At 43.6% G+C, this 144,179-nt stretch overlaps 1 protein-coding gene across 3 annotated transcripts; it reads left to right on the top strand.

Annotated features, from left to right (window-relative positions):
* Positions 1 to 39,761: 39,761 nt before the first annotated feature.
* Positions 39,762 to 139,669, top strand: RALY (RALY heterogeneous nuclear ribonucleoprotein). 3 transcript variants are annotated; one of them, XM_036245451.1, is made up of 14 exons: positions 39,762 to 39,933; positions 82,263 to 82,339; positions 98,048 to 98,143; positions 100,961 to 101,198; positions 107,644 to 107,776; positions 110,468 to 110,727; positions 131,718 to 131,982; positions 133,150 to 133,222; positions 133,390 to 133,437; positions 135,724 to 135,890; positions 136,623 to 136,736; positions 136,945 to 137,123; positions 138,308 to 138,356; positions 139,580 to 139,669. In XM_036245451.1, the coding sequence occupies exons 7-13, from the start codon at positions 131,727 to 131,729 to the stop codon at positions 138,350 to 138,352; spliced, it is 882 nt and encodes a 293-aa protein (XP_036101344.1). In that variant the 5' UTR covers positions 39,762 to 39,933; positions 82,263 to 82,339; positions 98,048 to 98,143; positions 100,961 to 101,198; positions 107,644 to 107,776; positions 110,468 to 110,727; positions 131,718 to 131,726; the 3' UTR covers positions 138,353 to 138,356; positions 139,580 to 139,669. The 3 variants fall into 3 exon arrangements, with proteins under 3 accessions (XP_036101344.1, XP_036101345.1, XP_036101346.1); XM_036245452.1 differs by lacking the exons at positions 98,048 to 98,143; positions 100,961 to 101,198; positions 107,644 to 107,776; positions 110,468 to 110,727; XM_036245453.1 differs by lacking the exons at positions 82,263 to 82,339; positions 98,048 to 98,143; positions 100,961 to 101,198; positions 107,644 to 107,776; positions 110,468 to 110,727.
* The last annotated feature ends 4,510 nt before the right edge of the window (positions 139,670 to 144,179 follow it).

Below are 144,179 nucleotides of genomic sequence, written 5' to 3'. Positions count from 1 at the left end.
CATGAAGGGAAGTCACTCACTAGTAGAGAAGGTCGGAGAAGTAACAAGGGGACAGACTATAAGGAGGCCTCCTTGTAGGACATGTAAGGACTTTTATTCTAAGCATAATGGTGCCACTGGAGGAGCAGAGGAAGACACAATATGATTTATGGCTTGAAAGACATATCTTTGGAGGCTGTGATTAAAATAGACTGGAGGATGATACAGGTAGAAGCAGGAAAACTATTTAGGAGAATATTGTCATAATCCAGGTAAGAGATGATGGTAGTTTGAAATAGAGTAGAAACAGTGAAAGAGTGAGAAGTATTTGGGTATAGGATATATTTTAAAGGTAGAGGCAATAGGATTTGCTGATAGATTGGAAGTGGGTGTGAAAAAGAGAAAAAGAAGTCAAGGATATCTCCAAGGCTTTTGTCCTGAGCAATTGAAAGGTGGGAGTTTTCATTTCTGAAGCGAGGAAGGCTGTGGGTGGGGCAATGTTGGGGATAAAAAATTTAGTCTTGGATGTGTTTAGTTTGAGATGCCTCTTGGATATAATGTTATGAACTGAAATGTGTCCTCTTTTTAAAAATCTATATGTTGGAGTCCTAGACTGTACTGCAGTTAGGATCTTTATTTTATTTATTAAAAATTTTTTTTTCTTTATTGATTTTAGAGAGAGAGGAAGGGAGAGGGAGAGAGAGAGAAACATCAATGAGAGAGAACATCGATTGGCCACCTCCTGCATGCCCCCCACTGGGGATTTGGCCCACAACCTGGGCATGTGCCCCAAACGGGAATCAAACTGGTGACCTCTTGGTGCATGGGTCAATGCTCAACCACTGAGCCACACTGGCCAGGCCAGTAAGGATCTTTAAAGAGGTAATTAAGGTTAAATGAGGTCAAAAGGATGGGGCCATAATCCAATAGCCTGGTGTCCTTGAGACACCCAGAGATCTCTCCCTCCCCATGTACAGAGGAAAGGCCATGTGAGGACACAGTGAGAAGGTGATTGTCTACAAATCAGTCCTTGCCAGAAACCAACACTGTTGGCACCTTGATCTTGGACTTTCAGACTCCAGAATTGCAAAATAAATAAATAAATACATGTCTGTTGTTTAAGCCACTCAGTCTGTGGCATCTCATTTTGGCAGCCTGAGCTGATTAATACAGATGTCTAAGAAGAAATGTCAATTTGGCAGTTGAACATATGGGTCCAAAGTTCAGGAGAAAGGTCCAGGCTAGAGATATAAATTTGGGCATCATCACCAGAGGGATGGTATTTAAAGTCATCGCACTAGCCTGGCTGGTGTGGCTCAGTGGTAGAGCGTTGACCCATGAACCTAGAGGTCGCTGGTTCGATTCTCAGTCAGGACATGTGCCCAGGTTATGGGCCTGATCCCCAGTGTGGGGCATGCTGGAGGCAGCCCATCGATGTTCTCTTGCATTAATGTTTCTATCTCTCTCTCCCTCTCCCTTCCTCTCTCTCTCTCTCTCTCTAATATCAATAAAGAAAATAATAATAATAATAATAAAGTCATGGCACCAGATGAGATTGCCAGTGGAGGCAGTGTGGCAGAAATGAGAATACGACAAAGCCCAGACCCAATGTCCTTCCTATTTGGAGGTTGGGGAGATGAGGAGGAATCAACAGAGAAGACTGAGAAGTGGCCAGTGAGATGGGAGGAAGACTAAGAGAGTAAAAGGTCCTGGAAGTCAGATGACAAAGGAACTTAAGAAGGAGAGAGTGCTCTTCTATGTCCAGTGCTGCTGATGGAATAAATAAGATGAGAGCTGAGGGCTGACCATTGGATTTAACAACCTGGAGGTCATTGGTAACCTTGACAGGAGCATTTCATTTCTCTTTGGGTCCCCTGGTGGTGAAAGCAAAAAGGAAACCAAATGGATTCCATAACTATTATTATTTTCCACTAAGAAATCTACCAGTTATTTAAGACACCCCAACTTTTTCTGGAAATTTATCGTGTGAGTTTTTACAAAGAGGGCATTAGGTAATATAATGAATCTTGCCAACAACAGTTGGAGGTTTTTTGCCTCTCTCCCTTCTGATAATTTGACCCAGATACAAGTGGCCACCCTGTGTATGTATCCCAGTCCAGTTATGGAGGGTCCCAGGGTTAAAGGTATATGGAGAAACTTCACATGTCAACCTATCACAGGAATGGGGGAAGGAGTGATGAACTCTGTGTTGGGAGCTGAGAAAGAGGAGATACCATTCAGATGGGCTTCAAGAAGATAAATAGGGCCCTGGCCAGTTTGGCTCAGCGGTTAGAGCGTCGGCCTGCGGTCCGGAGAGACCCGGGTTCGGTTCCCGCTAAGGGCATGTGCTTCGGTTGCAGTTTGTCCCCGACCCTGGTTGGTCGTGCGGGTGGCGGCCACTCGATGTGTCTCTTCACGTCGATGTTTCTCTCTCTCTCTCCCTTCCTCTCTCTCCCTCCCACTCTATCTGTACAGAAAATGGAAAAATATCCTCGGGTGAGGATAAAAAAAAAAAAAAAAAAAGATAAATAGGAATTCTCAAAAAGAAAGAGGGCAAAAGACATTTTATGCACAGGAAACAGCATGTGCAAATTCCAGCATGTGCTTTTATTAAAATTTTATTTCTTTTTTTGTTTGTTTTTATCCCCTTTTCTCTCTCACAACCGTGTATTCACAAACATGCCATCTAACTGTTAGAACTCTTGTTAGCAAGTGACAGAAAACTCATTTCAAAATAGCTTAAATAAAGGAGATTTTTGGTTCATGTAACTAAACAGTCCAAGGGTAAATTTCAGTAGCTAAACTCAGGGACTCAGACAGTGGTACTATAATCTGGTCTCTCTCCAGCATCTGGCTCAGGCTTGCTGAATTCTGGATTAACTTCACAATCCACATGGTGCCAAGATGGTTGCTAACAAGCCCAGGTTTAAAAAATCCCAGTGGAATGAAAGAGAGCAGCCTCTTTCTCTATTGTGCCTCATTAGCTCTCACTGAGTCAGGTGACCGTCCCTGAACAAATCACTGAAAAAATCAGAGAGTTTAGATGTTCTGATTGCTACTACTGAGACACAGGCCCACCTCCTTGCACCAAGGGTGGAATCAACTATGTCTAAAGTACAGGGACTGAGAACTGGCAGGCAGAGGAACCCCAAAGGAGACCAAAGGCAAGCCTCTTGTTAGTACAGAAGGTTGAATGGACCTTTTACCACAAAAACTTTGTATGTCTGCTCCCATGGAGTAAGATGCTGATTATCTCCCTGTCATATTAGAATCCTACTTATTGTGCAGACATTTAGTCCTTGATGATTATATAGCCCTCAGAGCAGTGAAACCTGCAGGAGGATTGAGCTCTGAGGCACAAGAAAGGAAGAGACAGAGAAATGCGGCTGATTCCAAGCTTAGAGGTCATCCAGACTTCTCATTAGAAAGATAAGAGTATGAGACCAGAGAGGGTGAGGAACTGCCACAGCAAGTTCTAGCAGAGCTGGGCTTTGAACCCAGTTCATGTGAAGGCCAGAACCAGGCTCTGTCTGTGTCTGGCAGCTGTCACATTCAATAGCTTCCTGACAGCTCCTTGTTTCCTTGTATATTTTTACAAGGTTGTTAATTACCAGCCATAAAGCTCTGCAAACATTTTGAAAGGCTTTTAAAGCTCATGAAAACAACATTACATTTTAAGGCATGGTTTCCTAATGAATCTAATTAACTGTCAGCCTCATCTCCTGCTGGTTCTCAGACAAGGCGAGCTGTGCTGCTCAGCTTCTGATTCAGCCCCAATGGACAGCGTTTGGGGCTTTCATGGTCACAATCTCCAAACCAGGAGACTAGCCAACACGTGGCCTGAGGTGTCGATTGTCTGAAGCACAGTCTAGATGCCCAGCATTGTGCTGACTTATTTCCCTGGATGATCTCTCTCTAGGATAAAGACACAGTGGTTTGGAGATGCTCCAGATTAAAGCAAGCGCATGTATGACTGGCCACCTCGCTTGGGACCATCCAAGAAGGCCAAGGTATAGACAAATTTGGGGTTCCTTTCTCAGTGATGCTTTCTTTCCAGAGCTCTGTCCTCACTCACAATCCTGGTCATGTGGCCTCCCCCACCCCCCAGCTGATTTGACTAATACGGACACCTGACTCAAAGATGGCTCAGTCACTTCTGACTTGTGTCCTGGTACAAAAAGATGAACCTAGCCAACCAGAGGCAACTCTGGGGATAGAGAAACAGAACCAGGGAAGGGCGAATTAGTTTGCTAGAGCTTCCATAACAAAGCATCACAGAATGGGTGGCTTAAACAACAGAAATTTACCTCTCACAGTTCTGGAGGCTAGAAATTGAAGATCAAGGTGCTAGCAGGGTTGGTTTCTCCTGAGGCCCTCTCTCCTTGGTTTACAGATGGCTGCCTTCTCTCTGTGTTCTCATATGTTCTTTTCTCTGTGTATGAGCATCCCTGGGGTCTCTGTGCATCCAAATTTCCTCTTTTTATAAGGACACCAGTCAGATTGGATTAGAGCCCACTCTAAACCTCATTTTAACTTCATCACCTCTTTACAGACCCTTTCTCCAAATACAGTCACTTTCTAGGATACCTGGGCTTAGGATTTCAATGTATGGATTTTGGGAGGACAAAATTCAGCCCATAACAAAGGACAAGCATTAGTAATGAAAATTCACATAGCACTTGGGCTGGGGTGAAGGAGCAGCCATGGCAGGTGCACTGCCTATAACTGTGAGGCCTCCTGCTCTGAACACCTGGGGCCTGCCTCCTTTTGCCTGGGACGTGTCACCTTCCGTCTGAGGGCTTTTGTCTGGCTGCTCTCTGCTGAGGGCACTTAACCTGCATGCAGGGAAAGCCAAAGGGCTAGACACAGCGGTTCTCAACCTGTGGGTCGCCACCCCTTTGGGGGTCTAACGACCCTTTCACAGGGGTCACCTAAGGCATAACAGTAGCAAAATTACAGTTATGAAGTAGCAACAAAAATAATTTTATGGTTGGGGGTCACCACAACATGAGGAACAATATTAAAGGGTCGTGGCATTAGGAAGGTTGAGAACCACTGTGAGGATTAACGCCCAGGAAACAGCCCTCCACCAATGACTGCTGATGGCAGTTCCCCAGTCCCTTGGTTGATGTAACTCTGACCCATGATCTACACCATCCCCAGAGTTCTCGGGTAGCACTGAGCTCCCACTGCACAGTGGTAACTGTATGATCATGCACCCTTCCTTTCCTTGTCTCACTTTCCCACTTCCCAACCAGCATTTTATGGGGGTGTCTCCCAAATAAATTACATGCACTTAAATCTTTGGCTCAAGGTCTGCTTCTGGTAGTGGCATATGGGCATGATGTGGCAATAGGAGCAGAGGAAGCTAGCCAGAGGGAAGGAGAGAGAAAAGGATTGGACCCAAGAGAAAGAAAGGGTTCCTGTGTTGCTAAGGCTCTAGTCTGGTCTCTGTGAGCATAGCCCTGAGTTTCTGCCCCTTGGCTCTCCAAGTAGTCATAAAGTGGGATGTGAGGGGTTTTGGAACATAAAATAATTTAGCTACTTCCCTATTTGGGTGCATCCCTCCTTTTGCTCTGGGGGAAAGGTATGCCACAGAAGACATTCAGTGGCTTCATAAATATGCCCTTCAAAGTAAACCATTGGTTTGCAGAGCTGAAGCTTGGGAGGAGTTGGGCATATTTGCAAATGGGCGATGAGCTACCTGGGATGTCAAGAATCTAGGCCCTGTGCCCTTTTCTTTCTTTTTTTTTAATCCTCACCCGAGGACATTTTTTGATATTTTGTTCAGATAGAGTGGGAGGGAGAGAGAAAGAAGCATCGACGTGCAAGGGACGCATCGAGTGGTTGTCACCCACATGACCCAACCAGGGCTGGGGACAAACTGCAACCGAGGTACGTGCCCTTAGCGGGAACCGAACCTGGGTCTCTCCGGACCACAGGCCAATGCTCTAACCGCTGAGCCAAACCGGCCAGGGCCCCTGTGCCCTTTTCTTTTGAGATAAAACATGATCACAACCTTTCTGGTTGATTGGGATGAGTCTAACCAAGACCCCTGAAAGAAAGGATATAAAGACCCAAAGGGAAAAATGATCATAACTGAAGAGGAAGTCTGTACTGGTGCTCAGTGTTCAACACCAACTATTTCATCTTATAGACTTCATTCAGCAGTTTTTGCAAATGATGCTAGGAAGGTTGGTTGTCAGAATGTGGGTTTCTTGAATGAAGGAATCTAGTTTTGTCAATTATGATTTCCCATACTTTTCCCCTTCTGCCTGCGATCCTAGGTATGCTTTTTTGCCATCATCAGCAGAGCTAAATGTTATGCTGAAGGGTTAAGATCAGACCCTAAAAAATAAGTTCTAGGAGTCTGAAGTCTTTTAGGAAAATGAGAGTATGATCATTACTAACTTTCTAAAATCCAAACACTCAACTGTTTTAATACTTTCTATAGAAATTCCTTAGACTTTTTAGTCCTCAAACAGCATTTGGTGGGCATGGGTATGTACCTTATGCCCTGTAGGGAAGAGGGGGAGAGGAATAGAACCAAGAGGACCATGGTCTGGGGTCAGAGAGAAAGAGTGGGGCAGTTGGCTTCTGGGTTAGAGGGGTTCTCATTATAGGGTGCCACAGTCACAGATGAGGTGTGCCCCAGGTAATTGGAAAAATCTTAAAAGCGGCGACCGTCCCTTGAGTCCGGGATAATATAATTACAATGATAATGATAGTGAACAGAATAATAGTCATAACATCTTCTATTTACAGATGAGAAACTTTCATAACTCTCAGCAGGGCTGAATGTCAGGTCCCAGAAGTAAAATCAGACCCTAAGAAATATTATTCAGTGGTCAGAAGGTAGGATGATGGAGAATGAATTAGGAAATGAAGTCCTATTTGGGTCAGCATGAGCTGTTGGGGACCAAGGCTGTGAACACTTTGGGGGTGTCAGAAGCCAGGTTAGAGGTGGGGCTGGCCCTGGGAAAGGGCAAGTTCTGGTTGTCAGAGGCCCAACAGAACTAAACAGTATTGTCCTTCCAGTAGCTTCCATCCTTCATCATCTAGCACTCCCTGGCCCCACCCTGCTTGACATTCCCCTGATGGATTTAAATTGCTCCTCTCAAAACTGCAAAACTAGGGCTAGTTCTCCCTCTCTTCTGTCCACTCATCTTCAAGGATTTAATGAGCTTGTCTAGGTTAAAATGTTTTATTCAAGCCCAATGCCAGTGGTATCACTGAGGAAGTAAATCCTAAACTAATAGAAGTTGAGTGTAATGTAAAATAGCAATTAATCTCTGTTGTAGAGAGTAAGAAAAATGAACAAACTGCTGCTCAAATATTTATTAGCAGGAAGGACTAGACAGATGTCATTCTATGACTGGCAGCAATAGAAACTCAAGGAATTGTCTTGTCCTAAATGGGAGAACGGGGCTCAGAAGTAATTCCAGGGAATGAGAGGACCAGAGCCATCCCTGGAGGGTGGGGAGTGGGGAGACCTGTGGTCTCCTAGGCAGGTCAGAATCAGGGGCAAGGTCTCCAGATGCTTCTCCCTTTCCCCCACTGAAATCAGATTATGGATGTTCATCCTAACATAACTGTCATTGGCTCACCTCTGTGACACATTTTTGGCAAGGGGGACTCTGGCACCTCCCCCAACCAACGACTTAGTCCTGAACCTCAGCGTTGACCTTCCTACCATTTCCTTGCCTCTGTGTTCCCTTCATTCACCCCCTCTTCTCTGAAAGCCTTGGCAGTTCTTGACTACTCTGGACCTCCTTCTACAAGTGCTGGAACAGGCATCACCAACCACCTGTCTTGTCCCATCAGTCCCCCACCTAAGAGCTAGATAGGGGTAACAATAAAGGCTGGTACCTGGAAGAAAAGAGCCCAGACTTCCTTTCCTGTGGGAAGTTTGCCTCCAGAGATGGTCATCAGCAATGCCTCCCAACACTGGACAAGCACTCTGCTCTTCCTGTCAAGAGGTGGTGCCATTTCTCCTCCCTGGAATCTGGCCAGGTCTTGTGACTTGGCTTTGACCAAGTCACAATTGCTTTGCCAATTCTAGGACTCACCTTTAAGAAATCTGGAAATGTCTGCTCATTTGGAGACCTGAGCTACTGAGAAAGAAGTCCAACTAACCTGCTGGAGAGTGAGGCCCGACCAGCCTCCACCTGGTCCAGCCATCCTGCCATCTTGAATATTCCAGCCTCAGCTGAGCCCCCAGCTGAATACCTAAGTGACCCCAGCAAACAGCCCATGAAAAAATTGCTCAGCTGCCAACCTTTGGAATTCTATGAAATAACCGTTGTTTTAAGCCCATAAGATTTAAAGTGACTTGGGAAATAGCGATAGATAACTGAGACACCGACCCTTCTAGGACTGGAATCTGGCTCCCCCCTGCCATTTTGGATGTTACAACTATACTTTGCCAATTTCAGGCCCCCTGATTAATACACATATTGGACTTCCTAATGCTGGCCACCTACCAGAGCTGCTCTTTTGCCCATCAAACTTCAAGCCCAAGTATATCAGTTATTCAACACTGATTTGTATCTACTATTTGAACCCAGTCCTGTTTGGCCACTGAGGATTCAGAGACATGTTTTCAGCCTCCAAAAAGTTCACATGCCAAAGGAGAGAAAGGCAGGAAGATAACATGCTAAAATTCAGTGTGCAAAGTGTGAAATAGTGGTAGGACATGGTACCATGAGAGTACTGTGAAAGGTGGAGGGTACGAGTTAGGCCCAGGCAGGGTAGGAGTTTTTGAGTGACCAGTGGAGAGTTCTACAGGCAGTTAATTTCTAGATCATTGTGATTCTGTGCTGTCCCCTGTGACCCTTCTCAATGCTACTGCTTGTCCCACTACCCCTGGGTCTCCGACGCCTCATGCTGCAGGCTCTGCCCTCACCTGGGCTGGGCTATCAGATGGATTGGGAGGAACCAGAGACCTGGCCAGAGATAGAATTTCAGTGACAAGGCAGGTGAAGTGGTTAAGGTGACAGATCATGGTATAAGGGGCCAGAGAATGTGCCTTGGATGAAAAGCCTAGGATTCAGAGGTGCTAGGCAACCAGCCCAAAGTTCACTGATTCCCAATCTAGTGATCATTCCACTGCAGAGCAATGAAGTGTGATCCTGAAAGTGAAAAATACACAGAAGTATATAAAGGTAGGTCCAAGCATGTTCTTGGCAGCTTTATGATGTTAAAAAATTGGAAATAATTTAAATATCTGCTAATAAGAAAGTAAATATATAACTTATCTTTTTTTTTTTTTTAATCTATCCTCACCCTAGGACATTTTTCCACTTTTTTATTCAGATAGAGCGGGAGGGAGAGAGAGGAAGAGAGAGAGAGAAACATCGACTTGAAAGGGACACATCGAGTGACTGCCACCCACATAACCCAACCAGGGCCAGGGACCAACTGCAACCAAAGTAATGCCCTTAGCGGGAACCAAACCCAGGCCTCTGTGGACCGCAGGCTGACGCTCTAACCGCTGAGCCAAACTGGTCAGGGCTATATAACTTATCTTTACAATGGAATATTATAGAGGAGCTAAAAGGAATGAACTCAGCTATATGTAATAACATTGATAAGTCTTGTGAACATGTTGCATAAAAACATTTCATATTGATATATACTATAAAAGACCCCACATATTCACATAAAATACATTTTTTATGTATTATGTAAAATAATATTTCTACGGGTCTCTATAAAATATGTAAGTGTATTTTTAAAAGGTCTGGAAGAACCTACCAAATTCAATATTGGGAAAGTCTATGTGGACCAGAAAGATGAGCAAAGAAGACTTGTGCTTTATTTATAATGTTCTATTTTTTAAAAGCAGTGGCTTGGACGGCTGGTGTGGTTGAGTGTCAACCCATGCAACAAGAGGTCAGGGTACATGCCCAGGTTGTGGGCTCAATCCCCAGTGGGGGGCATGCAGGAGGCGGCCAATTGATGTTTCTATCTCCCTCTCCCTTCCTCTCTGTGTAAATCAATAAAGAAAAAAAAATTTTTTTAATGTGACTAAACTAAACTAAGAACAACCATCAATCAAAACCGCCTGAAATCAAACTGAATGGAAGTCCGACAACTACGGAATTAAAGCAGCAGCCACATCCAGACTGGTAGGAGGGGCAGAGGCGGACGGGCTGGTCCCACACATACATGTGGTGGATAAAAATCAGAAGGATACCTCGGCTGGGAAGGTCCTCGCTGAGGACTGAGGGATCCCCGTCACACACCAGGCACCCCGCTCAGGGTTCCAGTGCCAGGAAGAGAAGTCCCCATAACTTCTGGCTGGAAAAACCAGTGGGAACTGAGGCTCAGGGAAGCTGAAGCGGCTGGAGCCCCAGGCAGCTCCTTAAAGGGCCTGTGCACAGACTTATCAGACGCACTCCCTCTAAGCTTGGAGGGGAGGCAGCTCAAGGGGCACCAGGGACATACAGGGAAGAACTGAGCTGTTTGGCACTGGAGTGAGGGCTGGAGAAGGGGCTTTCTCCGGGACAAACGTGCTGTCGAAGGCCTTTGTTCCTTTGGTGAGCCCTTCCCTGGGGCGACAAACAGCCGCCATATCTGGGACTCCAGCAACCTGGCTCACACTGGTAGCCCCACCCTGGTGATTCCCTGAGGCCCCGCCCCACCCAACTTTCAGGCCCACCCAAGCTGTTGCCACTTGCTTAACTATAGGATTGGCCTGTCTCGGATCCTGCTTCAGGTTTTCCTAAATTCTTTCAAATAAGCAGCATCTGGTCTCAGCGAGCCCCATACCTCTCGTTAAGTAATACATAGAAACAAACACAGGGAGGCAGCCAAAATGAGGAGACAAAGAAACAGGTCCCAAATGAAAGAACAGAACAAAACCCTAGGAAAAGAACTAAGCAAAATGGAGATAAGCAACCTAACAGACACTGAGTTCAAAATACTGCTTATAAGGATGCTCAATGAACTTAGTGAGAACCTCAACAAACTTAGTGAGGGCCTCAAGAGCATAAAAAAGGACCAGTCAGAAATGATGGATGCACAGTCAGCAATGAAGGAGGCATTAGCTGAAATAAAGAATAATTTACACAGATTCAATAGTAGGGTATGTAAATCCAAGAAGCAAATCATTGATTTGGAATATAAGGAAGCAAAAAACGCCCAATCAGAACAGCAAAAAGAAGAAAGAATCCAAAACAATGAGGATAGTGTAAGGAGCCTCTGGGACAACTTCAAGCGTGCCAACATTCGCATCTTGGGGGTGCCAGAAGGAGAAGAGAGAGAGAGCAAGAAATTGAAAACCTATTTGAAACAATAATGGCAGAAAACTTCCCTAACTTGGTGAAGGAAACAGACATATAAGTCCAGGAAGCACACAGAGTCCCAAACAAGATGAACCCCAAGAGGTCCACACCAAGACACATCATCGTCAAAATGCAAAAGGTTCAAGACAAAGAGAGAATCTTAAAAGCAGCAAGAGAAAAGCAGTTAGTTACCTACAAGGGAGTTCCCATAAGGCTGTCAGCTGATTTCTCAAAAGAAATTTTGCAGGCCAGAAGGGAGTGGCAAGAAATATTCAGAATGATGAAAAGCAAGAACCTACAACCAAGATTACTCTATCCTGCAAAGCTGTCATTCAGAATTGATGGCCATACAAAGAGTTTCCCAGACAAGAAAAAGTTAAAGGAGTTCATCACCATCAAACCGTTATTATATGAAATGATAAAGGGTCTTTTTGAAGAAAAAGATAAAATATATGAACAAACAAAATGGCAATGAATACATATCTATCGACAATGGAATCTACAAACAAAATGAACAGGCAGAGCAGAAACATTCTCATAGATAACAGAGAACATTTTGTTGGTTGCCAGGTGGGAGGGGGGTAAGGGGAATGGGTGAAAAAGGTGAAGGGATTAAGAAGTACAAATTCATTGCTAGACTGACAAACCTCAAAGGGAAAGGGGTTGGGGGGTGGGAAGAAATAAACCAAAGAACTTATATGCATAACCAATGGACACAGATAATAGTGTGGGAAAAGGTGGGAGGGGGGTAGGAGTGGGGAGGAGGAGGTCAGTGGGGGAGAAATGAGGAACATCTGTAATATATTCAACAATAAAGATTAAAAATAAATAAATAAATAAAGATACTGGAAAAAAAAAAAAAAAGAATATAGGCCTGGTCAGTGTGGCTCAGTGGACCGAGCATCATCCCATGGACTGAGAGGTTTGGGTTTGATTCCCGGTCAGGGCACATGCCTGGGTTGCGGGCTCTATCCCCAGTATTTCTCTCTCACATTAATGTTTCTCTCTCTCCCTTCCTCTCTCTCTAAAAAAAATCAATAAAAACATATTTAAAAGAAAATAGCCCTGGATGGTTTTGTTCAGTGGTTAGAGCATTGGCTCATGATCTAAAGGGTCGAAGGTGCAATTCCTGGTCAAGGACACATACCTGGATTGCAGGTTCGATCCTAGCCATGGTTGGGGTCGTGTGGAGGCAACCAATCACTGTGTCTCTCTCACACCAATGTTTCTCTCTCTCTCTCCCTCCTTCCCACTCTTTCTACAAAAATAAAATAAAATAATCGTCCTGGCCAGTGTGGCTCAGTTGGTTGGGTATCGCCCCATGCAACAAAGAGTTGCAGGTTCAGTTACCAGTCAGCATAAATGCCCAGGTTGCAGGTCCTATCCCCAGTAGAGGCAGGTTTGGGAGGAGACCAATCAGTTTCTTTCTCATATTTATGTTTCTCTCTTTCTCTCTCCCTTCCTCTTTTTCTAAAATGAGTAAAAACATAACCTTGGGTGAGGATTAAAAAAATAATCCTAATGAACTAAGAATTTGATTCATGGGCATTGTTACTCTCCCAAACTCCTCAGCTCAAATCTCCAAGCCCAGCCCTGGCCAGTTTTGCTCAGTGGTTAGAGAGTCAGCCAGCAGTCCAGAGAGACCTGGGTTTGGTTCCCGCTGGGGGCACGTACTTTGGTTGCAGTTTGTTCCCGGCCCTGGTTGGTCGTGTGGGTGGCAGTCACTCGATGTGTCTCTTTCACGTCGATGTTTCTCTCTCTCCCTCCCACTCTATCTGAACAAAAAATGGAAAAATGTCCTTGGGTGAGGATAAAAAAAAAAAAATCTCCAAGCCCTCTTGGGACTGAGGTTTTGCTAGTGGGTGCCCTTTCTTTTGTGTCAGTCTCTGAATGGTGGGAGAGTCGCTGAAGGAAAGAGGGGATGAAGATTTACTGAACCCCACCCCCACTGTCCAGCATGCTCTGTGTGGGCACATAGCTGATCTTATGTCACTGAACCATCACAGCAATTCTGTGGGGTGGGTATGATTTCTCCTGTGTATGGATGAGGCATGAGAAGCTCAGAGAAGTCAAATAAGCAGCTCAGGGTCATTCAGCATACAAATGGAAGGATTTGGACCCAAGTCTGTCTTATTTCAAAAGCCATATCCTCTTTTCTGTACTCAGGAGCAAGATGTAGACAGATATGGAGTCACCAGGGAGCTTTTATAGCACACAGATACTCACACCCCACCCTCAGAGATTCCCATGTAATTGGTCTGGGATGGGGTATGGGCTTTTTAAAAATATGTTTTTATTGATTTGTTTTAGAGAAAGAGGAAGTGAGAGAGAGATGGAAATGTCAATGTGAGAGAAACATTGATTGGCTATCTCTTGCATGCCCCCCACTGGGGATCGAGCCCACAACTTGGGGCCCTGACCAGGAATCTAACCGGGACTTTTCAGTCCATGGGACAACGCTCAATCCACTGAGCTACACTGGCTGGGCTGGACTTCATTTATTTATGTTTTTAAAACTTACCTTTATTGTTGAATATATTACAGATGTCCCTCTTTTTCCCACCCTTCACCCCTTTTCCCCAATCCTGCCCCCTCCTGCTTTCCCCACACTATTGTCTATGTCCATTGGTTATGCATATTTGCGTATAAGTTCTTTGGTTTATCGATTCCCGCCCCCACCTCCCCCCTTCCCTTTGAGGTTCATCAATCTAACAACCAATTTGTGCTTCTTAATTTCTTCATCTTCTTCACCCATCCTCCCAACCCCTTCCCATTTGGCAAGCAAGAAAAAGTTCTCTGTATCTATGAGTCTGTTTCTGTTCTGCTTGCTCGTTTTGTTTGTAGATTCAATTGTTGATTGGACTTTATTTTTTTTAAGAGGTGATTCTATGTTCTTCCAGACTTGAGGACACTACCTTAGGCTTATTCACTGTCTCATTCCCAGGTCATTTCCCCTGAACCCGCCATCATGGGGTGACCCTTCAACTGTGCCCTGCCTTACTGAAGTGCTGCCTTTTGGACAATGACTTTGTGAGAAGTAAATGTTTAATAAACATTGGAATACATTTTGTGAAAGGTGACTCACAAAACTAGTGTCAAATTTTGGTTCCCATTTTCTCATTTTATTAGGGAATGTGAGACATGTTCTTCAAGAATAAACCCTGTGTCCTTACCTTGCTTCCTTTTTTCAGCTGAGCAAAAGTGCCTATAGTTATCTGGCTAATGATGATCTCTGCCTCCTCAGGGGAGACCTTAGGAGTCTCATTTTTGGAATAGTTTTCTCTTTCTTATAACCAGTGGAGTCTTTACTAAAGCGTGAGGTATGAAAAGAATCCATGTGGAAGGAGACTAGAAAGAGAATTGTTTTCACTGACAATTTCAGTCCTGGGTTGGGCCCCTCATGATGCACCTCTCTGGGCTTCTCACTGTCTCCACACTCCCCACCTTTCACCCAAGAGCTCTGTCTAGAAACTAATGAGGTATAAACAAATGCCTGGAATACATAGAATAAACATCGATGTTTTCTGTTATTTAATATTTATAGAATGGAAAGAAATAGTGGATGCAGTGAGATGTAAACAGGTCCCTGGATGAATGGGGCTGCTCTCCATTTCAGGCAATTTGGAATCTATTGGAGAGGAGTGGAGCAGTGCCATGCAACCAGTGGGTAATTGCTCTGGCAGCACCTCAATATGCAATGCACTGTGGCCTCTAACATTTCTAATTTTTCCCCACCCAGTACCTGGCATTTAGCAGGCTGAACTGTGAATCTGGCTTCCACACATAGCTAGCTCCCACCACTTTCCAGAGACCCAGGCAAGTAGGGGCCACAGGTCCATGCCTCAGGGATCTCACAGAGTGCCTTCCTCAAAGGAAATCCCCTCCTGGCGTCTGGACCAAATGGGGCTGGTGGTGCTATTCAAGTCTGGTGCTCTAAGCCCAGAACTGGTCCTGTGCTGAGTCCTGGTTGCCAGAAACACCTACCTCAAAATTTTCTAAGAGCTCCTCTGGGGGCTGAGAATGGCTAGGGCTGGCAGTGTCATTTGGGTGGGTCGCCCCTAAACCTAGGGGATAATTTGGGTTTAGGGCATCTGTAAAGTTCCAATGCCACTTACAGAGAGAACTACAAAGTCTGATCAGTCCACTATAGCCATTGCTTCTCAATGTCACATGGTGTTGCTATGGAAGACCGGTTCTGTGCAGTCCCGTGAATGCTTGTCCATTGCTGTTGGAAATCCTTGCTTCGTAATGTGGATCTCTCCCATTCCTGTGACCTTGGGCTCCTTGACCCTGGGATTTCACATCAGTTCATTCACATCTGTAAATAGTCAATGAGATAAGGTACAATCCAACATTTTAGCTGGGCCTGCCAGCCTCTTGAGCTTGGACCAAGATGTGTTCAAATCTTCCATTTGCCCTTCTAACAAGCAAATTAATGCTTAAGAGCTCAGACCAGTACCTGTTAGAAAGTGCTAGAAAAAGTCCTGTGAATTTTATGAATTACTTTGACTACCTCTGACTCCAGACTTCCGGTGTGTCTATTTTGGGAGGTGGTGAGGTTCAGTGGTTAAGGGTATGGACTCTGGCACAGACTTTCTGGGTTTGAATCTCAGCTTCAATACTTACTCTAGGTGTGATCTTGGGCAAGTTTGTTTCTGTGGGCCTCAGTTTCCTTATCTGTAAAATAGACATGATAGTAACACCTACCTCTTAAGGTTGTTATAAAGATGGAGTTAGTCACTGTGTGTAAAGCACCCAGAACAGACAGGGTGAGCTATTGTGATTCTGCTCTATATTGATCCAGATGTGAAATCACATCCCCTCTTTAATTCCCACCTACAAACTCCCAATCAAAAAAATTTTTGTGATTATAGCACAGCTTACTAAAAACATTTGGGTGCAATGGGGACGAGGGGTTTACTGCTTCTTACACAAATTTAGACATGGCACTTTCTAAGTCTCAGCCATGCCTCCCATGACAGCTCCTCACCATGTCTTCGTCTTCTCACCTTCTCTCTGGCTCCTTGCTTCTCTCCCTCCCCCTTCACTCCATGTCTTCTTTTCAGCCTTCCACCTTGGCTCACCCCCATTGCCCTTGTCCAGATTGTTCTCTCTCTAGTGTGCTGAATAAGTCTGCTCTCCCCAGCCCTGACTCCCTGCACAAACACATCTGACACCCCCCTCTCAGGTGCTTAGCCAAACACAAAGTCCTTTCAGTTAACTGGCCCCCTCCTTGGAAGGCAATTTGAGTCATAAAAAGAAATGCTAAATCTTATTGTAGGCATGTAAAAACTATGATAGATAGAGTAGAAATTAAATAGGTTCAATTTAAAAAAAAAAAATTTTTTTTATCCTCACCCGAGGACATTTTACCATTTTTTGTACAGACAGAGTGGGAGGGAGAGAGAGAAAGAGAGAGAAGGAGAGAGAGGAAGAGAGAGAGAGGGAAACATCGATGTGAAAGGGACACATCGAGTGGCTGCCACCCGCACGACCAACCAGGGCCGGGCACAAACTGCAACCGAGGTATGTGCCCTTAGCGGGAACCGACCTGGGTCTCTCCGGACCGCAGGCAGACGCTCCAACCGCTAAGCCAAACTGGCCAGGGCAATAGGTTCAATTTTTATTTATTTATTTTAAATCCTCTCCCGAGGATACTTTTTCCATTTACCTTCAGTCAGAGTGGGAGGGAGAGAGAGAGAGAAACATCAATGTGAGAGAGACAAAATGATTGGTTGCCTCCCGCATAACCCCGACCAGGGCCAGGGATCGAACTGCAACCCAGGTACGTGCCCTTGACCAGAATCGAACCCACGACTCGTTGGCCTGTGGACTGACGTTCTAACCACTGAGCAAAGCTGGCCAGGACCATAGGTTCAATTTTTAGATAAAATGTGTATTATTTTACATATACCCTATTACCCTCCTCACTTCCTTTCTCACTGGACCTGGGTTCTCACTATACCAGGAAAGGAAGCCACAGCTGAATAGGAAGAGAAACTAAAGAAGTTAATTGCCAAAGATCCAGGTTCTGGTGATTAAAAGGCAATTTATGTGGAATTTTCAATGGTAATTTAGACAGTAAGTAATTTTCGCCTTACAGTGTTGAAGTTAGGACATAACCCCCATGTGAAATCTACAGCTGAATAGGTGTTGATGGCCTGTCCTTAGAAGAAAGAGAATCAGGCTTTTAGTAGAGCAAGAGAATAAAAGTGCACATGAAATCTTTACACAATTATCCAAAAAAAAAGAACTCTGATGTAGTAATATGGTCTACCAAGTTTATGCAGATCATTGTTTCAACTACATGCATAGAGAAATGATAGATAAACATTTTAAAACATATCTTTTAAATACATAGCTAAGTTGCCTGGCCAGTGTGGCTCAGTTGGTTGAGCATCATTCCATGCACCAAGAAGTCACCAGTTGATTCCTGGTCAAGGCACAAGCCTGAGTTCCTGGCTTGATCTCGGAGCAGGAGTAGGGGATGGGGGGCTGGGAGGTCATGCAGGAAACAGCTAAATCCATGTTTCTCTCTCTTATTGATGTTTCTATCTCACCCTCTTCCTTCCTCTCTCTTTAAAATCAATACAAACATCCATAGAGCTCCCCATGGACAAATCCAATAGGAGGCATGAATTCTGCTTTATTACCTTTAAGGAAGAGGAACCAGTGAAGAAGATAATGGGAAAGAAATACCACAATGTTGGTTTTAGTAAATGTGAAATAAAAGTAGCCATGTTAAAGGAACAGTATCAGCAATAGCAGCAGTGGGGATCTAGAGGAGGATTTGTAGGAAGAGCTCGTGGAAGAGGTGGTGGCCCCAGTCAAAACTGGAACCAGGGATATAGTAACAATTGGAATCAAGGCTATGGTACCTATGGATATAACAGCCCAGGTTACGGTGGTTATGGAGGATATGACTACACTGGTTACAACAACTACTATGGATATGGTGATTATAGCAACCAGCAGAGTGGTTATGGGACAGTATCCAGGGAAGATGTTTATCAAAATAGCTACAAACCATACTAAATTATTCCATTTTCAACTTATCCCCGACAGGTGTTGAAGCAGTATTTTCCAATTTGAAGATTCAGTTGAAGGGGGCTCCTGCCACCTGCTAATAGCAGTTCAAACTAAAATTTTTGTATCAAGCCCCCGAATGGAAGTATGACATTGGGTCCCTCTGAAGTTTAATTCTGAGTTCTTATTAAAAGAAATTTGCTTTCTAAAAAAATAAAATCAGCCCTGGTTGGTTTGGCTCAGCGGTTAGAGTGTCAGCCTGCGGTTCGGAGAGACCCGGGTTTGGTTCCCGCTAAGGGCACGTACCTCAGTTGCAGTTTGTCCCCGGCCCTGGTTGGGTCGTGTGGGTGGCAGCCACTTGATGTGTCCCTTTCACATCGATGTTTCTCTCTTTCTCTCTCTCTCTTCCTCCCACTCTATCTGAACAAAATATCGAAAAATGTCCTCAGGTGAGGATAAAAAAATAAAAAATAAAAAAAATAAAATAAAAATAAAATCAATACAAACACACATATATATTTTTTTTATCCTCACCCGAGGACATTTCTCCATTTTTTGTTCAGATAAAGTGGGAGGGAGAGAGAGGAAGAGAGAGAGAAAGAGAAAGATCGACGTGAAAGGGACACATCGAGTGACTGCCATCCGCACGACCAACCAGGGCCGGGGACAAACTGCAACCGAGGTACGCGCCCTTAGGGGAACCAAACCCAGGTTTCTCTGGACTGCAGGCCGATGCTCTAACCGCTGAGTCAAACTGGCCAGGGCTACAAACATATTTTAAATACTTAACTAAGTTTAAGAGGAGAAAGGGAAATCCCCAAGTACCTGAAAATCAGAGTGATTTTAAAGCAAGAACAGTACACTCTCAGCTGATGTTGCAGCAGCCCCTGGGATACATCTATGGACTTCAGAGATTAGGAAAAGAGGTCTCAATATCCAGCCAGGTCAGGAGATGTGGCCTGGAGTCCTGTGAAACAGTGATTCGGAACTAAGATTCATTCAAATCAAAGCTGGAGCCTGGAAAGACAGCCCTCCCTGCGAAAGGGGATCAGAGGTCCTCCACCCTAGAACCAGTCTCATCAGGCCTGGGGACAGGGCAGGTGACTAGGGCAGGAATCCAGACACATGGGGCAGGGCACAACCCATTTGTCAGTGTGTGAGCTTGATCAGGGAAAACTTGATGCTGTGTCTCAGGGTACAAGACTGAATCATAGCCCTGGCCAGTTTGCCTCAGCGGTTAAAGCGTTGGCCCGCGGACCGGAGAGTCCTGGGTTTGGTTCCCACTATGGGCACATACCTCGGTGGCAGTTTGTGCTCGCCCCAGTTGGGGTCGTGTAGGTGCCAACCAGTCTGTGTGTCTCTCTCACATTGATGTTTCTCTCTCTCTTCCTCTTTCCCTCCCTCCCACTCTATATGAAGATAAATGTAAAAAAAGATAAATGTAAAAAAAAATGTCCTCAGGTGAGGATAAAAAAAAAAAAGGAGACTGAATCATAGTAATGAGAATGGCCATTTATTGTACACCTACTATGTCCTGCACCCTGTGCTAAGCACTTTACGTTTAATTCTCTTAACAGTCTGATTGAGGTAGATATACTGATGTTGCCAGAAGGAGGTTGAGCTTGTGGAGGTAGTTGCCTGTCCACAAGGTGTGGGTTCCACCTTGAGGAAGGCTCTCATGGGATAGCCAAGAGGAGCATTCTGGAGACAATTTCTCAACCCAGTTGTTTTTAAACTGTGCCTGGTGGAAATTCAGGGGCTGCATTAGGTAGCAAGGGAAGGTTCACTCTGTGAAGCTTTGTCTTTCCCATCCTCCCTTCAACCTGAGCAGTTCCACTGATTCCTCTTTTCCACATCATGCTTCTCCTTCATGAAATTTGCTTCACTGAGAGGGTTCTGTAGCAAAATATAATAAAAATCAAACTTCAATAAAGTAAAATATAAATAAGTAAAATGTGAATCCAAAAAGTGACAATTAGATGAGGTGTCTAATTGTTATCACACAGCTGTTCCTTTCCCTCACAGCACCCCATGATGCTAATTATGTTGTTAGTCCTTGTCTCGTCGCTGCTGGACCGTACATAGGCTCGCAGGAGTTTGTTCTCCATGATTTCCCCAGCATCTGGCCCAGAGGAGATCCTCAACAAATGTGGGAGAAGGAATCATGCCAGGATTTCTATTCCTCTGGCAAACCCAGGGTGCTACCTGGTAGAGACTTGGAAGAGGGGCCCTGTCCACAAGGTGTGGGCTGCTTATCATCTCTAGGTGCCTCTCCCATAGCAAAAAAGAATAAGAGTCCGTTTCCTGTTCATTTACCTAAAAGGAAAAACAGGTTCTGCCTCTGGAAAACCCTTAATTGAAACTTTATAAAGAGGCTCCACATGCAGAAAAGGGGGGAAATTAATTGGTCTTCCAGGGAACAGCTGAATGAGGGCTGGTAATTGAATTTCACAATGGATGCCTCCCTCTGGGTGGCCTGTGTGTGACCTGGAATGGATATTTGAAGTTTCCCTCATATAAATGTTTTGGGCTCCTCACGGTTTATATTTTTTGGTGGGCATTACTCATTTACATTTTCATCTTAGAGAAGATGAAGGGAAATTTACATCATCTTACAAATTCTAAAATGATAGAAGGGAAAGAAAAAAGGGTGGGGGAGCCTGTCTTCATCTTGAGATGCATTTGGCAAATCTTTTGCAAAGGTTAGAAGAGCCAATTCTGAGAATAAATTATTACTCAAATGCAGGCTGCCTCAGAGTAAAGCTGCAGACCCAGCTGGTAGATAGCAGAGCTTGGGGGATTTGTTCTAAAATAAATGATGAAGGTGAGATCAGGGGAGGCAAGGAACACACCAGGTCACGATAATTTGAACCTGTAGATATATACTGAGATGCCCCCTGATGATTTCACTAGACCAGGTAAAGACTTAATTTGTGTGTTTTCTGTCTCAACAAAACAGTTACTAGAAAATCACCTTGTTCTTGGGACAGTCATGCAAGGTAACCCCCAACCACTGCCACCACCAGGGAAAGTATCAGACATTTTAGGTTTCTAAAGTCTAGGAGCACTAGAAATAGAGCACATATTTCTAGAAATAATATCAAATAAATAGAAATATAACATGAACCACAATTGTGAGCCACATATGTAATTTGAAATTTTCTAATACTCATATAAAAATACAAAGTAATAGGTGATATTAATTTCATAATATATTTTATTTAACCCCATATACCAAAAATATAATTTCAATATCTTATCAATATAAACATTATTAATGGAAAGTGGCCCGGCTGGTATGGCTCAGTGGTTGAGTGTCAACCCGTGCACCAAGAGGTTACCAGTTCAATTTCCAGTCAGGGCACATTTTCAGGTTGTGGGCCAAATCCCCATTGGGGAGTAAGTAGGAGGTGTCCAATCAATGTTCTCTCTCATTGATGTTTTTATCTCTCTCTCTCCCTCTCCCTTCCTCTATCTCTAAATCAATAAAGAAAAAAAAATATTTTTTTTTTAAATGGGAAGTGACTGCAAATGGTTACAGGGTTTCCTTTTGGCAAGATGAAAATGTTCTGGAATTAGATAGTGGTGATGGTTGCACAATTCCATAAACATATTAAACCCCATTAAATTGTATATTTTATGGTATGTGGATTATAGCTCAATAAAAAAATACATGCATTGAAAGAAATCCATGAGATTCAGAGCACAGTAAAATTGATTAGAAATTGTAAATTATAAAATAACTTTGTAAAAAATGTAAAAGTAATAATATAAATAAAAATTAGGGGGTAAAAAGAGAAGAGGTAAGAGTGCTTGTGTCCAAGAGGTCGCCGGTTTGATTCCCAGTCAGGACACATGCCCAGGTTGTGGGCCCCATCCCCAGTTGGGGCATGCAGGAGGAGGCCAATCGATTTTCTCTCTCATCAATGTTTCTATCTCTCTCCCTCTCTTCTCCTCTCTAAAATCAATAAAGAAAAAAGAATTTAAAAAATAAATAAATAAAAATAAAAGTGTGTGAGATTATAAATAGAATTAGGGGAAACCATTCATATCTAGCCTGATCATAGACACTGGAAAATTAGCAAAGTGAGACATTTTTTCACTGCTCATTTAATTTGAGACCAGCTTGTCATTGCTGTCAATGTCTGTAACAATTATACATGTAATCCAGATGTACCCTCGAGTCTCTCACCACAGGCAATCTCAGTAAGATTGACTTGGATTCCAGGTCCATGGTCTATAGGTCCACAGAGCTCTCTCCAAGAGTCTAGAGACCCCTGGGGGCTCACATGCTCAGTAATATTTGCCTCTGGGGGACTGGTTCTGGCATGAATCTCTGTGACCCAGATGTGAAACTCAGCCACACACGCAAACAAATAACCACTCATCACAAAACTCATTCATGGGTATAATTAGATTTTTTCTCAGTTGGTAAAAATTTTAAATACAGAAAAGAACAGAGCAATCTAACAAATACCCATGCCCTCTAACTCTTAGAATTTAATCTTATAATTTTATAGTATTTGCTTCTTACTTTTTTAATCTAATAGAGTTAAAAGTGAAATCTTCTCTACATCCCTTCCCAAAGGAATCCACCATCAGTAATTTGGTATTTGTCCTTTCAAATCTTGTATTTATACTATATATAATGTACTCATAAATGATTATAACACTGTTTTGTGTGGTTTTAAAATGCCCCAAAAGAAGGTATAATACTTTATTTTCCACAACTTGCTTTTTTATGCAATGTGTTTTTGAGCTCTATCTTTGCATATATATATAGATATATAGATACAGATACACACACACACATACACACATATATATACATACACACACACATACATGAACACATATCTAGGCCATTTATATTAACTGTTATATAATATTTTATTATATGAAAATATTTATAAATTCATCCACCTAAATAGCTCTACTTGTAGGCAATTAGTGTTTCTCCAAATATCCTCTATTACATACAATGCTGCAAAGGGCAAATGTTCTTGTATGTGTTTCCTGGTGAGCATGTGCAAGAATTTCTGTAAAAAACTAGAAGTGGAATTGTAGGGTCAAAGGGAATGCACATGTCATATACTGCACTAAATAAAAACTACCAAATTGCTGTCCAAAATGGATGTGCCAGTTTACACTTCCACCAGCAAAGTAAAAGAGTTTTCTGATATTTTAGAAGACTGAATGGAGTGCAAATAAACAGAGAAGTGGTTACATCAAGGAAAAGCAAAAAAGTTCAAAATAACTATTAGGTTCATCTGTGCTTACATGTCCTTCTGCCACCTCCATGCATACAGACTCACACCCTCTGGGGGATTCCAGCTGCAGCTTCCATCCACATTGTGTCCAGTCACTTACCAACTTTCTCCTTCTTATCTAACTTTTTTACCCTTCCACCCCCTCATCTTTCTACCACCTTCACAGGGGCAAAATAGAAATCTCACCCATTTTCTCATGGAAAGCTACTTAATCAATCATCCCTTGAGTTGTTTGGGTCCTGATGCTCCTGCCTCCACAGTTTTACTTTCTATTGTATCTTGTCAAGATGGTGTCTCAAACACAGTTCCCTCTTGAATCATTTAGGAATCACTACATAAAAAAACCCACCCAAGTCCTGGCTGATTTGGCTCAGTGGTTGGAGCACTGGCCTGCAGACCAATGACTCATGAGTTCAATTCCGGTCAAGAGCATGTGCCTCAGTTGCAGTTTGTCCCCAGCCCTGGTTGGGGTCCTGCGGGAGGCAACCCGTTGATATGTCCCTCTCACGTTGATGTTTCTCTCTCTCTCCCACTCTCCCAGTCTATCTGAAGATAAATATAAAAATATCCTCCAGTGAGGATTAAAAAACAAAAACAAAACAAAAACCCACCCAAAGCTTAACTGACCTAACACAACCCTATTTATTAGCTCCTGATTCTCTGGCTCAGCAATTTGGGATGGGCTCAGCTAGGTAGTATGTCTGGTACTAGCTAAGTTCATTCATGCATTGTGGTCAGCTAGGTGGCTCTGCTTCTGGGGGTTGGTAGGCTGTAGCTGGAGAACAGCCATGACTTGACCATATGTCTTTCATGCTCCAGGCAGGCTAGCTTGGGTTTGTTCTCATGGTTGTGGCAGGGTTCCAAGAGTGGGAGCAGAAGCATACAAGACTTCTGAAGGTTCAGGCTCAGAACTGGTACAGTATCACTTCTGCCTCATTGCATTAGCCAAAGCAAGTCACAAGGCCAGCCTAGATTCAAGGAGTGAAGAAAAAAATCTCCTTCTCTTGATTGGAGAAGCTGCAAAGTCACATTCCAACAGGCATAGATATAAGAGGGGGTAAGTGGAGAACCACAGGGTGGATTCTTTGGAAAGTGGATTCTGACATAGAAATTAGCATGCAGGAAGTTATTTAGAGAGTACTCTTGGGATCAACATCTGTGGAAGAGAAAGGAAGGAACAGAAGGGAGAAGAGGGAGAAGTCTGAATTACGAAGTCAGAAGAAAGGCTTCTACTGACCCCATGGGAAACCCTGAAGTTTGTCTCCAAATTTGTCCTGAGTTGGGGCAAGAGGACCAGGCCTCTATGCTCCCAAATTGATCAATCATTGTATGCAGGCTGCCTCAAAAAAGCAGCAAAGAAATCCCTAAAGAAGCAGTATTTCTAGCAGCTGGTGGAGTGAGTCCTTCATTCCTCAAGGGTGGTGGTGGTGGGATAGCTCTATAAAATATCAGAGTTCACAGCACTGCCACATATCCCTAAGAACTGTCATCTAATTTTTTTATTGTCACTTATATATATACATTAATCATTTGTGATTACTTGTTAAATGTGTCCCCTAAATTATGCATAGATTTTACATGATCAAAATACTAAATGTCACTCCTTTGATCTCAGTCTTCATAGTTTCATTGCTCATTTATTTAAGTCATCCACTCAAAACTTTAAAGAATGAGGAGAAACTTTGCTTTTCCCATCAGAAATCTAGGCAAGAATCATTTTAAACCATACTGGCAATGGAGTCACCAAAGTGCATTTAAGGTAGAGACATGATGTTGTTCTTTGCAGTAGGAGAGATGTAGGTCATGGAGAAATGATCACTCAAAGGAGAATGTGGGAAGCCAGGATGGGTATTTAGCGGGAGGATCAAGTTGTGAGAGGATAAAGAAACAGCCCATTAAGGCAGTTCTTGAGCTCTGGGAAGACATCTTATGACTCAAAAAGACAAGTTGCTAGTATGGCAAACTTCAGAGGAGTCACCAAATCAAAATTGGGGGAGCTGGATGGAGAACTGTTTTGACCTACAGCAGGAGGATCCTTAAGGCCACAGAGAAAAAAAGGAGGAAATTACAAGTCAGCAGAAAGGCCTGAGAGAACCACAAATTATCAGGGCCCCTCAATTTAAAGTGGAGAGATCAATTCAGAGTGATTAAGTGATAGAACTGAAATCACACCATGGATTGTAGGCTATTCTAGGGTTCTAAGGATCACTCTTCACCCTTCTCCACCTGGAGATGATGTGTTACCGAGGCTCACCTCTGAAATATGTCAACAGGATCCTTTATTCTCTAGCTTCCAGTTGGGTTTGCCCAGTGGGAGGCACCTGCAGGAGACTAGAGAAATTAGAGTATTTATTTTCCCCAGCTCCCTTCACACAGTGGCCATGGACTGGAGTCATTCTAGAAGACCTCTTTTTCACATTCCCATAAGCATCCCCTTTCCTTGACCCTTCAGGCCTGGAGTAATAATGCCCCTCCAATTGTGGCAAACTCGGAGGTACTTCCCATCTCTTACTGGTTTTCCTTAATTCTTTTTGTACCTTTATAAATGCTTACTTTATTAAATACTACTTGATTACTTCATTTGAGTGTGTCACACCTTTCCTAATGTAACACTGAATAATATATTACTTGAGTTATCTAGCTTAAAAGTCTTCACGGATAGTTGTCCCTTTTGGCTGCCCAGACTCAGAAACCCATACTATGTCTGGAGAATTTCCCACCATTTGAGTCTTCCTGAGAATTAGAGCTTGCTTTTCAATGTAGAATGTAGAATTGCTAGCCACTGGCTTTCCTAGCCTCCCTTACAGCTAAGGTTTGCATATGTGACCTAGACTCAATTAATCAGAGAATCACACTGGACTTTAAATGAGAAGCCAGTGATATGAAGACACAGAGACCAAACCTGGTGGTGGCAGCCATAGAAGCAGCAATATTCTGTCTCTGGGGCAGCCCAGGCAGCAAGGCTTGTGGCAGTCCCTAGCGTCCAGGTCTGAAGTATTAGCAGGTTCAGAGAGGCAAGCTAAAGGGTCTGGTACTCTGTGGTAGGGGCAGCAGGGTTCTCATCAGACTAGCCCATGCTTCTGTCAGTTTGGCAGCCAGGTCTGGTTCTCCAGCCTTCCCAGCAATTCAAAAGCTCCCCAACATCTTTTCCACTGATTCCGTTTCTGCTTAAATTTACCAGAGTCAGTTTCTGTTGCTTATATTTATGAATCCAACTGGTGGAAGTTTCCTTGGAGCCCAAGTGTGGAGTGCATCCAGGCCTCACAAGGAACCAGTAAACAACCAGGGCCAAGGCAAACAATCCCTGCCTCTCATTCTGGTGCCTCCTACTTTGTCTGTGCATCTGCCATGTCCTTCTACAGCTGTAACTTTGTCTTAATTCATGGGAAAGCAGTATAGCCTGTTGATTGGAAAGTGCCCACTTTGACATCAGAATGCTTGGATTCGAATCCTGTATAGCTTTGATCAGGTTATGGCCCCTCTTTCCTCATCTATACACTGGTCATAGCAGGGTCTTCTTGTTTTGAGAACTAAATAAGATAATGTATGTAAAGCCATCACCATGCTACTTGGCTCATAGTAACCATCAATAATTGTTGCTATTGTTATCTTCATCAGCAGCATTATTTTTATCATTATGATTCAAGGGCCTAATAGAGACTAATTAGAACAGATGTCTTAAATTCAAGTGCCTACAGAAGCCAGGCAGGCAAGAGGAATAAGTGAAAATAGAGCCATTTGTAAGGATGCACTGGGGCAGGGTGGAGACTATGGAATATGGAAGAGTGCGTGCCTGTCTAGAGAAAATAGCCACATCTCAGCAACCTTCCCTTATTGCCAAACCCAGTGCTGCCAGACTTTCCACTATTTCAAGAGAAGCCAGAAATTTAGATTTCTATAAGAAGTCTGATGTTTTCTAATATCAATAATCTAAAAAAATACTGTACAGGCCAAACAAATACCTCCCAGGGCCATGATGGGCTGCAGTTGCCAGTTTGTTCTGAATGCAAATCTCTGGTTGCAGTTGAAATTCTCAGGGGGAGAATCTGGTTGGGTCTGATTTATCCACTGAATCAATCAGCTATGGCTCTGGTACACTGTCCACCCAGCAGGGAATGTGGTAAAAAACTCTCTGGGAAGCAGGTGTGGGCAAGAATGTAGTGATAGGCACAATTCAGAGAAGAGAGGCAAGGACTGAGGAGACTCACTAAGAGTGGCTTTTCTGTGGATACCAGGCACTTGGAAAGCAAATGTATCAGGGATGCAATAAGCCCCAGTAACTGCAAGCTTAAGATGAGGGCTTATTTTTCTTATATAATAATGTGCCTGGTACCAAAGCTCAGATATATCCACATGATTCCAGAACTCTTCCATCTTTTCACACCTTCAATCTAGCATGTCACCTTTTATTTTCATGCTTGTCACCTCATGGTTGCAAGATGGCTGCAGCTGTGATCATCATGACTGTGTTTCAGGAAGGGAGAAATGGAATTGAGAAGAAGTAAGCGATGGTCCCAGAAATCCCTAGTGTATTTCTTCTTCTATCTCATTGATTGGCCATTGCTGGTTCACACACTCATACCTAGCCACAAGGAAATTGGGAAGATATTTTTAGCTTGGTACATTGCAGCCCCAAACAATATCAGGGTTTTACTCATTGGAAACAAGAAGGAGACGCAAGGTAGACAATCATCTTCTCTCAGTAGGTACTATGTACCATGGTGTCCCCAATTCTTACCCTGGCTTAGCATTGGAGACACCAGACTGAAAGCCACAGCTTGCACAGCAGAATGATACAGAAGTGGTTCTGAAACCCAATGTAGCTGGGACTGGTTCCAAAGTGAGAAAATCAGCTACTGTTTATTTACAGCTCCTCTAAGTCTCCTATCCTTCCTGATCCCTCCCAGCCCTTCCACTGTCAGTATGGCCCCAGCATGGTCCAAGCATGGTGGGAAGAATGTGTGATTAATACAAATAGCAGTTTCGGGAGGCATCCAAGAGATGTTCCAGAAAGAAATATGTAACCGACACATCTGGTTTATAATGTATATTAATCCCTGACATGTAATTTGAGTAATATATGTAAAGCAAAAAGTCCAAGTGCTGATTTAGGAGCCTTATTATTACCGTCAGCAGAATTCATGTTCTATTTGTACTCTGCTCCGGGCCCAGCATCTTATCGAGGCCAGCAGGAAGGAGGCTTTCTGACAGATGCCAGCTGATGGTGGAGGCTCCTGCTGATGGGGATTGGGCATCAGTCAAGTACTTGGAGCCTCTAGTAAAGTGGGCAGGAACTCATCTTGGCAAAGAGGACTGTGGAACTAGACCAAGTTCCAGTTTGGTCTAGGAACAGATCTATCCCCACCCCGGAAAGGAAGACATCTAGAAAACTGTGGACTTTGGGGTTCAAAACCTGCTCTGTCACTTGCTCACCATATGACTTTGGATAAGTTGCTTCAGGTCTCTGAGCCTCAAATTCCCCATCTGTAGATGGGAATAATAATAGTATCCATTTAATAGACCTGTTGTGAGGTTTAAATAATGATAATAATAATAATAATAACAACAAAAAATGACAAAAAACTAACCAGGTACTGAGCATTTACTATGGGCCAGTAGTATTCCAAGTGTTTTTTCTTTTTCTTTTTTTTCTATCCTTACCCAAGGACATCTTCCCATTTTGTTCAGATAGAGTAAGAGGGAGAGGAAGAGAGAGAAACATCAACGTGAAAGGGACTCATTGAGTGGCTGCCTCACGCATGACCCCAACTGGGGCCAGGGACAAACTGCAACCGAGGTATGTGCCCTTAGCAGGAACCAAACCCCGGTCTCTCTGGACCATGGGCCGATGTTCTAACCGCTGAGCCAAACTGGCCAGGGCAATTCCAAGTGTTTTACGTGTATTATCTCATTAAATCCTCAGAGCAACTTCATGACCCTCAATTTACAGTTAAAGAAAATGAGGCACCAAGAAATTAAGTAACTTGCTCAAGGTCACACAGCTAGTGACTGGCAGAACATATCCTCTGAGATGCCCTAACAAACTGCTACATTTTATGGGAAGAGCTCAGTAAAGGGTAATTCTCTAGGTGATCAATGCCCAGTAGAACTTCCTGTGATAATGGAAATGTTTTGCAATTCTGTGCTGTCCAGTATAGTAGCCAACTGAGCATTTGAAATGTGGCTAGCTTGACTAAGGATCTGAATTTTTAACTTAATTGAATTAGTAGACTCTTGTGGCCTTTGGCTACTATTTTGGACATGCAGTTCTAAGCTCTCACATCCACTTGCACCCTCCTAGAGGGGGTTTTCTCTTTATATTTGTTGGGCTAGACCTTAGGGAGATCAGTGGCCTGCCTGGTAGGGCTCCAGTAATAGGGTTGTATGAGCTAAACAAGGAGGAATATGGTTCATCCCTTTGTGGTGCCAGTTAGAACATGTTCTAGCATTCAGAACTGCTTCTTTAACATGAGCAGGGGCTCAAGAACCCAAGACTTTGGCAGTGGGCTCCAGGATCCTAGAAACTGTCACAGTCAATGAGATTATATGATAGACATGGTCCCTACCACCCTGGAACTGGCAGTCTAGTGGGGGAGAAGGATATTAAACAAGTGACTATTCAATAAATTATTTAATAACATCTGAATATATGCCAATGTCACGAGTAATGAAATGGAAGTTAAAGAAAGTGCCTCAGAAACCCTAAACAGACAGCAATTGCGAATGGGACTCTAGGAGATGAATTGGTCAGAGAAGCATCCAGAAGGAAAGAGAACCTTGAATTTGGTCTTAAGGAGTTGGTTGTAAGGGTGAGGTGTGCAGGAAGGGCATTCCATGCTGCAGGAACAGCATGGGCAAAGGCACAGAGGTGTGACAATACTTTAAGAGTTCAGATAAAGGACAGCTTTGTGATTCAAGGGTTGTGAGAGAAAATGAGCTGGAAAAATCAGCTGGGGAACCACATTGTGAAATGTCTTGAATGTCATGCTGAGCTGCTAGCCTTTATCCTAGGGGTGAAAAAGGTTTTTAAGCAGAGAGCAGACAGACTTGTTTTAAAAAGCAGGTGAGGCTGAATTGAAGAGTGTGGAGCTATGCTGTTCTCTAGTTGAGTGAAGTCTCCTTTTTTGTCTCTTCAGTACAACTCTTGGCCCCTCGAACCCACTCTCCACAAAGCAGGTAGAATTTTTTTTTTAAATCCTCATGTGAGGATATTTTTCTATTTATCTTCAGATAGAGTGAGAGGGGAAAAGGGAGGGAGAGAGAGAGAGAAATGTGGATGTGAGAGACACATTGACTGGCTGCTTCCTGTATGACTCCAACCAGAACCGTGGATGAACCGCAACCGAGGTATGTGCTCTTGACCAGATTCAAACTTGTGACTCATTGGTCTGCGGGCTGATGCTCTAACTGCTGAGCCAAATCGGCCAGAGCTTTTTTTTTCTTCACTATGTTAATTAAAAACTATATATATGTGTGTGTGTGTGTGTGTTCTTGCCCTGGCCAGTTTGGCTCAGTGGTTATAGCATCAGCCCACGGTCCAGAGAGTCCCAGTTTCAGTTCCTGCTAAGGGCATGTGCATCAGTTGCAGTTTGTCCCCGGCCCCTGTTGGGGTTGTGTGGGTGGCGGCCAGTTGATGTGGCTCTCTCACATCAATGTTTCTCTCTCTCTGTCTTAACTCCCTCTCCCTCCTGCTGTATCTGAAGATAAATGCAAAAAAAAAAAAATGTCCTCCAGTGAGGATAAAAAAATATATATATGTTTTCTTTATTGATTTTAGAGAGAGAGAGAAACATTGATGAGCAAGAACATCAATTGGCCGCCTCCTACATGCCCCTCACTGGGAATTGGACCCACAACCTGGGCATGTGTCCTGACTAGGAATCAAACCAGCAACCTCTTGGTGCATGGGTCAATACTCAACCAGTGAGCTACACTGGGTGGACTAGAAGAATTTTTATTAAAAACATTTTTTTATTGACTTTTTTTTTTTTTTTTTTTTATCCTCACCCGAGGATATTTTTTCTTTTTTGTACAGATAGAGTGGGAGGGAGAGAGAGGAAGGGAGAGAGAGAGAAACATCGACGTGAAGGGACATCGAGTGGCTGCCACCCGCACGACCAACCAGGGCCGGGGACAAACTGCAACCGAAGTACGTGCCCTTAGCGGGAACCGAACCCGGGTCTCTCCGGACCGCAGGCCGACGCTCTAACCGCTGAGCCAAACTGGCCAGGGCTTGACTTTTTTTTTTTTAAGAGAGAGAAAGGGAGAGGGACAGAGAAATAGAAATATTGATGAGAGAGAACATTGATTGGCCGCCTCCTGTGTGCCCCCCACTGGGGATTTGACCCACAACCTGGATATGTGCCCTGACTGGAAATGGAATCGTTGACCTCTTTGTGCATGGGTCAACAATCAACCACTGAGCCACACTGGCCAGGCTGAAAAATTTCTTTTAAAGTTTTTCATATTGTTCAAAAGCCGAGCATTTTATTTACCTCTCCCACTGCCTTGTCCTCCATCCACCTCTTCCCACCCTCAGAGAGTCACTTTAAGTAGTTTCCTGTGTATCCTTCCAGATTTCTCTATGCATGCACACACTCACATTCTCTTGACCCTTTTTCCATCATTTAAGTGAGATCTTTCCATATTTGTATAGAAAGCATTCTCACTCTCTCCCTCTTCTACATACAACTTTTGTAGATTACATGCAGTTTTAAGAAATAATACTGAGAGATCCCATGTATAATTTATCCAATTCCCCCAAGAGTGACATCTTGCAAAACTATAGTACAATATCAAACCAGCACATTGACATTGACACAGTCAACATACAGAGTAGTTCCATCTCCCAAGGACTTTGTGTGATGCCCTTTTATAACTAAATCCACCTTCTCCCCACTGCTTTCTCCTTCTTATCGTCCCTTACCCCTGGCAACCACTGATCTGTTCTGTACTTGTATAATTTTCTTTGCTTGAAGAATGCTATACAAATGGAACCATACAATATGTAACCTTTTAGGATTGACTTTTTAAACTCAGCACAATTCCCTGGGGATTCATTCAGGTTGTTTCGTGGTTTCTGTTCCTTTTTATTGCTGATGAGTATGCCATGGTATGGACATACCACAGCTTGTTTGATCATTCACACCATTGGGCTGATCAGAACATACTTCTCTCCTGGCAATGCATAAATTTCAAGAGAGCATGACAAACTGCACAAGCATGTTTCAAGCCCAGTGGCCAAAGCAAGTCTCATGGTAAGCCAAAGTCAAGGGATGAGGAAATATACTCCATCCATGAAGGTGAAGGGAAGGAAGGAGATATTCCTGACAATCTAATCTATCATTTATCAAAAGCCCATGGTTTCTTTTCTCATCCTTTTTTACTCACACAGGACCTCAATCCCTCTTTATAAAGTCTTCCCCATATTCTCCTTTCAATTCCAAAGCATCAAAGTAAAATTAACCTTCAAATGATGAATATTCACAGGATGGGTTCCTCCCACACCTCCTAGAACAGAGCTTTAGAAAAACTTACACTCATTTTTCTCAATTAACCAACATTTCTTCCCAATAAAAAAGAAAAAATACCTTGAGTCCAAGTTCACGCTTCTAAGCTCCCTCCTCTACCCATCAGGCAGACCCTGCTCTTGAAGGAACTGACAAATAACCTCAGTACTTTATGTTAAGCTTTTATTTGCACATGAGGCCTTCTGTTTGAGAGGAGATATGTACTGTGCAATTCCTCATAAAGAATGGATCTGTTCTAGTTTTAATGGTTATAGAAGGTTATAAAAAGGTAACAAATTAATTTAGAAATGCTTCAGTAAAGAGAGAGAGAATAAGAGTCAGAACAATAGCTAAAGTGTCTATTTTCTTTGCTGCCTTATATAGTGAGCGAGAACATAACTAGGGCCTGGGCTTTACAAGGGGGTTAAATAATAAATACCTGACTCAGAATGTTGTTATGGCAATACCTTTTTCTTACATTGTTTTCCCCTTTTATCCCTGGAGAGAGGGAGGCAGAAAGGTGGGGGGGGGGAAGAGAAAGAGAGAGAGATATTAAGTAGGGGATATGTATATTCCTAGGAGTCCCCAGAAGGTATTTCCTATATGCTCAGTACCAGCTATTGGCAGTCATCCCTATGTGGTCTCTCCTTTCTTGTCCCAACCTCTGTCTGTGAACATCTATTATCTGGGAGGCCACTTGAAGGCTCTTCATCTTTTCCATTTCTGGGGATATCTGTATTAGTCAAAGGATTCTTTGTTGGAAGTGATAGAAACCCAATTCTCACTAGTTAGCAAGAGAAGGAGATTTATTGGCCCACATAATCAAACCATGGACAGCACAGTCTGGAGCTGATTTCAGCAATGACTGGATTCAGATAGCCAAATGCCATCAGACTCTTCTCTCTGCTGCTCTTTTCCTGTTGGAGATGGACTTTCTCCACAGGGACAGAAATGTGGCCTCTGGCAACTCCAGAATCACATATTTCAGCTTCAGCAACTCCTGGAGGATAAAGAACATCTCTCCCTTGGCTCTAGTGTAAAAAAAATTCCAGGAGATGTCTCTAACTGGTCTGGCTTGAGTCACATGCTCATGGCCTAGACCAACTACTATGACTCCATTTTCAGAATAAAGGTAGGGAGCACTGGCATGGCCACTGGGGAAATCATTGTGAACTATGAAACGACTTTAATGGGTATGAATTATAGTGCTCCTTAAAAGTACTATGAAAATGGTACCAAGTCCTTTCCCCAGTCTGTAGTTTAGGAAGTCCACTTGAACAATGGCAGTGCTGGGTTATCTGGAAAACCTTCCCGCACAAAGATCCTGTGATCCTGCTATAAAATAACGCACTATTCCAAGAGGCAGCTTCTCACACTGTCTTTGGGGGCCCTCTAGATTTGGTTCCTGTGGGTCAGGTTTAATGCCACCAGGGTAGCTGAACTGGGATGTGAAACTGAATAGCAGTTGTCCACTGTTCCTGGGTCCCTGGGAGGGCTGGTTACCAGCCAGCTTCACCACAATTGTGACTATTTAAAGCTTGGGGCATCCTGACCTTGACATGAGAATTGGGACTCAGCCGTGTAAGTTCTAGAGCTGGCTCTGCCATGCCACTGAGTAATTCCCTTGAGTAATACCCTTGCCTCTATTTCAATCTATCCCCAATTCCATTCACCCAGAAGCCATAGTGAGCAACATGGAATTTTTTGAAGATCGACATTCTGTCAAAAGATTGGCAACTAACTGTACATTTATTTATTTTAAGTTAAACAAAAATGTTTAAGGTATGTATGTATCATATGATTAACCACATTTGAACTAATATTTTTGATGCACTGTTCAATTACCTGCCTTGATAACATGAATAAAGGGGCTTCTTACATATATATATATATATTTTGTCTATTAACCCCCAGTAGAATACATAATGGATATTATATTGAAAAAATATTATTGTTATTTTTGTTAATCCTCACCTATGGATATTTTTTCCATTGATTTTTAGAGAGTGGAAGGGAGGGAGGGAGGGGGAGAGAGAGAAACATCAATGTGAGAAAGACACATTGATTGGTTGCCTCCTGCACCGGGGATCCAACCTGAAACCCAGCTATAATGCCCTTGACTGGGAATCAAACCCATAACCCTTCTGTGCGTGGGCCGACACTTTAACCACTGAGCCACACCAGCCAGGGCTAAAAAGTATTAAATGTATGATGGTTTAAGGTTTCCTCAAATACAGACCTTGGGGCTAGAATTTGAGATCAACTAGTTTATTTGAGGGATGGTCCCAGGAAACACCACTGGCTGAGTGGAGAGTGAGGTAGGGAAAGAAAAGTTGCCAATAAACGGTCTGTGATCAGGTAATTTACTACCATGGACAAATGGAACCTAATCTCAGTAAGGAACTCTATGAAGCAATTAAGAACACCCCTCAGTTATCCCATATAAGGGGTGAGGACACTGGGGTCACCATCAACTATCCATTGGTTATTGGTTGAAGGATATTTCTGGGAGCATTACGTTGCCAGTACTTTTGCCTTGTCTAGTCCATGACCCAAGTGTGCTCCTGTGTGCTTCCCCACCCTACTATTGATTCAGTGGGGAGGGGAGGGTGGTCTATATTTGGGTACACGTGCTGTCCCCAGCCTTGGTAGGTAACAGAGGATAGCACAAAGATTCGTGTGTTAACTGGCTGACATCCAGAAACCAGAAACCATCTTTGGTAGAGGGAGGGCACAGAAAGATAAAAAAAAAAAAAAAAGAAGAAGTTTTTATTGGTTTTAGAGAAAGAAGAAGGGAAAGGGAGCAAAACATCATTGTGAACATCAATCATCACCTGACTCCTGCACGACCCCTACTGGGGACCAACTCCAAAACCCAGGCATGTACCCTCGTCAGGAATCAAACCTGTGACCTCTCTCTCAGTGCATAGGATGACGCTCAACCAACTGAGCCACACTGGCCAGACCTCAGTAAAAACATATGAAAAAAAAATACTCTATTGCTAAAAAATGCTAGCAATCATCTGAGCCTTCAGCGAGTTGTAGTTTTTGTCACTGGTAAAGGATCCTGCCTCAGTGTTGATGAAAATACATCTGTGAAGTACAATAAAGTGAAGTGCAATAAAAAAAGGTATGTCTGTACTTATCTAAGTGAGATAAGTACAGGCATACCTATTTAAACCAGAGGAGGTTAAGTTACTGTTAACACCTAGTTTTAGCCCTGGCCGGTTTGGCTCAGTGATTAGAGCATTGGTCCGCAGACCAGTAAGTTGTGGGTTCAATTCCAGTCAAGGACACGTACCTCAGTTGCGGTTCATCCCTGGCCTTGGTTGGAGTCGTGTGGGAGGCAACCAGTTGATGTGTCTCTCATGTCGATATTTCTCTCTCTCCCCGCCCCCAACTCTATCTGAAGATAAATAGAAAAATATCCTCGGTGAGGATTAAAAAATAGTAATAATTAGGTTTATATTTTTCTCAATAATAGATAAGGGAGGCACAAGAAAAAAATTGTCAATTATAAAAAATAAAGAATCTATACTTTTTTTGTGCCTATGAGTTGTGGAGAGTAGATTTCAATCTTATCACAAGTATAATCTCCACAATGACAGGGCCTTTACCTGTTTTGATTGTTGCTATATTTGTAGCTCACAGCACTATGGTGGGCACAGAGAGATGCTGAATAAGTATGTGTTGCCCTGTATTTTCCTACTAGTGGCCCTTTCCCTTCCCAGATCCAAACCATTTAACTTCAATTAGCTTATTGCAGCTTCACCCAAAGCTGGGCAGGAGTGCTGTTATTTTCTCTTGGACAGTTAAGTGCTTTAGTAGAGAGCCAGGGTGTTGAGAGGCTGCTCTCTGTGCCCTGTGCAAGCCCTGCTGGACTTGTAGAGAATGGTGAAGCTGTCAGAACACTGGCTGGTAACTGAAGGGCTACAAGTGTCCCTTTAATTTAATGCCCTCTTAATTAGTATAATGGCTGGGTTGTCCCTCACTTCCACTTGACTCATTGCTGTCTCTAAGGCTCATTATGATCAGGGATGAACAGCATTTCTCCGACCCCTTATGTCCCCACAGTCATGGAATAGAGCTGGCTCCTAGGCTCAGCAATGCCTCCTTCTAGTTGGATGACCTTGTGTGAGATGTGTTCCCTCTTTGAGCCTCAGATTCTTCATCTGGATGACATAGCAGCCTTGAGGATGGCTCTAGGCTTTTCTCTCTGCATAGCCTCTCCTCACAGTACAAACATATGTGACTCTTCAACACAACAGGCCACATACCTCTTTACCCACAGGGATTCCCTTAATGATGTGGGTCTGGAGTCAGCCAGACCTGGGTCCAAATTTTGGATTCAAATTCATCTTCCTGGCTGCGTGGCTTTAGCTAAGTCACTTAACAACTATGAGCTGCACTCTTTTTTCTAATTAAAACACACATACACACATCCCCAGATGCCAGGCACTGTTCTAAGACTAATGAGTTTGAATCCTGGATCTGCTGCTTGTTAACTGTATGACATTGAACAAGTCACTTCACCTCTCTGATGTTCAGTTTCCTCATTCTGTTAAGTGGGAGTAATAATAGCATTTTCTTCCAGGGTTTCTGTAAGGAATAAGTGAATTAATATAAGTGAAACACTTAGAATTGTGCCAGGAACATAGTAAGTGCCAATAAGTATTGGCTATTATTATGGCTATTCATCTCATTGAAACTTTACAACCTACTCTGGAAGTCTGACATTCTCCACTTCTAAACTTAGGGTACTAATACCCACAGCATAGGGTAGTTATGATGATGACAAGTAATATAGGTAAAATAACAATAGCTAATATTTATTGAGTACTACAACAAACCAGATTTTATGCTATGAGTCAGAAATACACTTGAAAGCAAGAAGCAAAAACCAAAAGCAACAGTGGCACAAATATATGAGGTTTTATCTCACACAAGAAATCTGAAGGACTCCAGGCTCTTTCTGTCTTTCTTCTGTACCATTCTTATCAAGTCAATCTGGTATTTGTTCTCAAGATTTCAAGATGGCTGCTATGTCTTTGTGCATCACATCTCTGTTCCAGGCAGCACACAGGGGTAAGTGCAAAAGGCTGATTAACGCCAGTTGAGTCTGTCTCTTTAAAAAAACTTTTTTGGTTAAGGAACTAAGCAACTCCACTTGCATATCATTGGCCAGAACTCTGTCACCTGCTAGAAGCCTAGGAAATCAAGCCAGCCCTTCATGGTGTTTAGGGAAAGCCTCTTCCAGGAGGTGATATTTAGGCAGAAAGACCTGAGGCATAAGGAATCAGAAGTTAGAAGAAGTGGGGGAAGAACGCTCCTGGCTTTGTTCTCAGTGTCACCGTCTCTTTAATCTAGTTTCTTTTCCTTTTGAAGTGAGACACGGAGGTCCACAAACAACACAAGTAGAGCTATAACTGCTGTTCTGACGGCCAAGGTGCGATTCAAGCCAGGCTCTCGGGAATCCGGGCTCTTAGGCAGGTTCTGGGGGAAGCCGTGCAAAAAATACAATTACGATGTCACACGTCGGACGACGAATGGAGAATCTGGATAATTCCAAGACTTCAGGGAAGTCTACAGCTTAGGACTGACGAGCAACGGTCCTCGGGTGCTCTTGGAAGACCCCTCTGCGGGGGAGTCTGGAACACTGATTTAGGTGAGGGTTTCCGACAGGAGAAATATTCAGGAGGGAGGACCAACACCCCGATCAAGTTATAAAACATTTCCTGCACCACAGAAGAGTAAAGATACTTGATTTAACTCTTTTTTTTTAAGGTGAGAGTGGCAACCCTCTACCCAGACTCACCCTCACCGAGGAGCGACCCTCTCCCCGCCTCAGTGCCAGGTTCCTAGAACTGAGAAAACCTGGCTCTTGTTGCTACTAGGTCTCTTCGCATCCCTCGGGCACCGCCCCCCGCGGAGTTCTTTGGGCCCCACCTCTAGGTCCCACCCACCCCAGCTCCAACCCAGCGATCCTCCTTTGGGTTACACCTCCTTCGGCTCCTCTCCAGAGAAACAACCTTTGGGCCCTTTGCTCCCTTCGGGGCTCTTCAATCTTTCCACCCTGTCTCGCTTCAATCTTTTCTCCCTTCTGGGCTTCCTTTTACCCAGCCCCGTCCGAGCTTCCCTCCACCTCTGACTCCTCCTCTGGGCACAGCCCCCCTTTAGCCCCACCCACAGCCCCTCCTTTCAAACGCTGACCTGGCTCCCTGCTCCGCGAGGCCTCCACCGTCTTCCATACTTACCTCGTGCTCCTCTCTTTCCTGGCATCGTCACCCTCTCAGTCCCCGCTCCATACCGGTGTAAGCTAGGCTCTCTTCCCGCCCTCAGTCCCTCCCCCCTGTCGGGCCCCTCCTTCCTCCTCTCCCCACAGAAGCGCTGGACCTTTCCAAAGCCAAGCTGAGGCGGCGGGGAGAACCCGCGCGCCTGGGAAGCCCGGCCGTGTCAGGGCGGGGCTGCGGACTCCTCGAGTTTGTGTCACCTTGTCCTTCCCTGGAGTCGGAGGCGGGCGAGGGGCGAGCCCGGGGCCAGGGCTGGAGCGGCAGGCGGGGCCGAGTCGAGGGAAGCCGCTTCGGGTTCCCTCACCCCCGCGCGCTCAGTGGTACGGGCCGAGGGAAGGACTCGCGGCTGCGGGGCTCGCGCCGCTGTCAGTGCGGCTGGGCGCGCGAGTGGTGCGGGAGCTGGGCGGGTAGATCTGAGAAGCTGAGGGGGTGGTAGCGGCGGTGGGGCGACACCGTGCGTGTGCTCAGCTCCTCACGCCGTGGCCGGGTCTGCCTTCTTCCTCCCGTCCCCGAGTGCGGCCACACCGCCTTCCTCCGCGCCGCGCGGCTTCCTCTAGACCTCTCGGCGCGGGTGAGTGGGAGCCGCGGGCGTCTCCTTAGGGGTGTCTGGGGGTTATGTGTGTGTTCCTTGTTCCTTTCGGGTCGGCCACATCTTCGCGCTGGCCGCTGCTTATTTTTAGAAACTCTTTTCTGCCATTCTAGGAGTCCCACGAGCCAGAGTAACTCCTGGCCCCCTCCCCCAGAACCTGGCCCCCCGCCCCCCGGGCCCGCCGCCCTGGGTCGCCGGCCCGGCCCATCCACGCCCGCTCCCGGCCGCACTGGCATTCCCTGGCCGCTTCTTCCCCGCAGGTCGGGCCTCGGTCCGGAGTTGGAGGGGTGGGCCCGCGCCCGCTAGGAAGTTGGAGTCTTTTGTGCTCGTGCCCCGCCCCGCAAGGGAAGAAGGGGGAATTGGAGGCCTCGCGGGGAGGCCTCGGGTGGGCCCGGCCCCGGCCTTGGTCTTCTTTCGGTTTTCCCTCCCGGGCTGTATCTGCGGGCAAAACTGGTCCTGCCTCTCTCCATACGGGCCTGAGCTCCTCCTCCGCTCCCACTTATGCAGGTCCTGGGCTGGTTGCACACCTTGGGCTTGGAGAGGATCAACCACAGGCCCTGGTGCTGGGCCGCACGTAACGCCGCCCCCCTTCTCAGGCGAGCCTCAGTTTGCCCCTCCGTGAAATGGGGGAAAGATAGAAAGTCGCCTCCAAGGGTGATTGTAGATGCAGTGAGGAAAACTAATATGTGAGATAAGTGTTTAATACCAACAGGTAAATTTAATAGACTTGACTCAGGAACTTCATAAGTCTTATTTCAGTTAATGCTCACGGTGGCCTTATGGGGTTATCCCCATTTACACTAGCAGAAATCAAGGCGCAGAGAGGTTAAATAATTTGCTTCAAATCACAATTAGTAGTAGCCACAGAAGTGTAAAGCCGGGGTGCTAGTACTTGTTGTTTATTAGGGTGAGCCTCTGTAATCTCTTTGTGCAGAGGGGATTTGACTTAACCCTCGGGTCATGCCATTAAACATATAACTCCGTTTTCCCTGATTCCTGCCTGGGCCAGTGTCCACTTGACTGTGGATGAAATTCCATTCTGGTGCTACTAGAGGTCCAAGGGAAAGGAAGTTACTGTGAATTTTTTGCTAATATTGCCCATTAGAAGTTGATAGATGCAGGAGAGTCCAGATCTCAAGCACACTGACGTTGCCTGGGTTTTTGGCTCAAGGAAAGCTTAAGTCATTATAAACAGTGAGATCCATTCTTTATTTTGTTTATGGCATGTTCCTCCCCCCAAACCTTCCATGGTGTTTAGATGTGTAGCTCCTAATTGGGGGAGAGGGAGCAGGAAGTGGCTTAAGTCAACTGCTTCAACTCCCTGACTTCAAAGAGGGTTTTGTTTCTACTATTTTCAGATAAAGCTTAGAGGGGTAAAAGAGAACTAAAATTAATTTTGGCAAGTGTTCTAATTTTTAAATGTAGTTGATCTTGGTGTTAGGAGTGTCTAAAAATCATGCAGGGCATTTCCTAGGCCAGATCCTGAGGAGTCTCCTGATGTTTGCTTAGTTCTTTGGAGTCTGGAGGTCTACTGTGCTCACCCCTTTCCAATATTCTGGATTTAGGAGTTGTAGTATGTAGGAGCTGGAAGGGGTCTTACAGATCATCTAGTACAACGTTTTTTTAGCCCACCGCCCCTTTTAAATTTGTTTTTATTGATTTTAGAGAGAGAGGCAAGGAGAGAGAGAGACAAACACACACACACACATCCATGTGAGAGAGAAACATTGACTGGTTGCTTCCTGTATGCATCCCAGTTGGGGATCAAATCTGCAACCTGGGTATGTGCCCAGAGAGGGAATTGAACCTGTGACCTTTTGGTGCATAGGATAATGCTCAACCAACTGAGCCACACCAGCTGCCCCCCGCCCCCACCTCCCTTTTAACTGAACCTTGGAAAGGGGAAGTAAGTCTAAATTGATGGACTGCCTTAGTGACAGAATCAGAACTAAAATTCCCATTCTTCTGCTTCTCAGTCCAGTAATATTTTTATTTCTACATGCCTTACTATCTTTTGAAAGGGCACTAAATTATTTATGCAGGCCTTCAGACCAGGATTCCTGAGTACATTGAAATCACAAGGAAGTTGTTTAGTCCCAGCACCACTCCATGCCTCAGTTTTAGCATCAGAAGGAAGCCAAGTTTTGTGTACAATGCTAGTTCCCATAAGTCACCACTTTTATTGTCTAGTACTTTATAGTACTCTTCTGTAACTGTTATGTGATTTTATTTCTAATCCAGTCTAATCTGTAAGGGAGTTAAGAGTTTTTACAACTATCATTGAGAATTGAGACACAGCAAGGTAAGGGCACTTGCCTTACTTATATCACTGAATTGATAAGTGACAAGGACAGGACACCTCTCCTGGGTAGAGGATTTGATGTAAAATCATGAACTAAGCCTCTCATGTGGCTCTCTGAGCCTCAGTTTCCTTATATGTGAATTTTCACAGGGTTGTGTATAGACTGAAAAATGGCTGTGAAAGTGCACTGTAGTAGTTACGAGTAGTAGGAATAGTAGCTAATATTTATTAAGTACTTAACATATGCCAGTCAGTGGACTAAGGACTTTTCTGTGGAGCATCTTGTTTAACTCTTAGAACTGTATGAAGTAGATACTATTATTATCCCTGTTTTACAGAAGAAGACATGACTTTCTCAGGGTCATGTAGTTGATGAGTGTAGACACTAACTTTAAAGTTGGTGTGCTTTAGCCCTGGCTGGTTTGGCTCAGTGGTTAGAGCATTGGCCCGCGGACCAGAGAGTCCTGGGTTCGGTTTCCGCTAAGGGCACGTACTTCGGTTGCAGTTCGTCCCTGGGGTTGTACAGGTGGCAGCCAGTCGATGTGTCTCTATCACATTGATGTTTCTCTCTCTCTCTCTCTCTCTCTCTCTCTTCCTCCCGCTGTATCTGAAGATCAATGCAAATATGTCCTCGCATGAGGATAAAGAAAATAAAGCTGGTGTGCTTTATTTTGTGCAAATATACATAAGATAAATTTTACCATTTTAACCATTTTTAAATGTACAATTCTGTGGCATTAAGTACATTTACACTCTAGTGCAACTATCACCACCGTCCATCTAGAATTTTTTGTCTTACCCAATTGAAACTGTACCCATTAAACACTAACTCCCTATTCCCCTTTTCCACCGGCCCCTGGCAACCACCATTCTGTTTTCTGTGTTTATGAGTTTGACTGCTCTTGGTACCTCTTATAAGTAGAATCATACAATATTCGTCCTTTTGTGATTGGCAACACTGGTACTCTTAGTGCTTCCCTTAACCTCGGGGTACTCTGAAAATGCAACATGATTATTAGTCTGAATTTGCAGCAGGGTGTGTGGCATGCAGCCCAAGAACAGGAACCCAGGCTTGCTCGTACCTCTGGTTAAGCTTCCTCCTCCTTTCCCGCCCACATTGTGGATTGAAGTTCCTTATCACTGAAGCATTTTTTTGAGATTTTTTTTAAATCCTCACCCAAAGACATTCTTTTTTTCCATTTTTTGTTCAGGTAGGGTGGGAGGGAGAGAGAGGAAGAGAGAGAGAGAGAGAAATACCGATGTGAAAGGGACACACTGAGTGGCTGCCACCCACACGACCAACCAGTGCCGACCAACCAGGGCTGGGGACAAACTGCAACCGAGGCATGTGCCCTCAGCGGGAACCGAACCTGGGTCACTCTGGACTGCAGGCCGACGCTCTAACCACTGAGCCAAACCGGCCAGGGCATTTTTTGAGATTTATGCTCACTCCTGTATCTTCCAAAGAGACCTTCTACCCTTGAAATAGAACCACCCTTGCCTTATTTGCACCTGCCTTTCTGACTATCCAAGGTTTGGTCTATGGAGCTGCAGTGATCATGAATAATGGTGCTATGACAGCAGTTCGGATCAGACATACTGGATGGTTAAATGGATTACTTTTATGAAATGCTCTCTATTGTTTGCCTCTTTCCATAAAGGCACACGAGGGATTAGCTTTTGGGTTCCGAGATGGTGTTTATGGATCCTCATTCCTTGCAGGTGGTTAAGATGGAGTTAAATGCTGTATTTAGCCTCTCAAAATTTCCTGTTTTCATGTCTGTGTATTTGGGGTGGGATGTGGTGTTTATGTTTGTGAAGGGTAGTTGGAATTTTGTCCTGATACCAATGGAGGTGTGTGAAGTGTTCTAGAGATGGGAAATAGGGCAACACACAGATCTGATCATGTTGCGCTTTCCTTAAAAAATCTGATGGCCCAATATTTCCTACATATTAAAGTCTAAACCCCTAAGTGTGATAATGAGGTCAGAGTGTGCTAAATTGTTTATTGGAAAGAATCTTATAGTTCAGGGGCTTTAAAGTCATGTAGACCAGCCAGCCATCTGGCCAGCAGTTGAATTGGTTACCTGTTGAGATTCTCTTTAATTGGGCATCTCATTATTGCAAAGTTTTCCATTTACTGAATGATTATTAAGCATGCTATGCATGGTACTAAACTTGGGGATTTTGATGTATACAGCCTGGTGGGGAAAGGAAAAAGAGACAGGAAAGGAAACAGGGAATGTGAGAAGTATTTTGACAGGGACAAGTACCATGAGATCATGGAGGGATGGTAACTAACTTGGCTTTGGAGGGTCAGGAAAGGCTTTCCCAGAGAAGTTGGCTAAGCCTAGACCTCAGGAAAAGAAGAGACATAAGACGGTTTGTTCTAGGCAGAAGGAATAGGGAATCTAGAGATGGCAGCGGTAATAGGTGAGACTTTTGGCCTCTTTATCTACAAGGTACTATCCTAAGCATTTAACATGTGATAACTTATTTCTTCCCATACCTTGAGAGGTACAGTATATTACTATTATTCCCATTCTGTAGGTGAAGAAATTGATCCTGGAGTTAAGTAAGTTTCTCAAGATTCCTGGGTGGAATGTAAGGCATGAAATGGGTGGATGTGGCAAGAAATGAGACTGACAAGACAGGCAGAGCAAAGGCCAAGTTATGAAAGGGCCTTGTAACCTGGGTTGAGGAGTTTGGATTTCATTTCAAGGTAAGGGGGCCATGGTCCTCAGTGCATTTTAGAAAGATAGTTCTGGCTACCTATTTGGGGAGTGGATTTGAGGGCTGGAGCACCATAGGTAAAAGAGACTAGTTAGGAGGCTGTTGCAGTAATTGCAAGCAAGAGATGATGGTGTTTCAAATGCAGATAGTGGATATGTGTGTGGGGTGTAGGAAGAAAATGGAATTGAGCGATGAGAATCAGAGATTGTTGGTGTGGAGGGTAAGGAAGAAATCAAGGATGACTTCTAGATTTCTATTTGGTGCAGTCATATAGATGAGAATGCCATTTATTGAGGTGAGGACACAGGAGAAAGGAACACACAAGAGAGATGGGAAGACTCTCATGTAGGGTCTTCTTACTGCTGATGCAGGTTCTTCGTGGGGAGGGCAGGGAGAGCAGGAGTGAGGGAGAGTATGTATGTACCACAGCAAATGTGGTAACTACTCCTGGATAAACTGGATGATGTAAACACTAGTTTTGGAAGAGTGGAAATATTAGATCCTAGACATCCAGGCCCTGCACAGCTCTGAAGACTGCTTATGTTAAGCCAAAGAAACCCTTTGTTTTCTCCAGTATCCTTTGGCACTGTTCTCAGTGTACTAGTGCGTTCCTTTCTAAGTGAACTCTTCTTACTCTCTGCTAGGCACTAGGAAAACAATGATGAGTAAAACAGCTTGAGGAACTCACATTCAGAAGGGCAGCAGGTTTCAGTAGCTTAGATTCAGTGGTGGTGGGAGAGAGAGGGGTGGGCAGGTCAGGGTGGGACAGGATGGAAAGGGACCAGGAGGAATTTTATTAGGGACAGGAGTCAGGAGATTCTGCCCTGCATTCCAGTCTTTTTGTCAGGTGGCAAAGATCCAGGCTTATTCATCTGAATAATGATAGAAAATGAGTAAAATGACTCCAAGGGTCCCTTTTAGCAATAACATTTTATGATTCTAGATGATGATTTAGACAAAATATCTCTTGGGGAGGTTTCTTTTTTTTTTTTTTTTCCTCCCCCTCCCTCTCTCTCCCTTCTCTCCTCTTCTCTCTTTCCCTCCCCTTTTCCTTAGGCTGTGGTAGAGGGATAGGGGTGGAGGTAGAAGGGTTTTCGCATGAGTGTCTATAAAAACCTAGTTTTATTCAATTTTAGATTCATGTATAAACTGTACACCTGGAGGGGAGAAGATGACAGCAGCATTGTTAGCCTGCTGTCCTACAACTGCCCCCTGGGTACTGTAAGGAAAGTTTCAGATCTGTGATGGAGTATATATAGCTCATAGACTCTCAGGACTAGAGAGAGGGGGGGACAGTGAGATGAATTGTGAACCTATTCATGAGCCTGAGGCTCATTTAATCTGGTCCCTGCTACTAACTCAGTGTGTGAGCTTGGAAAAGCCCCTTTTCTTCTTTGGCCTGTTTCCTCATAAAATAATCTGGGAGGTCCCTGAAATTCTGTAATGGCCCAAAAGGTGGGGGCTGGGGATAGAACAGGACTGGGGGTTTCTCTAGTCACTTTCCCATCCTCACTTAAGTGAATAATAGAGTCAGGCTTCTGCCAAGTGTCATTGTTAGTTATCTTTTCTTACTGTTTCAATAGCTCTTCCTTTTCCCTCTGAGTTTTAGTGTCTTTCTGTCACTTCATAATGCCCTTCAAGTGAATAAATGTGCTGTACCTCCAGGGAAGAGGGGAGGAAAGATGGGATATTATCCCTAGGTTCTAGTCTATATCCCCAAAGAGCCATTTAGGCTGTCCACTGCCCCCTATGCTGGAGTAGGAGTAGAGAGAATTTCTGAGGCTCAGACACATGTATTTGGAGTGCTTCACTGACTTAAGGTGCAAATCTGGCCATCCTCAAAACACGCCCAGTACAGTTCCACTGAGGGAAATAGCATTCAATGGGCTTTTGATGCTCGCCAAACTCACATTAACTGTAATTACCTAATACTCTCTGGGATCTCAGTCTTCCTCTCTGTAAAACAAGGGGGTGGGACTAGGTAATCTTGAATGATATTTTTACCTCTTAACAGTCTGAATTTTTGGTTTTACGGAAGTGGCTTAAGAATTCATCTCTAGAAGGAGAAAGGGCTTTGCTAGAGCATTGAGAGCATGTCAGAGGGTTAAATTCTGGGTTCACAGATACTTTCAATATATCAGCAGATGGATATTGCTTTTTAGAATGGATACATTGCTGAAAAATTGCTTGTGAGATGAATTTATCAAATTGTCTGCTGAGTTCCATTATAAACTTGAAGCTGTTGTCCCATGGGACAAACTTGGAGTCCAAGACTAAAAAAAATTACATTTAAATATGTAGCACACTGTTTAGAATCATATAATAAAGGGAAAATAAAAAACACTATAAAGATTCCCAAACAGTACTAGAACTGGAAAAATACTAGACCAGAAATTTGCATTTCCTTAGTGTTTTAGCTTTATGAAATAGATACTTCTAACTAAGTTTACCTGGCCCTTGAAATACCATCTTTAGAGACTGAATGCTAGACTAGTTCTGTTTGTCAAGGTAAGAATCATTGCTTTATTCTAAGTAAGTATTCTCTTTTAGAAGGCCAGGTTTAGAAATGTATTGTTATTGGCTAGGTTTCATTCATTCCAAAGGCATTTATCTGGTATTTAGCTGTCTCCTGTTTATTTGTTTCATTAAGAATTTTACTAAGCCAAGTTAAAGGTACTGTTTGCATGATGTTGGTTGATCTGTTTTTCGAGTTTCTTTTGTAATTCTTTGTGCTAGCGAGAAAGCAGGCTCAGCAGTAGATTTAAAAGAATAATTTCCATAACTCATTGTTTCTCTAGGTCTGGGTTTCCTTTCTGGAAGGTATGATCATGCTGCACTGAGAAGTCAAATGTTGTTCCCTGTTTTCATAAACCATTTTAAAGCTTTGGGACTTTGTTCTTGCGTATAGCTGTAAGCTGACACTGAGGAATGGTGCTGTCAATACAATAATGACAGCTGTGCCTAAATCAGTTGAACACAAGAATATCTTTTCTTTAGACCTTAAAGACTCACCCTAAATTGATTTTCACATTAATGAAAATCAATTCTTACTAAAATTAGGGCTTTAGGTAGAGTTACCATGCTAAGTAGGTTGCCTCACTGTTATAACATGATTATGCTTGAAGTCCCACTGCTTTCCATTCCTAACCTCCACCATTCATTCCAGGAATTTGGAGTACCTACTATGTGTTCTCCATATGGAGAACATAAAAACTAAGCAAGATGTGATTGCTGCCCACAAATTATTTTCAGTCTTGAGAGAGAGACAGATACGTACAAGAGATCCTAGCTGCTGCTTAACCTTGCTGCCCTGGCCCAGACATTTGGGTTGAGGTTCAGACTGGAAGAAGCAGAATTGATAGATATATGACTAGTTAAGGAAACCTGTTTGAATATCTGACTTCAGTGTTTAGATTTATTTTTGGCTTTCCCTCCCTCTCTCCCTTTCTTCTGCCTGTTATCCAGATATTTATCCTCTATTGCTGAGGTGTCCAAACACCCATTAGGGTAGTCCCTTCAGGTTTGAATGTTCAAACATTTGCTAGTGCTTTCACTATTCTCACATCAGTTCTTTGGCTGAATGAATTACAGAAATATTTGATGTTGTCTAGCTTCTTATTTAGGAATGAAGAAAATTAAATTATATTGAATCATTTTAAGTTTTATTATACTCAGTTTTGAAATAAAGTAGCTATTTTGCTTGCAAGTGGAATTATATGAGGTGTGGTTTCTGGCATTTGATCAGTTTGTGACTTATTAATTGTGATTAAATCGTGGTTCTTGAAGCCCATTGCCACTGTCTCTGCTAGCCTTCTTTGAACACTTTGCAGCATGGAGCCCTAGGAAATTGGGGGAATGTTGAGCATATTCTGGTCTTAAAAGGCTCTTCCTCTCCCCTGTCCCTACCCTCAAAAAAGAAATGTTAATTTGGGATACTGTGTTATGTTTGTGTTTTCTTCCAACAATTTAGCATTGCCTACGAGGTCTAGAAAAGAGGAAATATGCCTGTTAATCCTCAGAGGTTGGGGACAGTGTTGAAATCAGTTGGTCAAACTGTATAGAGCCCACTGAGTGCCTTCCTTTGTGCTATGAGGGATATAAATGTCTATAGCATACTCTTGCCTTCAGGAACCTGTAGACTTCTTTGAGGAGATTAGATGATCATGAAGGCGTGGCCAATAATAAGGCATTTGGTTTAGAGAGCTTGGTTCAGAAGTCTAAGGTCCATTCTTGTTCCCTGGAACTAATTTAACCAAGTAAACTGGATTTTCTCATCTATAAAATGGGGTTAACACTCTGTATCTTGCTTTCTTCACAGTGTTATTGTGAGGAGCAAGTTAGATAAGGTTACTAAAACTATATTATAAAGTCAGGTGATGTAATTTATATGTGAAGAATCCATGAGTCACCCAGCCGGTGTGGCTCAGTGATGGAGCATCACCGAGGCACCAAGAGGTCACGGGTTTGATTCCTGGTCAGGACACATGCCCAGATTGTGGGCCCGATCCCCATTGGGGGGCATGCAGGAGGTGGCCATATGATGTCCTCATTCATCGATGTTTCTGTCTTTCTCTCCCTTCCTCTCTCTCTAAAATCAATAAAGAAAAAAAATCAATAAAAACATATTTAAAAAAAAAAATCTGCCCTGGCTGGTTTGGCTCAGCGGTTAGAGCGTCGGCCTGAGGTCCAGAGAGACCCAGGTTTAGTTCCCGCTAAGGGCACGGTCCTCAGGTGCAGTTTGTCCCTGGCCCTGGTTGGGCCCTGCAGGAGGCAGCCACTCCATGTGTCCCTTTCACATTGATGGTTCTCTCTCTCTTTTCCTCTCCTTCCCACTCTATCTGAACAAAAAATGGAAAAATGTCCTTGGGTGAGGATAAAAAAAAAAAAATCTATGAGTCATCAGAGGTAATAGGTAAATGGTAGAGTTTCCCATACAAGGATTGCTCTCTGGGCTGGAGTGGTTGTGAAGAGTGGTCTGAACCAGCCTCTAGGGCTGGAAGAAAGAACGATGGAAGCATTTAGACTAGGTGATGTTGGAGCAAAAAACTATAGGTAAGCTGTTTAGGGGGAACAGTGAGTGTTCTCCGACCTCATACTTAAGTCATAGGGTAGTTGTATGTTCAGCTTTAGTAGTTATTGTCAGTTTTCAAAGGCATATCAGATCACAGACTTATCAGTTGTATATGAGAAATCCTCTTGTTCCACATCCTTGTCAACACTTAGCATTGTCTATCTTTTTTCATTTTAAGTCATTCTGGTTGGTGTGTACAGAAGTGATTTTAAGAACCATAATATGAATTCTCTGGTAGCAGTACCATAAAGGGGTAAAGTGACTGGGAAGTTGAGAGAAGGCAGGGATTGCTTCATTTGTTGGGGTGTGGTGCCCAGGGAACATTTATGGAGAAGTGAGTATTTGAGGTGGGCCTTGGAAGATAAGCATAGCGACTATATATTATCCAGGGCCATCCGAATTTCTAATATTCTACCTAGACTTGTGCTTATAAATTATGAAACATCAATATTTCTGGGTCTGGACTGTATTTTCCAGACTACCTAGACGCAACACCCAGATATCTTTTCTCAGTTGCTACTACCTCCCTTTTTTTCCAGAGAGTATGTTCACAGGAGATTTAGATGGCAGAGATGGAGAGAGGACATTCTGTACAATGGGAACAACTTGAGCAGAAATAGAGATGAGTGACTAGATGACATATTCCTGCTAATGAGCAGAGGGGAGGATGTGACTCGTACTTTGGGGGTGGGTGATGCCTTCTCATGGCCTCTTGGAACAGGTGGAAAAGGTCATACTGGTTCCAAGCAATTTGTTCTTAAACTGGATAGAATCTGAGAATGAGTTTACCTATAATTACATTATTTCAGGTAGAAATTAATCCAGCAAACAATCCTTGAAGTGTGTCGAAAGAGAGTTTGTTTTTTAAAATGGAAGAAGAGGGAGGGGAATGCCAAAATTAAAGAGCTTAGTCTTTCAGAGCTCATCTATTACTTATATATTTGCTCAGGGGAAAAAAATGCCATTTCTTTGTCAGCTTTTATCCTGCTGGATGGACTCTAGCAGGGTATTTATTTTCTGTAGTTTTACCAAAACACTTTGAAGGCTGGCATGAATATTGATCATGTCTTAGAACCTCGCTTCTTTGTTCTGTCAGCAAATATTAGAAAATGAACCTTAAATTACCTGGTTGGGGGAAATATGGTAGCCCTGCCTGCTCCCAGAGAGTGGCACTTTTTCATGTTAATTGTTAGTCAACTCCTGATCCTGTGTGTCAGGTCCTGGGGTATTTGTCAGGAAAGTCTGGGGGTGTTAGAGCTGCCATTCACCAGACGGTAGCTAGGCCTTCTGTCGGGGACACTAGTTGGGTAGTTGATTAAAAATATGACCTGGGTTCTAGACCTAACTCTGCTTTTTATATTAATAATAGCTGCTGTGAATTGAGTGCCTACTCTGTCAAAATACCATAGTTATTAGTACCTTTTGTTCATACTAATAGAGCTGATACATACTGAAGCCCTCTTTGTATGTGTGTATAAAAATCTTTATAATATGTAATTTATGTATAAATATGAATGTATTTATATATAAAATTCTATATTATGTATAAATATATGTCTATTATATTTAAATTTTCTATAGAAATATATCTATACATTTATGTATAAATTTATAAGTATATTTATATATAAAACATTATATAAATCTTTATATATATTAAAAAATCATGTTTATTTACATCTCAACCCTAAGAAGTAGGTTCTATTGCTCCTTGCCATATAAATAGGAAACTGAGACATAAGGAGGTTAAGAAATATGCCCATAGTCACTCTGCTAGTAAATGGAGTTGCCAAGATTTGAACCTAACCAAATTCCTTTTTACTTTTAATAGGGGATATTTCAAACATATGCAAAGTAGGCAGAATAAATTAGTGAAGTGTGATTTACCCATCACTCAGCTTCAACAGTTATCAGTTCACAATCTTACTTCATTTATAACCCTACCTATTTCTCATTCTGTGCTTTGAAGCCAATATCAGCTATTGTTTTATCCTTAAATATTTCACAGTGTAGCCCGGCCAGTGTGGCTCAGTGGTTGAGCATTGACCCATGCACCAAGAGGTTGCCGGTTTGATTCTCAGTCAGGGCACATGCCCAGGTTGTGGGCCCTATCCCCAGTAGGGGGCATGTAGAAGGCAGCCAGTTGATGTTCTCACTTACTGTTTGTTTGTTTGTTTGTTTGTTTCTTTCTTTCTTTCTGGCTGATCCTGCCCACTTTCTTTTTCTCTTTTTTTAAATTAATTAATTTATTTTTGTTACAGATGTTTCCTTTTCCCCCCACTGATTCCCCCTCCCCCACCCTCCCCACCCTGTCCCCAGCTTTGTTGTCCATGTCCATTGTTCATGCATACATGCATATAAGTTCTGTGGTTTATCTCTCCCCCACCACCCCCTCTTCTGGGGATTGTCAGTCTGTACCCCACTTCCACATCTCTGGGACTACCCCATTCCTCAGATTGTTATGTTCATTATATTCCACAGATAAGTGAGATCATATGATATTTGTCTTTGTTTGGCTTGTTTCGCTTAGGATAATACTTTCCAGGTTCCTCCATGTTGTCTCAAAGGATAAAAGATCTTTCTTTCTGCCCTGGCCGGTTTAGCTCAGCGGTTAGAGCGTCGACCTGCGGTCTGGAGAGACCCGGGTTCAGTTCCCGCTAAGGGCACGTACTTCGGTTGCAGTTTGTCCCCGGCCCTGGTTGGTCGTGCGGGTAGCAGCCACTCGATGTGTCTCTTCACATCGATGTTTCTCTCTCTTTCTCTCCCTTCCTCTCTCTCCCTCCCACCCTATCTGTACAAAAAATGGAAAAATATCCTCGGGTGAGGATAAAAAAAAAAAAAAAAGATCTTTCTTTCTTACAGCTGCATAGTACTCCACTGTGTATATGTACCACAACTTTTTTTATCCATTCGTCTACTAATGGACATTTGGGCTATTTCCAGATAGTAGCTATTATAAATAGTGCTGCTACGAACAAGGGGGCACATATATTCTTTTTGATTGGTGTTTCAGGCTTCTTAGGGTATATTCCTAGAAGTGGGATCACTGGGTCAAATGGCAGTTCAATTTTTAATTTTTTGAGGTAACACCATATTGGTTTCCAATATGCACCAGTCTGCCAGTGTGGCTCAGTGGTTGAGCATTGACCCATGCACCAAGAGGTCGCCGGTTTGATTCCCAGTCAGGGAACTAGAGTCCCCTTTTCTCCACACCCTCACCAACACTTGTTTGATGATTTGTTGATGGCGGCCATTCTGACAGGTGTGAGGTGATACCTCATTGTTATTTTAATTTGCATCTCTCTGATGATTAGTGATATTGAGCATTTCTTCATATGTCTCTTAGCCATTTGTATGTCCTGTTGGAGAGGTGTCTATTTAGTTCCTCTGCCCATTTCTTAATGGGGTTCTTTGTCTTCCTTTTGTTGAGTTGTTCATTGATGTTTCTATCTCTCTCCCTCTCCCTTCCTCTCTCCAAAATCAATAAAGAAAAAAATTATTTTTTAAATTTCTCAATGTATTTCTTAGAAATGACGAAAAAGCACAACCATAATGCCATGATCACACCTTATCAAACTTAACAATTCTTTAATACTATCAAAATTCAGATTGTATTCAAATTTCCAATTGTCTCATCAACGTCACAATCTTAATTTTATAGTTTGATTAGGATTTATGTAAGTTTACATGTTTTAATTGATTGTTAGGTCTTTTAAATCTCTGTTAATTTATAAGTTCATTTCTATATTTTTCCTTTTATTTATTGAAGAAATTGGTCATTTTTCCTGTGGAGTTTTCCATGTTCTGAATTTTGCCCATTGCCTCTGGTGTGTTTAATGTTTCTCTATCCTTTGTATTTCCTGAAAGTTGGTGGTTGTAACTAGAGGGCAATATCTTTTCATTCTCATGGCAACCCTACAGAAATACGTTATTTGCATTTTGCAGATGAGAAAACAGACTGAGAAAGGTTGGGTGACTTGCACAAGACCTCACAATAACCTTGGGTTTCGATACAGATTTTCTTGTTTCAAAAGCCTTTGTTCTTACTTTTTTACCACTCACTTACTCTGTGAGCTTGGGCAAATCATTTTAAGTTTTCTGGGCCTTAGTTCCTTTGATATGTACACTGAGAGCTCTTAACTAGGAGTAGTATTCTATGTGTCTATGCCCATTTGAGTGCCTACCATGGCATGGCACTAGATGCTGTGGGTGATACTCATATGAAGAAGACTGTCCTCAAGGAACATGTAATAAGACAGGGACTGTGGGACTATACCTTGTGTCAGACATGGGGCCTATATTGGCCATAATGAGATCATAGGATCATTAGTTTTCTCATAGGAGCTACCTTACTAGCCTCCCTGCATCCTGTCTTGACTTCTTTCATGCCATGCTACTCACTGCTGCCAGGCACTTCTTCCTAAAAACTGTTTTTGTTGTGTTCTCCCTGCTCATAAATCTAGAAACAAACTTTTCCCAGTAATAAACCTTTTCTCCTTGGATTGAGTTACTATTTCAAGGGCAATAAGTCTTCTGTTTGGCAGAGGTGTCACTGCTTGTATGGAAATGCTGAGGGAATCTAGAAATGATAGAATAATGATGGAGTAAAGCATGGGGAATGCCATCTTGATTCAGGGGAGAACATAGGTTTAGCACTGCACCGTTCACTTCAAGGACATCTGACTGTAATGGAGCAATTATGCTCTCTTGAAAAGAAAGGGGAGAAGAGTTTTGATGGCATTCCTTTGCGGGGAAACCAAGATGCTGAACCTGTATCTCACTAGCCTACCAAACCTTTAAAATGAATGTGGTATATAGGAGTGAAGTCAAGCAAAGCAGTGTTTTGGGTCTAGAGTAATTTGGGTGACAAACAGGTGGCACTGGTGTCTAGGACGACATATAACTAGGTAGTAAAGCAAAAAGTCAAGAGATGTAAGATTCAGGCATTTGAATCCCTAGAGTGCTTTGCTTGTAATAGATTCCGAATGTCTTCTTTACATCTTTCTTTTAAAAAATATTTTGACAGTGGATCAAGCCAGAAGAAAGCTATGGAATCATGGTTTCTAAAGCTCAGGAGCCAAGTAATATAGGACCCTGGATAGCTCCTTGGAAAAGCAGTTCCACTGACAAAAGTTAGAGTCCTTAGGGAACTCCTAAATTCTTTCAGTTCCAGATATTTTCAGAAGATCTTACCCTCTAGATCAGAGGCTGCAAACTGGCAGCCCCTTGGGTTGTGTCTGGCCTGCATACATATTTTGTTTGACATGCAGTGTTTTTGAGTTGGACCCCAGCCTGGGGAGATTGCAGCTGCCTTTCAGTACAGACACTACTATCAGATCAGAGGCCTTGGCATGTGGGCTATGAGGGTCACTGATTTGTCTTAAAGAGCGAGGAGCATTTTTAAGGAAGTAGTAGGGGCTGGAGGCTGATGCTGACCATGAGCAATTTTCCTATTCACAAGAGTGGGAATAATCCCCAGTTATTCTACAGAAGGCTTCACTCCCTGAACTCAGGGACCCTCTGTATTATGACTCCTTTTGCACTGCCCTGCCCCGTGTTCCTGAAGCTTATAGCTTGGCTTTTTTTGGACCCTGTGAGGCACATGGCTCTGATCTTTGGGGAGGCCTTTGGAGCACCAGCCCAATTTGGCAAAATGCTTGAGTTTACAGAATCATGTTCTTCATTTTTTTCCTTTATCCCTCATGTTGCTTCCTCATTGGCTGGCTCCTTTAGGCAGAACATATTCGTTCTCAAGTATGTCAAAGTCCACATCATTTCCTATTGCCTCTGATACCCAAGCCCAGTGCCATTTGCCATTTATCATCAGACTAGCACTTTTTTCTTTGAAGCTCTTGGTGAATGCCCTGGCTGGTTTGGCTCAGCGGTTAGAGCATCGGCCTGCGGTCCAGAGAGACCTGGGTTCGGTTCCCGCTAAGGACAGGTACCTCGATTGCAGTTTGTCCTCGGCCCTGGTTGGGTTGTGTGGGTAGCAACCACTCGATGTGTCCCTTTCACATCGATGTTACTCTCTCTCTCTCTCTCTCCTCCTCCCACTCTATCTGAACAAAATATCGAAAAGTGTCCTCGGGTGAGGATTAAGGAAAAAAAAAAGAAAACTCTTGGTGAACTGTACTAATTTTTGCTACCTGCTTGGTAGGGTCGGTGGTGGGAGCTCTAAATGTGACTTGCTGTTATCGAAGGAACTTTACCCAGTTACACTGTTCTTAGTCCCCAGAGGAATTATCTTCATATTATTATGAACTTTTGGTGCCCCTGTTGGCTAGTAAGTCTGTCTCAGCTTGTTTTAGAATTTCACAAGGACAGGAAACTAGTCAAGGCTCAGTGAACCTTGTCCTTGTAAAACTGGCAATTTTTGCAGCCTCTAACATCTACAAGCTGGGGGCAAGTGGGTTTATGCCTCATGAAAGAAACCATGACATATAATGCAAATCAAAACTGTTTTACTTATATGTCTGTACCTGGTCTTTTTAACACCCCCCCCCCCCCCAACCACCACCACCTCAAATGAGCAGCAGCTTCTGTGTTGAAAGTAGATGACTTTCTGAATAAGTGACTGACTATTTTGCTGCCTGTTCCCTTTGGCGTCTTGTAATTACTGTAACATTGTCATCCAGTACATGGAGCACCATGGTAATTTCCATGACAACTGATCATGATTTCCCAGATAAAGGGAGAAAGCTAATAAGTGTTAGGAACTCAAAAAACTGTATTGGGCTAAGTTCTTATGATGCTAGTAGAATTTTGAGTTGGAAAGGACATTTTAGGAGCAACTGCCTAATTACAACTTTCCCTAATGCAGACAAGGGAACAGAAGTCCAGAGAAGTTAAACAACTTGCCTGAGGGGTCACTATGTTGTGGAATATGCTCAAGATCCTTTAGTGTTTCTTTGTGCCTCCTATTCTATATGGCTTCTTTCTATTATATCACACTGGACTATAAGCTCCACGAAAGCAGGGACCATGTTTGTCCTGTTAATTAAGGTTTTCCCAGTGCCTGCCATAGGACCTAAGTATTTTTTGAGTGAATGGATAAACTGTTGGAGTTTCTAAAATTGGGATACATGGTTGCATATCAGATGATACATGAAGTCACAAGATGCAACATATCTTCCTGAAGTGTCAGTGTACTCAGATTTTTTGGAGTTGGATTTGTTTAAATATTATAAGTAGTAATTTAAAATTTTACTCTTATATTATCATGTTATGGAATGGATAATGTTAGCATGAATTTTTTAGTTAAAATGAGAAAGCATCAAATAAATTACAGGATTATAGTATAGACCTTTACCCCAGAGGGTCTGGTGTTGTCAGATGGCTGATTTTTTTTTTCTCTCCTGACCCAAGGACATTCTTCCATTTTTTGTTCAGATAGAGTGGGAGGGAGAGAGAGGAAGAGAGAGAGAGAGAGAGAGAGAGAAACATCGACATGAAAGGGACACATCGAGTGGCTGCCACCCGCACAACCAACCAGGTCCAGGGACAAACTGCAACCGAGGTACGTGCCCTTAGTGGGAACTGAACCCCGGTCTCTCTGGACTGCAGGCCGACTCTCTAACCGCTGAGCCAAGCTGGCCAGGGCTTAATTTTTTTTTTTAATCCTCACCTGAGGATATTTTTCTGTTTATCTTCAGATAGAGTGGTAGGGAGGGGGAGAGCAAGAGGGAGAGAGAGAAACATCTATGTGAGAGAGACACATTGACTAGTTGCCTCCCACACTACCCTGACCAGGACTGGGGACAAACCGCAACCAAGGTGTCAGAATCAAACCTGCGCTCTTTAGTCCACAGGTCGATGCTCTAACCGCTGAGCCAAACTGGCCAGGGCAGATCACTGATATTTTTAAGAGAAGGTAGAAATCTAATTTTTAAAAAAATGAGATCTGAGCCCTGGCCAGTTTGGCTCAGTGGTTAGAGTGTCGGCCTGCGGTCCAGAGAGACCTGGGTTCGGTTCCTGCTAAGGGCATGTACCTCGGTTGCAGTTTGTCCCCGGCCCTGGATGGTTGTGCTGGTGGCAGCCACTCGATGTGTCCCTTTCGTGTTGATGTTTTTCTCTCTCTCTCTCTTCCTCTCTCTTCCTCCCACTCTATCTGAACAAAGAATGGAAAAATGTCCTTGGGTGAGGATAAAAAAAAAAAAAATGAGATCTGATTTTAAATGTTGGCGATTAACTTAGAGGTTTTTAAATAAACTTGTGTGGGTCAGGACAAAACACATCTTTGGGCCTGAGCATCTGTTTGTAACCTATGAAATGAACAGTCTGGGCAGGAACTAGATTTTGGACAGGGCCAAATGGATGACGGTGTCAGGGATGGCTGCCCTTCTGAATCTGGCTCCTCTTTAGCTCAGACTGGCCATATACCTTGGAGTGGAAAGAATGAAGTTAAGATTTGATAGGTTAGGGAAATTCGCACATTAAACATCACTGCCTGTGAGAAGCAACTTCTGAACTCACAGGTAATCTCAGCCCTTGGGAAGCACCTCATTTACTCCTCTTGTTTTGCAGATGGACTAAAGTCCAGTGAAGGAAGCAGAGCTTTCTTCTAGTACCCTGAGCAGCAGGCATAGGTCCTGGGCAGGCCCACTTTAAACTCCATACCTTTGGTACTCCTGCCTCACATGCTCCTAGGGTATGAGGCCAGGGAAGGGCTTCCCTGGCATACTTTGGGATGGTTGATAGAGCTAGGTGAAATTGACTTCTTTCTTTCTTAATCCTCACCCAAGGATACTCTCCCATTGATTTTTTTTTTTTTTAAAGATAGAATAGGAGGGAGGGAGAGAGAGAGCGAGAGAGAGAGAGAGCGAGAGAGAGAGAGAGAGAAACATCAATGTGAGAGAAACACATCGACTGGTTGTCTCCTGCATGGCCTCTGTCAGGATCTAACCCACAACTGAAGTACGTGCCCTTGATTGGGTTCAATCCCGAGACTCTGGTCTGATAGCTGACACTATCTAACCGCTGAGCCAAACTGGCAGGGTAGAACTTTACTTCTTGATACAGTCCTATCATCCTGAGCATAGGGAGGGTTGAGGTGGCAGTAACATGCTCAGCCTCATCTTGGTGTAGGGTCTATTTCTGTCATTAGCATCAGATTGACCTTTTTTTCCTACCTAGAAAATGTAGAGAACAGCTCAGTGAAAGGAGCTTCTGTGTAAAGCTAGATCTGTTCTACCTTGTGCCTTCCTTGCTGCTTCTTTCCCTCTTCTGTTTCCTCTTCTCCAGCTCCTTCCTTGAGCCCTACTACCCTCCCTTTTGCATCACACCCCTCCCCCACCCTTTATCTTTTGTTTTTCTCTCATTGTTGCCCTTCTCCTCCTCAGTGTGAAATTCTTATGCCACTGCAGTAGGAACAGCCAGGGATTGGACCTGTTTTCCAGGGTTTTTGAGGAGATTTGCTCTAAAGTAGGGCAACTAAATAAGGGAGATTAGATGTCTTTAAATTGCTGCCTCTTCTTCTCCACCCTCAACTCTGGACTTGGCTACAGGGGTCATATAGTCTGGTGCCACCACCTTTTGCTGCCTTCTGTCAGCAGCTTGGTGCTAACCACCTACTGTTTCCTGCTCAGTAGAATGACTTTGTTTTAACCATTCCCTCTGAATAGAAAGCACTATCAAATCTTTTTCCTCTTTATGTGACAAACTGGTACTAATCTTTTCATACACTTCAAATGCCTCCTCCTCAATAAAGCGTTCCCTGATTGCTCCATAAGCAGAATTATTTTGATTTTTGTATTTTGCTTCTACTTTTGTTAGTTGTACTATAGTGCTGTCATACCCCGAACTGGAACTGCTCTTATTCATGGTATAGAGCAGTGATTTTCAACCAGTGTGCTGAAAGAATTTTTAAAACATGCAGTACCTGACTATTTAGTCAGGGGCACTGACCTCTTTTCCTTTAGATTGTCAAATAAAAAATGACAGCCTGGCTGGTGTGGCTCAGTGGTTGAGCATCAACCCATACACCAAGAGGTTGCTAATTCGATTCCCAGTCAGGGTACATGCCCAGGTTGTGGGCCAGATCCCCATTGGGGGGCATGCAGGAGGTGGCCAGTCAATGTTTTCTGTCATCGATGTTTCTTTCTGTCTCCCTGTCTCTTCCTCTCTCTCTAAAATCAATCAAGAAAATAAATAAATGACATCGGCCAACACAATAATAGCTATTCAGTGTGAATGAATCAAGTTATGTGTGGTTTTTGTTGTCAGATTGGCAAAATATATTTTTTGGTGTGCAGCAGAATTTTAGTAATTAGTATATGTGTGCCATGAGATGAAAAGGGTTGAAAATCTCTGGTATAGAGACCATATGGTCCAGGGGACAGTGTGCTACTTTTACTGTTTTCTTTGTGTCTCTAAGAGGCTGGGCACAAAAAGTGCTTACAGAATGAATTACAGTAATATATGTATATCAGTACCCACAATATAAAATGGAATGTTAAATGCTACAGGTGAAATACGACAAACTGATTTGGAAATTTATGGGAGTTCTTGAGCAATACCTTCTAACTGGTAGAAATCTTGGAAGCTTCTAGAAGCTGGTAGCATTTAAATTATGCCCTTGAAGTGCAGTTTGGCAAAGATGGTGGGACAAACATTCCAGATGGAGGAAATGGTTGGAGTAAAGGCAATGAGGTAGTATAGAGGTCAGTCCCCACCTACTAATTCATCCATCCCTTGGGCCAGATTGCTGCTAGAATGTATGCTAAATTTCTTTATGTTCTTTCCTTTTTTTTCTCCTTATCTCTTTAGACCACTTGCCTTTTATTTTGGTTTCTTTCCCTTCTTTCATTTTTCCATTTCTCCAGTCCTTTTAAAATATATATACATATATATTTGGTTTATCTCTGTCTAGCTACTTTCTTCTTTCTAGCCCTTTTCCCCAGGTAATGAAGGGAATCCAGGCCTTTGGGTTGATTTGTGAATCAGCTTTACAATATTTAACTCCAAGTAACAACACCTCACCTTAATGAAACTGAGAAGCAATTGTGGCATAATTGTTTCTCATTTGTCTTTTATTACCCCCCACACACACACACACAATGCTGGGGGTGTTGTTGTTGTTGTTGTTATTTTAGTAGTTGTCAGAATGTCAATTTTAATAAGAAATTTCTGCAGACAGGCCTGCCCTTAAGTGGTGTGAACATTCAGGTAAAGCCGGAGCTGGATGAGTCAGAAGTGCTTATAGATTTGTTTTCTTATTCATACAGGTCTCTAGGCCACAGACATTCCCTCCTATCCCTACAGGTTGATATGCTTTGCAATACATATACACACAGTTGAGTCATAAAGGTGCACACATTTCTTCTCTTCTATACACATCTATACTATCTCTCTTGTACCTTCACATCATCTACTCCCTCCTCCTGCCATGTACCCACACATTTATTCTCCAGTACTCCAGTCCTATTGTTTTCTACCCAGATACCCAGAATTGTGTGTGACATGAGAAATCTGCAAGCCTATCTTACAGAACACCACCTGCCTACTCTCTTACATGTCCACACAAGTCCTCCCCTACCTAGACACACCCCAGGTACCACACACTCAGTACCACACCATCTCCCACTATTCCTTATACCCTCTCCTTAAGTATTTCCAATCTTCACAAGAGACATTTTAGTTTCAGACTAGTTTTGAAAGGAAATGTCTTTGCTGACAGCTAAGCTAGCAAACCGTTAGAAAGTCTGAACCATTTACGACAGATCCTTTTATTAAGGCCCCTAGAGTAACCCTATTATGGAGAGCTGCATCAGACAATAGTGGGTTGCTTCTAATGACACTTTTAAGTCCCAAGGTGGATTTGAATCTAGGGCCAAACTTGGTCCTGTTAGATGATGATCATAGTACATACAAATAGCTAAGAGACATATGAAGAAATGCTCAATATCACTAATCATCAGAGAGATGCAAATTAAAACAACAATGAGGTATCACCTCACACCTGTCAGAATGGCCGCCATCAACAAATCATCAAACAACAAGTGTTGGTGAGGGTGTGGAGAAAAGGGGACTCTAGTACACTGCTGGTGGGAATGCAGACTGATGCAGCCACTATGGAAAACAATATGGTGTTACCTCAAAAAGTTAAAAATTGAACTGCCATTTGACCCAGTGATCCTAAGAAGCCTGAAACACCAATCAGAAAGAATATATGTACCCCCATGTTTGTAGCAGCACTATTTATAATAGCTACTATCTGGAAACAGCCCAAATGTCCATTAGTAGATGAATGGATAAAAAAGTTGTGGTACATATACACAGTGGAGTACTATGCAGCTGTAAGAAAGAAGGATCTTTTATCCTTTGAGACGACATGGAAGAACCTGGAGAGTATTATCCTAAGCGAAACAAGCCAAACAGAGAAAGACAAATATCATATGATCTCACTTATCTGTGGAATATAATGAACATAACAGTCTCAGGAATGGGGTAGTCCCAGAGATGTGGAAGTAGGGTACCGACTGACAATCCCCAGAAGAGGGGGTGGTGGGGGAGAGATAAACCACAGAACTTATATGCATGTATGCATGAACAGTGGACATGGACAACAAAGCTGGGAACAGGGTGGGGAGGTAGGGGAAGGAGAGTATCAGTGGGGAAAAAAGGAGAAACATCTGTAACAAAAATAAATTAATTAAAGTAATTTAATAAAAATAATTAAAAAAAGAAGAAGATGATCATACACTTAGCAAAAGAGCCAGAGCCACTGTATATGTTTCAGAGCACTTTCTGGGGTGGGGCCCAGAAAACTGTATTTTTTGTTATAATATTTGTATTGATTTTGAGAGAGATAGGAAGAGAGAGGGAGAGAGAGAAACATCAATGTGAGAGCAAAGGATTGATGGGCTGCATGCCCCCTGCTGGGGATTGAGCCTGAAACCTGGGCATGTGCCCTGACCAGGAATCGAACTGGCAACCTTTTGGTGCACAGGATGACACCCAACCAACTGAGCCACACCGGCCAGGGCAAAAACTATATTTTTAACAAGTTCCCTGAGTCTTCTGTTGTATAGCCTGGTTGGAAACTCTTTTTTTTTTTTTTCACATTAATTTTTTTCCCCTCACCTGTGGATATTTTTTGCATTTATCTTCAGATAGAGCAGGAGGGAGAGAGGGAGGAAGAGAGAGAGAAACATTGATGTGAGAGAGACACATTGAGTGGTTGCCACTCATACTATCCCAACCAGGGCTGGGGAAAAACTGCAACCGAAGTACAGGACCTTAGCAGGAAATGAACCCGGGACTCTCTGGTCCACAGGCCAATGCTCTAAACCACTGAGCCAAACCGGCCAGGGCATGGAAACTCTTAATCGAGAGGAAAGAACTAGAAGTAAGATCTGCACAATCTTCCTGTATCACCTTGGACACGTTATCTTTTCTTTTCTGGATCACAGCTTTCTCAGCTGTATTATAACAAAGCTCATGCTCATAAAGGACCCTTTCAGCTCTAAAATTTCAGGCTGCTTTATGATAAGTTTGGGTTCTTTTCTATCAAAAAAGTATTCTTCCTCTGGGTCTTCCCGTGCAGGGCATTTTGGTCTTTGGACAGGGGCCAGCAGAGGCAGCCTAGGCCCTGACCTTCTGTCGGAAGCACTGATATAACTCCTAATTAGAAGTGGATCGATATGGTCCTGCATCCAGGCCTGGGGAGCCTGGGAGGAGGCCTGAGGAGTACTCCTAGCTAGGGAGAATCTGATTACCGTGAAATGGATCTGGTTACACTTGTCAACAACAGTGCTGCTGGTGTAGCCCTCCTCTGGTGAGACCAGCAGGCAGGGCTGCTCTGAGTAAATAGGGAAATGGTTAACTTATTTGCCTCTCCCTTTGATATGTTTTCCTTACCTTTATAAACTATACAGTATGATGCTAGGTACATAGAACAGAACCCCCCACCCAGGTGGAAAAATTACTTATTAAATACCTACTAAGTATTAAATATTGGGTTAAGCCACTTTGTGTTTTTATTTCTTCTAACAACCTACTGGGATAGGTTGGAAAAGGAAACTAAATTTCAGAGAAGTGAAGTGACTTGGCTGCCTATGTCACATAGCATGTTCTCTATTGTAATACACTGCAGTGTTTCTGATTATTTGCAACACTGATGCCAAGCTGATGAACTGTTTTCAACTAGGGCCATCCTTATCCTTCTAAACTGGAGCCCTTCAAAGATTGGAAGACATTCTTTAAAACCAGTGGTGAGGAGGATGGGGAGAGATGCTCTGCTTGCTTTTGCTTTTTCATCTTCTTTCCAAGGTCCCTAAGGAATGAGCAGGCTCTAATGGGAGAGATCAATCATCATTTGGGATCAATGGGAAGGCTTCCTCCTGCATGCAATGCAGAGTCAGGTTTCTGAACTGGCCCTGTTCAAGGAGGGGGAAGGGACTCATGACTGGACATTTCTGGGCATTGTAGAACCTGCATCCTTAACATGCTCAGCTACCAGTGTGGTCAGACCAAATTCCCCTTATAGTTGTGTCATTCAATAAATATTTGTTGAGTATCTCCTAAGTGTCAGAACATGCTAGTGGTAATGATTCCCAGATGAAGAAGACCTAGTCCCTGCCCTGAAAGACCTCACCAGTTAGCATCAGAATTAAACAGGGAAACAAACCATAGTATTCTGTGTGTGCCTTAATAGAAGCATGTGCAAGGGACTCTGGAATTACAGAGCCATGAAGGTAGGCTTTCCTGGAGGAGATAACTTATCTGTGTTTTGAGGTAAGAGTAAGAGTTGAGGCAGGCAAGGCAAGGAGGGCACTCCAGACCAGGGAACTAGCACAAAAATGTGTTCAGAAACTCTTAATAATGAGGTGGACATTAGAGTAGTCTCTAACATGGAGCAAATCAGGTTGGCAGCCCTAACTAAGCCTTAGCCCCTTGCCAGATTTAGGGCTGTAATAGTAACCACTGAATGGCAGTAACACGGGCGCAGCAGGTAGAGAGAAGTGGGTAAATTTATTAACAGGTGCCAACTGAAACTTAGTTTCAGGGAGGAAACTAAGGGAAGAAAGCTGTTGAGCAGCAGCTCTCTGTTCTCTGAGCCAAGCCTGCAAAGGTGCTGTATGGGGGTTCTTGGCAGTGGTTTGAAAGCTTGTCTAACCCAGGCACATGACTTAGCTTCTCTGATGGCAAAATCCTCTGTTCCACTCAGCCTGCCCCTCCTTTCTGTGTTCTTTTTAAAAAAGAAATTAATGGAATCTGTTCAAAATACCCCTGAAATGAAATTACATTTTTAACTTTAATTACTCTAATTAAAACTTGACAGCCATAATCCTGGAATGGCAGATATGCTAAGTACTCCATGCCTGTGACAAGCTCACCTACCCAGATGGAATGTTGTTCTGTTCTGGGTTTAGGAGAAAAAATTATTTTGTGTTTGTTTTGTTTTTCCCCATCAGCATTTTACTCGTTGGCCTCACAGCTTCTCCAAGTTTGGATAACCATACTTGTGGGCTATAGGCTTGCCCAGGACCCCTAATCTCAATGGAGGTCCCTTTGCATTCAGAGATGATGCTCCTGATGATTTCTACCACATACCTTTGCGTTCTCTCTTCAATTGAGGTCAGAATGCATTGTATATCTGAGCCTTTTCTTGGGTGAAATCCCCTGCCATAGGGAATCAAGGATCTGCTCTTATTAGAAGGCTATCTGCTGATCTAGGGCTAAATCTAGATCTGGGTTCAGTTTATGGCTGATATTAAGGATACAATTTGAGGTCAGGGACAAGGAGCTCTGAAAATAGGATCTTCTCTTTGCATATCTCAGCACATGCTAGAGTCATCGAGTGAAATGCCTGATCTTGTCCCTTACCTTAACTAGTTACCTGACCAGACCCAAGGAACATAATAAGGAGGGACAGGTGGCAGCCCTTGATGCAGACTGAAGTCCCAATTGATGCTGTGAATCACCTCGTGGTTCTGTTAGAATCAAATATCCCTATTCTAGTGACCTCCGCTCAGCCCAAAGCCTGATCTATCAGTGGACATTGGGTGCTATGTTAGGTACTGCAAGAGATACAGAATTAGACTTCCGGTCAAGATGGCGGCATAGGTAAACGCGGTATTACGTCCTCCCACAACATCATCAAAGTTACAACTAAACTACAGGACAGCCATCATTCAGAACCACCTGAAATCAAGCTGAGTGGAAGTCCTACAACTACGAAATTAAAGAAGAAGCCGCATCAAGACTGGTAGGAGGGGCGGAGGCGGTCGGGCTGGTCCCACACCCACATGTGACGGATAAAAATTAGGAGGATACCTCGGCTGGGAAGGTCCTCCCTGAGGACTGAGGGGTCCCCGTCACACACCAGGCGCCCAGCTCAGGGTTCCAGTGCCTAGAAGAGAAGTCCCAATAACTTCTGGCTGGAAAACCAGCTGGAACTGGGGCTCAGGGAGCCTGAGGAAGCTGGAGCTTCAGGCAGCTCCTCTTAAAGGGCCCGCACACAGACTTACTTGGACTCACTCTCTCTAAGCTTGGAGAGGAGGCAGCTCGAGGGGCACCAGAGACATACAGGGAAGAGCGAGCTGAGCTGTTTGTCATTGAAGAGAGGGCTGGATAGGGGGCTTTCTCCAGGAAAGAGTGCAGTCAGAGGCCTTTGTTCCTTTGGTGAGCCCTTCCCTGGGGCGGCAGACAACTGCCATATCTGGGACTCCAGCAACCTGGCTCAAACTGATTACCCTGCCCTGGTGATCCCCTGAGGCCCACCCCACCCAACTTTCAGGCCCACCCAAGCTGTTGCCAGTTGCTTTACCATAGGATTGGCTTGTCTCGGATCCTGCTTCAGGTTTTCCTAAATTCTTTCAAACAAGCAGCATCTGGTCTCAGCTAGCCCCATACCTCTCCTTAAGTAATACATAGAAACAAACACAGGGAGGCAGCCAAAATGAGAAGACAAAGAAACAGGTCCCAAATGAAAGAACAGAACAAAACCCCAGGAAAAGAACTAAGTGAAATGGAGATAAGCAACCTAACAGATGCTGAGTTCAAAACACTGCTTATAAGGATGCTCAGTGGACTTAGTGAGAACCTCAGTGAACTTAATGAGGGGCTCAAGAGCATAAAATCGGGCCAGTCAGAAATGAAGGAGGCACTAACTGAAATAAAGAATAATTTACACAAATTCAGTAGTAGAGTAGCTAAAGCCAAGAAGCAAACCATCCATCTGGAATATAAGGAAGCAAAAAACACCCAATCAGAACAGCAAAAAGAAAAAAGAATCCAAAACAATGAGGATAGTGTAAGGAGCCTCTGGGACAACTTCAGGCGTGCCAACATTCGCATCTTGGGGGTGCCAGAAGGAGAAGAGCGAGAACAAGAAATCAAAAACCTATTTGAAACAATAATGGCAGAAAACTTCCCTAACTTGGTGAAGGAAACAGACATACAAGTCCAGGAAGTACACAGAGTCCCAAACAAGATGAACCCCAAGAGGCCCACACCAAGACACATCATCAGCCCTGGCCGGTTTGCCTCAGCAGTTAGAGCGTTGGCCTGCGGTCCAGAGAGACCCGGGTTTGTTTCCCACTAAGGACATGTTCCTCGGTTGCAGTTTGTACCTCATGCAGGTGGCAGCCACTCTATGTGTCCCTTTCACGTTGATGTTTCTCTCTTTCTCTCTTCCTCTCTCTCCCTCCCACTCTATCTGAACAAAAAACGAAAAAATGTCCTCGGGTGAGGATAAAAAAAAGATACATTATCATCAAAATGCAAAAGGTTCCAGACAAAGAGAGAATCTTAAAAGCAGCAAGAGAAAAACAGTTAGTTACCTACAAGGGAGTTCCCATAAGGCTGTCAGCTGATTTCTCAAAAGAAACTTTGCAGGCCAGAAGGGAGTGGCAAGAAATACTCAGAGTGATGAAACGCAAGAACCTACAACCAAGATTACTCTATCCTGCAAAGCTGTCATTCAGAATCGATGGCCATATAAAGAGTTTCCCAGACAAGGAAAAGCTAAAGGAGTTCATCACCACCAAGCCAAGCCAATATTGAGGGGTCTTCTTGAAGAAAAAGATAAAAAAATATGAACAAACAAAATGGCAATGAATATATATCTATTGACAATTGAATATACAAACAAAATGAACAAGCAGAACAGAAACATTCTCATAAATATAGAGAACATTTTATTGGTTGTCAGATGGGAGGGGGTTGGGGGAATGGGTGAAAATGGTGAAGGGATTAAGAAGTACAAATTGGTAGCTAGACTGACAAACATCAGAGGGAAGGGGGTTTGGGGGATGGAAAGAAATAAACCAAAGAACTTATATGCATATATGCATAACCAATGGACACAGACAACAGTGTGGGGAAAGGCAGGAGGGGTACGGGAGTGGGGAGGAGGGGGTCAATGGGGGGGGGAATGAGGAACATCTGTAATACATTTAACAATAAAGATTAAAAAAAAAGGAAAAAATCTGCTGAGAGTAGATCTTAAGTGTTCTTTCTCACACACATAGATAACTGTGCTTCTGTGGATATGTTAATTAATGTGACTCACAGTTATTTCACAATGTATAGCCATATCAAGTTATCACATTATACACCTTCAATATATAAAATTTTATCTGTCAGTTATATGTTAATAAAGCTGGAATAAAAACTAAAAATAAAAGTTATAAACAGAAAAAAAAAAATACTGAATTGAGTAATATACAATCTCTGCCTCTGAGAAGCTTAGAATTGTGGGGAAGTGGGGAGGTAATGGGGAGTGAGTGACAGCCATATATGTATGAATAATTATATAAGGCAGAACAAGCAAAGATTTCTCACAGGTGTTGGCATTTGAGTTTGTCGCCGAATAGGCATGGCAGAGGAAGGGAGAAGGGCATTGCAGGTATTAGGGAACAGCATGGGGAAAGGTAGGATGTTGCTGGGTGACAGCTCACTGATTGAGGTACAGTGTGCAGGGAAGACTATGGTAGAGGATGAAGGTAGAGTTTAAACTTTATCTTGTAGGCAGAGGGTATCCAATGAGGGTGCAGGGTTGTGACATGAGTGTGCATGATGGATTGGGAGACAGTAGTTGGAAACAGTAGATTAGAACAGGTGTCAGCAAACTGGGCTGTTGGCTCAATCCAGTCTGCTGCCTCTTTCTGTAAAGTTGTACTGAAATACAGACATGCTCACTTGTTCACCACTGCTTTTATACTACAGTGGTAGAGTTGACTCTACAGAGACTGATATAAGCCCACAAAGCCTGAAATACTTATTATTTGACCCTTTACAGAAAAAGTTTGCTGACCTCTGAGATAGAAGCAAATTATAAAAGTTCTGTAAGAGAAGATTAATATCAGGACTAGGCCTGAAATGAATTGGAGGTGTCAAGTGAGACTTTTCAGAAGACTAGACAGCATGATTTAGCAGAGAATACCTATCCCACCTACCTCTTAAAATTTTTAAAAGTCAGATATGCTGAGAGTCACCATGATCACAAAAGAACACAGGCTACAGGCAAGTCCTGATATGCCTTTATTAGCTGCATGACCTTGGGTAAATCACTTAAATTCCCAGAAGTTCAGGTGAATATAGCGAATAGAACAACAAGAAGAAGAATCAATCAGATTCTTCCTCATAACACAGAGCTCTAGTCTGCCACTTCCCTATGCTTCACCCCCAGTTTAAAAGTCTGAGGGCCCTCTAATGGGAAAGATAGAGATCCTAAAAAACCTGTAACTTGAGAAGTTGGGGATGGGTATGCAGAGGGTTTTCATCGCCCAGAGCAGTTAGTGTTGTGGAGGGGGGTTCATGATACTTTGAGGACACCCTGTACCCCTCCTCTTTCCTAATTGATGGTACTTGTTCTGGCCAAATTGAATTTATTTCTAGCCTTCAACTTCCAGAGCATATTAGGCCCCTGCAAAACTAAAGGCTGGATCACCTTTCCTAGCCAGAAACTGTATAAGAACCCCTTGACATCTCTTATGTGCTTCTTTCTGCCAACCACATCATATCCCCTATGCCCCACTCCTTTTTTATAGAACACTGTGCATCTACTCTGTAGAATAGAAAAACAAAAAAACAACTGGATGTGGAAACCACTGTGGTGGGTTCCAAACTCATATCTTCTTTCAGCTTACAATGTGATCTCAGCCAGTTTGTTTCAAGGTTCTGGCCCTTCTGTAGTCTCCAGTACAAATGACTTTAGCCATTTCTTCTCTAAGACCTAACTTCAGACTACAGTCTTTATTCCTTTTATCCCCCGTGCTTTTTCCAATGTTTTTCTTTTTCTCTTTCCTTTCAATCTAGAATAGTAGTGTAAACCCATACCTCATTTACTTGAAATGCACTATCTTCATAGTCATATCTCTAGCTGTTTTTACTGGTAGAGTTCCAGGAACTGGCACTAAGTCTAATTATTAGAATGAAATAGACCCTGGTGATCAGGTTCAGCTGACCCTAGAGGTGCTCAGTAAGGCACAATGTTTCTAGGATAGTCAGTCTACTTCAGTACAGGCAAACATTTGGTCCTGGGCACCTGTGATACAGTGGAGGAAGAAGGGTCAGGCACTGATCCAGGCAATCTACATACTTTTTTTTCCTTTTATCTCATAACTCTGAAATAGGTGATATTATCCATTTTACATATGTGAGAACTCAGTGACTGACTCATGGGGGATACAGGGAAAAAATTAAATATTCCCTGTTCCCAAGCAGGGGAGTGTGGTAGAGGATATAGACAAGAAACCAGAGTGGTCAAAACTCTAAGAGGATACACAAGAGCAGTTTAGTAACAATTCCTAAGGATACTCAGCCAGGGCTCAAACCCATGTGTGTCTGCATATTTCTACTATACCATGTTGCTTTCCCTACACAAGAGTAGGGAGCATTGGCTAACTCAAGTGCAAGTCCAGGCTGGCAGGCAGTCTCTGGAGTAGGGCCACTGGTGGGGAGACCTGGTCTTGGGATTCAGAGCTAGACTTTAGTCCTACGAGGACCTGAGGTGTTATGCAGGTAACTAAGGCAGAGGCTTTCACATGGACCCAGACCCATTTATAGAAAGAGAACAGGATTTTATGCCCTCTAGAAGTAAATCCTGGTGGTCAACACTGGCAATATCCTAGAATACCACAAGGAGCCGCAGAGTCAACTCTGTGGTACGGGAGAACAGGGAGGAATGGTTGGTTGATATCCAGAGCCTATATGCGTAGGGGATGAGAGTTAGGGCTAAGACTTTTAAATATTTTCTGCCTAGAGTCAGAATTAGTTTGAGGACTGGATTTGAGTTGCTGAATCCCACTTGAAATGATAGAGCTAGGATAGACAGAGGGAAGGGAGTAGGTTTTAGAGATTGACAGGAGCCAGTCTTCAGATTAAAAATAGAAGCCTTGTTAGATTCTACAAATTATTCCAGCTTAAACACTTGAACCATTTTTTTTTTCCAGCACAGCCTTTGTAAATGTTTGCTCCTTTCCCCAGAGATCCTGTCTTCCTTTTTCTCTGACCCTGGCTAGGTAGGTAGGCTATGGCTAGCCCTGCTGTTTCACCTTGCGTCCTCTTCTGATAGTGTTAGATTTAGTTTCTTCACCTATGAAATGCAGGGATTTGGCTACCAGAATGAGGTTCCTAGTGTTCTTTACTCAAGAGTTCCTTTATCCACCAGATCTGAAAACCATCCCTAAGGCTAACTCCAGCCCCCACCCTTGGTATATAATAGTCTTCACATAACTGAGTTGAATCCCTACTAAAATTCACAGAATATTTTCTTGCCTGGCCGTCTACTTGTGATTTTAATTTTGGGGTAACATTCTCATTATCTCTCAGATCCTGGTCTTCCAATTAGAACTCTGCAGATTGGGTTGAGTCCACATCTGCAGAGTGTTGTCATTGCTGGTTTTTGTTTTTTTTTTTAATCCTCACCCGAGGACATTTTTTTATTTTTTGTTCAGATAGAGTAGAGGGAGAGAGAGGAAGAGAGAGAGAGAGAGAGAAACATCGACGTGAAAGGTACACATTGAGGGGCTGCCACCCGCACAACCAACCTGGGCTGGGGACAAACTGCAACCGAGGCATGCGCCCTTAGCAGGAACTGAACCCCGGGCTCTCCAGACCGCAGGCTGACGCTCTAACCGCTGAGCCAAACTGGCCAGGGCTTTTGTTTGTTTTTGTGTGTGTTTTTTTCTGTTGTTAATCCTCACCCGGGATATTTATTCCATTGATTTTTTGTTTTAATTTTTTTATCTTTATTGATTTTAGAGAGAGAGAAAGGGAGAGGGATAGAGAGAGAAACATCGATGAGAGAGAACATCAATTGGCCATCTCCTGCATGCCCCCCACTGGGGATCTGGCCCACAACTTGGGCATGTGCCCTGACTAGGAATCGAACCGGCGACCTCTTGGTGCATGGGCTGATGCTCAACCACTGAGCCACACCAGCTGAGCCATTGATTTCTTTAGAGAGTGGGGGGAAGGGAGTGGTGGCAGTGGTGGTGGGGGAGCATCAGTTGGTTGCCTCCTGCACGTGCCCTGACTGGAGTGGGGACCAAATCTGCAACCCAGGTACGTACTCTTGACTGGAAATCGAACACACGACCCTTCAGTGTGCAGGCCGACACTAACCACTGGGAAACAGTGGCCAGGGTGTCATTGCTGGTTGGATTTTTTTTTTATTTTTTATTTTTTTATTGATTTTAGAGAGAGAGGAAGACATAAATGTGAGAGAGAAACATCAGTCTGTTGCCTCCCACATATGCCCCTACTGACATTCGAACCCGCAATCCAGGCATGTGCCCTGACTATGAATCAAAACCTGCCACCTTTGACTTTCTTTTATGACTCTGGACAGATTCTCTCCCCATTTTTAGTCTTACCACCCCTTCTGTAAAGTGGTGGGGTCTTTTCCAGCTCTAGTCTCCTCAGGAACAGAGAGCTATCTTCTATATAGTTCAGTTTGCAGAACACTATCTGGCCCAAGCTTTGGTGTGTTGGTTACCATCCAACTGTCTCATTAGCATGGAGAAAAGAAAACAGTAATTACCTGTGCCTCCCTTGATGATTCCTGTGGGTTGGTTCTTCTAGGGAAGGAGGAGGGGGAACCTGGAGACAGTTTCAGCTGAGGAAGGAGAAATGCTGTTAGCTGCCCAGAAAATGCAGAGGCAAGAATGATTGTTTTGCACATCTGTTATATTCTCTGAACATTCCTCCAGGCAGCCTAGAGACTGCCTGGATTGAGTTTCATCTATTTATGGCATGCATAATGTTCTCCAATGTATGACATGGATTGGGCTCAAGAGTTCTAATGTCTCTCTTGTCGTTGGAAACCAGCTGCCCTCCAGGGCTTCCTTTTGTGACATGCTGGTATCCTGAGACTTGACTTTGTTGGGGAGTAGAGGAGGGTTTGACTGAGCCATTTTATGACTGGCTGCATTTTTATTATGTTGTGAGGTCACCTTTTTAAACCCTACAGCAACACAACCAGTTGGTTTATTATGCCAGGGCACAGGCAGTCACAGAGTAGAGCCAGTCACAAGAGTCAAGGTCAGGTATCCTTGTGAGTGGGAGGAGTGTGGTAGAACTACAAGTCTATGGTATTTGGTCAAGGCTGGGAAAAGCAGACCTTGAGGGTTGAGGCAGTTAATCTTGTGCTCCTTTATGGATGTGGTGAGTTGTGTACCCTCAAGTGCTGATTGTAGTAGAAGTGAGTCTGAGGCCACCTGCAGGTGAGCCCTGCCTGATGGAGCCTGGAGCTGTCATGCTTTGATTATCTCCTGTGGCTGCTCATCCTGCTTTAGTTGCCAATAGAGGCCCATAGAACCCAGCTTCCATCTTCTTTCCCCTCCTGAGGAAGATACCACTTGAGCAACACCGCTTTCAATCAGTCATCCTGCAGGCCTGGAGATTGCTCTACTCCAAACAGCAAGAATTCTACAGGGACATGCTATTTTTAAAAAATGTGCTTTACAAATGTAGGAGATGATTTCTGTCAAAATCTTTTTAGTCCCCTGAAGCACTCTCTTTCTCTTGTCCCAGGCCTTTGGTTCCCCACCTGACCAAAAGCCTTTGATGTTCAGGCCCCAGTTCTTCCCCAGATTTTCTCTTGACTTACTTTCTGACTTCTTTCTTCTAATTATTAGTTGTGGATTCTTGGTTTCCATGGTTCTACTCCTGTAGAACCTGTTCCTATTATTATTTATTTATTTTATGTAATACTCCAAAGTAATAGCCTGGCCCAAGGAAAGGAGTGCTTTTTTCCAGATTTACTTGCAGTCATCTGGGTCATAGTAAAGTGCTTCCCAGAAATAGAGACAATATACATAACCAAAGACAGTTCATGCTGATTCTTGCAAAGGTGTTTATAGCACCATATTCCCTCCCAGTATAAGGTATTTTGATCATACTCATCCCAGGCACTTCTTATGGCTTGTTGCCTGTTTGTTATATAGACTTAGAACATTTTGTCCTTTAGGGCTTGGTATCCAGCTCTTCTCTTACTGCAACAATGAGCTGAGAGCTCCTTAAGGAGAGCCTGGTAAGTCACGTCCTGCCAACTCTGGAACTTCATGGTGCACTTGCATTCCACTCCTGTCCATCCTTTTCCTGGGCATGCAAAACCAACAGTTGCTTCATCAAATACCAAATGGGAGGCTTTGGTCCATTTCTTAAAACTTTATTATTAGTGCCTATTTTGATACGCGGGGCGTCCTTATTTTTGAGCACGAGAAAGTGCAGTGTATATAGTAGAAAAAACACAGTCTTTGGAGTCATACCTGGGTTCCGGTAAGTTCTGTTTCTTAGCTACATGGTTTTAGATAAGTTACTTTACTTCTGAGATTTGGTTTCCTCCTATAAGATGGGGATAATTCTATTGACCTCAAAAGTTTATTAGGAATAAATGAGAATAATTAAGGCTTTGGTCGTAGGGCATGATACATAATAGGTAAGGCATATGTACATTTCTTTCCTTTTTCTTGGTCCTTTTTATTGCTTCCTGTTCATACTTTTGTGGTACTTAAATGGAATAATAATTCCTATTATTGAGTCACTTGCCAGGCACTGAGCTAAGGGCTTTCCTGTGCCATCTCATTATTTCTCCCAATAACACATTTGTGAAGCAGGAACCATTTTAAACAAATAAAGGAAACTTAGACACCTTGCCTAAGGTCTCAAAGCCAATACAGACAGAGCTGGGATTCAAACCCAGGTGTCTGATTCTAGAGCCTAAGCTCTTTACCACTAAATTAGTCATTACTACTTTTCTGTTACTTTCTCTGAGCAATTTTCCCTCTACTTGGACCTGCTGGGATTTGTGTACATATAATTCCTTAGCTTTTTTAGTAACAGTTAGTACCTGACTGTCTTTTTTTTTTTTTTTTAATATTTTTTTCTTTATTGATTTTAGAAAGAGAGAAAGGGCTAGGGAAAGAGAGATAGAAACATTGACGAGAGAGAACATTGACTGGCCGCCTCCTTTGTACCCCCCACTGGGGACTGGCCCACAACCTGCGCATGTGCCCTGACTGGGAATCAAACCGGTGACCTCTTGGTGCATGGGTTGATGCTCTACCACTGAGCCATACCGGTTGGGCTTGCCTGACTTGATGGAGGTACAGACAGTGACATTGTGTCTGCCACAGCTTTTTTTTTTTTTAAGGGAGAGAGAGAAAGAGAAACATTGATGTGAGAGAGAAACATAGATCGGCTGCCTCCTGTACACACCTCCACCGGGGATAGAACCTGCAACCCGGGCATGTGCTCTGACTGGGAATGGAACCGGGACCTCTCAGTCCATGGGACAATGCTTAATCCACTGAGCCATATCGGCCAGACTGCCACAGCTTTTCTTAATTCTTCCACTCATAGCAGATCCCTTCAACTGAAAAGGGGGTGTAGCACCACCACCCCCATTTTAAAAAGAGAACATCTCTCCTTTCTCTTTTACTGTTCACTTCAAACTGAATAGATTTAAACAACTGTACTATTCTTGTCAATCTTGTTTGATCCACCAGCAGATCCTTCAAAAGAATAGTTACTATCACCCTCATTTTACAGATATGGAAAGCAAGGTCCAGGAGGTGAAATGACTTAATCAGGGTTACATGGTGAACTAGAGGTAAAGCTGGAACTACTAGCCTTTAGGTTTTCTGATTCTTAGCCCAGTGCTCTCTCTCTACTGATTTAGTAAGGAGAGGTACATGTGTACGATATGCAGATCACACCTAAAGAGGGTTGATCTGTATTAGAACCTAGGATCCAGAGAGTTCTCAAAAGAGACCTTGCCTCCTCCATCTGCATCTTCACCCTAGTTCATTCACACACATTTGAGGAATTCATTTGAGGAATTCATTTGAGGAAAGGGAGAAACACTTTCCCCTTAGGGTTCAATAAAGATGTTATGATAGGGTGCTGTGGGGAAGGGTCCAGAGGATGTCCTATCACTTTATCCATAGGAAGGTTGGACTCTCAGGGCTTATTAGCCTGGAGTAACCCTTGTAGAAGGAGCAGAGGAATAGCAGAAGAACCTGCATGTCTTTTCACCTCTGCAGACTTCAGCCTAAACCAGGCAAGGATTGGGCTCTGGCAGGACAGTGGTGAGAACTGAAGATTGGAACCCTGGGGAGCTTCACTTTATTTCTGCCAATAGATTTACACTGGGGTTTAGACAAGTAAGTTCCCTTCATTTAAAATTTATAAAGAGGAATTCCTATTGCTGTTTTTAAAAAACAAACACGCAAAAAATCCTTGGTTCTGAAACTAGAAGGAAAAGAAACCTTTCCCAAAGTCTAGGCCTCAGACATTTCAGTCCTGTTCAGGCATCCTGTTTGTTTTTGTCTCCTTCTTTACCTTCCCTGTTGTCACCTCTTTCCTTTCCCTCTCTTGTTTTCTTCTTTTCTTTAAAAAAAAAATTTTTTTTTCTTTATTGATTTTAGAGAGAGAGGAAGGGAGAGGGAGACTGACAGAAACATCAATGAGAGATAACATCGATTGGCCGCCTCCTGAATGCCCCCTCTGGGGTTTGGGCCCTGACCAGGAATTGAACTGGTGACCTCTTGGTGCATGGGTCGATGCTCAACCACTGAGCCACACTGGCCAGGCTCTTTCTTTTTTAATCCTTACCCGAGGGCATGCTTAGAGAGAGGAAGGGGGTGGGGGGGGTGGGGGGCTTGATTTGTTATGTGCCCTGACCAGGAATGAATCAGCAGCCTTTCAGTGCACAGGATGACACTCAACCAACTGAGCCACCAGCTGGGCTAGCTTACTTTTCTCTGTTAACCACCTATCTTTCCTTCTTATCCTGTCCTCTCCTAGCTTCCCCCCTAACTCCTGAAAACAAGAATGAGAAAAGGGTACCTTTAGCCAACAGATTAGTAGATATTGATATTATAGGTACTGGGGCTGACAGAACATGAAGCTTGAGATTTTGGACCTTGCTTTTAGACCTCAGAACAAAGCTGTTGGGACAGGTGTTTATTCATTCATTTATTCACTCACATGTGCCCCATATATTTAGTGTGTCTCATACCTGCCAGGCCCTCTACCAGATATGTGGACTATTCCAGATGAGAAGACCCTAAATCTACCATAAGATCACAGTCTTTGGGGGAAAACAGCAGCAGTAAACCTCCTTACCCTCCTCCCCGCATTCAGATAATTGGATTTTGAGGTAGACAGGACTTGAGAGTTTATCTGGTCCTCCTTTCATGTTGCTATGTAATGAAGTACGGCAGACCATGAAGTAAGTAAGAAGCTCATAGGCTTTTAAGTAAAGTAAAGGAGACCTAGGTTAAAATCCTATCTCTGCTTCTTACTAGCTATTTGACTTTGAATGGAACACTTAGCCTTGCCCATCTTTAGTTACCTTTGCAATAAAATGGGCATGCCATTATCTGCTTCATAGGGTATTATGAGGGTTAACAACATAATACCTAGCTCAGTGCCAGATGCATAGTAACCTGAGCCTTTCTGTCACTCTGCATCAAATCCTTATTCTTTCTGTGAAGCTTCTGAGGCCACCACCAGTCAGACATTTCTTTCTCCACTTTTACAAATCATGGCACTCTGAACTGTTAGATCTGCCTAATATTGTTAGTAGTTCTTTGCAGGGAGTTGACACAGCCTCACCCTGAACTGCAAGGAGCCCAAGGACTGTTTTCATTCATCCCTGCATCCTCTACAACCCCTACCCAGAGCTGTGACCTTGGCCAACTAGGCCCAGGAAACAGTTTTTGATTGATTGGATAGAAAGCTTCTATATATACTCAAAATTTTGCAACCAACAGAAAGAGCTTTTAAAGATCTGGCTGGGAGTCTTACATTCTAACTTTTCCCCTTTCCTCTCCTGTTAGCACATTAATTCTCACAAAATACCTGTTATAGGCAGGATGGGGAATTATATCCCCATTTTGTAGCTGAGGAATCTGACACTCGGATTAGAATCCAGGTCCCTTGCCCTGGCCGGTTTGGCTCAGCAGTTAGAGCATTGGCCTGGGGTCCGGAGCGACCTGGGTTTGGTTCCCGCTAAGGGCGTACGCCTTGGTTGCAGTTTGTCCCCGGCCCTGGTTGGGTCGTGAGGGTGGCAGCCCCTCAATGTGTCCCTTTCACGTCGATGTTTCTCTCTCTCTCTCTCTCTCTCTCTCTCTCTCTCTCTCTCTCTCTCTCTCCTTCCCACTCTATCTGAAAAAAAAAAGAAAAAAGAATCTAGGTCTCTTGTTAGGTGATATAGCTCCAGTGAAAGAGGAGTAACAGGAATGAGAATAGAAATCCTGACTGACTAGGTCTCCATTCTCTGGAAGCAGTACAAACCTTTTTTTTTTTCTCTAATTAATTTTTTTTACTGATGTTTCTTCTTTTTCCCCCATTCATACCTTCCTCACCACTCCCAGCCCGCCTTCACAGTATTATTGTCTATATCCATTAGTTATGCATATATGCATATAAACTCTTTGGTTTATCTCTTCCATCTCCCCCCCAACCCTTCCCCCTCATTCAGATCTTTACAAGCAAGAAGGAACAGGGGGACTGTAGTCTGAGGCCTTAGCTAGGTGAGGTCAAAGCCAGATGTAGTCACAACCAGAGATGTTTCAAGAACATGACAGAAAGAGTGGTGAAAAGGTGTTTAGGATAACTTCACTGATTTGCTAGACTTTGAAGATTAAGAATTTGAATATGTACAAAGTACATAGTACATGTATAGCATACACACAAAAATGCCTGAAGATGAGCATTCCAGGTGAGACAATAGCATGGACAAAAAAAGAAAAAAAGTATGAGAGCTTGAAAAGCCCGTGGTAGATGTAAGGCAGATGATGACTAGATCATGGCATACCTAGGGAGTGAAGCTGAAGTGATTGGAAGCCATGACATCTTTTTTTGTGAGCAGGGGAGTGGCATTAGGAACATTAGTCTAGCAATGTGGACCCAACAGATTGGAGCGGGGGAGGTGAGGGGAGACTAGTGAAAGAAAGACCAGGGAAGAGGCTACTATAACAGTCTGTCTTTGTAATGTCAGTACATTTTAAGAAATATTCCAGCCATGCAGGCAGGAGATAATGAGATCCTGAACCAAGAGGAAGTTGACACAGTAGGGAATAATGAAGAACAGTGTGGATGTAGAGCTCTTAGAGGAAAAAAAAAAGCCCATGAAGACTTTGCAATTGTGGGTATGGGGAATGAGGGAAGGAGGGGTTGAAGAGTATGAACATTTGGAGTCTAAATACTTGAGAGAATAGTTATTCTATTTGCTAAAACATGGAGTCTGGGAAACAGGAGATGACTTCAGTTTATTGACATGCTAAATTGGAGGTACTGATAGTCTATGCCCTCTACCACACACCCCCTAATGCCTCTGCCTTTGTTCTGTGACCCAGGCCTACAGAGATCCTTCAGTTTCATGTGTTTTCTGCTTTGTTTCAGGCCTGGAGCCCCCCACAGATCCTCTACCTATGTCTTAGAACAACTCTTTTCCCTCACTGAAATAAGATAGTACATGTAAGGTGTCAGTGGTTGTGAAATGGCTGTTGTTGTGGTTATCATCATAGCTTTGTGATTACAGTAGCTACAGAATTAGAGAAGCCTCTGGAACCACCTGGCTGAAAGACTCAGGAGTCATTCAACTAGTATTCAGTAAAAAGCCTGGACTGCAAGTAAATGAAGAGGATCTTAGGCTTGGGTGTAAATGGGGGCATTGAGCCATGTCAGCTAGGATTAGAGCACATGTTTCCTGACTTATTTTTTTCTGTTTCTGAGAATTGGCATAGTGTTTTGTTAGAAGGGCAGGCCCTGGAGGTTGAATATCCTGGGTTCATGTCCCAAGTGTACCATCTATTGGCTTTGTGACTTGGGCACATTTATTTAATTTCTCTGTGCCTCAGTTTCCCAGTTAGTAAAATGGGAAATATAACAACACACCAACCTTACAAAATTGTTGTAAAGATTAAATGAGTTGCCCTGGCCGGTTTGGCTCAGCAGTTAGAGCGTTGGCCTGCGGTCCAGAGAGACCCAGGTTTGGTTCCCGCTAAGGGCATGTACCTCAGTTGCAGTTTGTCCTTGGCCCTGGTTGGGTTGTGCGGGTGGCAGCCACTCGATATGTCCCTTTCAAGTCGATGTTTCTCTCTGTCTCCCTTCCACTCTATCTGAACAACATGGAAAAATGTCCTCAGGCGAGGATTAAAAAAAAAAAAAAAAGAATAAATGAGTTAATATAAACAAAGGGTTTACAAAAATGCCTACTATGTACTCCTATTCTCCTTACCCTAAAATTATGTCTACTCCACATTCCAGGTAATATATAGAGGTTTCTCTGTTCTTCAACCATCTTCACCCAGCAGAGGAGGGGATGATCAGAGAAATCTGAAACTAATCTCAGAGTACTTAACTTTGTCCCAGCTGGGTTCCAGATTATCTAAACCTGGCAGACCCTGGCCCAGGAGTGAGATAGAGTTGTCCTAAAGGTCCGAGTTCCATTCCCAGTTCTGACACTGATGTACTTTGATATTGGGCAAGTTACCTAACCTCTGATCCTCAGTTTTCTCATATATAAAATAAGGAGAATGAGTAGTTTCTCCATGTATATCTAGCATCTCATTCTTTGCATCGCTACATTCTAGCTATATTGACTTTCTGCTTAAGTATAATAAACTTATTTTTGCCTATTGCCTCAGGGCCTTTGCACATGTTATTTTCCTTCTCTAAAACACTCTTCCCTTAGATCTTTGCATATCTTACCCCACACTTTATTCAGATCTCTGTCCAGTGGTCACCCCTTGAAGAAGTCTTCTCTGACCATTTTATCTAAAATAGACCTCATTCTCATTCTTTCTTCCCTTACTCTGTTTTTAATCTTTTTTTTTTATCCTCACCCGAGGACATTTTTCCATTTTTGTTCAGATAGAGTTGGAGGGAGAGAGATGGAGAAAGAGAGAGAGAAACATCAATGTGAAAGGGACATATCGAGTGGCTGCCTCCCACACAACCCCAACTGGGGCCAGGGACAAACTGCAACCGAGGTACGTGCCCTTAGTGGGAACCGAACCCGGGTCTCTCTGGACCATGGGCCGATGCTCTAACCACTTAGCAAAACTGGCCAGGGCTGTTTTTAACTTTTTTTAAAATAGCACTTAGCATGACCTGAAATTATGTATTTAATTATTAACCTATCCTTTGCTAGGATGCAAGACATGTGAAGGTAGGGACTTGCATCCCTGGAATGAATCCTACTTGGTCATGGTGAATAATTTTTTGATATATTGCTGGATCCAATTTGCTAGTATTTTGTTCAGGATTTTGGGATCCATGTTCATCAGGGATATTGGTCTGTAGTTTTCTTTCTTTGTAGTGTCTTTTTTGGTTTTGGAATTAGAATTATGCTGGCCTCATAAAACGAGTTTGGAAGTTTTCCTTCTTGAATTTTTTGAAATAGCTTGAGGAGAATGGGTGTTAGGGACTTTCTTTATTTTATTTATTTTTTACCCTCACTCAAGGACAGTTTCATTAATTTTCAGAGAAAGAGAGTGAGAGAAAAGAAAAAAACAGAAAACATTCATTGATTGCTTCCTGCACACACCCCGACAGGGGCCAGGGATCAAACCTAACCTAGGTATATGCCCGGACTGGATATCGAACCCATGACACTTCATTGTGTGGGATGACACTCCTACTGACTGGACCACACCAGCCAGGGCAAGGGCAAGGACTTTGAATGTCTGTACCTACCTAAGTTCTGAGCAAAACCTTGTCTGACTTCCCTCTCTGTTATAGGTGAGCCCTGTTCCCAGAGGCAGCTTGTGTGGACCCTGTAACCCTAAAGAGGATATTGCTGACTGAGCTCAGCCTCGGTGAGTGAGGCAAACTCTGGGCAATCTTGGGCCCAGGTACAGTATAACTAGTTTGGGGTTTATAAGTTATAGGTGATTACTCTCCTATTCCATGTCTAAGAGATAGGCATAGATAGCCTCCTGTATTGGGAGGAAAATTGAACTTGCTTTACTGGAGTTGTCATGAGATGTCTGGGGTCATTTTCCATGAATAAGGCAAAGCAGGCTCAATCCTTCCTGGCAGCCCCCCTAAGCTCTCTTAATATGACCTCATAGTCCATAAGACTTTTCCTGATTTCAGTCTTGACTGTGCCCTACCAAACCCATAGGTCAGCTTTAGAAAATCCTGCAGTTTTATCAGTCCTGCAGAATGTGATCATGAACAGTTGTGAGGGTGGAGTGATAGAGTAGAGCTATGTGAAGGGAAAGTCAGGGGAAGCTTAGAGAGAAGACAACAGATGGTGAGATGGGAAGGGAAATCAACATCTTAAGAACCAATTGTGGCCTTGGCTGGCGTGGCTCAGTTGGTTGAACATCGTCCCATGTGCCAAAGGGTTGTTTGTTCAATTCCAGGTCAGGGCACATACCCAGTTGCAGGTTCGATCCCCAGTGAGGGGCATGTGGGAGGCAGCCAATTGATATTTCTCTCTCCCTTTCTCTTCTGTCTCTAGAATAAAAATATTTTAAATAAAAATATTAAAAATAAAAATATTTTTTTAAAAAGAACCATTTGTGTTATGGATCTTATTTACCATTTTTTAGATGAGGGGATTAAGGCTTAGAAAGCTAAAAAAGTTGCCTAGGGTTCACATTTGGGCAAAACTGGTATTATTAGAAGCTAGGTCAGTCTAACTGTAAATACCATTGTTCTCCCTGATTTGGCAGGCTTTCCTTGGATTGCTAATCTCCCTGGAATTCTAATTTTTCTTATAAAGTTCAAGGAGACAGACCTCCTTATGGATTCAGAAAGGAGGTCCAGTTATTTGAGGGACCTAGCAGGGCAAGGATGAGTTGGGGGTCCCTTCTGAGCAATGGCATTTCTAGTGAGAGGCCAAGAGACTAAAAAATAGGAAGAACCCTTTAAGCAGGCAGAGGCCCAGGCTAAATACAGAAGAAAACACCTCTAAACACATTGGGTCCTATAAATGGTTGGGCCAGCACAGAAGAGCTGGGTTGGAACCTGAGAATCATGGGTTTTATTTCTTTTTTTTTTAATCCTCACCTAAAGATATTTTTCCATTGAATTTTAGATAGAGTGGGATGGGGGGTGGAGGGGGAGAGAGAGAGAGAGAGACATAGATTGGTTGCCTCGCACACAACCCCAAATGGGGCCAGGGATTAATTTGCAACCGAGGTACGTGCCCTTGGCCGGAATCAAACCCACAACTCTTTGGTCCATGGACCGAAACTCTAACCGCTGAGCCAAACTGGCCAGGGCTGTCATCTCTTTCAACATCTGCCTTTGAACAATCTCTATTTTTCTATTTGTAAAATTGGAGTGCTTCCTCACAGCCCCACATGTCTATTGTGTGTACACCAACCATGCAGGATGTTATGGAGAATCAAATGAGAAATGCAAGGTAGAAAGCTTTGTGAATTGTAAAGCAGCATGACCGAAATGAGAGAAAGTGAGAAGAAAGCATAAGTATTCCTGACATCTCAGTCCCTGACCTATTTGCCATTCCATTCCCCAAAGGTAAAAGGGATTGTTTTTATTTGGAAATCTGCACTGTAAATTTTCTCCTATGCCTTCTCCTCTCCTTCTGCAGGCCCTTCCCAAAGCTCAATCTTTTCACAGGGGAAGGGATTCCAGAGCAAAGAAACAAAGCCAGGCAGCATCGGCAACCACGATTTACAGCATGTTGGCTGCAGAATGGAGGTTTAAATGCACTCACACAGCCTGGCTTCAAGGCCACTGCCAACACAGATATTAAAACAGTTTTCAAGAGCTCATCCCCAGCATGTGTTTGTACTCAGTGACTAGTTCTAATATGTTGCCTTGTTCCCTACTGTCATCTCAGAAAAGGAAGGCTATTCCTATTTTCACCCTAGGTTCCCAGTATTCCCCCACCAACTGCTAGTGAAAAAGGCACTTCTGCATGTAGCCTCATATCTTTTTTTTTTTTTTTTTTTTTTTTGCAGATAGAGTGGGAGGGAGAGAGAATAAGAGAGAGAGAGAAACATCGATGTGAAAGGGACACATAGAGTTAGCCTCGTATCTTATTAGAGGTCATGTTCCCCCACCATCTCTCACCTTGGCCAGTGATGTAGGCCACTCTCTTCACACTCTGTAACAATGGGCATTCTTTGCCTGAGGGTGCACAAAGGAATCTGTCTTCTACCTGGTGCACTCGGTTGGCCAACCTTCCTTCCTATTCTGAGTCTCCAGACTCTTACTTGCCACCTCTCTTTGGTTAATCTAAAGCTTAATAGCTTCTGGCTTTTGGATTTTCCATGTCCGGGGTGCCAAGTTTGGATCTTATTGTTCTTGTAACAACTGCCCTGTGAAGAAGTTCCACCATTGACTATTTTAAAATAGGAATGATTTGCCCTGGCCGGTTTGGCTCAGCAGTTAGAGCATCGGCCTGCAGTCCAGAGAGACCCGAGTTCGGTTCCAAGGGCACGTACCTCAGTTGCAGTTTGTCCCCAGCCCTGGTTGGGTCGTGCAGGTGGCAGCCACTTGATGTGTTTCTTTCACGTCGATATTTCTCTCTCTCTCCTTCTCACTCTATCTGAACAAAAAATGGAAAATTGTCCTTGGGTAAGAATAAAAAAAGTTAAAATATGAATGATTCCCGTCCCCCAACCAGTGTGGCTCATTGATTTAGCACATCGACCCATGCACCAAGAGGTCACTGGTTTGATTCCCAGTCAGGGCACATGCCCAGGTTGTGGGCCTAATCCCCAGTGGGGGACATGCAAGAGGCGGCCATTCGATGTTCTCTCTCATCGATGTTTCTGTCTCTCCCTCTCCCTTCCTCTCTCTCTAAAATCAATAAAGAAAATAAAAATTAAATACTGATATCCATATCGTAGCGTTTATTTATCTAACATCCTCAGTTTTGTAGAGCCCAACTGAAAAACAAGAAGGAAGCAAGTCATTGTCATCCATAAGTCCATGCACAGCACTAATTTATTCTTACTGTTACAGGTGATTGTAACAAGTTCAGCAGTCTGGTTTCTTTATCCCCACAAAATTAAAAGCAGCATATTAAAAAGCTGGGAGGAGCCCTGGCTGGTTTGGCTCAGCGGTTAGAGCGTCGGCCTGCGGTCTGGAGAGACCTGGATTCGGTTCCCACTAAGGGCACGTACCTTGGTTGCGGTTTGTCCCCAGCTCTGGTTGGGTCATGCAGGCGGCAGCCACTCGATGTGTCCCTTTCACATCGATGTTTCTCTCTCTCTCTCTCCCTCCCACTCTATCTGAACAAAATATCGAAAAATGTCCTTGGTGAGGATAAAAAAAAAAAGCTGGGAGGAGCTCCTATATTACCAGCAGCTAGGGGTGAGAGCTGAGAACTAACAGTAAGGGAAGGGGTGAAAGAGGAATGATAAGAAAGAAAAGTTAAAATGAGTATGGAGGCCATTTCGTTTTTAGGGGCAACAGCCCTACAGACATGCCTGTGCTTCAGTAAGGTGGAGTTAGGTAATTTTTTTTTTTTTTTTTTTTTTATCCTCACCCGAGGACATTTTTCCATTTTTTTGTACAGATAGAGTGGGAGGGAGAGAGAGAGAGAGGGAAACATCGACGTGAAGGGACACATCGAGTGGCTGCCACCCGCACGACCAACCAGGGCCGGGGACAAACTGCAACCGAGGTACATGCCCTTAGCGGGAACCGAACCCGGGTCTCTCCGGACCGCAGGCGGACGCTCTAACCGCTGAGCCAAACCGGCCAGGGCGAGTTAGGTAATTTTTAAGGTAGTTTTAGGTTCCTCTTGAAGGCCAGAGGTATCAGAAAATGTTACTGAATGCTACACATAAATTTATTTCATTTTCATAGCAGCTTAGGAGTTAGATGTTCTCATTTTATAAATTACTGAGATTTAGAGAGAGACTCAGTAGGCAGTGATTGGAAGAGCTAAGCTTAGAACCCAGAAGAATCTGGCTCCAGAGAACCAAGTTTCTCTACTGTCTTATGTTGGCTCATTCCTCGTGACCTAAAATCCTGGTCTTACTCAGCCTCTTGGGCTAGTGGTTCTTTCCCCCACTCTCCTTTATTCATTCTCCTGTATAACATTTCCTTTTTAAAGACATTCATTCATTCAATGAGTATTTACTGAGTGTCTACCATGTGCCAGGCATAGTTTTAAGTGTTTGAAATGTACCAGTGTAGAAAATGGTTTTCTCTATTGTAGTTTACATTCTACTGAAGGAAAACAGATAAATGAATACTATGAAGAAAAATAAAGCTGGGTAAGAGAATAAGGAGGAACTGTGGGATGAAAGAAGGCTTCTGTGAGAAAATGAAATCTGCAGAAATATGCAGTATCTGAAGTAGTAAGCTATCTATACTATATATCTTGGGGAATAACATTCCAGGCATAGAGTTCAGCAAGTTTAGAGGCCCTGAAACAGGAGTGTTTATTGTGTTTGAGGAACAAAAGGAGGGCAGTGTGGCTAGAGGGTAAGAGTGAAGTATGGAGAAGTCACAAGGGTAGACAGGGACCCAGATCATGAAAGGTTTTATTCTGAGTGAAATAGGAAGTCACTAAAGAGTTTTGAGCAGAATAACATAATCTGATGTCCATTAAAAAAAAAAAAAATCCCTCTGCCTGATTGTACCAGCTAGGACCTCTAGTACAATGTTAGACATAATTAGTGAAAGCAGACACTCTGGCATTGTTCCCAACTTTAGGGAAAAGTATTCGTTCTTTCCTCATTAAGTATGGTGTTAACTGTGGGGTTTTTTTGTAGATGACTTTTATCAGGCTAAGTTCCCTTCTATTCTTAGTTTATTGAGAGGTTTTATTATGGGTGGATGTTGGGTTTTGTTGTGTGGTTTCTGTCCTTTATTCTAACATAGCAATACATTAATTGATTTTTGGATATTAAACCAACCTTATATTCCTAGAATAAATTCCACTTGGTCATAGTGTATAATCCTTTTTATTTTTATATGGCGTTGGACTGGTTTGCTAATATTTTGTTGCAGATTTTTGTCTATATTCATAAGGGATCTTGGTCAGTAACTTTCTCTTAATTACGAATTCAATACTTTTTTTACTTGTTTCTTTTTAAAAAAAAAAAAACTATAAATTTTATTGATATAGGACATTTTAACCAATATATTTATAGGAATTATTTTTTGGCTAGTTAAATCAATAATTCAAAACATTTTTGGAGTTTACTATTTATGTTACATTATCGTTACATGAATATATAGTCTATATAAGTTTAATGGAAGAGAATTAAAATTTATAATTTTTCTAACTTCATTTTGGATAATTAGATGTCTGTTAATCATTAAGGCAAAAATAAGACATTTGTGATATAGCCAGAGCAATGTTTTAGGCTGAGAAATACATGTCAATTATTACATTAGGCCTGGAATCTAGAGGTCTTTGGACTTTATTTATGTAGCAGGAGCTACTGTCCAGGTGGCTACTCAATGCTAAGCATTTCTAAGCACTTGCCATTAATTATATTTTTTATGGCATTCCTATCAGGTAACTTTTTTGTTTGTTTTGTTTTTACCCTTTTTTAAAAAATTTATTTATTTATTTTTTTGTTACAGATGTTTCTCCTTTTTTTACCCCATTGGCACCCCCCTCTCCACCCCATCCTCGCCCCGTCCCCGGCTTTGTTGTCCATGTCTATTGGTTATGTATACATGCATATAAGTTCTGTGGTTTATCTCTTCCCACACCTCCAACCCCTCTTCTGAGGGATGTTAGTCTGTACCCTACTTCCATGTTTCTGGGTCTACCGTATTCTTCAGACTGTTATGTTCATTATATTCCGTATATAAGTGAGATCATGTGGTATTTGTCTTTTTCTGCTTGGCTTATTTCACTTAGGATAATACTTTCCAGGTCCCTCCATGTAGTCTCAAAGGATAAGAGATCTTTCTTTCTTACAGCTGCATAGTACTCCATTATGTATATGTACCACTGCTTTTTTATCCATTCGTCTACTAATGGACACTTGGGCTGTTTCCAGATGTTAGCTATTGTAAATAGTGCTGCTATGAACATGGGGTACATATATTCTTCCTGATTGGTGTTTCAGGCTTCTTAGGGTATATTCCTAGAAGCGGGATCACTGGGTCAAATGGAAGTTCAATTTTTAATTTTTTAAGGTAACACCATATTGTTTTCCATAGTGGCTGCACCAGTCTGCATTCCCACCAGCAGTGTATTAGAGTCCCCTTTTCTCCACACCCTCGCCAACACTTGTTGTTTGATGATTTGTTGATGGTGGCCATTCTGACAGGTGTGAGGTGATACCTCATTGTTGTTTTAATTTGCATCTCTCTGATGATTAGTGATGTTGAGCATTTCTTCATATGTCTCTGGGCCATTTGTATGTCCTGTTTGGAGAGGTGTCTATTCAGCTCCTCTGCCCATTTTTTAATTGGGTTCTTTGTCTTCCTTTTGTTGAGTTGTATGAGCACTCTATATATATTGGAAATTAACCCCTTATCTGATATATCATTGGCAATGATGTTCTCCCATACAGTGGGTTGCCTTTCCATTTTGATTATTGTTTCTTTTTCTGTGCAGAAGCTTTTTAGTTTGATATAGTCCCATGTGTTCATTTTTTCCTTTGTTTCTGTTGCCTTAGGTGATATATCAGTGAAAATTCTGTTCCGTATGATGTCCGAAATTTTGTTGCCTACATTTTCTTCTAGAATTTTTATGGATTCGCGGGTCACATTTAAGTCTTTTATCCATTTTGAGTTAATTTTTGTGTATGGTGTAAGTTGATGGTCTAGTTTCATTTTTTTTGCATGTAGCTGTCCAATTTTCCCAACACCATTTATTAAAGAGGCTATCTTTACTCCACTGTATGCTCTTGCCACCTTTGTCAAATATTAATTGAGCATATTGCTTTGGGTCCATTTCTGGTTTTCAGTTCTGTTCCACTGGTCTATATGCCTGTTCTTGTGCCAGTACCAGGCTGTTTTGATTACAGTCGCTTTGTAGTATAACCTGATATCTGGTATTGTGATCCCACCTACTTGTCCTTCTTTTTCAAAATTGCTGTGGCTATTCGGGGACTTTTTTGGTTCCATATGAACTTTTGAAGTATTTGTTCTAGTTCTGTGAAATATGTCATTGGTATTTTGATGGGGATTGCATTGAATCTATAGATTGCTTTGGGTAGTATGGACATTTTAATGATGTTAATTCTTCCAATCCATGAACAAGGTATGTGCTTCCACTTTTTTATATCTTCCTCTATTTCTTTTTTCAATGACCTGCAGTTTTCTGCAAATAGGTCCTTTACTTCTTTGGTTAAGTTTATTCCTAGGTATCTTAATTTTTTTGCCATGATGGTAAGTGGGATTGTTTTTTCAGTTTCTCTTTCTGTGAGTTCATCATTGGTGTATAAGAATGCCGTTGATTTCTTGACGTTAATTTTGTATCCTGCTACTTTTCCAAATTCATTGATTAAGTCTAGTAGATTTGTGATGGAGTCTTTAGGGTTTTCTATGTATAATATCATGTCATCTGCAAATAATGACAGTTTCACTTCCTCTTTCCAATTTGGATCCCTTTTATTTTTTCCTCATGTCTGATTGCTGTGGCTAAGACTTCCTGTGCTATGTTAAATGAGAGTGGCGAAAGTGGACATCCCTGTCTTGTTCCTGTTCTTAATGGAAATGTTTTTAGTTTCTGCCAATTGAGTATGATGTTGGCTGTAGGTCTTTCATATATAGCCTTTATTATGTCGAGATATGATCCCTCTATTCCCACATTGCTGAGCGTTTTTACCAGAAATGGATGCTGGATTTTGTCAAATGCTTTTTCAGCATCTATTGATATGATCATGTGGTTTTTATTCTTCATTTTGTTTATGTGGTGTATCACATTTATTAATTTGCGAATATTGTACCAGCCTTGCATCCCTGGAATGAATCCCACTTGATCATGGTGAATAATTTTTTTGATGTATTGCTGGATTCGATTTACTAGTATTTTGTTCAGGATTTTGGCGTCTATGTTTATCAGGGATATTGGCCTGTAGTTTTCTTTCTTCGTAGTGTCTTTTTCCGATTTTGAAATTAGAATTATGCTGGCCTCATAGAACGAGTTTGGAAGTCTTCCTTCTTCTTGAATTTTTTGAAATAGTTTGTGGAGAATGGGTGTTAGTTCTTCTTCGAATGTTTGGTAAAACTCCTCCATGAAGCCATCTGGGCCTGGGCTTTTGTTTGCTGGGAGAGTCTTGATTACCTCTTCAATTTCCTTAGTTGTTATTGGTCTGTTCAAGTTTTCTATCTTTTCCCGGTCCAATTTTGGGAGACTGTGTGTTTCTAGAAATTTGTCCATTTCGCTTAGATTGTTGAATTTGTTGCCATATAGTTGTTCATAGTAGCTGTTTACAATCTTTTTTATTTCTGTGGTGTCGGTTGTTACTTCTCTTTCATTTCTGATTTTGTGTATTTGGGTTCTCTCTCTTTGTTTCTTGGTGAGTCTAGCTAAGGGTCCATCAATCTTGTTGATCTTTTCGAAAAACCAGCTCTTTGTTTCATTGATCCTTTGAATTGTTTTTATGGTCTCTATGTCATTTATTTCTGCTCTGATCTTTACTATTTCCTTCCTTCTACTTGCTCTGGGGTTTTCCTTTTGTTTGCTTTCTAATTCTTTAAGTTGTGAGGTTAGACAGTCAATTAGAAATTTTTCTTGTTTCTTGAGGTAGGCCTGTAGTGCTATGAACTTCCCTCTCAGAACTGCTTTCGCTGCATCCCATAGATTTTGTGTTGTTGTGTGTTCATTTTCATTGGTTTCCAGGAAGGTTTTAATTTCTTCCTTGATCTCCTTGGTAACCCATTCATTGTTTAATAACATGCTATTTAGCCTCCATGTGTTGAAATGTCTTTGCATGTTCTTGTTGCAATTGATTTCTAGTTTCATGCCATTGTGATCTGAGAAGATGCTTGATATGATTTCAATCTTCTTGAACTTGTAGAGAGTTAGTTTGTGTCCTATCATGTGGTCTGTCTTTGAGAATGTCCCATGTGCACTTGAGAAGAATGTGTATTCTGTAGTTTTGGGGTGTAATTCTCTGTAGATATCTATTAAATCCATTTGGTCTAGTGCTTCATTTAGAGTCTCTGTTTCCTTGCTAATTTTTTGTCTAGATAATCTATCCAGTGCTGTCAACAGGGTGTTGAAGTCCCCTGCTATGATTGTATTGCTGTCAATTTCTCCTTGGAAGTCCTCCCGAAGATTTTTAATATATTTTGGTGCTCCTATGTTGGGTGCATATATGTTTATCAAGGTTATATCTTTCTGTTGGATAGATCCTTTCAATATTATGTAGTGGCCTTCTTTGTCTCTAGTTCTGGCCTTCAATTTGAAATCTATTTTATCAGGAATGAGTATTGCTACCCCAGCTTTTTTTTGCTTTCCATTTGCTTGGAAAATTTTTTTCCATCCCTTCACTTTCCACCTATGTGAGTCTTTTGTTGTGAGGTGGGTCTCTTGTTAACAACATATAGCCCTGGCCAGTTTGCTCAGCGGTTAGAGCATTGGTCTGTGGTCTGGAGAGACCTGGGTTCAGTTCCCGCTAGGGGCATGTACCTTGGTTGCAGTTTGTCCCCAGCCCTGATTGGGTTGTGTGGGTGGCAACCACTCAATGTGTCCCTTTCACATCCATGTTTCTCTCTCTCTCTCTCCCTCCCACTCTATCTGAATAAAATATCAAAAAAAATGTCCTTGGGTGAGGATAAAAAAATAAATAAATAAATAAATAAACAACATATAGATGAGTCATGCTTTCTTATCCAGTCAGCTACTCTGTGTCTTTTTATGGGAGCATTCAATCCATTTACATTTAAGGTGATTATTGATATGTACTTATTTATTGCCATTTTTGTTTAGTGTGGTTCTATTTTTCTTCCTATTTCTACTGCTAATTACAGCAGTCCTTTTAACATTTCTTGCAGTGCTGCTTTGGTGCTAATGTATTCCCTTAGCCTTTTTTTTTGGTCTGGGAAACTCTTTATTTGACCTTCTATTTTGAATGATAGCTTTGCTGGGTAGAGTAGTCTTGGATTCAGATCCTTGTTTTTCATGACCTTGATTACTTCATGCCATTCCCTTCTGGCCTGTAGTGTTTCTTGTGAGAAGTCAGCTGAGAGCCTTATGGGGTTTCCTTTGTAGGTAACCTGTTGCTTATCTCTTGCTGCTTTGAGTATTCTCTTTTTGTCTTTAATTTTTGGCATTTTAATTACTATGTGTCTTGGTGTGGGCCTGTTTGGGTTCTTCTTACTTGGGGCTCTCTGTGCTTCTTGAACTTGAATGCCTTCTTCCTTCACCAAATTAGGGATGTTTTCTGTCACTATTTTTTTTAATATATTCTCTATCCCTTGCTCATTTTCTTCTTCTTCTCCTATGATGCGAATATTATTATGTTTCCAGTTGTCCCACGGTTCTCTTAAGCTGTCTTCCTGTTTTTTAATTGTTTTTTCCTTTTGGTTTTCTGATTGGTTGATTTTTTCTACCTTTTCTTCTAAGTCACTGATCCGTCCTCAGCTTCCTCTACTCTGCTTTTTAAACCTTCCAATGTGTTTTTTCATTTCTGATATGTCATTTTTTATCTCTTCTTGATGGTTTTTAATTTCCAGTTGGCTTATTTTCAGTGGCTCTATGTCCTTACTCATGCTGTTCAGCTTCCTCAAGATCATGGCTCCGAATTCTAGCTCTGTTAACATGCCTAATTGCTCCACATTGATCTCATCTTCGGTGGAGGTCTCTTGCTCTTTCATTTGGCTTCTGTTTCTGTGTTTCACCATTTTGGCTATCACCGTGGGTTTTGGAGCCTGTCAAGTTTTCCCTGTGGGTGTTGGTGTTCTGCTGTTTGAGGCTCCCCCTCCTGGGTTTTGATGAGCGAGGGAGGACCCACGTTAAACACCACTGTCAAGTCTTACTTTCCTGGTTAAAGTTGCTAGCCCAGGAAAGGTACTGTTATCCTCTAGTTTATTGCCTGGAGGCTAGCAGTTGAGGTTACTTGATGGGTTTTGGGTTGTCAGTTGATTGAAAAACTCCCTCAGGTGCTCAGCATAAGGGGATTTCACGAGGGTGGGTAGATGCTGGTTGTTAATGAGCTTTAATTAGCACTTCAGTGGCCCACAGGGTGGGGTTGGATCTCTGAGGGAGGGGCTGCTGCCTCTCCCCATAGCCCTGGGAAGGAGCAATATGGCCACCGTCCTACGTGGCAGCAACTCAGCAAAAGCTCTGAGCACCCTCCAAATCCCGAGTGTCCCCACACAGTTCCAGTCCAGTCTGCCCTCCCTCTGCCGGAGCCCAAGGTGAGTGGCTGTGGCTATTTTAGCCTCTGTCCTGGCTCTGCGCTGTGGAGCCACTTGGGAGTTTAACCCAAGGGTGCCGCTCCCAGCTAAGGCCACTTCCGAGCTGCTGACCATGGGCTCCCAGCCCCCGTCTCGCGCCTTCTCAAGCCTACCAGGATGGAGTCAGTGTCCCTGGTTATATGGTCCTCGCAAGCTGCTTTTCTGTTGGTTTTTCCCGTCAATTTGTCCGTGTTATAGTTGTAATCCCAGTTTGGTTCTGGGAGATGGTCTGTGTAGCTTCTGTTCACTCCGCCATCATTTTGGAATCCTACTTGTTTCAAGTATACTTAGATTTTCTATTGAATTTTGATTATTTGTATCTTTCTCATAATTTGTTTATTTTGCCTAGGTTGTCTAATTTCTTGTCTTTAAAGTTGTTCCCAGTACTTCCTTATAATCCTTTTAACTTCTGTAAAGTCAGTAGTGATAGATACTGCCTTTTCAATCTTGGTTTTGGCAATTTGTAGCTTCTCTCTTTTTTTTTTTTTTTTTTTTTGAGGCTTTTCTTTCTTCTGTAGCTTCTCTCTTTGGTCAATCTTGTTAAAGGTCTGTTAATCTTATTGATCTCTTCAAAGAACCAACTTTGTTTTTATTTTATTTTTTTAGAGGGAGAGAGAGAGAGAGAGAGAGAAACATCGATGTGAGAGCGAAACATCGATGTGAGAGCGAAACATCCATCAGCTGCCTCCTGCATGGCCCCTACAAGGGATCAAGCCCACAACTGTGGGCATGTGCCCTGACTGAGAATAGAACTGACAATAGAACGGGCAACCTTCAGTGCACAGGACAACACCCAACCAACTGAGCTTTACCAGTCAGGGCCATTGATGATTTATTTATTTTTACTTTAATCTTTATTATTTCTTTTTGTTGTTGTTGTTCAGATAGAGTAAGAGGGAGAGAGAGGAAGAGAGAAACATCGACGTGAAAGGGACACATCGAGTGGCCACCACCTGCAGAACCCAACCGGAGCCGGGGTAAACTGTAACTGAGGTACGCGCCCTTAGCGGGAACCGAACCCGGGTCTGTCTGGACCGCAGGCCAATGCTCCAACCGCTGAACCAAACCGGCCAGGGCTAATCTTTATTATTTCTTAACTTCAGCTTGCTTTGGATTTAGTTTGCTCTTCTTTTTTTCTAGTTTCTTAAGGCTTAATTTATTTTTTAAGGCACTGTGTAGCCCAAATGAACTCTTCTTCAGGCTTACTGACCTGTAGGCTGGTAGTTTGTTTCTCCTGATGTAGTAGTCTCTGGAGAAGTACCTAGAACCTCAGAAAGGGCCTAATTTAACAACAATAGAAGAGACAAGTGATCTGTAGTGTATGCCTTACCAACAAGGAGGGGGCTAGGGCTAGACCCATAGTGCTGGGCAGCCTGGATCCTGCCTGCCTATCAGCACTGGTCAGGCCTGAGCTCTGTGTAGGAGATAGCGGCAGTGCAGCAGCAAGTCAGGTGACACATGGAAAGTCAGTGTTTCCCAGGCTTCTGAGGAGATTTTGCCTGATACTGAGCTGGAGGAGACAGCTGCCCCAGACTTCAGAGGCTTCAAGATGGCTTTGGAGGCCTTGCAGAATACCTCTATTGCTTATTAATGACTAAAATTCAAAGCAGAGATTTGATTCCATTAAAGAAATAAGGCTTAGTGGTTTTTGTGTTCACATCGGCAGCACATATACTAAAATTGTAGGCTGTGGTTTTCAGAGACTGGCTAATTGATTTAGTAATGGGCTGGGGAAAAGCACACAAGAGCATGGAAAATCTAAGCCTCTGCCTGAGCAGGTGACATGACTCAGAAGCTCTTTTGGTGTATGTATGCCTAACCTAATGTGAAAGTCCAAGTTCAGGTTAATGTAAGAGAGTTAAGAATTCACTGACTCAGCCTTGGGAACTAATACTATCTGATGTGTAGAGCCTCAAGGTAGAAGAAATCCATTTTTAAAGCACATAATTTGTGAGTTTGCTTTTTTTTTTTCCTTTTAACTAATATTATATAGTAAAAGTGTTATTTGGAAATAATTTTGTGAAATAAAGGCCACTTGGGAATATTTGAAGGGGGAAAAAAAGAAGTTTAAATGCAGTTTAAATGCAGTTTAAGCCCTGGCCGGTTTGGCTCAGCGGTTGGGGCGTCCGCCTGCAGTCCGGAGAGACCTGGGTTCGGTTCCCGCTAAGGGCATGTACCTCGGTTGCAGTTTGTCCCCGGCCCTTGTTGGTCGTGCGGGTGGCAGCCACTTGATGTGTCCCTTTCACATTGATGTTTCCCTCTCTCTCTCTTCCTCTCTCTCCCTCCCACTTTATCTGTACAAAAAATGGAAAAATGTCCTCGGGTGAGGATAAAACAAACAAACAAAAATAAATGCAGTTTAAAAGAAGTTTAAATAGGTTAGGATGGCAAGAGGTCTGAGCAATGCCTGAGCTTACTGGGTATGTATCTGTGGCCTTTCGTTTTCTCATTTGTTAACAAGGAATAGTTTCTACCCAGCCTACTGTGTAAGGCATATTTCAAATAAGTGCTATATATAACTGTTAGATATGGTGTAAATGTAAGGGACTATTAATGTTAGTAACTATTGTGATAGTGACCTGGACAGAGTCTGAGAAGGTCTAGGAGTAGTAGCAGTGCATTATCATCCTTCAAGGTGTGGGGATGAATGTCTGCCCAAAATGGACCTTGTAGCTTAGTAAGGCAGGAGATTCATTGTCTGCTAGTGTAATCATCCCATGGCCCCAAGAGAGTTCAATTGGGAAAATCTGAGGCAAGCTGACAGAGGAGCTCATATAAGAAGGAGCTGTCCTTGTTCTCTCCCCACCCAGGAATTTTGCCAACATTTTATTACTTTGGTTTCAGAAAGAACTGGCTTTCTTGAGGGTTGCTATCATAGAAAAGCAATAAGGCCCAACTCACTTGTGGGGAAGGAATAGTGTACAAAGAACTCTGGACCCCCTTGGGCCCTGTGTCTCCTTTCTTTCTCAGTTTTCATTAACTAAAGAGGACCTTTCTGTCCTAGTAGAGTATTAGGCCAGACAGAAGAGGGACTGGTAGGTCCTATAGGTCAGATCAATTAGAGGGCAGTTCTGAAAGTGTTGGCTGTGGCAGATAAACAGGGTCCTGAGCCTAAAGTGAAAGCCAAGAGATCAAAAATCCGAGCTGGGAAACTGGGAAATAACAGATCAGGAAACCAAGGTCTATCAGCAGCTGTGGTGCTGGAACCCTGAGAAAAGAAGGACATGAATAAAGAGGTCTTACGATTTTATGATGAGGCAAATGCAGAAAAACAAAACGACACTGTCATACAGAATACCATGTTAACACAAAAGCAGAAATTGCTTCTTTTGAATAATCCATCATTTTGTATTATCTGAGTCTCCACTCTCCTCCCCTACCTTCATGCCTCTCTCCATTTCCCTAATTTGCATAGCCAGTCAAGAGTTACTGTATAGCCCTGGCCGGTTTGGCTCAGCGGTTAAAGCGTCGGCCTGCGGTCCTGAGAGACCCGGGTTCGGTTCCCGCTAAGGGCGCGTACCTCGGTTGCAGTTTGTCCCCGGCCCTGGTCGGTTGTGCGGGTGGCAGCCACTCGATGTGTTCCTTTCGCATCGATGTTTCTCTCTCTCTCTCTGTTCCTCTCTCTCCCTCCCACTCTACCTGAACAAAAAATGGAAAAATGTCCTCGGGTGAGGATAAAAAAAAAAAAAAAAGAGTTACTGTATAACTGCATAGGTCAAGAGATAAAAGTTACCTATAGTATAACTGATCTTTGGGAAGATTAATTGTGTCTTTCCCACCATTGTGTATAGTCTTAAAAACCTTAGGCCATATGATACTGGGGAAAGAAGAGGCTTTAAAGCCAAAGGTTTGGCCCTGGCCGGTTTGCCTTAGCAGTTAGAGCGTCAGCCCGCGGACCAGAGAGTCCTGGGTTCGGTTCCTGCTAAGGGCATGTATATTGGTTGCAGTACATCCCTGTCCCAGGTTGGGGTTGTGTGGGTGGCAACCACTCAGTGTGTCTCTCTCACATCGATGTTTCTTTCTCTCTTCCTCCCACTCTATCTGAAGATGAATGCAAAAAAATGTCCTCGGGTAAGGATTAAAAAAAAAAAAGCCAAAGGTTTGAGTCTTTGCTCTGACATTTATTTCCTGTGCGACTAACCTCTCTGAGCTGTACTTTTCTCACCTGCAAAATGGGAGCAATAATGCCTATGTGGTTATTGTGATGCTAACAGGAAATGATGAAAATGCCTGGCCTGCATTGTTGTTCAGCCACCGGTAATTGAAGTAAACTCTGATATCATGTGTTCATTGTCAGATTGTAGTAGAAGGTGAGTATTACAACTCAGGCTCTTAACCCTGTTCTACTACCTCAACCTTGGGAAACCATTTGATATCTCTGGGCCACAGTTTCCTCAGCTCTAAAAAGAGGTAATGAGGTAGAAAGTTGATCTATAATTGCGGATGTCCCTTCCAGTTCTGTGCCTTCAAAGGCATATGGGTCTGTGGTTCAAAGGCATCAACTCGTTAAAGGGGGAAAAAAGTGAGAAGGGGGCCAAAGGGGAAGCCTTAGCCTCAGTCCTGCTAAGGCTACACCAGGGACAGTTACAAACAAAGAACTGTTACCTACAAAGAGAAGGTGTTAGAAGTGTCTGGGAGTTTGCTGCAGGGGTAGTGATTTGCTTGTCACCCAGCATTTGGAAAAGAAATATCAAAGAGAAGATCAGAATAGCCTAGAAGGTTGGAGACTGAGTAGATAGCAAGTATGAGAGAGACCATGAGGCATAGAACCTAGTTTGTGTTCCATTACCCACTTTCTGGGTATTCCCAGTCAAGTTGTTTCTCTTTTTGCAGCCTCCATACCTCCATCTATAAAATGAATTAATCAAGCAATGCATTCTCCAAGGGCCTCTTCAGGGCTTTCTAAAATTTCATTGTCCACTCTCTTCTGGCTCTCAAGTTGTGTTTATACCCCAGATTTTGCTGATGTTGAGGATATCATTCATATGAGAAGGCTTTTTAACCAGCCAGGCTTTATCTAGCCCTAGAGTATTTAGAATGCTCTTGAAACCACAATTTCAGGCCACTAAGAATCATAAATTTTCAGGTTGAATGCCTTGGTCCACCTGGTGCGATCCCCTTATTTAACACTGAGAGAGAATGCAGCAGAGTAGAAAGACTACAGGCTTTGACAGCAGACCTTGCATTAAAATTTCTGCCAGTACTAACTTAATCTCTCTTAGCTATAGACTCATCATCTGAAAATTAGGATAGTGATAATAGAGCAGGCACATAGAGAATTATTATGTGAAGGAGGGGAAAAAACAAACAAAAGAACAGGCCAGAGAGCTGAAGTCTCGTGCTCAGAGTCGAGTTCACACCAGAACCTAGGGTTTTTTGTGTCTAAGTCCAAGGTTTTCTTCTCCTCTAGAGCCAAGGTCGGTTGTACCCATACGAATGTACTAGCAAAGATTAGAACTGAAAGCATGTCAGCTTTCTTAACTTCTCTGCCAACAACCTTCTCAATTCCCCTGTGGCATGTGTCAATAACACAGCCTGTACTTGTTTTAGAAACAAGCACGCTCCATAAGCACTCCTGTTTGATTTGCTTTGGCCGGAACAGGATCCAGATGCTCTTAGAATAGCACAACAGACTCTCCAAATCAGCCCATTCCCATTCTGAGACACTCATAGCTCTGATCTGCTGCTGGCTAGGGTTTGTCCCCAAGTCCTTCCTACCTGTCATGTGAGTCACATTCAGTAGTCTTGCTATTTGCCCTTTCCCTCTTGATGGAAGTAACATTTACTGAATGCTTACCTACCATGTGCCAGGTATTGTGATAGGTACTTTAAATTGATTATCTCCCTTAATCTTTATAACTCATTAAGTTTATTAATAGCACCAGAGTGAAAAGCTGAGGCTCAGTGAAGTTAAGTGATTTTGGCTGAGGTCATATACCTAGTATTGAAAGAATTGAGGTTTGAATTTAGGTCCTTCTAAACCCATAGACCCCCATGCACTTAGTATAGTAAGCTCTTTCCTGAGTACCAAATTGCATTTCTGGCCTGAGTCAGGTCTTCCAGGAGGGGTAGAGTTTTCAGGAGTGCCTAGAAGGAGCTTTTAATGGCTTTAGTATAATAGGAGTATATTTCATGCCTTTAGTGCATTTTCTTTCTTTTTTTTAAATGTTTTTTTTTTTTTTTTTTTTTTTTAGAGAGAGAGGAAGAACGAGAGATAGAAACACTGATGTGAAAGAGAAATATCGATTGGCTGCCTCCTGCATGCCCTCTACTGGGGATTGAGCCTGCAACCTGGGCATGTGTCCTGACCAGGAATCAAACCTGGATCTCTCAGTCCATGGGACGACACTCTGTTCACTGAGCCACACTGGCTGGGCTTCAGTGCATTTTCTTTCTTTCTTTTTTTTTTTTCAGTGCATTTTCTTAGGAGTTTTTGCTCTGCCTCAAACTAACTTCTCTGGGACTCAGGTGTAGGCACAGAGATCCAAGCACTAAGTGAGAGGCCACTAAGTCCCTAGTAAAAAGTGTACTTGTTTTCAATAAGAGAAATAAGACCCTACTTGTATGTCCAACTCTGAAGTACAAGGAAAGAGAGAGAGGGTCTGTACAATTCAAGCTTGATGAGCATCCTTCAGGGACCAGGCAGGAGAGGAGACATATACACATAAAAGATTTTGAAATAATATTGTTCGAATAGGTCCTCAAATCTGTACTCACTTTTCAGTTTACAGAGTACTTGCAGAGATATTACTGTGAGGAAACTGAAGGCACCTGCCTTCATGTGACAGAGCCAGTGGCTAGAGTCTAAATCCTTAGTCTTGATAAGACCAGTAAGTCTAAGTCACCTCTGAGAGGGTTCTGTCCCTGGCATGGGCCTACACAGTCTTAAAATCTTAAGTTGCAAAAGGGTCAGGCCCTTAGTCTCTGCCCTTTTCTGAGCCTTTCTCTGCCCACTTGTCCCCTTCCTTACCCATTCCTACTCAACTGCTAGGACCTTCTTAATGAGACCCTCTTGGAATATAGTTTTAGGCATGGAGTAAGAGGAGATATATATATATTTTTGAATTGTGCAAATTCTCAACTTTATTTTTAAATGACCATTATTCATGCTGGCCTCTTATATCCAGCTTTGCCATCTAGGGGCGTGTAAGAAGTCAAAGTGTACATTAAGCAAATACAAGAACTGAGAAATATCCGTTCAGGACAGAATTGGGGTGCCGGGTTGTCAGCTACCACAGCCTTCACCAGGAGAAGTGGGGCGAATGGGCAGATCATCTGACCAGTGCCAACCTGTGCAGCAGAGCGGCCGCGGGTCTGCAGTTCCTCCAGGATCCAGGGCAGGATGTCAGCTGCAAAAGTCTCGAGGTAGAATGGTGATCTCACCTTAAACCCTTTCCAAACCACCTCCAAGATTTCCTCAAAGCGAGGAGAGGAGATATTTTTGGCTTTGCATTTTCTCCAAGATCATTTTGCCATAAGATGATAGAATTTTAGGATGTCAGAATGGGAAGGGACCTTAACTAATGTCATCGAGTTTATAGAGGAACCTATATTTAAACATAAAATTCAGCATCTAAAACATCAGTTGGAGCGTTGTCCTATACAACAAAAGATTACGGGTTCAATTCTCAGGGCACATACCTAGGTTGTGGGTTCGATCTTTGAGGCGTGTGCAAGAGGCAACCGATCAATGTTTCTCTCTCACATTGATGTTTCTCTCCCCCCACTTCCTCTCTCCCTAAAAATCAATGAAACATACCTGTGGTGAGGATTTTAAAAAATAATAAAGAAGAAAATAAATTAAAACAGAGCTGCTTGAAGTTGAGCAGGGAAGGGGGTGGGTAGAGCCCTGTAGTTCAGCCTCTGCCCTTACCCTCACCAAAGATAGCCCCTGAGGCATCTGCCTTAAACCTGCAGAGTTTCCAGGACCCTGTCCAATGAACTAGACCAACTTTCCCATTTTATAATTTCACAATTGAGACCCAGCAAGGGGCAATAAAAATATGCCTAAGGTTGCATGGTGAATTAGTAGTAAGTCTCCTGACTCTTAGTCTGGTGCCCTGTTCATAAGTGACCACCTATTTCAGTTCACTAACATCCTGTGCCAGGATGTCAGGCTTCTCTTGACTCCTGGCAACTGGTTCTTGTGAAGTAGACAGGTCTATGGATGTGCATAATTCTCATACATATGGTGAGCATGTTTCAAGTTTTGTTTAACTCATTAATGTGGGAAAGAGAAAGAGAATAGCTGAGAAACTAGATTTATGTTGTTAGTGGAAAAGGGATTGCTGAAATTAGATCCAATGTTGATTAATGTCCCAATGAAAATGAAAATGTAACCTTTGGTGTTATCCTCTCTGCTTAAAAAAAAAGTGCACTGTCTCAGTTTTCTACACATTAACCTCCAACTTGGCAGAATTTTTAAACACTTGGGATTTAACCATTTGTGAACAGTAAGTCAAACAAACTGCCATACTCCAGTTGTATCAGGTGACTCTCAGATACCTATTTAAAAATATTCTAACGCCCTGGCCGGTTTGGCTCGGCGGTTAGAGCGTCGGCCTGCGGTCCTGAGAGACCTGGGTTCGGTTCCCGCTAAGGGCGCGTACCTCGGTTGCAGTTTGTCCCCGGCCCTGGTCGGTTGTGCGGGTGGCAGCCACTCGATGTGTTCCTTTCACATCGATGTTTCTCTCTCTCTCTCTCTGTTCCTCTCTCTCCTCCCACTCTGCCTGAACAAAAAATGAAAAAATGTCCTCGGGTGAGGATAAAAAAATAAAATAGAATAGAATAGAATAGAATAGAATAGAATAGAATAGAATAGAATAGAATAAAATAGAATAAAATAAAATAAAATAAAAAAAATAAAAATATTCTAACATGCCCGGCCCGTGTGGCTCAGTGGCTGAGCGTCAACCCATGCATCAAGAGGTTACCAGTTTGATTCCCGGTCAGGGCACATGCCCAGGTTATGGGCCCAATCCCCAGTGGGGGCCTTGCAGGAGGCAGCCAATCAATGTTCTCTCTCATTGATGTTTCTATCTCCTTCTCCCTTCCTCTTTCTCTAAAATCAATAAAGAAAAACAATTTTTTAAGTATTCTACATGACTTTATTTTTTTATTATTATTGTTTTTTTATTCTTACCCGAGGACATTTTTTCCATTTTTTGTTCAGATAGAGTGGGAGGGAGAGAGAGGAAGAGAGAGAGAGAGAGAAACATCAATGTGAAAGGGACACATCGAGTGGCTGCCACCCGCACGACCCAACCAGAGCTGGGGACAAATTGCAAGGGAGGTACGCGCCATTAGCGGGAACCGAACCTGGGTCTCTCTGGACCGCAGGCGGATGCTCTAACCACTGAGCCAAACCGGCCAGGGCTACGTGACTTTAAAAGGTCTCGCAATCATTTTTTGCCTTACTTCCAAGTTTTGGATAATTTTCTTTAATATACCACTACTGAAAGTGATCAATCTCTCTTTTTTTAATCCTAATCCAAGGCTGTTTTTACATTTATCTTCAGATAGAGTGGGAGAGAGAGAGAGAAATATTGATGTGAGAGAGACACATTGATTGGTTGCCATCCACACCACCCCAACTGGTGCCAGGGACGAACTGCAACCAAGTTACATGCCCTTGACCAGAATTGAACCCAGGACTCTTTGGTCCGCTGGCTGATGCTCTAACTGCTGAGCCAAACCAGCCAGGGCAGTGATCAGCCTCTTATATTAGAGTGAGCTAGAGTGGGCCCAACCCAGGAAAGTACCTTTCTGCTCAGTTGTATAGATCCAACTTCTTTGTTGAAGCTTCTGCGGGTAGCAGCCATAAGCAAGATATTGAGCTATCCTGCAGCTCTGCTCACTGGCCTGAAGCTTGGCTTTTGTTAATCTTGGACTTGCTTCTTCCCTGGTCAAGGAGACTTTTCCCTGCCTCTAGCTATCCTCAGGGTCATCTTGGATGCAAAGAGGGTACAATTACATGTGGAGGAAGTTTGTTTTTGTTTTGAGCCTAGAGTTCTCAGGTAAAGTAGGTAACTGCTTTTTCATTATGTGGTTTTATCTCTGAACTCAATGTTTTACCCATCTCTCATTCTCACTGCTACCACTCAAGGCCAGATCTTAATCATCTCTCACCTGGACTATTTTAACTGTCAACTAATTCATTTTCCCACCTCTAGCCTTTGTTCCTGAAATATAACTTTCTTTCTCTCTTCATAGGTTTTAAGATGCAGATCTTATTTCTATCACTTTTCTGCTCATACAACTTCTAGAATGAATCCAGTCTCCTTAGCATGACATTCAAGGCTGCAAAAACTATTTCTCTCCATTCTTTCCAGCTTTTCCTGCCCACTCTTCCTCAGGCTTTCGGTTCCATAGGAGTTCATCCTAGTGGGTAGAAATATTAGGGAAACCAACTGTTTTGGATAGTATGAAGGAAGAACTAATTACCTGATCAAATCTGCAAATGAAGGTTAGGAAGCATTCTTAGTTGATAAGCATCCCAGTTTGATAAACATTTGTGCCAGGCACCAGGGATAGGTTCTTAGGAATAAGAAGAAGGCCAACATATGGTCAAGGACTTTGGAGCCATATTTATCAAGGAAGAAAGCAGGTAAAGTAAGTAGACTACAGTGATGATCACTATAATGGAAGCATGTGGAGTGCTTTGGGAACATGGAGAAAAAGGGGACACTAACTACTTGAGAGATCAAGGAAGGCTTCACAGAAGAGATGATATTTGAGTTGGACTTCAAAGATGGAACATTTGGAGAAAGATTAGGTATTTACTTGACAATTGTGAAAAGTAATCTGTAGCTTCCAAACAAAGGGATCAGTGAGGACAAAGGCAGAGATGCTTGCATGTGTGTCTTAGAAAAAGGTAAACAGGCCCTGGCCGGTTTGGCTCAGCGGTTAGAGCGTCGGCCTGCGGTACAGAGAGACCTGGGTTCGGTTCCCGCTAAGGGCATGTACCTCGGTTGCAGTTTGTCCCCGGCCCTGGTTGGTCGTGCGGGTGGCAGCCACTCGATGTGTCCCTTCACATTGATGTTTCTCTCTCTCTCTCTCTTCCTCTCTCTCCCTCCCGCTCTATCTGAACAAAAAATGGAAAAATGTCCTCGGGTGAGGATAAAAAAAAAAAAATAATAAAAAAAAAAAGAAAAAGGTAAACAGTTCATTGTAGCTAGAGTATAGGATTTCAGGAATGGAGTGTGGTTAGGTTAAAGTTATCAAAGTAAGTTAGGGTAAAACTGTTAGGCCTAATGTTCCAGGCTAAGGAAATACTGTGCACATATTGTGTTTCACACATAACGTGTGATAATGATCCTTGAATTGATATGTATTTGTCTAGTTGTGCATGTGTGTAGCTAGCTATATGTTAGGATGTGTGTTACATTTGGAGATCATTTTTGAAGATCTATTGAAGCAAAGCAAATATCAAAAATTGGAGCCAAAAGAACAGGCGAAACCTATGCTCCCCTGGGCTTGAACTTCTGAGATATTTACCAGTTCCACAAGTTCCAAAATCATAGCATGCCAGAATTGGAAGCGACCTTTGGGACCAGTAGTTCATACATCTATCCATTCAACAAATGCCTGCTACTACTCTTGGAGCTGCAGTACAGTAGTGAACAAAACAGACCTCCTTTAAGGAAATTGTTTTAGTGGGGAGACAGAAAATGAGTAAATCTCTCATTTCATAGGTGTTATGGAGAAAAATAAGTAGGGATAAAGGGTTAAAAAATGGCCAGGGACTGGCTTTTCTGAGGAGAAAGATTATTTCCAGCTGAGAGAAGAGCAGGTGAAAAAGCCTCAAGGCAAGAGTGTGTTTGTAGAGAAAAGAAAACAAAACAAAAAACTAGAAGTCAGACTTTGTGGCAGAAGCAGTACCCTGAGGGGGAAAGAAGCAGGAGATGAGGTTAGAGAGGGGACAGCTGAGACTAGTACAGGGCCCTGAAGTCCATTTGGCCAGTGAGAAATAAGGCTAACAAATAGCCAGGGCTACATAGCAAGTTAGTAAGCAAGGCCAGGATTGGTACCATCCTGCTTCAGCCTCCCTTCCTTTGCCCCCTGATGTATTCTGGCTTTTACCCAAGATTAACTTGAACCCCTTTTAATTTCTTCATTTTCCTCTTCCTCTCTCAGTTCTCTTTTCCTTCCTGGACACAGCTCTCTTTTCCTTCCCCTGTGCCCAGGACTCCTGTCACACCATTGTTCTGTTTTATTTCAGGCTTCTTTGCTTAATCACAGCATTAGCATTTCCCACACTCAAATTTGCACACATGACCTGGTAATAGAGTGATTTCTGGAAGATCAAAGCTACAGAGGTTCTCGATATCTTTTAGTTCAACCCCTGACATTAAAAACCCAGAGAGGACAAGCAACTGGCCCAAGGCCACTTATCTAGTTAGTGGTGGAACTTGATTTTCTTCTTTGCCTCCCAATCTCTAGCTTTTCATTTTCTTCATGCTACCTCTCTTTTTAGTGTCCAGCAAAAAAGAGTCAAGTTATGATCCATAGAACTGAGCTAGCATTCAGTGGCTCTCTGCCACCTGCCCTTATTTTAGCTTTGTATTTGGTCTTTGTCATGTGGATTTACTGTTTTATTCTGGCCAGTCTTTGAACTACCCTTTGCAAGGAGAGCATGTCGCTAAATTGCTTACTTTCATTTATTCTATCCCCATGCTCAAACCAGCAGCCTGCTCTTAACCTCCAGTCTATATCCTATATCCAGGCTTGTCTTTGAACCCAACCCCAGGCTTATCTCTGGAGAAGCAATGTTGAAAGGATATATCTGGATGTGAATCCCACTTTTGGCCATACTGGGACAAAGTAATCTTGGGCAAGTAACTTGACCTGAGACCACTTTTCTCATCTGTAAAATAGAATGTTAATACCTGCTCGATGGTCTCATTGGAGAGATTATTTAAGGTATTATATGTTTACATCTCAAGTATTTTAAAAATAGAAACTTACTCCTCCTTAAAGGCCCATCCTGAATGCTCTGCTCTCCTCTTTTTCCTAATTAGCTAATAGCTAACACTTCTTGGATGGGCTTCTGTGTGCTAGGCACTATGCCAAGTGCTTTTTTAAAAGTACCTATTACGCCCTGGCCGGTTTTGCTCAGCGGTTAGAGCGTCGGCCTGTGGTCCAGAGAGACCCGGGTTTGGTTCCCGCTAGGGGCACGCACCTCAGTTGCAGTTTGTCCCCGGCCCTAGTTGGGTCATGCGGGTGGCAACCACTCAATGTGTCCTTTTCACACCGATGTTTCTCTCTCTCTCCCTCCCACTCTAAACAAAAAATGTCCTCAGGTGAGGATAAAAAAAAAAAAGTACCTATTAGGCCAGTTTGGCTCAGCGGTTAGAACGTCAGCCTGCCGTCCAAAGAGACCTGGGTTCGGTTCCCGCTAAGGGCATGTACCTCGGTTGCAGTTTGTCCCTGGCCCTGGTTGGTCATGCGGGTGGCAACCACTCGATGTGTCCCTGGCCCTTTCACGTCAATGTTTCTTTCTCTCTCTTCCTCTCTCTCCCTCCCACTCTATCTGAACAAAAAATGGGGGCGGGGGGGAGTACCTATTACTGCATGTGAATCTACATTTATCTCAAAATTAATAGTTATGTAGATAGATGCCACGTTAGGATTCAGTATATACCTATGTTCCAGTTCTTGCTATTTTCTAGCTGTGTAAACTTGGACAAGCCTCTTGACCTCACTCTTAAGTGTTTTTCCCACCAGAGCCCTGAAATTCCATTCCAGAACCATTTGGAAACCTGACTTGCTTACCTGTTCACCTTGGAAAATGTTCCTTTGTTGATGACAGAGCAAAAGCCACTGGGCTGGCCCTGTGTGACTTGGAGAGGACAGGACAGGAGGCAAAGAACTAGGTGCCTGGGAGCCATTAGATCAAGAATTGGCAACTCATCACACATCAAATAAATCAAAAGATTTCTGAGGTAGGAGCCTGGGGGTTGTGTCTGCTTAGATTATGCTCTGGGGAATCAGGGGGATTGCAAACTCTGTTGAATAGGAGGACCAACAATGGACAGCCACCCTTGCTTGTGCCTGGGCAAAAAAAAACAGTGTGTCAGCGGCAAGTATCCAGCATGGCTATGGCTACCCATAGGCTATCTCTGCTATTCAGGACATCAGCCTCTGGCCCTGTATTAGCCCCTGGAAAAGGCTGCTGTGGTTTGATAGTACGAGCCCAGTCTCTGGAATTACACAGACATGAATTCAAATCTTTTCTTGCCAATTACTAATTGTGTTCCGTAGGCTAGTTCTTTTTTTTTAAATCCTCACTCAAGGATGTTTTTCCATTTATTTTCAGACAGAGTGGGAGGGAGGGAGGGAGGGAGAGAGAGAGGGTAAAACATCAATGTGAGAGAGATACATCGATTGGTTGCCTCCCTCACAACCCCAACCAGGGCTGGCAACTGAACCACAACTGAGGTATATGTCCTTGACTGGAATCAAACCCGAGACTCTTTGCTCCACGTGCCAATGCTCTAACCGCTGAGCCAAACTGGCCAGGTCCTTAGGCTAATTTTACCTCTCAGAGCTTTAATTTCCCTGTCTATATAATAGTGCTGTTGATACCTACTTTTGGAGTTGTGAGGCTTCAAAATGTCTTAGGTAAATAGATTTCTTACCTGATACTTAGTTGGGTGAAAAGCATATTATCTCTTTGAAGATCACTACTCTTAGAAGGTGGCATTAAAAACTCAGCTGCTCTGATTCTCTGACCATTCTACCCCCTCCAGATATGCTGGATCCCTCCTTTTCTTTCTCAAGTTCAGGCTCCAGAAATGTTAGGCAAGAAGGAGCCTCCCACACCATCTCTATCTGACCGGGTGAAATATCTGAGTAAGCAGGACTGTTACATAGCAGATATACAGGGCTAGGGTCCCAGATAGCTCAGGCAGCAGCTGATGAACAAAAGGCTTTTCTCTGTTCCCAATAGATTGGTCCTTGGGGATCCTACTTTGAAATTCTAATTGACACAGGAAGGAAAAGATTCATTAGGCTCTGGACTCATTAAAATGCTCTGCTGCTCACCTACGATTTATTCTTGGCACTTTATCAGGAGGAATTAAGTAAACCAATAGGCTGGGAGGCTGCTGACAGCAGAGTCCAATGTGCCTAGTGCTGCTTGTGGGATGGGGATGTTGGGTCCCCCAGCGCATAGCTGGTTTCAGAATTTCCTCACTTCTTGACTTAGCATGAGTCCAAGTCTCATATACTGTCAGTGCTGAAAGGACCTTCTGAGATCATTCATAGATGATAACTCATTTATGGATAGTCCAAACGAATGGGGCTTGCCCAAGATCACCAAGCACAGTAGTGGTGGAGCTAGCATAAAAAATCAGTCAGGTCGCCCTGGCTGGTTTGGCTCAGCGGTTAGAGCATCAGCCTGCGGTCCAGAGAGACCCGGGTTCGGTTTCCGCTAAGGGCACGTACTTCGGTTGCAGTTTGTCCCCGGCCCTGGTTGGGTTATGCGGGTGGCAACCACTCGATGTGTCCCTTTCACGTCGATGTTTCTCTCCCTCTCTCTCCCTCCCACTCTATCTGAACAAAATATCAAAAAATGTCCTCGGGTGAGGATAAAAAAAAAAATCAGTCAGGTCTCCTTATGTCCAGGCCAGGAACATTTTCTTCTACATCACCCTTGGATTTCTAGATCCAGAATTTTATTCAACCTTTAATAGATACTTTTGACACATTCTGTGTGCCATGATGTGATAAACGAAACAGGTATGGAAGGAGCCCCCCAGTATTAGGAGAAATTAGAAAGGCCTGAAGGGTGAATAGGAATTATTAGCTCGGCAAAGAACCCAATGAGCAGTGTTCAAGGCTGAAGGACCAGCGCCTACAAAGAATCAGATCCTACAGGAATGGAAAGTTGAGTCTTGCCGGAGTGGAGAAATTGTGGAAGAGATGCAAAATTAAGACAAGTCAAATCTATGAGGTTTGGTCCACTGTCTCTGCATATAAGAACTCTAGACCTAGGATTAGGAGTTCTGGGTTATGTATGTTTTTGCTACCAGTATGTTAGTCATTATTCAGGTAACATTTATTTAACATCTTTTAGGTGTGCCATGCTGGACATTGGGGTACAAAAATGTGTAAGATGTATGTAGTCCCCTCCCTCAGATCTTGTCAGTTTAATGAGGCAAACAGACTAATAAACAACTTCTATAATAAATCAAAGGAATAATTACCTCTGCTGGAGGAGGTAAGAGTTGAACTGTATATTACTGTCAGTATTTTCTCTGGACTTCGATGATCCTACCTGCGAAATGGTGATAACTACTGTCCTATATCGCTTATGAGCTGATGGGAAGACAGCTTTGTAATGACTAGTATTTGTGTGGCATTTTGTGGATTTCAGTACACATCAATTAATTGAATCTTAACTGAATGTTAGGACTTAGGAAATTTCCCAATTTAGAGATGAGGAAACTAAGAGTCAGAGAGGTTGAAGCTTACTCATGGTTTTATAGCTTTTGATTAACAAAAGTTAAGATTGTAAATCTAAATCCTGTGCTCTCTTTGGCAGTACAGTGGTTTGAACAAACTGAAAAAGAGACAGAAGGTGACCTTTCTTTCTCCTATTTGAGTGACAGATTTCCTTCTCCCTTCACTAGAAATGCAAAAAACATCTCCAGCGTGAGGAAAGCAGACCTAAATTGGGTGGGAAGAAAGAAAGGGAGCTTATTTTAAGTCTTCCCCAGACTGGGCTCTGAACTTTTAAGCCCATGTGCCGCAGTGCTCCTTCAGCTTCTGCTGGTCCATCTCATGCCATTTACAGAGTGCTGTCTCAGCCATTATCTCATTGGCTACACATAACAACTTGTGGGATAGACAGAGCCTGCTTTACAGATGGGTAAACTGAGAGCCACAGAAGGTAAGTAATTTTCCCAGAGTCACTGAATTATTCATGCCAGAATGCAGGGCTCCTGACAGCAAACAGATGCTAAGTCATGGAATGTAGGCTCCTTTGATTCAGTTCACTTTACACTTTACGCAGTTCACTTGACACAATTCTTGAATATACCCCGTGAGGCAGAGACTTTGCTATACAAGAGAGGCTCTGATTAGGCTCAAACCATTTTGGTGCAGTGCCTTCCTAAAGAGCAAGGACTTCTGTTATTTACTTCTCTGTCCCCAGCCAGGGCCCAGTTCCAAGAATATTTTGCTGTTGTTTTTGGCCTCAGTCTGCTAGAAACTGGAGGGAGCAGATGGCCACAGCAATGTGGATCATGAGGGTGTGATGTCAGGCAGGGCGAGAGGATAAGCTGAGAGGCCTAGACACATCTATTGCTGCCTAGGCCCCTGCCAAGGTATTTTTTATCCTGAACGAAGTGAAGCTGGCCAACCCAGCTCCTATCTCCAACCACCTCCCCTGCTCCCCACCACACTCATGCACACTCACTTTCATACACTTGTTGGACTCCTGGATAGATTTCATACAAAAGCTTCTAGGACCTGCTGTCTCTAGGCATGTTCCAAGATGAGGTTAAGTAGGCTCTCCTCACAGCCAGTCTTGCCTCTTCTACCAGGCTCCTGCCCACTCTGCTGCTGTTACTCCTGACTCCTTAGGCAGATTGGTTGTTTAGTGTGATTTTGACAGACAGCCTAAAGAGTAATCAGTACTGGTACTGAGAAATTGACATATTTCCTGTGTATCCTAAATCCTAACTGGAAAATTTTAAGAGGCTCTTTATCGGGGGGTAACTGGGATAAGGACAATTGACTTCCATCATGGGAAGCCTGCAAGACCTCAAGTACCTTATAAACTATGAAAGGAAATAGTCATATTTATTCACAATGTTTCAGATGCCCCTCATATTCATCTTTATGCATAACAGAGCTCTTTCATACTTGTTATTGCCTTTGAATCTTTGAGCAACTCTGTGAGTGAAGCAGTGTGAGGATTACTAGTCCCACTTGACAGTTGAGAACAGGGAAGGTTAATCAAGGTGGCAGAGCCCCAAGCAGAACCAAGATTTGGGAAATAAATAGTCCTGGGTTTGAAATCTGGTGCTCACCACTTGTTGGCTACATAACCTTGGGCAAGTTATTTAGCCTCCCCAAGCCTCAGTTTCCTTCTCTATAATAGGAGGATAACAATATTCTTATGATTGTCTAAGGATTCAGTGAAATCATGTAGAGAAAATGCTGGCACAGTATAGAACAAGTATTAGGAGCTCAGTAAACTGTAGGCTTTCCCCTTAGTGTTTTAAATGTCTTATATTCTGAATTTTTGAAAATTACTACTCTCACTACAGTAAAATGAACTACATGTAATAAATTCCTATTAGCCAGAGTATCATTTAAGTGCCTCACTGGGTTAAGAGAACTAGATTAGTGGGAGGCATGGGTGCCCCAGGCACTAGCTAAGTACTTCTGATATGAATCACAGTGGGTTTGAGTTGATAAGGGACCCTAGAGATCTATTCCAGTGTGCCTTTCTCAGAAGAGATATTAATAATCTAGGAAAAGTCTGATCAAATAATGCAAACTACTTTTTTGTTTTGTGCTTATTGGTTTGTTTGTTTGTTTGTTTGTTTGTTTGTTTGTTTTAGAGAAAGAAAGGGAGATAGAAACATCGATGTGAGAGAGAAATATCCATCGGCTGCCTCCTGCATGTCCCCCACTGCAGATTGAGCCCACAATCCAGACATCTGCCCTGACCAGGAATCAAACCAGGACCTCTCAGTCCATGGGAATATGCTCAATCCACTGAGCCACACCGGCCAGGCTTAAAGTACATATCTTCATTGCTGACTTCTTAGAGCCTTTAGTGTGCATGTGACTTGGAGAGGTGGGGGAGAATGGAGTATGCCAACTTTCCTGTCTGTATTTGACCTGGGAGCCTCTTTTCTCAGGAACTTTTATTAACATCTTGAGGAACACTGTTCTTTTGCAGAAGAGTTCATGCAACACTAATCTGATCCAGTTTCTCCATTTTCTAGATGAAGCAACGAAGGTCTGTAACCAGCTTTATAGAGGCAGTCCACAAACCAAGCCTAAAGTTCAGGGTTCCTGACTCCCTTTTTGGGCCATAGCACTATTTACACTCCTCCGTTCTTCTATTTCTAGCCAGCATATCATAAAATTACAGAGCATTCTGCAAACCACTAATCAGAGGGCATTGTTAGAGAGTCAAGCTTTCTGTTTTGATGTGTTTATCCCAGAAAACAGGAAAATGAGGAAAAAATAGGCTTCACGGCCACCAAATGTTTCCAAACAATTGAAGGACCAGGGGTTGGGTAATTAGCTCAGTGTCTGGAAAGGTTCCTCTAACCCACACAGCTTAAAGTCTGTTCTTGCTTTAAGAAGTTTCACGTGCATCCACAGGCTTATCTAAGAAGCCCACAGTGCAGTTCCCACTGATGACCACTCTGACACCAGTAACTATGGGAACAATCCTGAGAGGGGTCTGAAGAGAATGTGTCAGACTTCTGCTCCTCCATTACCATCTTCATCAGTGAATTTGATGGGTAGGAATGTACTCCAGGATTTTATCCAGACCCTAGCAGAGGGAGTTGTCCTTGGCATTTGGTGAGGGCTATCTTTGCATTTTACTAAGCCTTCTATTTCAGATCTAATAAAAATATTACCTTTACATTTGCAAAGTTGTATAGTAGACATTTTTTGAAGAATACAAAAGTATTTTTATTTTTTCATTTAATGATATGAAACAAATACTGACAACATATTCACATATAACTACTGCTTTAATCTCTAGATGAAGCAAACTGTATTAATATTTTAAAAGTTCATTCCAACGCATTTCTTCTTTTATACTCTAAAACATCTTTATTATGTTTTTGTTTTTGTTTTATCCTCACCCGAGGACATTTTTCCACTTTTGTTCAAATAGAGTGGGAGGGAGGGAGGGAGGGAGGGAGGGAGGGAGAGAGAGAGAAACATCAACGTGAAGAGGACACATCAAGCGGCTGCCTCTCGCACAACCCCAACCAGAGCGGGGGAGGAATCACAACCGAGGTACATGCCCTTGACCGGAATTGAACCCGCAGCTCATTAGTCCACCGATCGACGCTCTAACCTCTGAGCCAAACTGGCCAGAGCCCATTATTATGTTTGATGAGATAGATCCACAAGAAGATTGGGCCCAAAGTTAATCCAACTTTCATCCAGTCTGATGAACTGCTCAGGGCCTGGCCGGGCTCCCTACAGTAGACTTTTTAAAACACATCTGATACTCAAAACAGTCCTGTGACATAGGGTTTATCTTCCATATGTTTATCCAGTGTTCTTTTCATTAAGCTAGCGTGGTGGGGCTCAGTGGTTGGACTCATCTCAAGGTCACCAGGTAATTCAGAGAGAAAGGTCTGGGTCTCCCTTGCTATTTGATTACTGACAAGGATGGTGGTTTCTAGCCTTTTTTGCTCTCTTCTTGGTAAGGATCCTGTACATCTTCCCTACCACAGAAAGCCCAGAGTCAGCAGTTTCTGGGCTACAGATTCAACCTCTTTGAGCCTCTGCTCCTTGTTGTCTACTGAACAAAGACACCAGTGTTCCCCAGCTTCTCACTCTGTCCCTCATTTGTTCTCTCTGTCATCACTGTCTTGCCTTTTAGTCCTGTTTGATGGGTGAGGAACTTGGGCTCATCTAATAAATACTAACAATACAGTTCACTTGTTGTTGTTGTTGTTGTTGTTAATCCTTATCTAAGGATATTTTTCCATTGGTTATTTTAGCTAGAATGGAAGGGAGGGAGGGAGAGAGAGAGAGAGAAAGAGAGAGATGTGAGAGAGGCACATGGATTGGTTGCCTCTTGCATGACCCTGACCAGGGCCGGGGATTGAACCTGCAACCCAGGTATGTGCCCTTGACTGGGAATCTAACCCGTGACCCTTTGGTGCACAGGCTGACGCTCTAACTACTGAGCGACACCAGCCAGGGCTATACAGTTCACTTTTAAGGAGTTGACATGTCAGGAACACTGAGAAACCATTTACCAAAACAATGCCCACCTAGGATTCTTTCCCCTGTTAGTTAGCTGAGATTCATTGAGCATCTACTGGTTGCCAGGGCAGAGTTGAAGCTGGGATTACAAAGCTTAATAAAAGAATTCTGCCTTAAGGGAGTTCAGAGTCTAATGGGTAAAGACAGATGTGTGAATCAAATGTATAGCAAATAATCGCTGTGCCAGAGGTCTGTAGGTGATATTGGGGGTCCATAGGAGGGAGTAACTGGATCTGCCCAAGGGATGGGAAACAAAAGGCTTTCCTAAAGAGTTTTACCAGGGCACCACATCAGTGGATTTGTGTTCAGAAAACTTGCCCCCAACCTCCCTCACTACATCAAAAATTAGTTCCAGCTCTGCTTTATTGATGCAGCAATCTGTCTTAACCTTACTCAATGGTAAGAGCTTGCTGTTTAGAGTCATCTACTGAATGGGGCCAATAGGAATAATGCTTTTATTTAGAAAATTCCTGAATGCTTAACTTACTGGGACATTATCTCATTGAATCCTCACAATAACCCAATGGAAAAAGTACTATAATATTATTCCCATTTTTCAAATGAGAAAACTAAGGCATGTATAGGTTAAGTCATACAGATGATACTTGGCAGAGCTGGAATTTGAACCTAGGCAAATTCAGAGTCAGTCTGAAAGGGCCTCAGAAAGAACCATGTAACCTTGATATAATTCTTAGCTCAAAGAGCTGTTGCAAAAATGAGAAGTAATATACTTAGTAATACATCTACTATATAATAAGCCATTAATAAATCATAATAATCACATATTACAAAACAGTCTTTCCTAAAGGCTTGGGTTGATTGGACCCTTACAAAAATGCCTCCTCCTTTCTCTCCCAGGTCTCTCCTGGCTTTGTTATCTGTACAGCCTGCTTCTTTGTTTTTAAAAAATAATAGGGCGGGGACAGGGGCGGTGGTACCTGGTGTTCAATTCAGCAGGTACTCCCTGAGCTCCTATCCTGGGCCAGGACCTATTTTGAAAGGTGATGAGGCATGCCAAGATGAAATAGATTGCGGTCCCTGCCACTCAGGACATCACAGTCTAGGAGAAGAGATTACACACAAACAGATCATTTTAATACAGCCTCTTCAGATGGATCTTAGGCAGCACATCAGACCCCACTGCCCACAGCTCATACCACAACTAGGAAGGTAAGAATGACTTGCTGTTATGTTCATTGTTGAAATAATCATCCTATTAATATCCTTGTCATCATTAAAGCAGCTGTTAGTAATGTAAAAAGTACTAATACCTTAGAGAAGGTCAGCAGCTACTCAGAAGAGACCTTTAACATGCTCATTTTATTTTTATGGGAGTGAAGCAGTGACATTCCTAAATTGCTGGTAGGGCTAGTGAGTCCTTGGCTTGAGGAACATCCTGTGAGGAAGGATTTATATCCCTCAGGCCTCCCCCCTGGCCACCCATATCACTTACTTTATAGCTTGTTGTACCCAGACACTTTTTTTAATTTAGCAGAATAAGCAAGAAGAGGGAGGTAGCTTTCTGAGGCAGGACAATCTGCCAAGAGAAGCAGTGACTGAGCATCTGTTGAGATTGGCAGGGGTTATGCCAAGGTAGCAGGGCTTCATGAATGTATGTATTGTTGCATGAGGTTCTTTCAGTTAATAGATCCATGAGCATTATTGGAGCTGCTGCCATGCGCCAAGCAATGTGTTAGGTGATGTGAAAAATCCCCCAAAGTTCACCTAACACAGACAAAGGAGTCAACACAGACAGGATGCTTTGATCCGGTGTTGACTTGAGCGGTTTAGATTCTCAGGAGCTATAGGAACTAATGAGTACTTCCTCACTGATCACTGTCTTATGTGATATAGGAGTGGGTCATAACTCTCATGATGAAGTTCAGGCTCTTCAGTGGCTGTCCTCAGCCAGGCTCCCTGCTGTCATCTCCTGTATCATCCAATCTACACTCCAGCCCAAACCACAATACATATTATCCCCTAAATATGGAAGCTCTGTCTAGCTTTCACAACTTTGCTCATGTTGTCTCCTCTTTTCTAAATGTTATCTCATCTGTTTGTGGGCGCATTTCAACTCATCCCTCTGGACAAGATCAGAACTTGATGACCCCTCTTCTTTGATTCCCTCCTTTCCCTTTTCTCCTACCCCTTTGGTAAGTGACATGCCTCTAAGTTCCCAAGTTTTCCTGTGATAGCCTCTGTCAAGATGAAACATAGGTTTTGGTTTTCCTGAGATCTCTATCTCTGGGGTAGGATTGAACTTTGTTAATTTCTGTACTTCGTACAGTTACTTTGGCAGTAATAGGTGCTCAGTAAATTATTTTTGGATGAGTAAATAACAAAAATTTTCAGCATATTATTCCTCTACAGTAACATCGTTGTGGCATTCAAAACTTTATAGACTCAAAAACTAATAAACACAGGATAATATTTTCTTCATATATACATGAAAACACAATGAGGATTTGCTTTCTCCCTTCTAAATAACATCCCCACCCCCACACAATATGATAATACATGATTCTGGTGATGTTGCTATGAAAGTGCCATTCATTGATGATAGGAATGTAAATTGGTACAGCACTTTTGAAAAGCAATTATGCAGTGTATCTCAAGAGCCATAAAAATGTTTATACATTTTGACACAGTAATTTCACTTCTGGGAATCTGTCCTAAGGAAATAATCCAATATATAGAATAAACTTTCCCTCAGGTGCTATTATTTGTAATAGTAAGAAATTGGAAAAAGCCTAAATGACCACCTAAACTTATGACCAGTGTCTAAGCAGCTCACTGAAAGGCAGGGTTCACCTGAGCCACATACAGTCGTCCCTCGCCACTTCGCGCTTCGACTTTCGCGGCTTCACTCTATCGTGGTTTTTAAACACGATAGAGTGAAGCCGCGAAAGTCGAAGTGCAAAGTGGAGGGATGACTGTATATAAATAAAGAATCCTACTTTGCAGAAATTCATTTATCGCAGAAGAGTCTGGAACTGATTAACCACGATAAACGAGGGCCGACTGTAATGCCCCATCCCCATGCATGACACATGTAGACTAGTCCAAGAAGAGGTGGGATCAAACTTGAGTCTATACTTTGGAGTCTGATAACTAGCTGTTCAGGAAGAACCCAGTTCATATTGACTTGCTCACTGTGTGACATTGGGCAACTGACTTTGCCTCTCTGCACTAGAGTTTACTCATCTGTAAAGTGAGTGTGATTTATAATCCCTCAGGATTGTGATGTATGGATTTGGTAGCCTTAATTCATGAAGGGGGTTGTAAGCCACATTAAAGGAGTTGGACTTGATTCTTGGTGGTGGGAAGCCACTGATGGGTCTTAAACAGGAGGTGACAGGAACACATTTGCTCAATCACTCAAGAGGCTCATGCTTAGTAATGTTTGTGGAGTTAATGTTACCAGAGAGACAAAGGCAGTGTGGCTATGACTCTGGTGTCAATCTCGGTCCCCTTTGGGCCAAATATCTGGCACTGTGGGATGATGCTTAGAGTCAAGCCCTAAGTTATGGTTAGATTAGAATCCTGGAGAGAGAGCAGCTTCTTCCCTTCCTGTCTGAATGTGGAAATTAAATATATGTACATATATATGCCAGTGCATATGCTGTCTGCAGGATCAAGCCTTTGCGGGCTGTGAGGAGTGGTGGCAATCAGAGTTTTCAAGAAGGATTGTAATGATAAAAAAGAGACTGATATCACATAAAAGGATTTTAAGGAACTGCACTCATGCCTGAGGGGCACAGTGCTTGGCTGCAGTGCCAAGCTGTACACCCTTATCACCCTGCGTCCAGCCAACTGGCTTCCTGCCGGGGTGCCTCTGTCTAGGAAGACCTGCAGCAGCTGTCCATCCTGGGGAATATTCCTGTCCACATTTAGTAGCACATCCCAGCTAACAGTACACTTCCATATGTTACCTTCTTTGACCCTCACAACAACCTGCACTGCAAGTGGGCAGGACAGGGATTTTTAGCTCCATTTTACAAATTGGGAGCCTGGAACCTCAGAGAAATGAAATGCCTAAGTTCATACAGCTAATAGAGGTAGAATTTAGGACCCAGGGCTCCAGAGGTTAGCAGGAATCCAAAGTTAATAATACCCTATTACTATTTTTACTTATGGTGAGGCCTGTCGTGGGAGGGGTTAGGCCTCTCTCTCTCTGTTCCTCAGAGAGTCCCTGGCTTCCTCTAATATAGGCTGGAAATGAGGACACATGCACTACCATGGCACAGCCTTCTGCAGCCTTATCCAAATAGAGCAGCCACAGAATGTGGAGGTTCCATCAGACATAGAACAGTGAGCAAACAGATTTCTTTTCTTTTTCTTTTCTTTTTTTCTTTATTCATTTTAGAGAGAAAGGAAGGGAGAGGGAGAGAGAGATAGGAACATCCATGAGAGAGAACATCGATTGGCCGCCTACTGCATGTCCCACACCGGGGATCAGGCCCACAGCCTGGGCATGTACCCTGACCGGGAATCGAACCAGCGACCTCTTGGTGCATGGGTCGCTGCTCAACCACTGAGCCATACCGGTGGGGCCAAACAGGTTTCCTAAAATATCAGTTCCTAGGGCCCAGTTTCCCAGACGTGGAGCCCAGTGTGTCTTCTGTGCCCTCAAGGTACAGAGTTATTTCTGGGAAAGGGCGTAGGGGCTTCTTTCTGCCTCCTTCTCAAGTTGTATTCTCTGGGGGCAGCTTCCCTCTAGATACTCATTTATTTATTTACTCTATTCAGTACTTAATGAGTGCCTACTCCTGTGATTCATTTTAGGTTCAAGGCACATTTCCAAATACTAGAAGTTTGACAACACACTTGAAAAGACTTTATTGAATCCACAGCAATAATATTCTTTCCTTGACCAGAGTTCACCTCTAGGTTAGTGTTATGGTAGAACTCACCACCTTCCTTTTCATACTCACAAGGAAAAATTCTTGCAGGTTCCAACAATAACAGTAGCTAATATTTGTATACTTTTTAATATGTCAGACAGTGTTCTAAGCACTTACATGAATTATTTTATCCAGAGGAACCCTAGAGATATGTACTGCTATCCTCATTTTACATGTGAGACAACTGAAGCATAAAGAACTTAAGGTGCTTCCCAAAGGTCATGTCACACAGCTAGTTCAGTGACAGAATGAAGGCATTTTTGCTTCAGAGGTTACTCTCTCAATCATATTATGTGGCCTCTCACATTTAGTCTTTAGCTCCTGCTTGATGGCAGTCCCTATTCACAGTAAGTAGCAGGTTTTACCCCTCTCGCCACCATGTCATATTACCTTCTCATCTCTGGGTTGTGCTGAAAGGTAGTAGCACCACATAAGCTCAGTCAGAACAGAAAGAAATTTTGTATACTGACATACTTGGCCTGGAAGATTTAAGGTATACTACTGTGTCTTGGCATATTGGTTAAAATTATTCTTCTACCCCAGCCAGTCATACTCTTGGGTGTACAGTGGCATCAGGAATGAATCTGATGCTCATATTGTTCTCAAGAAATTCCCTAGAAGGAATGAGAAGACTGCTTTGTAAATAGCCATGATGCAAAACTGAAAATTATCCTGGCTGGTGTGTCTCAGTGGATTGAGCATCGTCCCATGCACTGGGAAGTTGCTGGTTCGATTCTCATCAGGGCACATGCCCAGGTTGCGGGCTCAATCCCCAGTATGGGGCATGCAGGAGACAGCCAATCAATATTTCTCTCATCGATGTTTCTATCTCTCTCCCCCTCTCCCTTCCTTTCTATCTAAACACACACACACACACACACACACACACAACTGAAAATTAGAAATACCAAAAAGAAGAGTTCTAATACACCTCACCTTCCTGGCTGGTTTCCTCATATCCTCTAATGTGAGAAGAGACGATCCAGGAGTATCTGCCTCTTCAGGAATATACCTTCCTCTCAGACCCCCGGGCCTCAGGAAGGTTGTTCAATCCCTATTAAGCCTAGATCTTCTTCCCTTGAAGTATATGGCGTGACCTAGAGCAGATTGCCAAGATAAATCACCTCCTGAAGTGTTTGATGGCGAATTCTTTTTTTGTTTTGTTTTGTTAATTCTCACCCAAAGATATTTCTCCGTTGATTTTTAGATAGAGTGGAAGGGAGGGAGGGGAAGAGAGAGAGAGAGAAACATAGATGTGAGAGAGATATATCAAGTGGTTGCTTCCCGCACGACTCCCACCGGGGCCAGGGATCAAACCTGCAACCCAGGTACATGCCCTTGAGCGGGAATCAAACCTGCAACCCATAGGTCCTTGGGCCCACGCTCTAACCGTTGAGCCAAATGGGTCAGGCTTGGTGGCAAATTCTTTAACTCATCCTTGGCCTGTTTTACCCTCTTCTTTCTTGAGGGAAGTGAAAAGGAAAAAGATTAAGTAAGTTTTAATATATCAGTCTAACACCAAAGTCTAAAAGTCAGGGTAAAGGACTTGAAAGAAATTTAATAAGCTCTATTCTTGGTTTGCTTTGGTTTTTATAAGGTTGTTGGGATGGGTGAGTGGCTTAGAGCTGTGCTACTCAAAATGTAGCCCATTGAATGATGCCAGTTCACAGACTGTTGCTGTTTTGTGATTAAGTATATAAGTTGGAAGGAAGTGCTTAGAAACTTTTATAGTAATTTTGCAATTGTGTTTTTCCAGAATGGATTGGAGGTTTAAAAAGCAAAACAAACAAAAAAGTGGTCCTTCATTACAAATGGTAGTTTTGAGAAGTACTGGCTTATTCAGTGTGACAAAGTGAAAAAAAAGCTTCAGTCTTCTTGTCTATAAAATGAGATTAATAATACCTCAAATTATTGTTTTTGGAATTACTTAATGATAAATAAAATTTTGGGACACTTAATATTTGCCTGCCACTGTGCATCCATTGTACATGTATTATCTTATTTTATCTTCGCCACAACTCCGAAATAAGTTTTGTTATCATCTCCATTTTTCTGAGACTAGGATAGGTTAAGGGACTTGCCAGAAGCTAAACCTATAGTAAGTGTGTAGGCAGGGATTTGAAGGGGCGCTGGCACTCTTAACTATATTATGCCATGTTCTGCATAAAGAGCCTGGCACACAGGAGGGCTCCCTGTCATTCCACTTCCTCTACTGAAGGTCTGGGGACCTGCTTTCTCATTTCATCACTGACCCTAACTTATTTTGTGACCTTGGGCAAGTCACTCCTTTATACCATAATTATCTCATCTACCCTCAGTGGTAGGGACTATGTTTTATTCATCTTTGGTTCCCCAGCATTTAGCTGAAAAGGGCTTGACTTATAATGAGTGTTGAGTACTGATGTAATTGATTACACTAGATGATCTCCAAGGGTTCCTTTAGTTTCTACTTTCTCTGAACATCCTATATACTTGATCCTCTCCCCTCCCTCCTGAGCATCATATTTTCACCTACTCCACTTGGCAGCATGATTTTATTTTCTCATGTCTGTCTTAGGCTGTCTTGATCCTGGGTACTTTGAGACAGCCCACATGTTGCCCCTGGTTTTACTCGTTTGTGAAATGTGTCTAGGCTAAATCCACCAGGGATAATACAAGTAAGGGGTGGAAGGGGCTGGCTCACAAAGTCAGAAACATGCTCTTACTCCATTCTTACCCAATGGGGCCTGAGCTTAGGGCAGCTCTGCTGGCAGCCCTGCCAGGCCTGAGTAATGGCTGCAGCCTGGAGCAGGGTTTTCCATGAGCTCCATCGGGGTCTCCAGTAATTGGAACATGGCACCTTCCGACTTGTAATGGATGGCAGAACGAGAGGGGCATTTGTCACTGCCCGACTTCCCTGCGGGAAAGAGGCTCATAAGTCACAGCTGACAAACCCTTTGATGACTTTTAAACTTCATTTACAGAAAAGAATAGCTATAATCAACCAACAGCAAGCAGTGACTAATCTTGCCACATTATCACAGTGAGGAGCCAGCCCTTAAGGCGTGGGAAAGAGGGGGGCATCCCCCAGGCTTACAGCAAATGCTTATTGGCACTTGGAGTTGAGAGTATGCTCTTAGCAAGGCCCTATGAGTTTATACCCAAAGGGTAAGAAAGTGTTAGAAGCTGACCTCCTGAAAGATACAGGGCATGCTTAGCATGAAGCCACTCTGGGGCAAGGTTAAATGGACTGGTCCTAGCTCTGGCATTTCATGGCTTGTGTAGGAGTAAGCTCTAACCCTTAGTTTCCTTATACGTGAAAGGGGCATTATACATACCTTCACCTATCTGACAGCAGAAATCTTAGTGCAGTTACTGGCACATAAGTAAATGTTGGTAATGATAATCCTGATCACATATTTAACCCTGGAAGGGCCCTTTGTGGTCATATGTTCCAGAACCCAAGGTCATGTTGCAAATCAGCAGCAAAGCCAGGCCCAGCCTTCCTATGGGAGGGGGAGGGGTTAGTGGGAGCAATTTTGTGAAGTGGGAATAGCACAGGGTTTAGAACTACACAAGCTTGGGGTTCTTTCATCCTAATCATGCTACTTAATGTGGGCATAATGTGGGCAAATTATTATTATTTTTTTTTATCCTAACCTGAGGACATTTTTCCATTTTTTTGTTCAGATAGAGTGGGAGGGAGAGAGAGGAAGAGAGAGAGAGAGAAAGAGAGAGAGAGAGAGAGAGAGAGAGAGAGAGAGAGACATTGACATGAAAGGGATACATCAAGTGACTGCCACCTGCACAACCCAACCAGGGCCGGGGACAAACTGCAACCGAGTTGAGGAACTGAACTTAGCAGGAACTGAACCCGGGTCTCTCGGGACTGCAGGCCGACGCTCTAACCACTGAGCAAAACCGGCCAGGGCTATGGGCAAATTATTTAAGCTCTCTCTGAGCCTCATTTTCTTCTTTTGTAAAATGAAGATGATACTACTTAATTCTCACTAGGTTGTGATCAGAATTATGTGACATTATGCCCATAAAGCTTCCAGCACAGTGCCTGGCATAGAGTTGCTGTATATTAAATTGTGTGTTCCCTTTTTGTTCTTCCTCGAGACAAGAAATAGTATGCCATTATCAAGGGAAGAGGAGACAACACTAAAGAAATGCTCCTATTTCAATGAACCAAGAGGAAAGGCAAAAGAGAAGGAGCAAAGAGGAGAAAGGAGCATGTTTTTTTCATTGTTCCTGCAGTTTCTCCTGCCAAGAATCGCCTTTTTCCTATGTTACCACCCAATGAGAATTCATCTTAAACGTATTCTCTTTTTTGTGAAGCCCTCTATGATGCTCCTACCCATTCTCTGATATCCCAGGCTGTTTGCATTGGGCTGCTTCTGGGCAGTGGACTCCAGCCCAGGTCACATGTGCTTTGTGGCTGTGGTGAGTGTCCCCTGCTAGACTGGGAGTTCCTTGACCAGACCAATAGTTGGATGAATGAATGAACAGTTCATTTATTAATTAACACCTGGCCCATAGTTGACCCAGTGAGTATTTGGATATCTGTAATTATGATAATATGGGTAGGTAGATGTTTAGTTAACTTCTTTGGCACACACAGAAAAGGGGTGTTGACAATCATTTGTGGATTCCTAACTCTAACTCAATATTGGGGGTTATAGGCCCAAAGTTGCATCTATTCATTCCTTGTTACCTCTCCCCTCGTAGCTATAAGGGCAGCTTGTCATTGATGCTAAGCCGCAGCCTAAGGCCACAGTCAGGTAGAGTTAGGGTGCAAGGTGCAGGGAAGATAGGGTATATATACCCAGACCACACTATGGAGAGAGATGACTGAGGCCCCAGCTCTGCCTTCTGTTTGTGCTTTGGGGTCTCCATTCAGGGCCTACAGGATGCTGATACCAATGTTAAGTAGTATAGGACTAGAGAACTCATGGTATAGCTGAGGGTTGCGTCCGTGGCTGAGCAAGGCCTAGAATTCTTCCCAGTCACTGTTCTTTCCTCTCCCAGTCTCATGCATGCCTGATTTGACAGGTATGGGGAGGGAAGGGGACACCTTAATGAAGTTTCTAGGTTTGGCTTCAAATACTAGGACAAAGGAGAGAGCATGCATAGACCTCCTACCCCTGACTCCCTTGTTCTCAGGTGAAGCATGGAGCATTGTGTGACGATGTGGGTAAAGAAAATTAGGGCTGGAATGTGGAGGATCTCTGTCTTCAAGGGCATAGGGCATTTGAGTTTCTCACATAAATACCTACTGGTCCCAGCCATTATACTGGGCACTTCACACCCTTTATCTTTATTTTTTTTAATCCTCACTTGAGGATATTTTTACATTTATCTTCAGACAGAGTGGGAGGGAGAGAGAGAAACATCGACATGAGAGAGACACATCAGTTGGTTGCCTCCTGCATGACCCCAAACAGGGCTGGGGACAAACTGCATCCAAGGTATGTGCCGTTGGCCAGAATTGAACTTGGGACTCATTGGTCCTCAGGCTGATGCTCTAACTGCTGAGCCAAACATGCGAGGGCCACACACTTTATCTTTAATCTTTACCCTAATCCTGGGAGGTTGACATAATTTCAATTTTGTAGTTGAGGCATCTGAGGTGCTTAGTGAGGTTAAGGGACTTGTCCCAAGGTTACATATCATGACAGTAGGGCTGGGGTTGGAACTCAGTCCTGTCTCTCTCCAGAGCCTATGCTGTTTCTGCCATTTCTTGTGCATTTTTTCTTTGTTATTAAGAAATGGTCAAGAAACAGATTCCTGGGGAGAGGACTTTCTTGAAAAGCAGTGGAGGACAAAGCCTATGAGTACTGTTTTCAGCATCTTCACCGTGCCAGTACAGAGAATACATAAGGAATGTTTGTTCAGTGAATAAAGGGGAAAGGAGTTGGGTAACAATATATATAGGTATAATCCCCTGTTCTTTTATAGAATGAACAGATGTAGCATAACTCTTTCATATTGATTAACCTATTTGATTTTTGTATCAGATCTGAAAGATAATTAGGGAAAAGATTATTTCTATTTCCAGAATAAGGATGATGAAACTCAGAGAAATTTCATGACTTGTTGCAGGTCACATAACCGTAGAGCCAGATCCAAGCTTCCTGGACCTGTAACCTGTACCCCTTATACTCCCACCCACCCCAGGATCCTTTAGTGTTTAAAATGCTTAAGCTGGGGTTTCTCATGGGAATGAGAAGGATCAGGAACTAAAGAGCACTCCTTGGCAAATTAGTCCAGTATGGCCAGTAATGATCGTTTTGGCAATGCCAATGAGCTGGGGCTGGGTGAATTTAATGAGATTAATTGATGTTCTGTTGTCCCTGGCTTCCTGGTAACCAGGAGCCTCTGGAGCAAGGAGTCCCTGGGCACTGATCAGTTTAATTGCTTGGCTTTCTTCAGAAATAGCCTGCTCATCTCTGATAGCTATTTTCCTTTAAAACCACCCAAATGTCCTCAGGGTTATTTAAGGGCAGAGGCCTGGTCACAGACTGGTGTGACTCTCATCTCCATGCTGGAAAATAAGGCCAAAGGTGTCCAGCAGGACTGACCCAGACAGAGGCTCTAAATAGCAGTGTGTGTGTGGTGGTGGTGAAACATTAAGGTCAAGAGCAGCAGCTCTTTTGAAATGAGCATTTCGAGAAAAAGAGATCCAGTGCTGGGGAGGACTTACAGAGCTGGCAGAGTATACATTCTGAGACAGTGGCATGTACAGTGTTGAACAAAAAGCCTGGATTCAAGTCCCCTAGCTACTTTTTTCACTAGCTGAGTGACCTTAAATAAGTCATTTATCTTTGCTGATCATCATCTTTTTTATCTATATTTATTTATAAAATGGGATCAACAATGTCAGGATCAATGATATAAACTGGCTTTGTTGACTAAAATCGTGTGCAAGTGTGTGTGAGGAATTATAGTAGAAAATGGGAAAGGGTGAGGACCAAGGAGAGGGTGTGACTGACTCAGGGTAACATATTCTTACCATGGAAATAAGTACCCAAAACATCTCTATGCATAGGTTTTTGGAGTTAAACAGACTGGGTTCCAGTTCTGGCTTTGCTCTATTAATCAATTATTTTGCCTCTCTGAGCCTCCTGTCCCTATCTAAAATGCCTCCTCAAAAGGATGTTGTGAGGATTAAATAAGGTGATGTATGTAAAGTCTCTACCCATAGTTGCCACTCAGTAATTAGAGGCTATTCTTACTGGAATGGCCCTCTGGGGGTCTCATTACCTAAAGTTTGGGGGTTGAGGTACCCTTTAGTGCTTTTCTACCTTTACAAAACCCTGCCACTTCACCCCTTGTTTAAGTTTGAACCTAAACTTCCCCTCTTGTCTTCCAAAACATAGCTTCTATCTGAAATGTTTCAACTGGGGAAAATGATTTGTTTTGCCAAATTTCTTCTATTCATATTAGCCTGGAGAAGCTAGGCCATCCCTTTGAGCTGTAAATTGCATTTCAAAGCCTGTGTCCCTGGTGGGTTTTAATTAGCTTAAAGACACAGCTTTTCTGCAGCAATTGTTTTTCTAGCAGGTAAAGATGTAGACACTTACTTGGGAGCCAGTCCCTAGTTTTCTCAAACATAGCATATCTAGACTCCTCCCTCCCAGCTCTTCATTGTCCTAGGGGCTTGTCTCATACCAGCCCAAAAGGAAAAATGGAATGTAAGGACCCTAGACTTAGAATCAGAGGACCCATGGGCTTCTTGGCGCTACTACTCATGGCTGTGGCATCCTGGTCAAGTCCATTCCTCCCTGTTCCTCACTGTGGGGACATATAAGCTCCATGCTCAATAAGGTCCCTGATAATCTGACATTTCAAAAGTCTCTGGTTCTACCTCCCCTCCTTACCACCACCACCAAGAACAATCCCTCTACCAATCTCTCCTTAGCTCATTGCTAAACATGCGGCCTCTGGGGGCTGCAGACACCTTCCTCTCAATTACACAGCTAATCTGTGAGGCAGAGTTTAGCCCAGGGGAGAAAATAGCTTATTGAGTCAAGCAGCTTCTGCTGAATAGGATGTCAATGTTTTCCAGGGCTCTCACTCTAAGGGAAAAGGCTGGAAGAGTCCAAAATGTGGGAAATACTGAGTTGGGGATGGTTCGTCTGGGGAGGGAGGTGTTTGAGTCAGAGACCAAAAAAAGTGCATGGGACCTCAGCCCCCAGTGGTCTCCCTGCCACTTAATGGCAGGGCCACCAACTAGCCCCTTTTACCTCACCTCCTGGGACATTATCTTCACCTTATCTTCCTAACATTTATTGAGCACTTACTGTGCCCCAGGCTTTGTCAGGCCTATTTCTAACTTTTGCAAGAGACCCACGTACTATGTGTCTAAATATTAGAAACTTGTAAGTGAAGCTAGCAAATTGTTATGTTCATAACAATCTGGAAGACCATGTCTGAATTTACAATTCTTAACTCTTTGGGATTCTTTACCTGAACCTAGCAGTTCTGGGAGTTAGTCTGGGCATGCTTCCTTTCCATTTCTCACCCCCAACTCCATCCCTCCCTCTGAGGAGCTTCATGGACATGTATGTAAACACTTGAGCTTTTCCATAGCCCCATAGATTCCTATCCCCTTGGACTTAGGGAATACACACAAGATCAGCACAGCCTACCTCCAAGGAGTGTGCAGGCCTGGAAAGCAGATTGGAGGATGTTTAGATGGGGAAGTTTAGGGGTTGGGTGCCTAGAGCATGCTTCAGGTGGACATTTCTCCTTGGCTCTGCAGATTCCTCATCCCGAGCGGCCACATACATACACTTCCCAAGTCTCTTCTCTACAGATCAGAAAACTGACCTTCATGTGACATGGCTTCTGGCTGTCTATCCTTGGTGTCATTCAAAATGTGCTCTTGTCTGACCTTGACCCTCATCTAGAATGAACCCACACATGGTAGTGTTAATAGAACAGAGAGGCTGAACCTAATCAGAGTAATTATTAGATCTTGTAAAAAACTTCATGGTTTGCAAAGTCCTTTTATGTGCATTGTCCAAACCCCAGGTGATGAGAGAAAAGACGGAGCAGGGCCACGGCTAAAGCACAAGGACTTAGCTCACCAGCCAAGCAGTGAGTGCTGATCCCACTGTATTACCAAGCACAGGTGCTCAGTGGTGTTAGAGGATTCTGGCAGAGGTCTGACGGAACCCAGCAACTGTCATGTCCCTACAAGATCAGTTGCAGAGCCAGCAGTCATCAACAAATCTCTGAATCATAATCCCCTCTCCTCTTTCTATCTCTGTCTATACCCCAGGCCTGGTTGGTCCCCTCTAGCCAAAGCAGATAGCATCTCCCTGGGCCAAAACTTCATGGTTTTGAGCTGAATCAACCAGGAGAGTTATCTGATTACCATGGAGAAGCCCCACAAACTTCTTGTATACCCACAGATGGACAAAGCATTAACCTTTGAGTGGCTTGTTATCCAGGTAGGAAAGGGATGTCAGAGAGAATTGTAAGGAATGGGGAGCCCAAGGGAAACCACAAATGTCAACCATTTCCTGCTGCATATGGACAGTGTATTGGGTGTTTTGTTTTAATTTTTTTTTTCCTTTATTGATTTTAGAGAGAGAGGAAGTGAGAGGGAGAGAGAGATGAAAACATCAATGAGAAAGAACATTGACGGACCGCCTCCTGCATGCCCCCCATTGGGGATCAGGCCCACAACCTGGGCATGTGTCCTGACTGGGAATGGAACCGGCGACCTCTTGGTGCATGAGTCGACACTCAACCACTGAGCCACACCAGCTGGACTGGGTGTTTTCATTGGTCTCTGTTGTGTCCCTCACTGCTCAATAAATGTTGATAAATGGATGCAAAGGGAAACTGGGTAACAAAAAAGTCTGTCCCTCCCAGGCCATTTCCAAAGCTGGCCCCAGCCCCTTCATCAATAGTAGTACCCTCTCAGGCTTCCTTTAGCTACGATGGCACACTTGACCCCACTATATCCTTGGAGCTACTGCAAGCCCACCCTAGGAGCTGGTTCTCCAGAATGCTCAGGTCCAGCCTATGGTTCCCTTGCAAACAGTGCCATCTGCTGGTCATAATAGGCCAGCTTCCAGGCTGGGAGAATTGTGGAGTGTCTCTTACCCTAATGGGACAAGACACAGATTTCCCAGTTTATACTTAGCTCTTCTCTATTTCACTAAAAAGAAGCTCCCCCTGCCCAAAAATATTAGGTAAATAGGAGTTTACAGTTAACTTACACTGGTGAGAGTTTTATACATATGGCTGAGGGTCTTTAGCACCTTCTGAAATAGCTCTAGGTGGGGTATTGAGATAGGCATGTTCTAAAAGGGAGTTGCACCAACCCATGCCATTGAGCAGAAAGAAGACTGAGCCAAGAAGTATAAATGTCAAGGCTTAACATTAAGCCTTTCCTACAGAAATCGAGCTTCTTTTTCCCTTTCACTTTGGAACCTGTACCAGATGTACCCTATTTAAGAAGGGATAGGAGAGCCCTGGCCAGTTTGGCTCAGTGGTAGAGCGTCGTCCTGCGGTCCTGAGAGACCCGGGTTCGGATCCCGCTGAGGGCGCGTACCTCGGTTGCAGTCTCCCCAGCCCAGGTTGGTCATGCACTCAATGTGTCCCTTTCACGTCGATGTTTCTCTCTCTTCCTATCTGAACAAAAAGTGGAAAAATATCCTCAGGTGAGGATTTAAAAAATGAAGAAAGAAGGGATAGAAGAGATTCACCCAGCCCTTTGGGGTAAAAGACACTGTCAGGGTATAGAGAACAAAGAGTAAGTGCAGTATCATCTCTAGAACAGTTTGAATGGGTTAGTATAAAAGTAGTTAACTGTAAAAAATTAATTTTTTAAAAAACAATTCTCAGGCCTGGCCAGTGTGGCTCAGTGGATTGAACATCATCCCATGGACTGAGAAGTCCCCGTTCAATTCCTGGTCAGGGCACATGCCCAGGTTGCAGGCTCAGTCCCCGGTGGGGGGTATGCAGGAGGCAGCTAATTGATGTATCTCTCTCATATTGATGTTTCTATCTCTCTCTCCCTTCCTCTCTCTCTCAAAAAAAATCAATAAAAAATATTTGAAAACAATTATCAGATAAATATACTGACTTACTGTAGTAGTTAAATTGGCTTTAGCTCTGGGAAGGAGGGAAGGACATTGATAAAGTTGAAAGAAATGGGCTTTCTGGACTAACAGACCTGAGTTTGAATGCCCATTCTTGGCATGTTAATGAAGTCTGTTTCTGGTAAAATATGAATGATAATTATGATAATACTCATGGGGTCTTGCAATAGGCATGGTTCAAAGGGAGTTGCACCAACTGATGACAATGAGCAGACCAAGTAAGACTTTTTTTTTAATCCTTACCTGAGGACATTTTTGCATTTATCTTCAGATAAAGCAGGAGGGAGAGAGGGAGGAAGAGAGAGAGAGAGAAACATTGATGCAAGAGAGACACATCAAGTGGTCACCACCCACATGACCCCAACAGGGGCCAGGGACAAACTGCAAACAAGGTATGTGCCCTTAGTGGGAACTGAACCTGGGACTCTCGGGTCCGCGGGCCAACGCCCTAACCACTGAGCCAAACTGGCCAGGGCTACCATGTAACTTTTTGGCCATGGTTCTACATTGAAGGAATAGGAAAAAACTGTGGAAGGTCTTCAGATTTAGATCTTGCGTGGGGTGGTACCATTTGAGATGAGCATTAAAGATGGAGTGGGTTTGAAAGAATTGGAATCAAGAAAACCAGGAGTCAAATCCCACCCAGCCTTGCCATTCACTAGCATTGTGAATTCTGAATGTACGTTCTCTCCCTTGTAAAATATCCTGGTTCTGGTTGTCAGTACCAAATGAGGGAACATATGTAAAGCACCTGCCATGAGCTCAGCAATCAGATGAGCAAAAATGGGGAGCTGGATGCAGTGGGAGGTGGGGGTATGAAGGCGCAAAAAATCTATTTAGCTAAGATGTGAGCCCAAACCGTGGACCCAGCCTCACAGTGGCTTTTTCTTCAGGTGGCCACCATGTCCTTGAAGATCCAGACAAGCAACATAACCAACAAGAACGACCCCAAGTCCATCAACTCTCGGGTCTTCATTGGAAACCTCAATACAGCTGTGGTGAAGAAGTCAGACGTGGAGACCATCTTCTCCAAGTATGGCCGTGTGGCCGGCTGTTCTGTGCACAAAGGCTATGCCTTTGTCCAGTATGCCAACGAGCGCCATGCCCGAGCAGCTGTGCTGGGAGAGAATGGGCGGGTGCTGGCAGGGCAGACCCTGGGTAAGCTCCTGGTATTCTGAGCAAGTGCTGGCCTTCACTATCCAGCTCCCCGCTTAGTCCCTTTTATTTTTCCTCCACCACTACCCACTACCCCTGTTGGAGATGTTATAACTATTTAAGTATATAACTATTTAAGTTATAACTATTTAAGTTATAAATTAAGTAGTTGCAAATCAATGCCTGTGGAGGATAATTTTAGAAGCTTCTGGAAAACACTTCTGTCCTGTCCCTGCTTTGACAGTAACTCTTAATGACAAGGCTTATGGTTCCAGAGTGGACTAGCACAGCCTATTACATTAGACTACAGATGGCTTAGGTTAGAACCCTTTTTGAGAACCAGGAGGAGGTGCTGGGAGTACAAGGTGAAGCAAGCAGGTGCCCTTGGCCTTGGTATCATATACATGTGATGTGGCCATGCTGGTGGTCTATTGTGGAGTGTGTACAGTGTTTGTTCTGTGTATATGTGTATGTTTGAGAAGGGCTATTTGTATATGTATGTGTGTGTGTATATATATATATTCCTGAGTATGTGGTATATAGATGTAATTTAATATGTGGACATGTACCTTGATATGTATATATGTAGTATGTGTCAGAATATATTTGAGTGTGTAAGCAGATATATATGCATATATTCATTTACCAAACATTTGTTGAGATTCCATCATGTGCTAAGCACTGCTCTAGGCATAAATATGTTTGTTAGAACGTTTGTATGAATATGTATTAGCTCACTTGTATATGGGCAGTTAGGTATATGATATTGGAACCAAGTCTGAGTGTACTTGAGAGTACCTATGTTATCTGTGTGTGTGTGTGTGTGTGACCTTATTACCTGCATATGTGAACGTGTGTGAGGGTGTGTTATCTATGTTTACATGATTGTACTTGATATTGCATATGTGTGATGTACATGGAATATGTGTGAGTAATCTGTGAGCTTGCAAGCATGTGTCTGAATATATATGAATATGGAAAGAGGCATATCCATTGTATCGTGTGGGTATGAGTCTAATGTGTGAGGACCTCTGTTGGCAGCATTAGTGAGTAAATTCCATGGGTACATCATATGTACACATAAATTGCTGCACACTTACATAAGTGTGATATATGTACGGGCACCCACTGTCCTACCAGCATCTGACTCTGCCTTTTCCCTTAACACAGACATCAACATGGCTGGTGAGCCCAAGCCCAACAGACCCAAGGGGTTAAAGAGAGCAGCATCTGCCATTTACAGGTGGGGCACTCTGTCTTGTCTGTCTGGATGGGATTGGTCCCTCTTTCCACTGGTGGTGATGGTGTGCTGAGCCTAGAATTTGGGGAGGCATTTGGAGATGAGGGCCTGTGGAGAGTGGGCTGAGTGGCTGTCCCTAAGCCCTGGCCCTCTCCCCTTTGTTTCCCCAGTGGCTACAGCTTTGACTATGATTACTACCGGGACGACTTCTACGACAGGTGAGCAGGGGAGGGGCACGCCCAGGCATGAAGTAGCCAAGCTTGAAGGGTCCTGAGAGATTGCTGGTACAGCCCATTCAGTATCAGAGTGGAACCTAAGCCCATATGTGTGGACAGGCATTTGCCCAAGGCTGCTCCACAAGTTGGTGACCAAGGTGGGACTAGAGTAAAATTCTGCAGATGCCCAGGCTAGAGCTCCCCCACCTCACACTGTCTCCCACTCTCTAACTGCCCTTTTCTCCTCCTAAATCTGGGATGGGGCTCAATGGAACTGGACAGCCAAGGGACACATAAAAGTAGCAAGTTGGAATACAAAACAGGGTACAGGGCTTGGTACAGGGAGTTTGAGCCCTTATGCTTCTGCTGTTCCATCTCCTTACCTCTCTGAGTTACCCAGCCAGCTGGAAGGGGCCTCAGAATTCAGTCAGAGTGGCTGGGCCTTATTTTTATAGCCAAGAGCCAGAGTTCCTTTAGAAGTCTGAACTAGTCCCTGGTAGGCTGTGGCCCACCCTCCACTCCCAAGCCTTGGGGCTGTGGTCTCCACTCCATGGCCCCATCCACATCTTGAGTGGAAATCATGGTGGAAGCTGGCCCAAACTTCTCCCTGCTTCTCTCCCTTCCTCCTTCTCTCCCTCCTTCTTGTGCCCCAAGCTGTCCAAGAAGAATAGAACCTCTCTGAACCTTGATTTTCTCACCTGTGAATGGTTTCAGAAGAGTGTGAAAGTGTCCTAGCCTGGGAGTCAGAACACCTGGGTACTAATCTCAGCTCTGCCACTGAATGTGACTTTGGATAAATCCCTTCTCAATCTGTGAAATGGGCTTGCAGCAAATGATCCCTCAGGGCTCCTCCAGCTCTAGGATTCTGTGGTTCAACGATTCTGACCAAGGCCAGAGCTGTCCCCTCCCCTTTGGGGCAGAAATGCAGTGTCTGGGACTGGATCCATTCCCAGAGATTCTCCTTCTCCAGCCATCACCAGCCCAAGGCAGGGGCTCCCTGAACAAAGGAGTGCCAAGGCTTGGGGCATTGAATTGCCTGTTGATGGCAGGTTTCCTGGTTGTCTTCAGGAAAGCATTCCACAGTGTGCCCCTCAGGCCACTGTTTCTGCAGAAAGATGGTAGCAGCAGATGTGGGAGAGAACCCTACTCAGCCTACTAAGCTGCATGATCATCAGGAAAAGAAGTCCTCCTGGAGAGGGCTGGGTGATGGCGTGGGGCGGGGGCAGCACATAGTCTGGGTGCCTGGGTGTCTGATTGAGTTGCCCAGTCTTGATACTCTGCTGGGCCTCCTGCCCTCCATCTCTGAAGTGGAGTAAGGATGGAGTGACTGAGGGCATGCAGAATTAGAAAAGGGCCTCATACTTCTCTTGGTATGCTGGCCATTCACACACCTTCTAATGTGTTTCATATATATATATATATATATATACACACACATACATACATATATATATATGTTTTAATTATTTATTTTAATTCATTTATTTATTTTTGTTACAGATGCTTTTCCTTTTTCCCTTGTTGACACCCTCCTCCCTTAAGTATGTGTTTATTGAGAGAGAAGCATCCATCAGCTGCCTCCTGCATGCTCCCTACTAGGGTTCGAGCCCGCAACCCAGGCATATGCCCTGACTGGGGCCTCTCAGTCCATGGGACCATGCTCAATCCACTGAGCCGCACCATCTGAGTTAACGTGATTTTAACCACATTCTCTCATGCTCTACCCTGATAGCAGTCTTGAGGTGAGAAGGGGCCACAGAATTTGGGATAGCCATCCTCATTAGACAGATGGGAAAACTGAGGCTCAGACAGGCTAAGGGATTGGCTCTCCAGTTCCACAGCTCTCTGTTCCCAGCTGAAGGTTTGTGCTGCTTTGGCAAGATTTGCAAACTCTGACCAGGGGTTGAGGTGGCAGTTGACTGAGGTCAGAACCTAGGTCAGAAATAGAACAGGCCTGGGTGTCAGGGTGATCTAGGGAAGACTCCTTTCTGGGGCTGGTCTGTTTACTCCTCTGTTGAATGGGACTATAACTATTACCATCTGCCGCCTAACCTGCCCTTAACCAGCTTGGCTGGTAGGAAAGATGGATGTAGTGAGGATCCCAGCAGTTCTTAGGGTTCCAAAAGCCATTTCTCTTCATTCCCCAGGGCTTGTTGGGAGCAAGCAGAGGTGTGTAAGGCAGGCCAGCTCTTCATCAGCCATATGTATATATACATGTTAGTCTAAAGTCACAGTGACCCCTGGTGGCCACAGGCCATGCTGCAGCCTCTGGCCCATTTGCCCTCACAGACTCTTCGACTATCGGGGCCGCCTGTCACCAGTGCCTGTACCCAGGGCTGTCCCCATGAAGCGACCCCGTGTCACAGTCCCTTTAGTCCGACGTGTCAAAACCACCATTCCTGTCAAACTCTTTGCCCGCTCCACAGCCATCACCACCAGCTCAGCCAAGATCAAATGTAAGTGACTTATTTTCTTCCTAAATAATTTTTTTTGGTCATTAGCAAAATAATAGAATTACATTTTTTTACATTGGAAAATAGATAAAGGAACAAATCTCCCACAGTTCTGCAGCTCTAACACAACCAAGTGAGTATTTTCATATATTTCTAAGAGGAAAAGACTGACATTTGAGGAGGAGGGACTTGGGTTGGGCACAAGAGTCCAGTGTTGTGACATGGAGCCCAGTGAGGACATGGTACCATCTTTCCTCTAGTAAGGACAGGACAGGTCTACACAGGCCCACTATTCCACATTCACTCTGGTGTGCAAATGATGTGGTCAGACACCCAGGAAATCTGATTGTAAAATACCCACATTTATACACCTTGAAATGCAGGCACCACTCTATATCACAAGCAAAGACAAATGCTTGTTCAGGTGCACACAGCGGTGTACACCCCACACCTGCAATCTTATCCAGCCCCAGTCCCTTTCAGAATTGAGAGGTTGGGGGGGCGGGGGGATCCAGGTTCAGAAGCACAGCTGGTCACTGTAGCAATGGCCTTCAGAGAGTCTCAAGGGAAGCCACAGGCAGCTATAGCCTTTTCCCTGGCCAGAAAAAGAACTGTGGACAAGGACATTTCCTGCCACTGGCCTGTCTTCCTATTTGACAGAATGGGGCTAGGGTCTTGTGTTAGTATCGAGCTCCTAGCCCCCAGGTGACAGCCCTGTACTCCCTCCACTCCCAGTAAAGAGCAGTGAGCTGCAGGCCATCAAGACAGAGCTGACGCAGATCAAATCCAACATCGACGCCCTGCTAGGCCGCTTAGAACAGATTGCTGAGGAGCAGAAGGCCAACCCAGGTCAGCTTCCAAGGGTCCTTGCCCTGGTTCAAGTGACCAGGGGCCTAGAGCAAAGGGAGGGGGGGAGGACAGTGCATGGGGCAGAAAGGTGAGGGCTGTGGCCTCTAATCCCACCTATGTTGAGACTTAGCTTCTGCTGCAGTGTTGCCCTGAGAAGCTGGCCCAGGCTAAGTTTTATTCTCCTCTTCACCACCCCTTTTCCCTCAAGATGGCAAGAAGAAGAGCGACAGTGGCAGTGGTAGTGGCAGCGGCAATACTGGTGGCAGCAACCGGCCCCCAGTCCCCCAAGAAGACACAGTTTCTGAAGCAGGCACACCCCAGAGAGAAGCACAAGCTCCAGACGATGGCGATGAGGAGGGGCTGCTGACGCACAGCGAGGAAGAGCTGGTGAGGGCATGGTTGCAGGGGCTGGGACTGGCTGGCTTTTCACTCCTAGTTGAAGCAGGGGAAGGGGGAACCTCTGAGCTGGTTTCTTTTTTCCAGGGGCTCTAGTCCTGTGAGGAAGGTGGAGAATGAGCAGGGAGTAGTTGCCTATCTCAGCCACCAGGCAGCAGGCCCACCAAGGTCTGGGGCAGACCTCTCTTGAGTCCAGGGAAGAGTAAGGAGCTCAGGAAGCGCATACAGTCTACAGAGTTCCAGGGAACAGGACTGGGGTTTCCTGGGGAAGTCACAGGGAAGTAGGTATCCACTCTACCTGATGATTTTCTAAAAGCCATTGTTGCCTGAGCATAAAAGAGACAGTCTCATAAGGGATCGAGGGAGTTCCCTGTCTGGGAGGGTAGAAAGCCATTTGGCAAGGAGCTTATATTAAGTGGAAAGGTAGACCAGATTCGGAGTCGGTAAGGTATCTGTCGTGTGCTTACTACTTGTTTACCTAAGAAACACTCACTGAGCATAGGCCCTGTAGTCCACACTTTGTGACTTCATTTAACCTTAACAACAGCCCTGCATTGTGCAAAGTATTACTCTTCCCATGTTTTACCCTGTGAGGAAACTGAGGCTTAGAGGGGTCAAGGAGCTTGCCCAGGGCCTTATAGCTAATAAGGGTCGAGCCAGGATTGGAGCCCAGTCTTCTTCACTAGGTCTGGATCTTTCTCCTTTTCATCACTGCTGGTTCTGGTGTGAGGACAGATGGGTTCATGGCCACAATGTCCAGCTCACTTCTTCTTCTTTGAACCTAGCCTGATACTTTGGCTTACTCGTTTGGGTATAGTAGTCTTCATAAAGGCTATAACAAAGGCTTAGATGTCCCAAAGGTGGAGAGTTCACCAGTCTTACTAGGCTTTTAGCCCGTTCCAATATGAGGTCTTTCTATGCAGAAATGTGCCCCCTGCCACACATAGAACTTCCTTAACTGGCCCCTTCTCTCTCCTGAGAGGCCCCCCTGTTGGGATCCAGTCCACCCTGTTGGGATCCCAAATCAATCTTGTTTACACTGGTCCCATAGTCATTTCCCTTGGCTGTCCCTCCCCCTTTCTGAATGTGGCTTCCAGATGTGCTCTGGGTCTCAGGGCAGGACTCAGAGCTTGCAGTGAGTGATGTGTGGTCTTTTGTTGCCTCCTCCCTATCAGGAGCACAGCCAGGACACAGATGCAGAGGATGGGGCCTTGCAGTAAGCAGGTACGGCGGTCCTGGTGGGCAAGGGGTTAGGTGAAGTGGAGGGCTTGCCATGAAGCAGACTTGGCAGAGTAGTGCTGTGTCCAGCAATGAAGGCCCCTCTGGCCCCAGCCATCTCACCATGCCTCTTTGTGGTGGGGCTTTGGTAGGCTGTGGGAGTAAGAGCCATCGATGGGCTAGCCAGGCCTATCAGCAGGGGTCCCTTGGCACACTGAGCCATGGTGCCTGTCTGCACCCTTGAGGACCTTTGACAGTCCTCTCTTCTGGAAGAATACTCAAACCATCACCATCCAGTGTGAGCAGGAACACAGGCCAGGGAGCCGGGGGTGAGGGGGTCAAAGAGGGCTGTGGTGGAAGAGGTGATACGTAGCTGAGCCTGTTCAGGATTGAGGGAGAAGCATCTGAGGGAGCACCCTGAGCAGAGGCACACAGCTCTGGAGTCTTCAGTGTGTGGGAAATGCCCAGGGGTCTCTTGTGGCTGCCGTCCCAGCTCTGTATAGTTGGGAGAGGTTGCTGCTCATATCGGAGGGTGAGGTTATGCCAAGCTTAGGGATGAGACTTGATCCTCTCGGGTGGAAATGCCCTGGCACTGCCCCACAGGCTGTGATTGTGCTAATAATATAACAGATGTAGAAACTGAGGCACTGAAGGAGGAGGGCAGAGAGATAAACCACATATCTCACAAAAGATCCCAAGGTGGCGATTGGTGGGGCCTAGATTTGAACTTAGTGGTATGTGGCCTCAAAGCCCACTCTGGCTAGTGTTTACCACCCAGCTCTGCCAACACTCTGCCCCATTCTTTTGGGAGCTGTGTTCAGAGTTAGACAGGCTTGGGTGGGAGGAAGGCCTCAAACAACAGAGGTGTCTTTATACATGATACATTCCTGCTTTGAGATACTTCACCAACAAGGGCTTCTCAGACAGTTAAGTTTAGGAAATTCCATACATGCATTTTTTTTTCTCTTGGAGCTTCATGGTTTGTTTAACCAGAGAGAGTACATTTTGCCTTGTTAAGCCAGTTTGCAGGTGAAGTGCAGAAGCTCAGGCAGGAAGTGGAGGCTCAGGAAGGGGAAGAGACTTGACCAAAGCTGCATGGCCAGAAAATTATGAGGCCAGAGCCAGAGCACAGGCATACCTCTGTCTGTAAGCAGCAAACATCATTCTGCCCTTCTTCCAAACCTCTGTTTTCAAGAGCACAGTTAGTCTCTCATTTGTCTCTTTCTCAGTCTGACAGGAGCGATGGCCATCAGCAGGAGAAGGGTGTGCACTGTACCGGGCCTCAAGCTGGGCACCCACCCCTGGATGCCACCCCAGCAGGTCCCAGAGGAGAGTTGGCAGCAGGCATCTCATCCCCCATGCATCCCAGCCAGAGCAAGATCCTCTGCAGGTGGAGTTATCGGCCTCCCATCCCCACACACCCTATCTGTTGGCACTGCCCAGGCCAGAGGGCAGAGCACAGAGTTTCCCCCACACTCTGCCCAGGACACTCCCAGGCTTGTGGTTTTTCTATAGGTTTGGAGAGGGGTAGGGGGTGGGGTTCAGGGAGGGGACCCTGAAAATAAAGAGATTGGATCCCAACTTGTTCTGAGATGGGATTGTTTGTTGTCTCATGAAGGTAGTCTGGCCCTTCTGCCCAACCAGAAAGCATATCCGCTGTACCCCCTTCTGTTCCCTCCTTCACTCTTATCTGCCAGGAACCACTGTCTAGGGTGTATAATACTCATCCACCTGGGCCTTAGTTTCCACAGCTAAAATGGGGATAAAAATGGCCAGCAGAGTTGATGGGGAGGGTCAGATGTACCAGTGCCCATGAGAGTATTGTGGTGGCTGATGTGCTAAGTGATTGTGACCCACTTGGTCAGGCAGGATTCAGTCCAGCCTCCGCTTCTCCCTAAGTCTGTTCTCTCCCAGCTCTAAAACAATCCTAGAACCTACTGCTTCTTCCCCTTCTGTGTCCTAATTTAGGACAGTATTTATTTTTCACTTGGACTTTGTCCTGTCTCCAGCTTTTCCTTACCCTATTTGTCACTGGCCAGCACAGTGTTATTTCTGAATCATGTCCCTTCCTTGTGTAAAACCCTTTCTTGCCTGACTTCTCACTGTCAGGACAAAACGGCAGCTTCTCAGTATGGGGTACATGATCCTGGTCTCCCCTGTTCTTTTGTCACCACACACACAAACCTTACACAAAAAACAAGTCCTTCTCATTCATAGGCAGTAAGAAATCGAGCCCCACTCCACTTACACAGGAGTTTGGCATCAGGATACCTGTGGTCTGTCTGCACTTATCTCTGTTCTTTAATTGGCCAGGTTCCTTCTAACTCCACTTCTGCCCTATCTTCACCTCCCTCCCCCTTTCTCTATTTCCCACAAATTGTCCAGTTTCTCTACATTCAAGTTCCCAGTAGAGAATCAGCTGCCATAGCAGTTACATTTTGAGTCAGTCATAGATTACAGGTTAATTCCCCTGGTCCAGTGAACTGGGCAGTTCAAGTATGGCCATTTAGGCTGGTCTCACTGGTATAGGGCTGTGGTGGGCAGGCACCCACAGACATACTTTGCTCCAATTCTGGCACATACTGGCTCGTACTTTTTTTTTTACCTGGGAAGTATCTACACATCATTAAGCTGCTATTCTAGTTCTCACCTCTGAGAAGTCTCAGACCCAGACCTGGAGTGAAAAAGAGCCCCATGGAACTGGGCTGGGCCCTTGCCTCGTGTGGTCAAAACAAAAGACTTCAGTCTGGTGAGAAGAAGAAGAAGGTGTCCTGAGGAAGGTACTAGGTCTACAGGGAATGTCTTTTCTTGCTGTCTAGAAGGCCAGCGCCCAGTAGACCTGCTTGCGTACCTGGGCAGATGTTTATGTCCCCACATGTACAAAATGGGGAACTGCCACCCTGTACTGGAACCTGGGCAAAATCTAAAGAAGGGATTTTGAAGCCTGGTGAACTTCACCCTGAGGGCTGGCATTGTATTTCTTTTTCCCCAGAGCCTAGTGCTGTGTGCCCATTGTACTTCCCAGACTACAAGGCTCTACTTAGTACTTGACTGAGGCACTTCTCAGAGCTTGGAACAGGTAGAACAGCAGAGGCTGTGGGCTTCCGTGGTATGTCAGGCATAGAGAGCCACAGGAAGAGTAGGGAAGACCTTTCAGGGCCGGAAGCATCTGCTGTACCCAGAGGCCCTGCCTAATTGCCCTGGCACCAGAACATATCCTGGACAGAGAATGGGATCCCCATCCTGGCACTCCAGGGAAGAGTTACAGTTGTACCCTTGAGTGGGAGGTTCATAACCATAAAACCCTGCATACATATGCCTGCCCTCCTCATGTCTGGGGCCAGGAATGTCATCTCCCATTCCATTGCTCAGTCGTTTTCAATTTTCTGTCTAACTTCTGAAAACCAAAAAGAGATGGTGAAGAAATGTGATACTAAATTGTGCCCAAAGGACCAATATCTCTAGATGTTTTCAAGATCTGAAACCTCATTTGTGATTCTGGCAGCCATCTTGAAGGAATACCACAGCTAGTGGGTTTACTGGATTGTGACCCTAGGCAAGTATTTTTCTAGGCAAGTATTTTTCTTGCCAAGTCTGTTTCCTCATCTGTATGAGGGGTTGTCCTAGATCAGGGATAGTATGGGCCTTGTCACTTATTAACTGTTGTGTAACTGCCCTGAAATTTAGTACCTTTAATAAACATTTATTAGATTCCGATTCTGTGGCTTGGCAATTTGGATTGTGCTCAACTGGGTGCTTCTTCTACTACCTGGGCTCTACTGTGGGTGAAGTGAGCTGGCAGGTCACCCAGGGGTGGGTTGGTCCCAGATAAGCTCCCTCACTTGTTAGTGGTTAGCTGGGCAACAGGGGCAACTGGGCCACATGTTCCCAGCATCTAGCAGGCAAGACAGGGTAACCCCAATATGCAAGTACTCTTTATTTATTTTTTTATCCTCACCTGAGGACATTTTTGCACTTTATCTTCAGATAGAGTGGGAAAGGGGGGGAAGAAACATCGATGTGAGACACACCGAGTGGTTGCTACCCACACGACCCCAACCAGGGCCAGGGACAAACTGCAACCGATGTACATGTTCTTATCGGGAACCGAACCCGGGCCTCTCTGGACAGCAGGCCCACACTTCAACTGCTGGGCCAAACTGGCCAGGGCGCAAGTACTCTTCAAGCTCCTGTTTGTGTCATGTTGGTAAGGTTCTATTGGCCAAAGCAAGTCACATGGCTAAGCCCAAATTCCTCTTTTTAGTCTGTCTCAGGCCTAATTTCACTGCTGCTTCAAAACATTTATTAGTAGCTATTGGATTGCTTTTTGAGGATTTACAGCAGTTTTAGGCTATTAGGAAATAGTAACATGGTAATTTGGTTATTGTTTTCTTTATAGGGAAGGAGTTACAATATGGGTATGTGTCAGGCATTAATCAACCCTGGCCGTCGAGACCACAGAAATACAGAAGGTAGAGCCAGGGACAAAGTTTCTGAGCCAGTTGTCCTAGGTTTGAATCGCAGTTGGGCCACTGATTAACTTTAGGTAAATCAAAATTCCTCCACCTATGGCCACATTCTTCATAATAAAATGATTCTACAGTAACTGTAAACCATTTCCTGAATATCTGCTGTGCAAAAGGCACATTTTATACTTAATCTTCACAACCACCCTTTAGGTGGATGTGGTGTGAACTTTTGCTTACAAGTTATAGAAACTGACCTCAAATTTCCTTAGGAAGGAAGAAGTTTAATTTCACAAATTTAAAAGTCCCAGGCATGTGAGGGTGGAGGGGTTCAAGAAGCAGGAATCCCCCAAAGGGAAATATAAGTTCTATTGCTAGAAAAAAGGAGGCTTGAGCTGACAGAAACGACGTGTCTTCATTCTGTGGGTATGCCCATTTTATAGATTCTATAAATGTAGAGGCTCTAAACATGGCCCCATTGACAAGTAGTGTCTAGATCCTCTTCCAATCTGGACTATGACTGATCTATAGAATACGGTGATGATAATGCTATCCCAGTCTCCCAGCAGTATGTCCCTTGTGTCTTAGGACCCAGCCACCATGCTATGAAGAAGCCCAGGTCACATGGAGAGGCCAGAGCCAGTATCAAATGTCAGACATTAGTGAGGAAGCCTATGAGATGACTCCAGCTCAGCCACTCTGAAAACTGAGTAAGAACTGCCTCTCAGACCCCAAAGTCTAGCACTATGAGGGATACTAATCAAATGTTGTTGTAAGCCATTATTTTGAAGTGATTTGTTGTTATGTATTAATAGAACACAAACAGACTCAAAGAGATTTACCTAGCTTGCTCTACTTTAGGGGGGACTGGGTTAAGAGTATAGACTTGGTGTTGAACTGAGTTCCTATTTAGACTATTTGTTATGTGGCCTTAGGCAAGTCATTTAACCTCTTCATTTGAAAAACAAAAGAACAATACTTAATAAATGAGAGTACTTATCTTTACCTAATCCAAATTTTTCTCTTTAAAAAAAAACAACAAAAAAAACAGATCATAATTTCCTACTTATTTTTGGCTTTTTTTTAAATCCTTATCCAAGGACATTTTTCCATTTTTTTGTTCAGATAGAGTGGGAGGGAGAGAGAAGAAGAGAGAGAAAGAAACATCGACGTGAAAGGGACACATAGAGTGGCTGCCTCCCGCACAACCCAACCAGGGCCAGGGATAAACTGCAACCGAGGTACATGCCCTTAGTGGGAACCGAACCCAGGTCTCTCGGGACTGCAGGCCGACGCTCTAACCGCTGAGCATAACTGGCCAGGGCCCTACTTATTTTTATACTCACCTTCTTCCCAAATGTAG

Source organism: Molossus molossus, unplaced genomic scaffold, assembly GCF_014108415.1.
Source record: "Molossus molossus isolate mMolMol1 unplaced genomic scaffold, mMolMol1.p scaffold_m16_p_6, whole genome shotgun sequence".
Taxonomy (NCBI): Eukaryota; Metazoa; Chordata; class Mammalia; order Chiroptera; family Molossidae; genus Molossus; species Molossus molossus.
Note: the sequence above shows the minus strand (reverse complement) of the source record. Positions and strands in the feature narration are given on the sequence as shown.

Excerpts from the sequence above, each read along its gene's own strand:
- RALY (XM_036245453.1), top strand. The coding sequence starts at position 131,727 with ATGTCCTTGAAGATCCAGACAAGCAACATAACCAACAAGAACGACCCC. Across the intron at positions 131,983-133,149 it reads GCTGGCAGGGCAGACCCTGG|ACATCAACATGGCTGGTGAG; the intron begins GTAAGCTCCTGG and ends CCCTTAACACAG. Across the intron at positions 136,737-136,944 it reads GGAGCAGAAGGCCAACCCAG|ATGGCAAGAAGAAGAGCGAC; the intron begins GTCAGCTTCCAA and ends TTTTCCCTCAAG.